This window comes from Salminus brasiliensis, chromosome 13 (genome assembly GCF_030463535.1).
Source record: "Salminus brasiliensis chromosome 13, fSalBra1.hap2, whole genome shotgun sequence".
NCBI lineage: Eukaryota > Metazoa > Chordata > Actinopteri > Characiformes > Bryconidae > Salminus > Salminus brasiliensis.
Genome location: NC_132890.1, coordinates 32,679,760 through 32,785,465, shown reverse-complemented (window position 1 = coordinate 32,785,465; position 105,706 = coordinate 32,679,760). Strand labels below are relative to the sequence as shown.

Below are 105,706 nucleotides of genomic sequence, written 5' to 3'. Positions count from 1 at the left end.
TACATGCACAGCATAGCTTTGTGCATGTGTGTCAAAAAGCTCCATTTTGTTTGCATCTGTCCATGAACCATTTTCCCATAAGCACTATGAAAGATCCAGATGGTCTTGCTCAGGCTTTCAATGAACATGTTTCTTGAATAAAGGTTTTTGCAGTTTGCAGTGTGCTCTGTCTTAAAAAACACTCAGTGTCATGAGGACATAGTTAGAGAAGCACAAGGGCTCCCCACAACATGGTTTTCATACATTTAATGTTGCAGTAGCTTTTTTTCTGGACAGCACTAAAACACTTATGTCTGTTTTCCACCAAGGTTGCAGCCAGGGGTCAGTAAATCTCTTCTCAGATATTTTAGATAAGTTGAAGAAATTAGATGTATGTGTGTTTATAAACAATTGTGATATAGTTATTCTGTGAAAGAATATGTACAACAACATTTATGTGGTTATTTCGTTTAATTTATGTTTTTCATTATTTATAGTGAAAACACATCATACCACTGCTAAATGTAGACCTGGAGAAAATGTGCCTGTTGTTTCTTTTATTATTGCTTTGATTGTTTGGTGTTTCAGTCTATTCTGGCACTGACTGTATTTATTTTAATCTGATAAAAGTAATGATAAACATGTAAAAAAAACTAAATGTAATATAGTGGCACTTTGGGATTAAAAGCTCTATTACTTGTATGATATTGCACACAGCTTCTTTATAAGCCAATTTCTGTTATCAGTAAAGAGATACATGTGATAGGACTTGAGAAATGTATGACTTTATACACACTTATGCATTATACTATAAAATATATACATATTTTAAATGCATTGGTAATATGACGTAAATCTAATCATAAATCAGCAAGTGATAAACCTCAGAGCTACTTTTGCAATTTGTGTGAGGTTGTCACAGAGCTTTAGAGGGTTCTTTACTCATAAGATGTTTCTTGGTATTCTTCTCTGGACGAAAAACAATTATGAAACACTTTGGAGCAAAAATGCAAATAATCAAACCAAAACTTGAGGCCAGGATAGCAAAAATCTCTACAGCTACAGTGAACTTTCCAGGAGAGCTAACGTAAGCTGGGATGAAGGTGATCCAGACAGCACAGAATATGAGCATGCTGAATGTGATGAATTTGGCTTCATTGAAGTTATCAGGAAGCTTCCGGGCCAGAAAAGCTAAAACAAAACACAAAAAAGCTAAAAATCCTATGTAACCAAGCACAACCCAGAAACCCACCGCTGACCCCAAACGACACTCCAGGATTATTCTTTCCTTGTAGAGCTTAAAATTTCTGAAGGGGAATGGAGGGGATATTGTTAACCAGAGAATACAAATGAGGACCTGAACAAGAGTGAAAGCAAGAACACTGAGTCTCTGCTGTGGAGGCCCAAACCATTTCATGACATTACTGCCTGGAAGTGTCGCCCTGAAGGCCATTAACACCACTATTGTTTTCCCCAGAACACAGGAGATGCAGAGGACGAAGGTAATGCCAAAAGCAGTGTGGCGCAGCATACAGGACCACTCAGAGGGCTGACCGATGAAAGTAAGTGAACAGAGGAAACACAGAGTCAGTGAGAAGAGCAGCAGGAAGCTCAGCTCTGAGTTGTTGGCTCGGACGATGGGGGAAGTTCTGTGTTTGTAGAAGACAGCAGCCACAGACACAGCCACAAAGGCCCCAGTGATAGAAAACGTTGTCAGGATGATGCTCAGAGTGTCGTCCCAGGAAAGGTACTCCACAGGTTTGGGGAGGCAGCTGTCTCGCCTTTCGTTGGGCCAGAGCTCAGAAGGGCAATTCACACAATCTAAAGAGTCTGAGATGTAACAAAGAGATTTTAGAATTATAATATAACATAATTAGGATATAAGGCCATCTGTAATGTTAGAAATTAAGAGCAGTTTGTGGCATCTCCAGTGATTCTGCTGCACACACATTTTTATTATGTAGATTTAGAATATTTGGTGGTAAAATCTTAATTCAGAATTTTATACTGTGATACAGAACCTGTCTTGTTACTGATCTCTCCTTCTGCACATGGTATACAGTCATAGCAGCAGATGGGCTTTCCTTTCTGTACAGCCTTTCTGGTGCCCCGAGGACAGCTCTCACTGCACACAGACACTGGCACCTAAAAAAACAAAAATATTAATAAAAAAAAATCTTGTAACAGTAACATGTAACAGTTCATTTAATGACATAAATTTCACTTTGTGAACTGAACTGGGATGGTGGAAACAGGAACACTTGTACATTACCTCAGTCTGTCCCCCCAGCCAGTTGATAGTCCTGCTCATACTAAATTCCTGGCCTTTAGGTTTGGACGAGTCATAGTGGCCCACTGTCACAAAATCCATGGCACCATTTTTCTTAAACTGCCAGTTAATTAGTTCATAAGCAGCCACCGGATCTCCTCTGGAATCGAACGTTACCTGAAACCCATTCTTCAAAGTGAAGTTCACTTTCTTGAACTGGTCAAGTATCTGCAGTAGCATACATAGAGTAAACAAATCAGTGAAGATTCAAAAGGTTAGACCTGATTATACCTGAGGAAAGACTATAAATACTTTCTGATGAAGTTGGGTTTGACATTTAGTTAACTAGCACACTGTTCAAATGCCACCAAAAGGTTTCAGGTGTATTAGAAAGTAAGCACTTAATACCTGCCATGGAGAGAATTTGGTGGTCTGATCGCATTGTGTATCATTGCAAATAATACCGTGGATGGCATGCGCTATAGCATACGTGGCTTTGTACACCATGTTAGTGATGCGCAGCTGCGACGTGTCTGTGTACGGGTTCTGCAGCGCACGGATATCCTCGCTGCCATCACATTCCCGCACGCCCTCAGTGGAGCCAGTCTGCCCTTTTAGGGTACAGCTGAACGAGCGCTCCCAAAACTCCGTTAACCAGGGCGATTTCAGAGCTTGGACTGGAGTTAGGTCTAGAAGAAACTCACGAAGACCTGGAATCTCTGACCGGGGGACCCCAAAACCCACTGCCCCAGCGCACATGTTAAAGCGCAGAAATTCTGGATCGGTGATCCAAGTTTCACTGCCTATCCACTGAAGAGGAGGCGGTGGGTTTCGCACCAGTTCTTCCAGGAGGATTCTCATGTCTCCCGAAGCAAGAAACGCTACTATTACCCGAGCTGTTGATCTGCGGATGACATTAGCCACTCTCTCCAGTTTGCTGCGCGGTTGTGTCCTGTAGTAGGCCTCCGAGTACTCCACGCAGATCCCCTCCTCTTGCGCAGCCTTTAGAAACGACGCCATTCCATTATTCCCATAGTCTGAGTCACTGCGCACTGCCCCAATCCACGTCCAGCCAAAGTATTTCACCATTCTTGCTAGGGCAGCCGCTTGGTGGTGGTCACTAGGTATGGTCCTGAAGAAGGCAGGATACTGACGCTTATCACTTAGACACGCGCAGGTTGCGTAAGGACTCACCTGTCAAAAAGGGGAAAAGGGCCGTTAGAAGCGTGGTATTACGTTTTAACGTTTTACTAGCTGTTATTTCGGGATATTGGATTTAAAATGTTATATACATGTACAAATATATATGCCATGCAGTAGCCTGATATTCACCTGTGGAATTCGAAAAAGACCCAGTATTCTGGCCATGCTAATTGACGGGGTGGATCCAGACTCCCCTATGACAGCAGTTACAGCCGCAGCTCCATATTTTGAACAGGAATCAGATTCAGTGAAAACTGCCTCCACACCATTGGCTAATTGAAATGTAACTTTGATGGCCATCGGCACGGCAGCGCATGAGTCGTGTATCTGGTATCCTAACGTGATTCCCGGCAGGAGATCTGTTCTGTTGTTGATCTCGTGGATGGCGAATTCCATGGCGCGGGCAAAGCGCAGTTCTCTAGAGTCCATACTGTTTAGAGACAATTAGAAACAGAGAAACCCATATAACAAAATCACAATTTCTTATTCTTAAGTTTCCAGGTGTTATTATCACAACATTTGTTTATGACTGCAAACAATTAAACAGACAAACAAACAAAAACATGGTTACATAATTTTCATTAGTTGTACATTTGTCTCCATCTACACACACAGACCGACCTCCCAGAACACTGTAGCTGCAGTGGCTGTGTGGTGTAGGTGTTCGGCTCTAATCTCAAATAGCTATGAATGGAGAAAATCCCTCCAATCACAAAATCCCCATTCATAGAAAGACCAGGTGATTGAGGCTCAGCCAACAGTCTGCAGCTGTCCAAATTAGTTTTACATGCTGCTGGACAGATCCCAGTCATCCACAGTATTGACACCAGTGGCAGCAGACTTGAAGTGAGCTGCATGGCGTGCTCAGGGGCTCCCGGCACTGTGAAGGCCAGGATGGCTGTTTCACTGTGCTTTAAATATCCTCCCTGCTATCATGTCCTGAACGTAGGTGTGGGTGTGTTTTGGGCACAGGAGGTTTGTCTGATTGTGTATTTATGTGAATTATAATGGCCATCCTTTTTTGCAGGATTTTGCAGCAATGTGTTATAATTATAATAATATAATTGTAACATTGATTAAAGCCTTAGTAACTGTAGACCCCATAGTTTCTAGGACACATCAGAGCATGAATCAGTATTTATACTAATTTTGTTTCATATTGATTACAAGCACATCCTAATTTCAGTTCTGATTCACCACATCTGATCGTTTATGTTTTGTAGCAATAAAAGTAAAACCAAAATATTTATAAACAAAGATTCAGTTTAATCAATATGTTGACTTCATAAATTAGTAATATCCACACAATTTGCACATTTTAATCATTGGCCCACTTTGATTTAAAGGTATGAAAAAGCAGGATCTGAGATCAACAGGTCTCAAAGCACATACATGCCCACTGAGCCTGAGTCTCTGCAATTGGGACCTCTCCAAGGTGTATGTTGCAATTTGCATCCTGCTTTCCTAACCATCTCGTTCCTGAACACTCCAGCTGAACAGTATTCTATTTCAGGACCCAATGGATTGCAAGAATAATTTTTGTCTTTTTACTCTCCCCTCTTCTGGCTGGCACCTGCATTTCAACTTTGGCTCCAAAGCTTATAAGGGATTGGGACAGAAAGCAGGCCCATCAAACATAGGTTAATCTCTGGCTGTGCTTCTCAGTCAGTAGAATCAGTGGAGATTAAAAAAGGTTAGACCCAAATATTATTCCTAAGGATAAACTATAAATATTTTCTGATGAAGTTGGGTTTGACATTTAGTTAACTAGATTCACTGTCATTAACCCCTATATGTCAATGTCTATTTCCCCCTAAAGATAGACAGCCTGTGAAGTGTTTTAGTAAAGAATGCCACTCTGACATGCATCCATATATGCTCTTCATGGTGCAAGAGATGTCCTTTACTTTGAATGACTACTTTGAATGATAAGCTACATGCAGCATATATTGTAGAATGGTGAGCTGAGTTATTGAAACAGCTTCTCCAATGTAGAAGCACATGATATGTCCATGCAGTCTGCCTTTACAGTGTGGTACAAGTAGGTTGGTAAAACTTTCCTTTCTCAATTTTACTATAAAATGTGAGTGGTCTTACTGAAAAGCACATAGGAACCACAGCAATGTTCATGTGATGTTGCATATTCATGCCTGTGTATTTAGGACGGGATGTCATAAAATCATTTGTAATGTGTCAGTTTCTGAATTCATTGAACTGAACTCTGGAATATTCTTCCCTGCTAATGTGTTTTAGTTCATCAATATTTCTGGGATCTCCTTTTGTGCAGGGATGCCTTCTGGTCATGTCACAGCATCAAAACAAGGTTAAGAGGACTTGGCCTATCCAATACACAAATATTCCTTTTTAGCTATTCTTTAAGTTATTTACTTGTTAGCTTTGATACTGTTTTGTTGTGTCACCTAATGTTCAGTTTAAGGTCACATGTGGCCTCCATTGTGCTGTAAAATGTTGTAAAACACCTTTTGATACACATCAAAGGAATTAATTGTTTCTTCAGTTATTACAAGGTTTTCCAGGTGCTGAATCAGCAACACAAACAATGAAGCTCCCTCAAAAACATAGCATTGTGTATTTGTGGTAAAAAGCTCCACTTTTGTTGCTTCTGTCCAAAAAAACATTTCCCAATAAGCAGTATGGAACATTCAGATGGTCTTGCTCAGGCTTTCAATGAACATGTTTCTGGGTAAAGGTTTTTGCAGGTTTCAGGGTGCTCTGCTCTACAAAACACCCAGTTTCATGAGGACATAGAGAAGCACAGAGGCTCCCCATAACATGGTTTTCATACATTTAATGTTGCAATAGCTTTTCTTATTTGGACAGCACTAAACACAATAATGCCTGTTTTCCACCAACTCTGCAGCCAGGGGTCAGTAAATCTCTTCTCAGATATTTCAGATAAGTTAAAGAAATTAGATGTATGTGTGTTTATAAACAACTGTAATAGAGTTATCCTGTGAAAGTAGAATAAACAACAACATTTGAATTTCATGGTTATTTTGTTTAATTTATGTTTTTTCATTATTCATGGTGAAATATTATATAATATATAATATATATACAATATATATTATATATATATATTATATCATACAACTGTCAAAAGAACACATGGACAGGAATGTGCCAGTTGTGAATAGGCATATGGCATGTGCTCTGTTTCTATTATTATTGTTTTGATTTAGTATTTCAGTCTATTCTGGCACTAGTTGTATTATTTTAATCTTATTAAAGTAATTCTGGTAATTATGTGATATTGGACATGTAATATAGTGGCACTTTGGGATCAAAAGCTCTATTACTTGTTTGATATTGCATACAGCTTCTTTATTACCAATAAATTATCCTAAAAACTAAATATGACTGGCATTGGGAAAAGCAGATTATTATATAGGGTTTACATTTTTATATTTTTAAATGTAATGTTGATATATTAGGTGTTAATTTCTATTGTGTTATCAGTAGTGGTACATGTGAAAGAATCTTTTAAAAAAATCATTCACGTGTGAAATTTACACTTTGTACCTTAAAACAATGTAAAACAAAGATGCGTTTGGAATATGATGTGAACCTAACCATAAATCAGCAGGTGCTAAACATCTGTGCTAATTTGCCACTTATATGAGCTTGTCACAGAGCCTTAGATGGTTCTTTACCCATAAGTTGTTTCTTGGTATTCTTCTCTGGACGAAAAACAATTATGAAACACTTTGGAGCAAAAATGCAAATAATCAAACCAAAACTGGAGGCCAGAATAGCAAATATCTCTACAGCTACAGTGAACTTTCCAGGAGAGCTGACATAAGCTGGGATAAAGGTGATCCAGACTGCACAGAATATGAGCATGCTGAATGTGATGAATTTAGCTTCATTAAAGTTATCAGGAAGCTTCCGAGCCAGAAAAGCTAAAACAAAACACAAAAAAGCTAAAAATCCTATATAACCCAAAACAGCCCAGAAACCTACAGCTGACCCTAAACGACACTCCAGGATAATTCTTTCCTTGTAGTGTTTAAAATTTCTGAAGGGGAACGGAGGGGATATTGTTAACCAGAGAATACAAATGAGGACCTGAATAAGAGTGAAAGCTAGAACACTGAGTCTCTGCTGTGGAGGCCCAAACCATTTCATGACATTACTGCCTGGAAGTGTCGCCCTGAAGGCCATTAACACCACTATTGTTTTCCCCAGAACACAGGAGATGCAGAGGACGAAGGTAATGCCAAAAGCTGTGTGCCGCAGCATACAGGACCACTGGGAAGGCTGACCGATGAAAGTAAGAGAACAGAGGAAACACAGAGTCAGAGAGAAGAGCAGCAGGAAGCTCAGCTCAGAGTTGTTGGCTCGGACAATGGGGGAAGTTCTGTGTTTGTAGAAGACAGCAGCTACAGACAAAGCTACAGTGGCTCCAGCAACAGAGAACACTGTAAGGATGATACTCAGAGTGTCGTCCCAGGAAAGGAACTCCACAGGTTTAGGGAGGCAGCTGTCTCGTCTTTCATTGGGCCAGAACTCAGGAGGGCAATGCACACAATCCAAAGAGTCTAAGAAATAATGTTAGAGCCATGTAATTAGACTACAAGGCTTCACAAAAACAGCACATATGCAGTAGTTTTATAGTAGTTACTCACACAAGTTACACAGTAAAAGGCTTGGTGAGTAACGATAAGTACTTTTTCATAATTTTCATAGATGGCGTCATTAACATTTGAAATGTTATTTTGGAATTTGAATCAAGAGCCTAAAAATGAATTATAGACTAAAAAACAATGGTGGTAAAATCTTCAATCAGAATTATGTACTGTTATACACAACCTGTTTTGTTACTGATCTCTCCTTCTGCACATGGTATGCAATCATAGCAGCAAATAGGCTTCCCTTTCTGTACAGCCTTCCTGGTGCCCAGGGGACAGCTCTTAGTACACAAAGACACTGGCACCTGTATAATAAACATTGGAAAAATCCTTCATGTTATTTGATATGAAAAAATATTTCAGTAATTTTATCTTATTTAATGAGTGGCTATGTTTTTGGCTGCACCTCTGCCTGTTCTCCCATCCAGCTGATTGCTCTGCCTATACTGAACTCCTGGCCCCTTGGTTTGGATGAGTCGTAGTGGCCCACTGTCATGAAGTCCAAAGTACCATCTTTCTTAAACTGCCAGTTTATGAGCTCATATACAGCCACAGGATCTCCTCTGGAATCGAATGTGACACGATAACCATTCTTTGTTGTGAAGTTTAATTTCTTGAGCTGGTTGAGTATCTGCATAAGCAAACATCATAAACATTATCAGTTCAACTGTAGGCCACAACCGGAATATTCATAATTAGCTAAATGCATTGCTTCAACATTAATGCACAAAAATAAATGTACTTAACTGATAAAAAAACACTATTATTGTTATATTTATTAATTAATATAATATTGCTAAAATACTAAAAAAACAAAAAACAACGTAGACCAGCTTAATGTTTTGAACGCTGATTTGTTAATCATCCACAATCACAATGTCCGCTGACCTGTTCAACAATGTCCAAACCAATTATTTTGAGGTCTACGCTGTTTTTAGCGGTACAATTATTAGCCCATGGTGTATTACTTAAACTGGTTGGAATGAAGCAGTTTTATACCTGCAATGGTGAAAGTGTAATGGTTCGGTCGCATTGTGTTTCATTACAGATGACACCGTGGATGGCATGCGCTATAGCATACGTGGCTTTGTACACCATGTTACTGATGCGCAGCTGCGACGTGTCTGTGTACGGGTTCTGCAGAGCACGGATATCCTCGCTGCCATCACATTCCCGCACGCCCGCAGAGGTGCCCACCTGCCCTTTAAGACTACAGCTGAACGAGCGCTCCCAAAACTCCGTTAACCAGGGCGATTTCAGAGCTTGGGCTGGAGTTAGATCTAGAAGAAACTCACGAAGACCTGGAATCACTGACTGGGGGACCCCAAAACCCACTGCCCCAGCGCACATGTTAAAGCGCAGAAATTCTGGATGGGATATCCACGTTTCACTGCCTATCCACTGAAGGGGAGGTAGCGGTTGTCTTGCGAGTTCCTCCAGCAGAAACCTCATGTCACCTGCAGCAAGAAACGCTACTATTACCCGAGCTGTTGATCTGCGGATGATGTTTGCAACTTTCTCCAGTTTGCTGCGCGGTTGTGTCCTGTAGTAGGCCTCCGAGTACTCCACGCAGATCCCCTCCTCTTGCGCAGCCTTTAGAAACGACGCCATTCCATTATTCCCATAGTCTGAGTCACTGCGCACTGCCCCAATCCACGTCCAGCCAAAGTATTTCACCATTCTTGCTAGGGCAGCCGCTTGGTGGTGGTCACTAGGTATGGTCCTGAAGAAGGCAGGATACTCACGCTTATCACTGAGACACGCGCAGGTTGCGAAGTGACTCACCTGTTATTCAGTAAGTATAAAAAGTAGAAACGACCGTTAGTAGCCTGATATTCAGTATTAACAGTTTTCCTAGATTTCTTATGATATGAGTCTTCAGTCACATATACATATAAAGAATCACATAACGTAAATTGCTGATACAGTGTAGATCTTGTCAGATTGATACCACGTTAAAAGGCTACAATATTCACCTGTGGAATTCCAAAAAGACCCAGTATTCTGGCCATGCTCATTGACGGTGTGGAGCCAGATTCCCCTACAACAGCTGGTACAGCCGCAGTTCCAGATTTTGAACAGGAATCAGAGACATTGAAAACTGGCTCCACACCATTTGCTAACTTAAACGCGACTTTGATGGCCATCAGTACGGCACCGCACGAGTCGTGTATCGCGTAGCCTAACGTGTATCCTGGCAGGAGATCTGTTCTGTTGTTTATCTCATGAATGGCGAACTCCATGGCACGGGCGAAGTGTAGTTCTCTGAAGTCTATGCTGTTTAAAGAAAATAAGAAACAGAAACAAATATTTAGAATTCGTAAGATGTCATCAGTACAACAAATATAAGCAACATGTCCCTGGGAAAAACAGCAAAAATATATTTATACAATTCCTCATTAGTTGTATCTGAATAGCTCCTTCACAAACACAGACCTCCCAGAACATTGTAGCTGCAGTGGCTGTGTGGTGTAGTTGTGCTGTTCTAATCTTATATAGTTATGAATGGAGAAAATCCCTCCGATTATAATATTTCCATTCATAGAAAGACCAGGAGATTGAGGCTCAGCCCACAGCCTACAGCTGACCAGATTAGTTCCACATGTTGCTGGGCTGATTCCAGTCATCCACAGCATCGACACAACTATCATCAGACTTGAAGTGAGCTGCATGGCGTGATCAGTGGCTCCTTGCACTTTGAAGGCCAATATGACTGTCTCACTGTTCTTTAAATATTTACCCTGCTGGGATGTCCTGAAAGTAACTGTGGGTGTGAATTGGACACAGGAGGTTTGATTGTGTATTCAGGTTAATCACCTGAATGACCACATTTTGTTATGTCATTGCTCTAAGGTATTGTGTGCCATTATCGCAAATATGGGTTGAAGCTGTTGTAACTGCAGGCCTTATTTCTCCTGGAATGTTTTTAGAAAGTAAATAAGCATTTACAGTATTTTTGGTGGACATAAATTGTTGATCCCAAGTTTGGTTTTATTTAATTAGATCTGTGGCTGAAAGAGGGCAAAACAGATTACAAAAGAAAAAAACTTTCATGTTTTTTCAGGTGTTTCACAAACACCAAAACTAATTTGCAAACGGCAAACCAGACAGTGTAATGTAAAACCATGCTTTGTCCTTTTTGTGGGAACTGTGACTTTTGTTTGTCATGTTAGAAATCTTAAGCTTTTGTTGGAAAACAAACTGGAGAAAGAGATGCACAGGCGACGTCTAAACCACATGGAATTGTTAACAAGAGAGAGCTTGTGTGCAAGCCCTGTAAAACTACAAATGGAAAAAACTGGGCAAAATGCTTTTCAGACAATTGCATTATATGTCATGTGCTGTTAACTAATGGTTCTTTCTCACCTTTGCCTGTTGTTCTCTTGGAGTGACCTCAACAGAACACCCACTCCTAGAGAAATTACCAATGGACCTGAATTGTGTCCATTTAAAGACAGTTTGTAAAATGGTGAATTGATGTACACCCAGGTCATTCGAAATGCTTTCATAGTCTCTATTAGTTAAATCCCTATAACCCATCTGAGGCCTTCAGTTCTTGTGAATGTTGTTTGTATTAAGGCATTAGTGACATTAACCAATTCCCAGAAGCATCAAAACACATGGAGGTACTTTGCAGTACTCTGAGGTACTTTGCAGTACTATGCAGTACTTTGCCCTATGCAAGACTCCCATTTCATGATTTCTTTGTGATCTTTTGAAGATGGTTATTTCTGAGTTCATTTGTACATGTTCTGGATATTTTGTAGAAGACAGATATGTACCTGTGTGATGGACATAATGATGCTATGTTTTTTCTCTTTAGAATTTGACTGTGGCAGCCAACCTCCTCATTAATCTGGGCCAATGTCATAGGTGGCACATTCAAAAAAGCACAAAGACTCCACACAAAACAAACTTCTGTATTCCAATGTTGTTGCTTTATGGCTGTTTCTGGGTAGAACTGAAAACAGACACTTATCCACAAGCACAGCCAGGGGACAGTAAAACTCTACCCATAATTTATTTTATTATTAATTATTTATACTGCCAAAAGAAGACCTGAAATCATTGAATGAGCTAGCTCGAAAAGAGCATAAGCTCTATTTCTGCCTATTGTTTGGTATTTCACTGTGTTGTGGATCTTATTGTTGTATATAGCGTAACACAATACAAAAAACAAACAAACTAACAGAAAACAAACACATATACAAACAAACAAACACAGATTGCTAATTACCATGTCTAAAGTTGTATGATGATTTATTATAGTTTATTAACATAACAATGAATCAGCAGGGGATACATTTCTATATTACTTTTGCTCATGCCTTAAGGGACTCAAAGAGCCTTAGATGGTACTTTACCCATAATGTGTTTTTTGGTATTCTGTTCTGGCCTAAACATGATTATGAAACACTTTGGAGCAAAAATACAAATAATTAAACCAAAGCTTGAGGCCAGAATAGCAAATATCTCTACAGCTACAGTGAACTTTCCAGGAGAGCTGACATAAGCTGGGATGAAGGTGATCCAGACTGCACAGAATATGAGCATGCTGAATGTGATGAATTTGGCTTCATTGAAGTTATCAGGAAGCTTCCGAGCCAGAAAAGCTAAAACAAAACACAAAAAAGCTAAAAATCCTATATAACCCAGCACAGCCCAGAAACCTATTGCTGATCCTAAACCACATTCCAGGATTATTCTTTCCTTGTAGTGCTTTAAATTTCTGAAGGGGAACGGAGGGGATATTGTTAACCAGAGAATACAAATGAGGACCTGAACAAGAGTGAAAGCAAGAACACTGAGTCTCTGCTGTGGAGGCCCAAACCATTTCATGACATTACTGCCTGGGAGTGTCGCCCTGAAGGCCATTAACACCACTATTGTTTTCCCCAGAACACAGGAGATGCAGAGGACGAAGGTAATGCCAAAAGCAGTGTGGCGCAGCATACAGGACCACTCTGAGGGCTGACCAATGAAAGTAAGTGAACAGAGGAAACACAGAGCCAGTGAGAAGAGCAGCAGAAAGCTCAGCTCAGAGTTGTTGGCTCTGACGATGGGGGAAGTTCTGTGTTTGTAGAAGATAGCAGCAATGCACACAGCCACAAAGGCCCCAGCAACAGAGAATGCTGTCAGGATGATGCTAAGAGTGTCATCCCAGGACAGGAACTCCACAGGTTTGAGTAGGCAACTGTCTCGGTTGGCGTTGGGCCAGAACTCAGGAGGGCAATGCACACAATCTAAAGAATCTAAGAGTTTAGAGAAGCAAAGTCAAAAGAAATAAGGATGAGATATAGACATTGGAAAAGATTGAACACCAAGCCAATTGAAAAACGGATGGTAGGCTCTCCAGTCATCATAATTTGCTGTGAAACACAACCTGTCTTGTTGCTGATCTCTCCTTCTGCACATGATATGCAGTCATAGCAGCAGATGGGTTTTCCTTTCTGCATGGCCTTCCTGGTGCCCAGGGGACAACTCTCACTACACACAGATTTTGGCACCTGTAATAAAAAAAACATTAGACAGGTGCAAATTATCTATTTGCAGAGTAGCAGAGTGCTATTGTTCTAGCCTGCATTGCCTTCAGATAATATAAGGATTTCTGTACTGTACCTCTGTTTGTCCTCCAACCCAGCTGATAGGTCTATTGATACTAAACTCCTGGCCTCTTGGTTTTGATGAGTCATAATGGCCAACTGTGACAAAATCTATTGTGCCATCTCCCCTAACCTGCCAGTTTATGAGCTCATAGACAGCCACAGGATCTCCATTGGAATCAAAGGTGACACGGTAGCCATTCTTTGTTGTGAAGTTCACACGTTTGAGCTGCTCGAGTATCTGCAGTGACACAAATATTTAAAATTTGTCATTTGAGTGCAATACTAAAATATGTTGTAAGCAATTAGCTGTTTTTAAAATATAGGAGTACCTGCCATGGGGCGAATTTGATGGTCTTGTCGCATTGTGTACCATTACAAATGACACCGTGGATGGCATGCGCTATAGCATACGTGGCTTTGTACACCATGTTAGTGATGCGCAGCTGCGACGTGTCTGTGTACGGGTTCTGCAGCGCACGAATATCCTCGCTGCCATCACATTCCCGCACGCCCTCAGTGGAGCCAGTCTGCCCTTTAAGACTGCAGCTGAACGAGCGCTCCCAAAACTCCGTTAACAGAGGCGTTTTAAATGCTTGGGCTGGGGTTATGTCTAGAAGAAACTCACGAAGACCTGGAATCACTGATCGGGGGACCCCAAAACCCACTGCCCCAGCGCACATGTTAAAGCGCAGAAATTCTGGATCTATAATCCACGTTTCACTGCCTATCCATTGAAGAGGAGGCGGTGGAAGTTTTACCAGTTCCTCCAACAGAGCTCTCATTTCTCCTGAAGCAAGAAACGCTACTATGACCCGAGCTGTTGATCTGCGGATGACATTAGCCACTCTCTCCAGTTTGCTGCGCGGTTGTGTCCTGTAGTAGGCCTCCGAGTACTCCACGCAGATCCCCTCCTCTTGCGCAGCCTTTAGAAACGACGCCATTCCATTATTCCCATAGTCTGAGTCACTGCGCACTGCCCCAATCCATGTCCAGCCAAAGTGCTTGACCATTCTGGCCAGCGCGGCCGCTTGGTGGTGGTCACTAGGAACGGTCCTGAAGAAGGCAGGATACTGACGCTTATCACTGAGACATGCGCAGGTTGCGTAGTTGCTAACCTGTTAGTAAAATTAATAACGGTAAATAACAATTTGTTTGAAAGACGATTTGTTTTAAAGAATAGTTTCACCACATTTTTATGGATGGTCTTCAGTTATTATTAAACCGTTTTAGTCTTTTTTAGGTCAATATTAAATACAATAAAACATTTTCACAAACAGGGACATTTTTGATAGTATAGTACGTTTTGTAGACAAAAATATTCACCTGTGGAATTCCAAACAGACCCAGTATTCTGGCCATGCTAATTGACGGGGTGGAAGCAGACTCCCCTACCAGAGCTGGTACAGCCGCAGTTCCAGATTTTGGGCAGGAATCAGTGACATTAAATACTGGCTTCACGCCGTTTGTGAATTGAAATGCAACTTTGATGGCCATGGGCACGGCAGCGCACGAGTCATGTATCTGGTAACCTAAGGTGATTCCTGGAAGGAGATCTGTTCTGTTGTTGATCTCGTGGATGGTGAACTCCATGGCACGGGCGTAACGCAGCTCCCTAAAATCCATACTGTTTAGAAATAGCAAGACAGAAAAAAAACCGTTAGAACAAGTCAGATTTTCTTGTGTTAGTAACACAATAAGTAGCACATGGCAGTCAGAAATCTGGAAAACAATTTAAGTTATAACTACAATTTTTCTGTATTTCTATCAGAATCCCCTATTCCTCACTCTACACTCACAGACAGACCTCCCAGAGCACTGTGGCTGTAGTGGAAGCCTGGTGTAGGTGTTCTGCTCTGATCTGGTGTAGTAATGAATAGAGAAAATCCCTCCAATCACAAAATCACCCTTCATAGAAAGACCAGGCAGCTGAGGTTCAGCCCACAACTTGCAGCTGACCGGGTTAGCTGTGCATGCTGCTGGGCAGAACCCAGTCATCCACAGCATTTGTACAAAAGGCATCAGACTTAAAGTGAGCTGCATGGCATACTCAGTAGTTTCTAGCTATCTTAAGGTCAGAGTGTCTGTCTTTAAATATTCATCTTGCTATGTATGTTTGCCCAGTAAGTTACTGTGGGTGTGTGTTTGGACACAGGAGGTGTGGTTATGTCTTGGATGTTAGCCATGATGTTTGTATTTTTGTGTCTCTGGTGGGTTGAAGTGTTAAAATAAATAAAGAGGCAGTGCTGCAGAGTTTCAGGCCTTGTTATCTCCAGCAAATATTCATTTGGAACATAAAAGTATTAATAATATAATGTAGCTCACAAATTCACATTGACACTGATGATTTTCAAAATTCCAAGATAAATAGATTTAAATATTTACATTACTTTTTGTCCTTGTGTTATGCTGGTCAATCAAACTTTCAGTAAACTAGCATTTGTGCTTGTAGTCTAACTGAATTTCATGGCGATGGAATGCATGTAAGTGCTCTTTAATGCAAATGGGCCTCATGGAATTGGAGGTTCCATCAGGTTCCACAGTCTGTTTATTTAGAGATTTCCCAAAAACTTCAGCAGAACAGACAGATAGATCAAGCAAACATGTAAACATATTTTTTATAGTTCGACTATAGTCCAAAAATCAAATCACTACAATTTTGTAAACAAATTAAATAACATAAAAGAGACCAGAAAGAAGGACACATCATGGATATGTGATGCTATGAAACTACACTTCACAAAATATGACACAAAATTCTACAATATAGGACAATCAGAAATTTTACAAAATACCTTTTACTAGTACTGCAGTGAATATGATATGATTAATCAAGAGTAAATGCAACTTGAGAAGTACAAACATAAAATACAGCTGTGTATTTATAAGGTTAATGTACCATATATTTCAAACCCTCATTATAACTCAGCCTACTTTAGATGAGGTGAATGGCCTTTATGTTGCTATTGCTTTAATGGTTTCAAATAGCCTTAGATGGTACTTTAACCATAAGATGTTTCTTGGTATTCTGTTCTGGCCGAAAAACAATTATAAAACACTTTGGAGCAAAAATGCAAATAATCAAGCCAAAACTTGATGCCAGAATAGCAAATATCTCTACAGCTACAGTGAACTTTCCAGGAGAGCTGACATAAGCTGGGATGAAGGTGATCCAGACAGCACAGAATATGAGCATGCTGAATGTGATGAATTTGGCTTCATTGAAGTTATCAGGAAGCTTCCGAGCCAGAAAAGCTAAAACAAAACACAAAAAGGCTAAAAACCCTATGTAACCAAGAACAGCCCAAAATCCTATTGCAGAACCTAACCCACATTCTAAGATTATCCTTTCTTTGTAGTGCTTTACATTTTTAAAGGGTAATGGAGGAGATATTTTTAACCAAAGCACACAGATGAGGACCTGTATGAGAGTGAAAGCAAGAACACTGAGTCTCTGCTGTGGAGGCCCAAACCATTTCATGACATTACTGCCTGGAAGTGTCGCCCTGAAGGCCATTAACACCACTATTGTTTTCCCCAGAACACAGGAGATGCAGAGGACGAAGGTGATCCCAAACGCTGTGTGGCGCAGCATACAGGACCACTCTGAGGGTCGACCAATGAAAGTAAGTGAACAGAGGAAACACAGAGTCAGTGAGAAGAGCAGCAGAAAGCTCAGCTCAGAGTTGTTAGCTCGGACGATGGGAGAAGTTCTGTGTTTGTAAAAGACTGCAGCCACGCATACAGCCATGAAGGCCCCAGCAACAGAGAACACTGTGAGGATGATGCTCAGAGTGTCATCCCAGGACAGGAACTCCACAGGCTTGGGGAGGCAGCTGTCTCGCTTGGTGTTGGGCCAGAATTCAGGGGGACAGTGCAAACAGTCCAAAGAGTCTAAAAAGTCAGAAAAGCAATGTCCCGTGAAAAAAATGCTGTGAGCCCAGAGCATAAAATGGTTTCCAATATTTAAATTTGTTCTATTGGCATTGATAACTTTAGAATAATAAAAATAATTATTAAATTTTTGAAGGATATGCTGCATTACATTTACATTTATGGCATTTAGCAGACGCTCTTATCCAGAGCGACTTACAAGGTTACTCGTATTACAGAGGTGGGTCAGTGTAGTGTTAGGAGTCTTGCCCAAGGACTCTTATTGGTGTAGCGCAGCACAGTCACCCAGCCCGGGAATCGAACCCCAGTCTCCCACGTAGTGTGGTAGCTCAGTGGCAGGTAGTGGTGTTATCTGTTGCGCCACACCAACCACCGACTTATATGCTTCTACTCTACATCAAATTAAACAACTGACAACTGCAAATTAAACACTGACAAAAATAGAACTATGTGAACAATGAGCGTGGTAAAATCTTCTGAATTATTTATTTTAATACAAAACCTGTCTTGTTACTGATTTCTCCTTCTGCACAAGGTATGCAGTCATAGCAGCAGATGGGCTTTCCTTTCTGCATTGCTTTCCTTGTCCCAGGAGGGCAGCTTTCACTACACACAGACACAGGCACCTATAGGAAAACCATTTGATAATATTTAAATTAATTTAATTGATGATTAAATTGGCAATATGATCAAGGTTTTGATATTGCAGAAAACACTACACCATCCAGTGCTGTGTTCATCTAGGGTTGGAACTTTGCAGAACTCCTGTCTAGTTTTCTAAGATTATTTTACTGTACCTCTGTCTGTCCCCCGACCCAGTTGATTGGTCTGCTCATGCTGAATTCCTGGCCTCTTGATTTGGACGAATCATAGTGGCCCACCGTCACAAAATCCAAACTACCATCGCTCTTAACTTGCCAGTTTAAGAGGTCATAAACAGCCACAGGATCTCCATTGGAGTCAAATGTGACCCGATAACCATTCTTTGTTGTGAAGTTCACTTTCTTGAGTGCGTTAAAAATCTGCAACGGAAAATATAGTTTTATAAACAGTTAGAGAACTGTGTCTTCTTTAGAAAGACAGTGCAACTCACATCCCACAAAACGTTTCATCATAGTAAAATGATGTACATATGATAATTCTCATAACTAACAACTTGCCATTTGTTCTTATTTCAGCGCCTAGAAATGCATAAAATATTTTTTATTCATGAATTAAACTTGTTTCGAATTAAATGTTTAATACCTGCCATGGGGAGAATTTCTTGGTCTTGTCGCATTGTGTATCATTACAAATAATACCGTGGATGGCATGCGCTATAGCATACGTGGCTTTGTACACCATGTTAGTGATGCGCAACTGCGACGTATCTGTATACTGATTTTGTAGCGCGCGGATGTCCTCGCTGCCATTACATTCCCGCGCGCTCTTAGAGAATCCACTCTTCCCTCTTAGGCTACAACTAAACGAGCGCTCCCAAAACTCTGTTAAGAGGGGTGATTCCAGAGCTTGGGCTGGAGTTAGGTCTAGAAGAAACTCACGAAGACCTGGAATCACTGACCGAGGGATTCCAAAACCCACTGCCCCAGCGCACATGTTAAACTTTAAAAAATCTGTATCGGTGATCCAAGTTTCACTGCCTATCCACTGAAGGGGAGGAGGCGGTTTTCTTGCCAGTTCCTCCAGCAGGAATTTCATATCACCTGAGGCAACAAACGCTACCACTACCCGAGCCGTAGCTCTGCGGATGACATTAGCCACTCTCTCCAGTTTGCTGCGCGGTTGTGTCCTGTAGTAGGCCTCCGAGTACTCCACGCAGATCCCCTCCTCTTGCGCAGCCTTTAGAAACGAAGCCATTCCATTATTCCCATAGTCTGAGTCACTGCGCACTGCCCCAATCCACGTCCAGCCAAAGTGCTTGACCATTCTTGCTAGGGCGGCTGCTTGGTGATGGTCACTAGGAACGGTCCTGAAGAAGGCAGGATACTGACGCTTATCACTGAGACATGCGCAGGTTGCGAAGGGGCTCACCTGCAATTCAGTCAGTAAAGACAAGGGTACCTCAAAATGCACATTTTAATAGCCTTAGTATTCGAGTCTTCTCAATCTATTTTCATGACGTGCTGAAGAATACAACATTCACCTGTGGGATTCGAAAGAGACCCAACATTCTGGCCATACTAATTGAGGGGGTGGAAGAAGACTCCCCTACTAGAGCTGGGACAGCTGCAGCTGCGGACTGTAAACATGACTCAGAGTCATTGAAATCTGTCTCTATGCCATTAGCAAACTGAAATGCAACTTTGATGGCCATCGGCACAGCAGTGCAGGAATCGTGTATCTGGTAGCCTAATGTGATTCCTGGCAGGAGATCTGTTCTGTTGTTGATTTCCTGGATGGTGAACTCCATGGCACGGGCGAAGCGCATTTCTCTGAAGTCCATGCTGTTTAGAGAAAGTATCAGAGAGCGAAAGATACATTTTAAAATATGCATGTTATTAAACACACTTAATAAAAAGATCTTAAAGGAAATTGACATAATATTTCACTTGACATTTTCAGATACATTAGCACAATAAGTAATTAATCAAAAAATAAATGCTTAATCTAAATTAATCATAAATATAATTTTATATATAACGCCGTTTCTGGTGCCCTCTCCAGACACACAGACAGACCTCCCAGAACACTGTGGCTGTGGTGGCAGACTGGTGTAAGTGATCTGCTCTGATCTCGTGTAGTAATGAATAGAGAAAATCCCTCCAATCACAAAATCTCCATTCATAGAAAGACCAGGCAACTGAGGCTCAGCCCACAGCTTGCAGCTGACTGTATTATCTTTACATGCTGCTGGATTAAGTCCAGTCAACCACAGCATTGACACAAATGACATCACACTTGAAGAGAGCTGCATTCTAGGTGACTTCCAGACTTCCAGAAACGGTTGTGGCATCACCTTTCTTTAAATAGCCACCGCATAGCACCTTGTATGTAAGTAGGTGTGAACTGGACACAAGAGGCGTGGCTGCATGTGTAACGTAAATGACCAACTTTTTATTGTGTATTTCTTATCTGCAGGGTTTTATTTAGCAGCAATTTAAGCCGTTTATCCTATTTTGCAGTTTAAGAAAACAATTACATGGAAATTATTTTCTAACGTCAACACAAACATTTATTAGTAAGAATACTATTAGTAAGAAAAACTATTCTACTTTTTCACTTAAGCAAACCATAATTTGTTGTTCAAATAGTTGTAACAACTATTTTTACTTAAAAATATAAAACAATTACTTACTAAACATTTTACCTTCCCTTTGTCTAAGTTGCACCATGGTCCTGGAGGAACGTTGTTTCGTTTCACTGTGTACTCTGTATGTAGTTGAAATGACAATAAAACCCACTTGACTTGACTTGACTTGACTTGTCTTTTTCAATTCATGAGACTCATAAACAGTTCCATTGTTCTTCAATTTCTGATTAAGTTGCTATTGCTTGAAATGTACTGAACTATACTTAACATTTTATTAATTTTCAGTAATCGTGTATGGTTTTGCTCCCTCGATAGCAAGCATCTGCTCTCATATGGTCAACACCTCCCAGACATTTGATCACTGCTGGTCCACCGTCAGACCACATAGGTTACTGTCCTGCTAGAATGACTTCAATAGTTTTTAATCTTGGTACCTTAATAAAGTATTGTTAAGTTGATGGCAGATGTTAAGTTTCATAAAGGTTCGTAACCCTAAATACTTCGTAACCTCGGAATTAAACATTCTCAAAAACGTCCTTAAAACATTCTTAAAATTCTGAGCGTTTCTGAAACTGTACGGATTTGATGCAATACTTAAATTCGTTCATAGTTTAAGTGTATTCTAACCAATGTGTAGCTCACTAGATGCTTAGCTTGAAGTTCATGTAGAGTTTGATCCCCAAAACAAAAAAGGCCGCTGCTGATCATTTAAAAACTCACTGGCGAGCTGGTTCTGTGCAGGGCAACAGCACATTTATATTTAAAACAAACAAACATATATATATATATATATATATATATATATATATATATATCTTTGACATAATAAACCAAATAAATCGACATGTGTTTTTTTGTTATATTAGAGAATATTTTAGTCTAATAATACAACGCACAAAAAAGTATACGAATTAATACCGCGAAAGGCCACTGCGGCCATTTTGTTCGTATGCCTTTTTTTGAACGGCTCTCCAAGCCATATATTTTACTGTCATTCCAGCGCATTGGTATTTACCTTGACAAATCTGCTACTGCATACGTTAGAAAACAGCCCAACAGCCCATTTTTTATTGACCAAATACAGCGATAGAAATAAAGACAACAAAATAAGACAACAGCATAATATACAACAAACAGGGTCGTTTGTAACTCTTCCTCTTGTTCCAAGTGGACCAGGTGAACACCTTGCTACAAGGTGCTACCTTGTTTAAAATTAACCACAGTGGGTACCCATTGCCAGTTCTGAGTTACCATGTATGTTATCACATTTGCCATTCCAAGTAGACAAAGCACTAGAAGGTTTTACAATATATCTATATTTCTCAAATTTTCATTTGATCTATTTTCATTTTTGAAGGTTTTGCCTTGTCTTATAAATCCCATAAAGTTGAAATTTTGGAGATATGAGGCTTTTGCATAACAGTGTTTACATAGACACAGAATTAAATAAATTATACAGTGGTGTTCACATAATTGCCCTGGAAAGTGAGGAATCATAGGTGGATCTAATTTATAAAAAGCCAAACAAGGACAAGTAAGGGATGAACTATGGGTAATACCACACTGATCATTAAAAATTGCATGTTTCTACTAAAACTATCTGAAAGCATATTTGAAATAAACTATAGAAATGATGGGTTTATATAAGTAACAGATTAAAATAGGACCTTTCTGAATCCCCTGAAGGGTTCTGTTTAATTATCTGGTAGGTTGGTAAAAAGAAGACAGATCTTATTTTTTGTTATGCTGGTGTTGTTGAAAAAATTAACCTTAAATAAAATAAAATTAATGCTTGTAGACTAGTTGGGTCGATTCTTTAAGGCACATGAAGGGAGTTGGATGTAACTACAGTTTATCTATTTACTGGTTTCCTAGAAACTTCAAAGGAACAAAGAGGTACAGGAAATCACAAACACATGCAGAGATAGTTTTTGTTAGTTCAACAATACCTCATAGTATAGAACCAATGCAATATATGAAACAAATAATATTAAGCAGAACAATAATAATTCAAATGCAAACATAAAAAGATGATTTCAACGATGTATCTATATAGTCTATAGAACTATATATTATTGTATTCATCATGATAAGGCATATTTAACATAAGATGAAAAGCCTTCATGTTTCTTTTGCTACTTCCTTTAGGGTTTCAAAGTGCTTTAGATGGTACTTTGCCCATAAGATGTTTCTTGGTATTCTGTTCTGGCCGAAAAACAATAATGAAACACTTTGGGGCAAAAATGCAAATAATCAAACCAAAACTTGAGGCCAAAATAGCAAATATCTCTACAGCTACAGTGAACTTTCCAGGAGAGCTGACATAAGCTGGGATAAAGGTTATCCAGACAGCACAGAATATGAGCATGCTGAATGTGATGAATTTGGCTTCATTGAAGTTATCAGGAAGCTTCCGAGCCAGAAAAGCTAAAACAAAACACAAAAAGGCTAAAAATCCTATATATCCCAAAACAGCCCAGAAACCTATTGCTGAACCCAACCCACATTCCAAGATGATTCTTTCCTTGTAGTGTTTAAAATTTTTGAAGGGAAAAGGAGGGGATATTTTGAGCCAAAGGATGCAGATAAGTATCTGTATGAGAGTGAATGCAAGAACACTGAGTCTCTGCTGTGGAGGCCCAAACCATTTCATGACATTACTGCCTGGAAGTGTTGCCCTGAAGGCCATTAACACCACTATTGTTTTCCCCAGAACACAGGAGATGCAGAGGACGAAAGTGATCCCAAAAGCTGTGTGGCGCAGCATACAGGACCACTCTGAGGGTCGACCAATGAAAGTAAGTGAACAGAGGAAACACAGAGTCAGTGAGAAGAGCAGCAGAAAGCTCAGCTCAGAGTTGTTAGCTCGAACAATAGGAGAACTTCTGTTTTTGTAGAAGACAGCCGCCACAGACACAGCCATGAAAGCCCCAGCGACAGAGAATGCTGTCAGGATGATGCTCAGAGTGTCATCCCAGGACAAGAACTCCACAGGCTTGGGCAGGCAGCTGTCTTGATTGCTGTTGGGCCAGAACTCAGGAGGACAACGCTCACAATCCAAAGAGTCTAAAAAGTCAGCAAAGCAAAGTCAGCATCTAGGTTGATCTCAAAATTGTGACTATACATTACAGTATCATTAACCAATCAAGAAAATAAACTGTAGATTCTTTATGGTTCAGAACCCTATAGGAACAGACAAAAGTTCTCACAATAAATAACTTATTGCAATGCTGTACTAACAATACCTATTGGGATATACAGAAATTGTCAATATTATTGATGTAAAAAATAAATTAATAAAAATAATCTCTCCATCTGTTGCTGATGTGGCACTTATTCTTAACACTGTACCACCCACATTATTCTGCAAAGTCTATGTAGCTAGCTAACATCTTTGACTTGTATGAAATGAAGTAACATTAATGTCAGCACTGGATTATTGTGGAAAGATATAATACTGTATTTTACTAAAAAGTGTCAGTAACTGTGTGAAGTGAAATTAAACAATTTTGGTGAAAATAGGTCATAATTCTAATAATTATCATAATTATATAATGGTTAACTAGCCACACATCTATGCAGCATCCAACAAAAGTTACAGGCATAATCAACTAGCATTAATGTTTAGTTATTTATATTTATATGAAGTCTCAGTAAAGTGTCAATCATTGTAGTGAAAAACGTAGAGTGTTGCTTTAATTTGGTTCCTTCCCAATGCTCTTGGCTACAGCCTTGCTTCATTGCAACCTAGTAAGGAAATCAATATACTAGACTAAGTTTCACCAGCAGAAGTATTGACTTCCAAATACAACCCCCACCATCCACCATGTATACAATCGTATACATACAAGTTTTTTTTTTGTTTGTTCTATTATTTTTTTTTATCTGCGTGGAAAGGTCTATTGTGGCCACAGAGTGAACACTGACCAGTATAGATTGAGATCCAAATGAAAAATGAGTGTGGTGAAATCTTAATTCAGAATTATGTATTGTGAGACAGAACCTGTCTTGTTACTTATTTCTCCTTCTGCGCAAGGTATGCAGTCATAGCAGCATACTGGTTTTCCTTTCTGCACTGCTTTCCTTGTCCCAGGAGGACAGCTCTCACTGCAAACAGACAATGGCACCTAAAAGAAAAAACATAATTAGATGTTTGCTATCAGAAAACAATACATGGTCTAATGCTGTGGTCATTTTGGTTTGGAGTTTTGTCAACTCCTGCCATGAATTCAAAGATTATTGTACTGTACCGCTGTCTGCCCTCCCACCCAGTTGATAGGTCTGCTAATGCTGAACTCCTGGCCTCTTGGTTTGGACGAGTCATAGTGGCCCACTGTCACAAAATTCAAACTGCCATCTCTCTTGACTTGCCAGTTTAAGAGCTCATATACAGCCACAGGATCTCCATTGGAATCAAACGTGACTCGATAACCATTCTTTGTTGTGAAGTTCACTTTCTTAAGTTGGTTGAGTATCTAAAGCGGCACAAATAGTTTCATAAAGTCGTGGATCTGTGCGCCCTCTCTAGAAAGACTCACAGTCCACAGAAGTGCTTTATATTAAAACAAAATAATATAGATATATTCATATGCACAACTATCAATTGAACATGTAATCTGGGGAAACTGGTAAGCAGTTTTGTACCTGCCATGAGGCGAATTTAGTGGTCTTGTCGCATTGTGTCTCATTACAAATAATACCGTGGATGGCATGCGCTATAGCATACGTGGCTTTGTACACCATGTTAGTGATGCGCAGCTGCGACGTGTCTGTATACGGGTTCTGCAGCGCGCGGACGTCCTCACTGCCATCACATTCCCGCGCGCCCTCAGAGAAACCGATATGCCCTTTTAGGCTACAGCTGAACGAGCGCTGCCAAAACTCCGTTAGGAGGGGTGATTTCAGTGCTTGGTCTAGAGTTAGGTCTAGAAGAAACTCACGAAGACCTGGAATCACTGACTGGGGGATTCCAAAACCCACTGCCCCAGCGCACATGTTGAATTTCAAAAATTCTGGATCCGTGATCCATGTTTCACTGCCTATCCACTGAAGGGGAGGCGGCGGTTCTCTTGCAAGTTCCTCTAGCAGAAACCTCATGTCTCCCGAAGCAAGAAACGCTACTACTACCCGAGCTGTGGATCTGCGGATGACATTAGCCACTCTCTCCAGTTTGCTGCGCGGTTGTGTCCTGTAGTAGGCCTCCGAGTACTCCACGCAGATCCCCTCCTCTTGCGCAGCCTTTAGAAACGACGCCATTCCATTATTCCCATAGTCTGAGTCACTGCGCACTGCCCCAATCCATGTCCAGCCAAAGTATTTCACCATTCTTGCTAGGGCAGCCGCTTGGTGGTGGTCACTAGGTATAGTCCTGAAGAAGGCAGGATACTGACGCTTATCACTTAGACACGCGCAGGTTGCATAAGGACTCACCTGTAATGCAGAGTGGAAAAGGAAAAGAACCGTGAAAGGCCTACTCTGATCAGCAAATACACACAGTTATAGATACGTGATACTACGCTAGAGACTACCGTATTCACCTGTGGGATTCGAAAAAGACCAAGCATTCTGGCCATGCTGATTGAGGGGGTGGAAGGAGAGTCTCCTACTAGAGCTGGTACGGCTGCAGCTGCGGACTGTACACATGACTCAGTGTTATTGAAAACTGGTTCAATGCCATTAGCAAATTGAAATCCAAGTTTAATAGCCATCGGCACGGCAGAGCATGAGTCGTGTATCTGGTAGCCTAATGTGATTCCTGGCAGGAGATCTGTTCTGTTGTTGATCTCGTGGATGGTGAACTCCATGGCACGGGCGAAGCGCAGCTCTCTGAAGTCCATGCTGTTTGGAGACGAAACATACATTTAAAAGAAAATGTACATTTTCAATTTGTGGTACTTTTATTTAACACCACCACTACGAGTAAATAACATATGATAAAATAATTAGAATTCTAATTTATGTGATATCCTAATGCCGTGTATAGTTTATGATACCCCTTCCAGACACACAGACAGACCTCCCAGAACACTGTGGTTGTGGTGGCAGGCTGGTGTACGTGTTCTGCTCCGATTTCGTATAGAAATGAATAGAGAAAATTCCTCCAATCACAAAATCACCATTCATGGACAGACCAGGCAGTTGAGGTTCAGCCCATAGCCTGCAGCTAACCGGTTTCGCTCTACATGCTGCTGGGCAGAGCCCAGTTATCCAAAGCATTAATAAAAGTGGCTTTAGACTTGAATTGAGCTGCATGGCATTCCCGGTGGCTCCCAGTCCTCTCAAATGTTGGGTGCATCACAGCCCTTGAAGCAGCCACTTATAACGACCTGTATGTAAGTATGTAAGTGTGGGTGTGAACTGGACACAGAAGGCGTGACTGCATATTCATAACTTTTTTAATGATGTCTTTTCGGTTTACAGTGGCAAACGCTTGACCGATGTATGGACATTCCCACTAACTTAAACTTTTAAACACCAGCTTTTTCGACAGAAATTATGGTTCAGGGTAATTAACGCCAATTAAAACATGACATTATATATGTAAATTAAATTGTCGAATGTCAAAAACCTAGTACTAAGTAAATAGTCTACTATTTTAGGTAAATAACTCGTCTGTAGTATTTTAACATTGACGTTATTATACGTCAGTTAACTCGTTTTTAGTGAAAATGTAATTAGGACATAACCAATCTTACATGTGTGAGATACATTTTATACGTAGTAATTCCAATTCATATAATGTAACTATCGTAATGATTCCGGTTTTTCTTAATAAAGTTTATAAAAACGATATGTAGTTTAGCATTTAGCAAACCGGATGCAATATAATACCAGCCAATTATAACACAGGCTTTCATTGGTCTAATAGATTGCAAGGTTTAAACAGCGAGTTAGAACACAAGACAGGGCCGCACGTGGAGGGCTGCAAGACTGTATTCATTGGTAGTGTTCACAGTGACATGCTAAAGGTTGACCACCGCTGGTCAGTAAAAACAATAAGTAAAAATATTTGAATATTGTAGTAAACACCTAGTGTCACTCTAAAGGAAAATTAAATTCAGAATAATATGTTTAGAATTATATGTATTTTTGTAGTGTTGCATGTTTGAATACTTTACGTTTGTTGTCCATCTACTGCTCCCTGAAACATTCTTTCCTGCTTTTCTTGATTCTGCCTGATCTGTGTGGTCTCTGTAAATATACTGTCAGTAGTAGTTTATGTATCTACATGGCTACCAGATCAGGCAGGGTGTTAGGAGAGAGCGTATCAGTAAAGTATTTGGATGCATCATTGTGTTTTTCCACGATATTTAAGATGCTAATAGACCCGTTATTATATTATATTGTATATATATAATATATATTTTATATATATTTATAAATTATATAATATATCAACATAAAAATAAGAACAATGATATAATACAGTACTGCATAGTTGTTTGGTATGCGCCCAGCCTATAATGTAAAATGAAATGTATGTTTGTGACAATAGCCCTACACTTAGGGCTCCTGATTATTAAACTTCTGATTATTTATTTCCATTTTAACAGATTCCGAGCTTTCAGTAAGAATTGAGAAACGCTATTCAAAATAGCAGTCGATTTTATGTTAGATGTTAATTAATTTTTGTGTGAGAGATTCGCTTACTAACCAGCAACACTTTGCCAACCATCTCGGTTCATCACTAACTGAGAGGTTTGTTTTTGGCACGTTGAGTTTTCGGGATTTTTTTTTTCTAATTTTTTGGATATATGTTTACATTTATTTATCATGGGGGAGTATTTACCCATGAGGAATATTTTATTAGTTCCTTAACGGATCTCGTTACATACAAAATATATTGTAATTAAAAAAACAAACAAACACATTTTCTAAAACGCTAGTTATATTCGTAATGTGTAATTTTAATCTCCATGTAAATACATAACGTGAGACTATATATTTTGTCTGTACTGAACACGTAGGTTGGAGTAAACTTGAAAGCAAATGTAACGTCATAATTTGTTACACAAAAACATAAAAGAATATTGCGATACTGCATTAAACGCCTTATGTCGCTCTAAAGAAATGTAAGGATGTTTTAGTAAAATATTCGGATGCAGCCGGACTTCAGCATCCTGTTCCTGGATTCTTACCCACTGCATCACTAAGCTCTAAAATACACCGTATTTCTCTAAAAACACTTCAAAAGGTCTTCTCAGATTAGGCGCGCAGATTTTTAATATTGGGGTTTTATGAAGTCAACAACAGGTACAATTTTATACATACAGTGGACAATATACACACAGCACACCAAAAATGTAATGAAAGTTGTACCTTGACAATGTAATTTTGTTAGCTATCAGCAAGTCTATACTTTTATTTAAATATGTAGGGCCAAATTGTAAGCACAGTCCATATAATTTAGATATGGTTAAGGTCAGGAGAATGTCATTCCAAGAGCTTAAAGCTGTCCTGCTTTTTCCATTCTACAATTATCTTTGGTGTGTGTTTGGGGTCACTGTCCCCAGTCACTTTCACCAACTCCTCCTGGAAGATCCCCAGAACATCCCAGTTCAACTGGCAGATATAATCTTTCCATCTTGTCATAGGTCTCCTACCAGTTGGTCATGCCTTAAAAAGCCTTTTTCCCACTTGAAATATGCTGGAATCTCTCTTGGAGATTTTTCTTTAACTAGCATTTTTTTGTATGACGAGGAATCATTCTCATGCAATCCCACAACATTAAAAGGAGAAGCTTCCAATCTCTGTAATTGTAAGCTCCTCTTTAAATTGTCTTATGTAGCAAACATACTAGAATCGCCATTAAATAATTAAATCATTCTCTTAGCACTTTCTATGTTGACCGTGCAGAATTCTGGTTTTATAGAAAATCACAGCACAGCTCGCATTGTTTTTAAATATATTTACTGCACAAAATAAAGTGAAGCATTTTGCAGTAGTTTTTATTGATCTTTTGAAACAATTTGTTACAATTGACCATTCTTTGCTTTGAAAAAGGATTCATGATATTGGTTTTGATCAAAGTGTCCTTTAAAGTAGCTTATCTGGATTTGAGCCAGAATTAACCCAATCCTAAAGGCCTGTTTTTTCATAACCAACAGGAATATGGGAACTTTCCTCTGTAGCCAGTTGTAATGTACATCTACATGTAGTGATAACATTTTGTACTGTTTTGTCAGTGTTGTACATTCTGCTGTTAAATCACTTAAGAACTGCTTTGATGATTTACAAGTTGAGCTTGAACCTATATTAGGTAAAAAACACATTTCTGTTATTCATCATCTAAAATATTCATTATCATAATCTGATCCATGCTTGCATGCACCATCTCTACCATACACGGTTCAAACATTAAAATGTTAGCTTTATAGAAATAAAACATGCTTACTGTGCATTGTAGAAAGATGTCTATTAAGGAAACATTTGTCATGTTTGTCATGAATTATGGAGATGTTTTGTAAAAGCACACTCAAATTTAGTACTGCCAACAATTTAAATGATTCTATGACATTGTGAGCTGTATATGCTGAAATAGGAATGCCATCTTTATCTGTGAGGTGTGATCACACTGCATTTTATTTATGTATAAGGCTAGATGCATGCTTCCACATATTACTGAACTCTGCACTGCACTGCAGGTCTAGTTTTACAATATAGTTTGGTTTACTGTTCAACTCAGAATTTGCTGCAAAACAATCTAAAGCTCACCTCACTTTTGTCGCAGAGGCATTATTTTATTTAATCTCATTTCTAACTTGTGTAGTAGTTTTATTGTAAACAAATGTATTTGTTATACTTACTCTAAAGGTTCAGTTTTTATAAATTTTTGTTGCATTAATTTTCTTCATTTTATTGTTTCACTAGGCTATATTGACAATATTTTAGAACAGTCACTGAAGGACTTAAAGAAGGGGTGAATGAAATAATGAATACATTTCATTTCTATTCAAGTAAATACAAATTCAAACAATAACATACATATGTTTCATAGATTAAAGGGTATAGGTAAACTGGAAGGTGAGAGGAGAGAATTAAAAAAGTTCAAACACAAGATTAAAAGATATTGCTATTTATGTGTCTCAAAGAGCCTTGGCGGGTACCTTGCCCATTAAGTGTTTCTTGGTATTCTTTTCTGGTCGAAAAACAATTACAAAACACTTTGGAGTAAAAATGCAAATAATCAAACCAAAACTAGATGCCAGAATGGCAAATATCTCTACAGCTACAGTGAATTTTCCAGGAGAGCTGACATAAGCTGGGATAAAAGTGATCCAGACAGCACAGAATATGAGCATGCTGAATGTGATGAATTTAGCTTCATTAAAGTTATCAGGAAGCTTCCGAGCCAGAAAAGCTAAAACAAAACACAAAAAAGCTAAAAATCCTATATAACCCAAAACAGCCCAGAAACCTATTGCTGACCCTAACCCACATTCTAAGATAATCTTTTCCTTGTAGTGCTTTAAATTTTTGAAGGGAAATGGAGGAGATATTGTTAACCAGAGAATGCAAATGAGGACCTGAATGAGAGTGAAAACTAAAACACTGAGTCTCTGCTGTGGAGGCCCAAACCATTTCATCACATTACTGCCTGGAAGTGTCGCCCTGAAGGCCATTAAAACCACTATTGTTTTCCCCAGAACACAGGAGATACAGAGGACGAAGGTAATGCCAAAAGCTGTGTGGCGTAGCATACAGGACCACTCTGATGGTCGACCAATGAAAGTAAGTGAACAGAGGAAACACAGAGTCAGTGAGAAGAGCAGCAGGAAGCTCAGCTCTGAGTTGTTGGCTCTGACGATGGGAGACGTTCTGTGTTTGTAGAAGATAGCAGCAATGCACACAGCCACAAAGGCCCCAGCAACAGAGAATGCTGTCAGGATGATGCTCAGAGTGTCATCCCAAGACAGGAACTCCACAGGCTTGGGGAGGCAGATGTCTCGCTTTTCATTTGGCCAGAACTCCAGAGGGCAGCGAACACAATTCAGAGAATCTAAGAGATTAAAAATGCAAAGTAAGTGTCATTTAATAAACAGAATCTTTTAAGCATTCCTCATATTACAGACCTTGTCATATGAGTTAAAAGAATCAAGAAAATAAACTATTAATACTTTCAGCAAAAGCACTGAGAGTTTTATTTGTGCACTGACTACAGTGATAACATGCAAATATGCGAATATGCATATTGCGAATATGACTCTCAGCGGCGAGAAAAGTTGAGCGGGCTTCAACTTTAAGCAAATTACACGTAACAGCCGTGCTGACCAATCAGGAAAAAGCAACCATGGACAACCAGCATGTCTGTTCCAATTCGCTATACGTTGGTGGTATGGTCCGAACTAGACAATATGTTCTTTGTAGACCGAGTTTCGAAAATTTAATTATTCATTAATTAATTTGATACACAACCTGTGTTGTTACTGATCTCTCCTTCTGCACATGGTATACAGTCATAGCAGCAGACTGGTTTTCCTTTTTGTACAGCTTTCCTGGTGCCTGGAGGACAGCTCTCACTGCACACTGACACTGGCACCTATAGAAGAAAACCAGTACAGTTTCATATGCAAGACTTGAGTTTGCGTCATAACTCACGTCTCGAAGGACCAAGTATGTCAGAGTAAACTGTTCTCTAATTAAATATACATTCGATAATTTAACAAGAGCAGAGTGGGTACTGCTTTTTAATAATACTGTACCTCTCTTTGTCCTCCAACCCAGCTGATAGGTCTATTGATACTAAACTCCTGGCCTCTTAGTTTTGATGAGTCGTAATGGCCAACTGTGACAAAATCTATTGTGCCATCTCCCCTAACCTGCCAGTTTATGAGCTCATAGACAGCAGCAGGATCACCATTGGAATCGAAGGTGACTCGATAACCATTCTTTGTTGTGAAGTTCACACGTTTCAGCTGATCGAGTATCTGAAATAGCGCAATAAAAAATGACAGGACTGTGTGGATTTCTGTGCATGTACAGTGTTAGCCTACAGCTCTTGTAGAATATCTTAAATACTTACAAAATACAACCTATTCCTTTATTTATCAATCGTTATTATTTGTATACAATAAACTGAATTACATAGGACTATTGATATATGATAGCTAACACTAAAATATGAGCATTTAAGTGACTTGTGTATAACAATATATAACAATAATCTAAAAAACATTAGATTTTAAATTAAACACTTTAATACCTGCCACGGGGTGAATTTGGTGGTCTTGTCGCATTGTGTATCATTACAAATGACACCATGGATGGCATGCGCTATGGCATACATGGCTTTGTACACCATGTTAGTGACGCGCAGCTGCGACGTGTCTGTGTACGGGTTCTGCAGAGCACGGATATCCTCGCTGCCACCACATTCCCGCGCGCCCTCAGTGGAGCCAGTCTGCCCTTTCAGGCTACAGCTGAACGAGCGCTCCCAAAATTCTGTAAGTAGGGATGATTTCAGAGCTTGGGCTGGAGTTAGGTCAAGAAGAAACTCACGAAAGCCTGGTATCACTGACCGAGGGATGCCAAAACCCACTGCTCCAGCGCACATGTTAAAGCGCAGAAATTCTGTTTCTATGATCCAAGTTTCACTGCCTATCCACTGAAGAGGAGGCAGTGGTTCTCTTGCCAGTTCCTCCAGCAGGAACTTCATGTCGCCTGAGGCAAGAAACGCTACTATTACCCGAGCTGTGGATCTGCGGATGACATTAACCACTCTCTCCAGTTTGCTGCGCGGTTGTGTCCTGTAGTAGGCCTCCGAGTACTCCACGCAGATCCCCTCCTCTTGCGCAGCCTTTAGAAACGTAGCCATTCCATTATTCCCATAGTCTGAATCGCTGCGCACTGCCCCAATCCACGTCCAGCCAAAGTGCTTGACCATTCTTGCTAGGGCGGCCGCTTGGTGATGGTCACTAGGAACGGTCCTGAAGAAGGCAGGATACTGACGCTTATCACTGAGACATGCGCAGGTTGCATAGTTGCTGACCTGTTATTTAGTCAATATAGAAAAGAAAAACGGACATTTACTAAAATATCCTCCCACATTACTTTGCATTAGAATTTTGTCCTGTGGTATTATTATCAAAGAATATTTTGAAGCTATTTATCTCGCTATTGCATACATTGCAAAATACATTTTTTTTTGTAATACAAAAAAAACAAAAACAAACTGTGACATCAACACAATTCTTACCAAAACTAGTGAACAGAAAGAAAGCATTGTGTTCATGTACCAGAATTCATTCATTCACAATCGATTTGCCAAAGAAATCATGTTAATGTTCCATTGTATTATTAATGAAGTACAGCAATTTGTTGGATTTGCTTGATTAGTGTTTGGTCAGATTTAGTCTTCTTCTCATGGCAGCAAAAGAACAAATATCCCAATTAATGATGAACTACTCAAATCACTTTATGTTTGGAAGACAGATAGATAGATAGATAGATAGATAGATAGATAGTCACCTGTGGAATTCCAAACAGACCCAGTATTCTGGCCATGCTAATGGAGGGAGTTGAAGCAGACTCCCCCACCAGAGCTGGTACAGCTGCAGCTGCAGATTTTGGACAAAAATCAGAGTCATTAAAGGCTGGTTCCACCCCATTAGCAAACTGAAATGCAACTTTGATGGCCATGGGTACAGCAGAGCATGAGTCGTGTATCTGGTAGCCTAATGTGATTCCTGGCAGGAGATCTGTTCTGTTGTTGATCTCATGGATGGTGAACTCCATGGCACGGGCAAATCTGAGTTCTCTGAAATCCATGCTGTTCAAAGAGAGAAACAGTAACAGACACATTAAAAAGAAAACATTCTTTTCCAATATTTTAAAAATGGGTTCTTCTGATTTACAGAGCAAGCAAGTCATTTGACAGTGATTATAACTTCCTTGCAATATAAGTGAATGCACTGCTGCATTTGCTATCCACACACACAGAGACAGACCTCCCAGAGCATTGTGGCTGCAGTGGACGCCTGGTGTAGGTGTTCTGCTCTGATCTCATATAGTAATGAATGGAGAAAATCCCTCCAATCACAAAATCTCCATTCATAGAAAGACCAGGCAACTGAGGCTCAGCCCACAGCCTGCAGCTGACCAGGTTAGCTTTACATTCTGCTGGGCAGAGCCTAGTCATCCACAGTACTGATACAAATGGCATCAGACCTAAAGTAAGCCACATAGTCTGCTCAGTGGCTCCTGGCACTCTGAGGGGCCAGGATAGCGACCTCAAAATGTTTTAAATAGATACCTTGTTATGATTCTCTGCAAACATCTGGGGGTGTAAATTGTGCGTAAGGAGGCGTGGTTATGTGCTCAGTGTCAGTTATGATAGTGATGTTTTGCTATGTGTCTCTAAAATATGACTTTATGGCAGCAAACATATAAGCATATAAACATGAAGTTAAAATGCATGAAAAGCAGTAATATTCGGATGGTCTGGAGTTCATACATTACTTGATGATTTTTTTGTTTTTACCACAGAATTTGAAAACAAACTATATCACTGTAAAACATAATTATGTTGACTTAATTTTTTAGTTTGCTTTGCTCTTTTGTTAAAGTGAATGGAGTAATGATGAAGCGAAATCTTCTCAGTATTATTATTATTAATTACATTAAACCATCTCCTACATGGTTATAACTTGGACAGATGTGGGTAATCCAACATTCCGCTCAGGTTTACTGAATGTGATACTGCATAAATAAAGAAAGCATTTCTCTTTATCCTTTTCATATTTTTGTATTTTTATTTTCACTATTAAGTATTTTCTGCTGATGTATACAAAAACATATTTGTGATTCATTAGAAACATTAAGAGCCATGGCAAAGCAAGCACAGGCTAAAGCATAACCAAAATATAACTGCCAAGGAAAATACACTAGTTTGTTTTGCATCTTTAAGTTTATTGTGAAGTACACTTAGTGTCATATGAAGGCCTGTAGAATAACAATGCATTGCATAGTATACTTGAAGTTGTTTAAACAGGAGTATTTAAAATACAATCCCACATTTTATGTATCATTCTTTTTCTTTCCCCATTAGATGCTGTTTGGTATTCCTCTCTGGTTTCAGTAGAATAATGTAACACTTTGGGGCAAATAAGCACAAAAGGAGGCCAAAGCTAGAGGCTAAAATAGCAAATATTTCAACAGCAGAAGTAAATTTACCAGGTGAACTGACATAAGCAGGCACAAATGCCAACCACACTGCACAAAATATCAACATGCTAAAGGTGATATACTTAGCCTCATTAAAATTTCCAGGCAATTTGCGAGCCAGGAAGGCCAAAACAAAACACACACAGGCCAAGAGGCCAATGTAGCCCAGCACAACCCAGAAGGCCAGGTCAGAGCCCACACTGCAGTCCAGAATGATCTTGGAGCGCTGATACTGTGTATTTCTGTAAGGAAATGGAGGGGAGGCAATGAGCCAAGCAGTACAGATGATCATCTGGACTAAAGTACAGCTAAAGATGATGATTCTCTGCTGCACAGGTCTGAGCCATTTCATCACACTGTTTCCCGGTCGGGTGGCTGTGAAAGCAGCCAGAACCACTAAGGTTTTGCCCAGGATGCAGGAGATGCAGAGCGAGAAGGTGATGCTGAAAGCTGTGTGGCGCAGCATGCAGGACCAGGACGTGGGCTCTCCAATAAAGATCAACGCACACAGGAAGCACAGTGTCAAAGAGAGCAGGATAAAGAAGCTCAGCTCTGAGTTATTTATGCGCACTATGGGGGTGTTCCTGTGGTAGAGAAAGACCGCAAAGACAGCCAGTGTAACACAGGCCCCTACCACAGAAATCACTGTCAGTGTCATGCCCATTGCATCATGGGAAAGGTACTCAACAACCTTGGGGATACATGTTGTTCCTTTAATATTGGACCAATAATCTTCAGGACAAGCCATGCAGTCTATTGAATCTTTGGGAAGAAAAATGTAAACATTAAACAGCAAAATCAGTTGAAATGGGAAATCAGTTATTCAGTGTGAATAAGAATTTAACGGTTGCCACCAACCTGTCTGATTACTAATCTTGCCACTGTCACATGGTACACAGTCAAAGCAGCACAGAGGCTCCCCACGAAGGACAGCCTTCCTGAAACCTGGAGCACAGCTATCACTGCAAATGGATACTGGCACCTGATTCCCACAAAAACAGCAGCCAGGGGTCAGTAAAGATCTACTTACACTGCCTTTATACAAGTTAAACACTTGATCATTGTTACTTTTGGTACTTCTTCCCTTACAATACACCTGAAAGAGAAAAATGAATAAAAATGGCATTTAATGTTTTTTGTAAAAAACAAAAAAAAAAAAATAAATAAAAAAAAAAAAAAAAAAAAAAAAAAAATATATATATATATATATATATATATATATATATATATATATATATATATATGAAGTTTATAAATTATTTTATGAAGTTGCAACACAGAGTTGTAAACAACGGCATAATTTAAAGTTTGCAGTTTGCAATGAAAGTGAGGAAAGCAGTGTTCTTGCTTTCATGGACATAAAGCAGCTTGATCCATTCTGATTGCTGATTACTCTTATCCTACTTACCTCCATTTGACCCTACAAAACTTCAACAGGAGGGATCGCATGTACTGAACTACAATCTGAGAGCAGCTTGCCTCAGTGTGATCTCCTGGCCATGTGAGAGCCATGTCATTAATGACCAGCTCCTTCCCAACCTCCTGAGCTCCATCGAACATGCCTACTTTGACCAGCTCAATATTGCCATCTCTGCCCTTTTGCCAGTTGATCAGGTCGTAGGATGGGATCGAGTCACCCTTTGTGTCAAAGCTTACCAACTCTCCTGAGACAGTGAATGACACTTCTTGGAGGTAATGCTGGAGCTATGAAACCAAGAAACAAAACATTTTGTCATATAACATATCACAGTATTTATATATATATATATATATATATATATATATATATATATATATATATATATATATATATATATATATTTATATATATCTTTGTGAAATGACATGGGTAGGACAGTTACCTGCCATGGGAAGACTTTGGTGATGTCTGCGCAAGTGGAGTTACTGAATGGACCACTTTCAGGATGACAGGAAATCAGATTATGTAGGGAGTGAGCTATAGCATACACACCTTTATAGACATTATAAGTAATGCGAGTGCTGGAGGTGTTCAAGTAGGCTGAGTGCTCAATATTGATGGTCTCCAGCCCGGTGCAGAGGGGCAACTCACTACTACTGCTTGATGGGAAGGGAGAGCAGCCATAAAGAGTCTCCCACAGTTCCAGAACCAGGGGGTTGGTGGAATATCTCTCTGGGTTCACTGTTGCCAGATATTCCCTCAGTCGCGGAATGTTGCCTTGCCGTATCCCAAATCCAATGGTGCCACCAAGGAAGGGGTAGTACTTACTTCCGGTAAACACTGCAGCTGTCACCCAGGCCTCACTGGCTATCCATTGGATTCCAGTGACATTCAGTCTCATGTAGTCTCGCAGGAAGAGACTGAGCTCCCCTTCACCAGTAAACGCAACCACCACTCGGGCGCTGGAGCTGTTCATCACTTGGATGATCTCAACTGTCCTCTGGCTGCTATACAGGAAGGGGATCATCTCCTGGTAGGCCACACACACACCTGTACCCTCCAGCTCTTTCAGCAAGTCCTGGAGGGCAGAGCGTCCATATTCATGGTTCCCTCGCACCACCCCAATCCAAGTCCAGTTGAAATGTATCAGCAGCTTGGCAATGGCTTTCACTTGGTATGCATCACTGGGGATCACTCGGAAGAATGTTGGAAACACTCGTCTGTCACTGAGGCAGGCACAGGATGAGAAATAACTGATCTGAAATAAAGATACACATTGTTTACCTGAGAACGATTTAGTCCATGGTAACATCTTAAACTGCGGGTTTATGATTAGGCTTAATAAGTAGATTTCTAGAAATATACAGAAATTGTTAATAAATAAATATGTACACTTTTTTACTTTTGGGATAGAGGAATTCAACCGTAGGTGCGCAAACAGGCTATTTGAGTAAAAAAAGGTATTTTGACTCTCACTGATATTCAGAATATGCACTTACTAGATTTACAGTACCAAACTGTAGTTACAGGAAACTGCAGAAATGACAGTTGATTATTAAAATATATTTGTTGTTTTCTTGACATGCTGTCTGTTTTCATACTATAATAAATACAATGAATCAGGAATAAATTATCAGCCCATGTTCTGTGGAGTAGCATTTAACATTTGCATTTACAATGTATATGCTATTATTGAAAAACAATATTAATAATATAACATGCAATTCCAATTTTTTAACAGTAGAATAGCTGGGTAGCTTGTTTAGTCTTACAGTGCTAAAAATTTAGAAAGTTTATCATTCTTTCCAATTTGTGTACCGTCTGCATGTGCAGTTACAATTATAAAAATACAAGCAGCAAGCTTTGTCTCACACACACAAACACACATACAGACAATTCATTTAGGCTTACTTGGGTTAATAAATCATCAGTCAATGAAGCAGTATTAAAACATACTCGTATATGACCACACAGAATGCTTACCATTGGGATTCTGAAAGGGTTTAATACTCTAGAAACCACTATTGACTCAGCCGACCCAGATTCACCGATGATGGCCAGCATGGGGCTAGCACCAGAACACATGGGCCTATCTGCTTCACCTGGCCCATTCAAAACAGCCAGAGCTGCTCTCTGTGCTGTCAGAGGGTAGGTGCAGGAGTCAAATATTTTATAGCCCAGAGTGTGATTGGGTAACAGCTCACTGCTGTTATTAATCTCCTCTATGGCCAACCTCATGGACAGAGCCCAACGGAAAGCTCTGGGATTAAACCTTGCATTGAAATAGTGAACAGTGACATGAGAACAAATTTATGTAAAATTTATTTAATCTGAACTACATAGTTTAAAGCTAAGCTGAACATAAGAACCACAGAACCAGACTTTACATTCTACTTGTGTTATGCATGGGTTTTACAGTCAGACAGTCTTACCCGTTGCACTGCATTTGTCCTGGTTTATAAGTGTAGTTCAGGTCTGATCTTTCCTGATTGTAGTGCAGAGGAAAAATTCCCCCTATGACGAAGTCTCCAGCAGTCATGAAGCCTGGTTTGAAGACATTCTGCAGGACACACTGAGGTTCCGAAGCTTTATTAAAGGGAAGAATGAGGACCCACAGGAGCAGTAGAGTCATCCTCAGTGCCTGACTCCTTATGGTAAGCAGAGAAAGAGAAGTAAGGAGTATTTTATATGCCACCTGAAATCTCAGTAAGTGTCAGTGTCACGTGACATCAGACAGAATTACAGTCCCATTGGATGTTCGTTTTTTAATTTGTTTAATTTGATGTACAGTATTGAAGAGAATATAGTATAGCATAACATACAAAAAGCCCAATATTACATTCAATATTTACTTTTTATTAAAATATATCATATATTCACCTCATGCACCAAAAACAATAAAGCGTTCAGAGTGTATTCTATGACAGCAAGCTTGCCACACCATTCTGAAGCAAAGCAGCTCCATTGTTGAGCATTTTTGGAGAATCCTTTACGCATCTTGTAGTCTATTGTTTTTTTTTTTATTATTATTTTGCAGGCAGTTGAACATCTGATTTCTAATTGTTCTGAGACAATTAGAGTCTGTTCAAATCCCTTTCTAGAGTCATATGAATCTACAACAGTCTTTCAGAAGGCCTCAGCGAGCTCTTTGAATGTCACCGTTGTGGGAAAACTAAATTCAACAATTAAAGGGCAAATCAAGATAAATGTCTGATGTTTAAATTAAACAGGCTTCACAAAAACCTTTGTAACAATGTTTTGATAATCTGCAGCTCATGTGATACACCTGGTTGTTATCTGAGTCATTGTAGATAGTAATACTGTGGGGGTGTCCTAAGTTTGTCCTCACAAAAATTGCATATATATAAATTACATTTTAGAAAGTATTTTGGAAGCACATGTCTTTACTTTGATGTGTTTAGTTAAATTAAAACCCTCTCTAAAAACAATTCAAATGGAGATCAAATGTCATATATTTAAAAATATATATTTTTAGCTAAACCAGAATCACTATCATTATTAAAATAGAATTATGCAAATTATCACCATGTGCTTTCCCAAGACAAGGGTAGTACAAAAAAAAAGATTTACACCACTGTTAAAAATACATAGGATTTAGAGAATTTTAAAATGGCAAGGACAGTCTATGACACATTGTGGCAGTTAATTATATAAATAATTTTATTAAAGCAGATCACAACATTTTTGCCTTACTAATCATCTTAAATTAATATTTTTAAATTACTTGAATGTCTAAGAATCTATGATAACTTTCTCAAAGGAAAATTAAGAAGGCTGTTACAAATAAGCAAATAAAATGCATTTCTAAAAATGAATTATTATACCAAAATAAGATATAGAACAATTATGTTATTGCTTTCCCCATTAGATGCTGTTTGGTGTTTTTTTCTGGTTTCAGTAGAATAATGTAACACTTCGGAGCAAATAAACACAAAAGGAGGCCAAAGCTAGAGGCTAAAATAGCAAATATTTCAACAGCAGTAGTAAATTTACCAGGTGAACTGACATAAGCAGGTACAAAAGCCAACCACACTGCACAAAATATCAACATACTAAAGGTGATATATTTAGCCTCATTAAAATTTCCAGGCAAATTACGAGCTAAAAAGGCCAAAACAAAACACACACAGGCCAAGAGGCCAATGTAGCCCAGCACAACCCAGAAGGCCAAGTCCGTACTGCAGTCCAGAATGATCTTGGAGCGCTGATACTGTGTGTTTCTGTAAGGAAATGGAGGGGAGGCAATGAGCCAAGCAGTACAGATGACCATCTGGACTAACGTACAGCTAAAGATGATGATCCTCTGCTGCACAGGTCCGAACCATTTCATCACATTGTTTCCAGGCCGGGTGGCTGTGAAAGCAGCTAGAACCACTAAGGTTTTGCCCAGGATGCAGGAGATGCAGAGCGAGAAGGTGATGCTGAAAGCAGTGTGGCGCAGCATGCATGACCAGGACGTGGGCTCTCCAATAAAGATCAATGCACACAGGAAGCACAGTGTCAAAGAGAGCAGGATGAAGAAGCTCAGCTCTGAGTTATTTATGCGTACTATGGGGGTGTTCCTGTGGTAGAGAAAGACTGCAAAGACAGTCAGTGTAACACAGGCCCCTACCACCGAAATCACTGTCAGTGTTATCCCCATTGCATCATGGGAAAGGTACTCAACAACCTTGGGGAGACATGCTGTTCCATCAACATTGGACCAATAATCTTCAGGACAAGCCATGCAGTCTATTGAATCTTTGGGAAAAAATGTAAAAAGCAGCAAAATCAGTTGAAATGGGAAATCAGTTATTCAGTGTGAATAAGAATCTAACGGTTGCCACCAACCTGTCTGATTACTAATCTTGCCACTGTCACATGGTACACAGTCAAAGCAGCACAGAGGCTCCCCACGACGGACAGCCTTCCTGAATCCAGGAGTGCAACTGTCGCTGCAAATGGATACTGGCACCTGATTCCCACAAACACAAAATCAAGAGGTCACGCTAGTCAATATGCCATTTAAGTAAAAAACAGGCTATATATATATGGCCTCATTATTTGTTATTTTAGGAAACATTTAAGTTATAGTTAAAAAAATCATGACATGATTGTAAATAAGGGAAATAACTGCAGCTTCATTTAAAAAATCTTACACAATGCTGCTTTAACAAACCATGTACTATGTACATATATGTATTAAACACATACGTTGAAATCAAATGTTGTCAATGTACATAATATCAAATATATATACACATGTCCTTAAATATATTACACATGATATAATAAATTAAAAGTATGTATATTACATACCAACACTGTGTTTTTACCTTTTTTGATGTATTTTGAAAAGAAATGACTAAGAAAAAAAAAAACTTTTTAAATTGACTTCCATTGAAAGTTCTTTTTAATTCTGTACAATTGTCATTTTGGAATTAGGAATTTCTTGCATAACAGAAACAAAAAAAAAATCAATTATAATTATTGTTTAATATATAGGCATATAGGGTATGTCATATACATATGAACATGTATGTGAGAAATACATGTTGAATTTCTGAGAATTCTGTCTCTTTAAATAAATGTTTTCTTCTTGAAGAAAGATATATATATATATATATATATATATATATATATGCACACATATATAAGTCCATACATCTTCTTTCTGTATGCATACCATTTTTTATTATATACAATCGGGTGAACTGCTTGTGCATTTCAAGTTTGGAGTGTTTTGTATCTGTTGTTGCTCTCACTCACACAAACTAGCTTGATCCAGTCTGATGGCTGATCACTCTCATCCAACTTACCTCCATTTGACCCTACAGAACTTCAACAGGAGGGATCGCATGTAATGAACTACAATCTGAGAGGAGCTTGCCTCTGTCTGATCTCCGGGCCATGTGAGAGCCATGTCATAAATGACCAGCTCCTTCCCAACCTCCTGAGCTCCATCGAACATGCCTACTTTGACCAGCTCAATATTGCCATCTCTGCCCTTTTGCCAGTTGATCAGGTCATAGGATGGGATCGAGTCACCATTTGTATCAAAGCTCACCAACTCTCCTGAGACAGTGAATGACACTTCTTGGAGGTAATGCTGGAGCTATGTAACCAAGAAACAAAAAAGGGGGTACAAAGACTTATGTCATAGCACATTTTGCAGTATTGTCTGGCCTTTGGAGACCAATAGCAAATTATTTTATCATTTTAATTGTGAAATTAGATGGGTAGGATAGGTACCTGCCATGGGAAGACTTTGGTTATGTCTGCACAAGTGGAGTTACTGAATGGGCCACTTCCAGGTTTGCAGGAGATGAGATTATGTAGGGAGTGAGCAATTGCATACACACCTTTATAGACATTATAAGCAACGCGAGTGCTGGAAGTGTTGTAGTAGGCTGAGTGCTGTTTGTCTATGGTCTCCTGCCCGGTGCAGAGGGGCAACTTGCTATTATTACTTGAGGAAATGGGAGAGCAGCCATAAAGAGCCCCCCACAGTTCTACAACCAGAGGGTTGGTGGGATATTTCTCTGGGTTCACCATGGTCAGATATTCCCTCAGTCGTGGAATATTGCCTTGCCGTATCCCAAATCCAATGGTGCCACCAAGGAAGGGGTAGTACTTGCTTCCTGTTAACACTGCAGATGTCACCCAGCCCTCACTGGCTATAAATTGAATTCCAGTGACATTCAGTTTCATGTAGTCTTGAAGGAAGAGACTGAACTCCCCTTCGGTCAGGAACACCACCACCACTCGGGCGCTGGAGCTGTTCATCACTTGGATGATCCCGACTGCCCTCTGGCTGTTGTATAGCAAGGGTATAATCTCCTGGTAGGCCACACATACACCTGTACCCTCCAGCTCCTTCAGCAGACCCTGAATGGCAAAACGCCCATATTCGTGGTCCCCTCGCACCACCCCAATCCAAGACCAGTTGAAATGTATCAGCAGCTTGGCAATGGCTTTCACTTGGTATGCATCACTGGGGATCACTCTGAAGAATGTGGGGAACTGTCGTCTGTCACTGAGGCAGGAACAGGATGATAAGTAGCTGATCTGCAAAGGAGATGAAAATCATCTCACAGAACTTTTAATGTAAATTGTACAGGTCATTTTAATTCCTTAAACTGAAGGTTTGTAATCATTTAGGTTTGTAATTAGACATATTATTAGGTAGATTTCAATGAAGGATACAGCATCAGGAATTACACAAATGTTTTCATGTTTAGTTAGTGAAGTAAACAATTGAATTCCAGGTCCACAAACAGGGTTTTGTGTATTATGTATTATGTATTAGCTATTGCACAATGAAGCATATTCAGGATATGCACATACAAAGATAGGTATATACTACCAAAGCATTTGTGATCACAATTTCAACATGTGAATGTAATGAATATAATGCTAAATTTCAATAGATTTCAAACTATTTCTAGGAAGTTTTCAGTCCATATTATGCTAGAAATACTATATAATGTGAATTAACATCAGATTGCATTTTGCTGTCTAGTGTATAACAATTTAACATACAATTATTTTCAGCATACAAGCTATTAATAAATACCAATTGTATTTAAATAAAGCGATTCCAACCTTTTAGACATTTAATTTACATTCATTCACACTCTCTGCATTTGCAGTTACAGATGTGTTAATACAAGCAGCAAGCATACTCTTATACTCAAACAGAAACACACACACACACACACACACACACACACAAATAAAGCTAATTAATTTAGACTCACTTCGGTATGTGAAACATCTAAAAATGAAGCAGTAGTTAAATTCACTATTATAGGACTCCACACAGAATGCTTACCATTGGGATTCTGAAAGGTTGTAATATTCTAGATATTACTATTGACTGAGCTGACCCAGATTCACCAATGATGGCCAGCATTGGGCTAGCACCAGAACACATTGGCCTATCAGCCTCACTTGGCCCATTCATAACAGCCAGAGCAGCTCTCTGTGCTGTCAGAGGGTAGGCGCAAGAATCGAATATTTTATAGCCCAGAGTGTGATTGGGTAACAGGTCACTGCTGTTATTAATCTCCTCTATGGCCAACCTCATGGACAGAGCCCAACGGAAAGTTCTGGGAATAAACCTTGAAATGAAATAGTGAACAACAACGTTAATACAAATGTTAAGCATCAAATTAATTTATCTAGACTATTTCATTTAAGGCTAAGACATACTTCATGTAACCACCTATAATACTATGTGTTATTCATGTGTTTCCATTCAGACAGTCTTACCCGTTGCACTGCACTTGTCCTGGTTTATAAGTGTAGTTCAAGTCTGACCTTTCTTGTCTGTAATGCAGAGGGAAAATGCCCCCTATGATGAAGTCTCCACCAGTCGTGAAGCCTGGTTTGAAGTCATTCTGCAGGACGCACTGAGCATTTAAGGCTTCACCAAAGCGGAGAACAAGAACCCACAGGAGAAGTAAAGTCATACTTAGTGCCTGACTCCATGTGGTGAGGAGAGAAAGGGCAGTAAGGCATGTTTTATACGTCACCCGCAATCTCAGCCTGTGTCAGTGGCACATGATATGATCCACAATTGCAATCCCTTTAGACGTTTCTTTTTTATTTCATTAAGTATGTACAGTATCAAAGAAAATATATATTTGTTTACATTCATAAATCCCCATTAAGTACATAGTTATTTATTATGAATCATGGGTATATTAATTTGATCTTTTTCAAACAATATATCTACATAAAGGTGATGTAATTGCTAAAACAATGGTTAGGACATTCTACAACGAACAGGTAGTACACCCTCTTTTGGCCAAAATACACACATGGACAAAATTGTTGTTTCCCCTCAGTTAATGAAAGAAAAACCCACAATGGTCACAGAAATAACTTGAATCTGACAAAATAATTTTAATAATAAATTTAAAAAATGCTATCAAAATTAACCAATGAAAGTCAGACATTGCTTTTCAACCATGCTTCATCAAATTATTAAAAAAAATAAACTAAAGGTCTGGAGAGAAATGATGCTAACCTTAACTTAATACTTTGTTCCACACCTTTTGAGGCAATCACTGCAATCAAACGATTCCTCTAACTGTCAAAGAGACTTCTACCTTTCAGCAGGTATTGTTGCCCACTCCTCATGAGGAAACTGCTCCAGTTGTCTTTTGCTTTTTATTGCTTTTTGACTTTTCGAGACGGTATGTTTTAGCTGTTTCCAAAGATGCTCAATAGGATTTAGGTCAGGGCTCATAGAAGGCCACTTCAGAATAGTCCAATGTTTTCTTCTTAGCCATTCTTGGGTGTTTTTAACTGTGTGTTTGGGGTCATTATCCGGTTGCAAGACCCATGACCTGCAACTGAGACCAAGCTTTCTGACACTGGGTAGCACATTTCTCTCTAGAATCCCTTGATAGTCTTGAGATTTCATTGTACCCTGCACAGATTCAAGGCACCTTGTGCCAGATGCAGCAAAGCAGCCCCAGAACATAACAGAGCCTCCTCCATGTTTCACAGTAGGGACAGTGTTCTTTTCTTAATATGCTTAATTTTTCCATCTGTGAACATAGAGCTGATGTGCCTTGACAAAAAAGTTAAATTTTTATGTCATCTGTCCATAGGACTTTCTCCCAGAATCTTTGGGGTTTGTCAACATGAAGTTTGGCTTTTTTATGATTTGTTTTCAACAATGGTGTCCTCCTTGGTCATCTCCCATGAAGTCCACTTTGGCTCAAACAATGACGGATGGTGCGATCTGACACTGATGTTCACCTTTAATCTTTTTAGAAGTTTTTCTGGGCTCTTTTGTTATCATTCATATTATCCGTCACTTTGATTTGTCATTAATTTTCCTCCTGCGACGTCCAGGGAGGTTGGCTACAGTCCCATGGATCTTAAATTTCTGAATAATATGTTCAAGTGTAGTGACAGGAACATCAAGCTGCTTGGAGATAGTCTTATAACCTTTCCCTTTAACATGCTTGTATATAATTTTATTTCAAATCTCTTGAGACAACTCTTTCCTTTGCTTCCTCTGGTTCTTGTTGAGTGTGGTACACACCATGTCACCAAACAGCATAGTGACTACCTGTAGCCCTATATATAGGCCCACTGACTGATTACAAGATTGTAGACACCGGTGATGCTAATTAGTGGACACGCCTTGATTTAACATTTCCTTTTGGCCACATTATTTTTAGGGGTACCATCATTTTTGTCCAGGCCTGTTTAATGAGTTTATTTTTATAATTCTGTTGAAGCATGATTCAAAATCAGTGTCAGATTTTTAATTGTTCATTTTCATAGATTTTTTTAATTATCACTTTTTTCAGATTCAAGTTATTTCTGTGACTATTGTGTTTTTCTTTCATTAACCGAGGGGTACCAACAATTTTGTCCATGTTTGTAACAGTTAGACTTTAACTATAACTGGCAGCCAGTCTCCAGCATCTCTTGCACCTCCATGAAAAATTATTTTAGCTGTCATGCCTGATGAGTATATTGCATGCAAATATATGTTTCAAATCATCCCATAGCATCTCAATAGGACTAAGATCTGGACTTTGACTCTGCCATTCAAGGACGATCCAAGCTATATTTTGTGCTTTTGTTTTGTGGATTTACTTGAATGTTTTGCCTTATTGTTGTTTTGCAAGGTTGCATCAATGCCACCCATTTGTAGCTCCCCCTAGCGCTAGCAATGCTTTCAGCTATAGGGGTGTAAAGACTTCACATGTTTTCACTGATACATAAAAAGCCAGACAATGCCTGTGGCATCACTGGGCAACTGATCCTTAATGAATTCTTTGTGCTTTCGGGAGTTTTAAAAAGACATTTCTTCAGTGTTTTGTGTATAGTTATAGTATATTTCAATAATGTTAAAATAGACATCAAATTAAAAAAATATAAAGAATAATAAAAAGAATTTGTTTTTATTGATCCAGGGCTCACCCTAAAGTTGGGCAGTAAAAAAATGTTTTACACCACTGTCATAAATACATATTGTGTTTTAAATTGTATATATTTTTTGTGCAGATGCTTTATTTCAGGGTGCAGTGAACTTTAAGGACAGTCTATCACACATTGTGGCAGTGGAATACATAAATAAGTTTCATAAAGTAGATCACAACATTTCTATCTTAATAATCATCCTAAATGAATATTTGCATTTCTAAAAATGATTTATAAAACCAATATACAATATAGAGCAATTATTTTATTGCTCTTCCCATTAGATGTTGTTTAGTGTTCTTTTCTGGTTTCAGTAGAATAATGTAACACTTTGGAGCAAATAAGCACAAAAGGAGGCCAAAGCTAGAGGCTAAAATAGCAAATATTTCAACAGCAGTAGTGAATTTACCAGGTGAACTGACATAGGCAGGCACAAAAGCCAACCACACTGCACAAAATATCAACATGCTAAAGGAAATATATTTAGCCTCATTAAAATTTCCAGGCAACTTACGAGCTAAAAAGGCCAAAACAAAACACACACAGGCCAAAAAGCCAATGTAACCCAGCACAACCCAGAAGGCCAAGTCCGTACTGCAGTCCAGAATGATCTTAGAGCGCTGATACTGTGTGTTTCTGTAAGGAAATGGAGGGGAGGCAATGAGCCAAGCAGTACAGATGATCATCTGGACTAACGTACAGCTAAAGATGATGATCCTCTGCTGCACAGGTCCGAGCCATTTCATCACATTGTTTCCAGGCCGGGTGGCTGTGAAAGCAGCTAGAACCACTAAGGTTTTGCCCAGGATGCAGGAGATGCAGAGCGAGAAGGTGATGCTGAAAGCAGTGTGGCGCAGCATGCATGACCAGGACGTGGGCTCTCCAATAAAGATCAATGCACACAGGAAGCACAGTGTCAAAGAGAGCAGGATAAAGAAGCTCAGCTCTGAGTTATTTATGCGTACTATGGGGGTGTTCCTGTGGTAGAGAAAGACTGCAAAGACAGCCAGTGTAACACAGGCCCCTACCACAGAAATCACTGTCAGTGTTATCCCCATTGCATCATGGGAAAGGTACTCAACAACCTTGGGGATACATGCTGTTCCATCAACATTGGACCAATAATCTTCAGGACAAGCCATGCAGTCTATTGAATCTTTGGGGGGAAAATTGTAAAAAGCAGCAAAATCAGTTGAAATGGGAAATCAGTTATTCAGTGTGAATAAGAATTTGACGGTTGCCACCAACCTGTCTGATTACTAATCTTGCCACTGTCACACGGTACACAGTCAAAGCAGCACAGAGGCTCCCCACGACGGACAGCCTTCCTGAATCCAGGAGTGCAACTGTCGCTGCAAATGGATACTGGCACCTGATTCCCACAAACACAAAATCAAGAGGTCACGCTAGTCAATATGCCATTTATGTAAAATACAGACAATATATATGCCACATTACCTGAGGTGGCAAAAGTACACACACTAGAAGTACAAATATGCCAATCAAAAAATATTTGTTTAGAAGTTAAAGAATGATATACATGTACATGGTGTTTAATTTAATTACTTGAAGTAAAATGGTATAAAAAGTAATAAAAGTATTATCTTGAGAAGGGCATCAATTTCCCAAATCAGTTATTTCAGAAAATATTTAAGTTATAGTTGTCCACAATCATGACATGAGTGTAAGTATGTAAATGTTGTAACTGTAGCTTCATTTAAAAAAAAAACTGCTGATTCATAGTGTATATATTGCAAATAATATCTCTCTCTCTCTCTCTCTCTATATATATATATATATATATATATATATATATATATAAATATCTCTCTCTCGCTCTCTCTCTCTCTCTCTCTCTCTCTCTCTATATATATATATATATACATAGAAAGAAAAGGACTTAAAAAAAGAAAGAGGAATAAAATCGTTTTACATTGACTTCCATTGATAGTTTTTTTCTTTTTCTTTAAAACTGTCATTTTGGAAATAAGACATTGTGGCATAACAGGAACAAAGCATAATTTTGATTATGTATTGTTTAGTGTAAGTAAAACATATGCTGTATGTGTTCATATATGGATAAAATATATATTTCCCACATTTAAAAATGCTTAATTTCAACATGCAACAAAAAAAATGTTTTTCAGAGAATTGTATTTCTTTTAATAAATGTTTTATATATATATATATATATATATATATATATATATATATATATATATATATATATATATATATATATATATAATGTACTTGAAATCTATATATTTTCATACATTCATGCAGTATCTAATTTGAATAATTCATAGTTAGAATAGTTCATTATTATATACAGTCCGGTGTACTGCTGGTGTTGCTCTCACTCACATAAAGCAGCTTGATCCTGTCTGATGGCTGATCACTCTCATCCAACTTACCTCTGTTTGACCCTAAAGAACTTCAACAGGAGGGATCGCATGTACTGAACTACAATCTGAGAGCAGCTTGCCTCTGTCTGATCTCCAGGCCATGTGAGAGCCATGTTATAAATGACCAGCTGCTTCCCAACCTCCTGAGCTCCATCGAACATGCCTACTTTGACCAACTCAATTTTGCCATCTCTGCCCTTTTGCCAGTTGATCAGGTCAAAGGATGGGATCGAGTCACCGTTTGTATCAAAGCTCACCAACTCTCCTGAGACAGTGAATGACACTTCTTGGAGGTAGTGCTGGAGCTATGAAACCAAGGGGGAAAAAAGGGGTACAAAAAACAATGGTACTACACATTTGGCAGTATTCTGGCCTGTGGAGGCAGATAGCAAAATATTTGATGATATTCATGGTAAAATGATATGAGACGACAGGTACCTGCCATGGGAAGACTTTCGTGATGTCTGCACAAGTGGAGTTACTGAATGGGCCGATTCCAGGTTTGCAGGAAATGAGATTATGTAGGGAGTGAGCAATAGCATACACACCTTTATAGACATTATAAGTAATGCGAGTGGCGGAGGTGTTGTAGTAGGCTGAGTGTTCAACGTTGATGGTCTCTTGCCCAGTGCAGAGGGGCAACTTGCTACTATTGCTTAAGGAGAAGGGAGAGCAACCATAAAGAGCCTCCCACAGTTCCAGAACAAGGGGGTTGGTGGGATATTTCTCTGGGTTCACCATGGTCAGATATTCCTTCAGCCGAGGAATGTTGCCTTGCCGTACCCCAAATCCAATGGTGCCACCAAGGAAGGGGTAGTACTTGCTTCCAGTAAACAATGCAGCTGTCACCCAGCCCTCACTGGCAATAAATTGGATTCCAGTTATATTCAGTTTCATGTAATCTTGCATGAAGAGATTGAGTTCCCCTTCAATCAAGAACACCACCACCACTCTGGCGCTGGAGCTGTTCATCACTCGGATGATCTCAACTCCCCTCTGGCTAGTATACAGCAAGGGTATAATCTTCTGGTAGGCCACACACACACCTGTACCCTCCAGCTCCTTCAGCAGACCCTGAATGGCAAAGCGCCCATATTCGTGGTCCCCTCGCACCACCCCAATCCAAGACCAGTTGAAATGTATCAGCAGCTTGGCAATGGCTTTCACTTGGTATGCATCACTGGGGATCACTCTGAAAAATGTGGGGAACTGTCGTTTGTCACTGAGGCAGGCACAGGATGAGGAGTAGCTAATCTGCAATAGAGGTGCACATCATATCATATTTTTCCTTTAAACTGTATTTGTCATTTTAACGCCTTAAGGTTTCTAAGTATTAAGATTTATAATTAGGCATACTATTAAGTATATTTCAAGTATCCAGCATCAGTTATTACATAAATGTGCACCTGTTTAGTTAGGGGAGTAAAGAAATTGCAGGTCGACAAACAGGCTTGAAAAGATGTTGAAATATTGCACAGTTAAGCATATTCAAGAAATACATATATAACACTAAGTATATACTACTAAGGCATCTGTAATCACAATTTCAACATGTGAATGATGTGAATGACATTAATGTAATGTTAAATTTCAGTAGGTAACCAACAATTTGTAGGAAGTTGAAAACATGACAGATTTTATGTATAATTGCCATTTTCATTACATGCCATGCAATTCCATTGTTCCATATAATACTAGAAAATGTAAATAAAAATTAGCTTGCATTTTCCTGTGTAGTTTATAGCAATTTATATCACAATTTACATTTACAATGTTTAAGCTATTGCTGAATAACAATATTTTAATATTAAATTAATATCAACCTTTTAGACATTTTATCCACATATCCACACTCTCTGCTTGTGCAGTTACAGATGTGTTAGTACAAGCAGCAAACACTGTCTCATACTCACAAAGAAACACACACAAATACAGGTAATTAATTTAAGCTAATTCCGGTATGTGACCCATCTAAAAATGAAGCAGTAGTTAAATTCACTATTACAGGACTCCACACAGAATGCTTACCATTGGGATTCTGAAAGGCTGTAATATTCTAGAAACAACTATTGACTCAGCCGACCCAGATTCACCGATGATGGCCAGCATAGGGCTAGTACCAGAACACATTGGCCTATCAGCCTCATCTGGCCCATTCATAACAGCCAGAGCTGCTCTCTGTGCTGTCAGAGGGTAGGCACAGGAGTCGAATATTTTAAAGCCCAGAGTGTGATTGGGTAACAGCTTACTGCTGTTATTAATCTCCTCTATGGCCAACCTCATGGACAGAATCCAGCGGAAGGTTCTGGGATTAAACCTTTGAAATAGTGAACAGCAACATTAATTCAAATGTTTAGCATCAAATCTATTGAATCTAGACTATTTCATTTAAGGCTAAGACACACTTTATGTAACCACCTATAGTACTCTATGTGCTATTCATGTGTTTTCATTCAGACAGTCTCACCCGTTGCACTGCACTTGTCCTGGTTTATAAGTGTAGTTCAGGTCTGACCTTTCTTGTCTGTAATGCAGAGGGAAAATGCCCCCTATGATGAAGTCTCCACCAGTCGTGAAGCCTGGTTTGAAGTCATTCTGCAGGACACACTGAGCATTCAAGGCTTCACCAAAGGGGAGAACCAGAACCCACAGGAGAAGTAAAGTCATCCTTAGTGCCTGACTCCTTGTGGTGAGGAAAGAAAGGGCAGTAAGGCATGTTTTATATGTTACCCACAATCTCAGGCTGTGTCAGAGTCACATGACATCATCCACAAAATACAATCCCACTAGACTTTATTTTGATTTAATAGAGTATGTACAGTAATTAAAATATATAGCTTTATATACATACAATAAGTATTACATACACCATTATGTATTTAGTGATTTATTAAGAAATATGGACATATTAATGTATATACTTATATATAATATTAATATATATTCTTCAAACAATAAATATAGATGAAGGGGATGTAATTGCTAAAACAATTAAAATCTGATTTTGTCATTATTAAGAAAAAGATTAATAAATGCATGTATTGCCATGTTGCATGGTCCGGCTCTACTTCAGCTTGACTTCTTGGATCTTACATTTTCCTTAAGCACCCTCTGATAACAATAACAACAAAAACTTTACACACATGGACAAAATTGTTGGTACCCCATGGTTAATGAAAGAAAAACTCACAATGGTCACAGAAACTTGAATCTGACAAAAGTAAGAATAAATAAAAATTCTATGAAAATGAACAAATGAAAGTCAGACATTGCTTTTCAACCATGCTTAAACAGAATTATTTATTAAAAATAAACTCATGAAACAGGCCTGGAAATGATGGTACCCTTAACTTAGTATTTTGTTGCACAACCTTTTGAGGCAATCACTGCAATCAAATGATTCCTGTAACTGTCAATGAGACTTCTGCACCTCTTAGCAGGTATTCTGGCCCACTCCTCACGAGCAAATTGCTCCAGTTGTGTCAGGTTTGAAGGGTGCCTTTTCCAGATGGGCATGTTTCAGCTCCTTCCAAAGATGCTTAATAGAATTTAGGTCAGGGCTCATAGAAGGCCACTTCAGAATACTCCAATGTTTTCCTCCTAGCCATTCTTGGGTGTTTTTAGTTGTGTGTTTCGGGTCATTATCCTTTTGCAAGACCAATGACTTGTGGCTGAGACCAAGCTTTCTGACACTGCCAACACATTTCTCTCTAGAATCCCTTGATTGTCAACCTTGAGATTTCATTGCACCCTGCACAGAATGAAAACATCCTGTGCCAGATGCAGCAAAGCAGCCCCAGAACATAACAGAGCCTCCTCCATGTTTCACAGTAGGGACAGAGTTTTTTTTCTTGATATGCTTCATTGTTCCATCTGTGAACATAGAGCTGATGTGCCTTGGTAAAAAGTTAAACTTTTGTCTCATATGTCCATAGGACATTCTGACATGTAGTTTGGCAAATTCCAATCTGGCTTTTTAATGAATTGTTTTCAACAGTGGTATCCAACTCTTTGGTCGTCTCCCATGAAGTTCACTTTGGCTCAAACAACGACGGATGGTACAATCTGACACTGATGTTTGTTGAGCTTGAATCTCCTTTAATCTCTTTAGAAGTTTTTTCTGGGCCCTTTTGTTACTTTTTTTATTCATATTATCAGTCTCTTTGATTGTTGTCTGTTTCTTTGCCCAATGAAATCAGCTTTGCATTGATCTGTCCAAAGCACATTGCTCCAGAACTCCTGTTCTTTGTCTATGTGTCCTCCTCTGTTAAGCTTTAGTCTTGACTTAACATTTTATTTTTGGTTGTTTGTTTTTTAAAACCAAGGACTTCCTCCTTGCTCACATGAAATTCACACTTGTGCACACTTCAGAACATGAACTTGCTAGAACTACCATGGCCATGTTTAAATTTGTTTCAAATGTTCTCCACTTGAAAGTATGTTGCAGACTTTTGTTGCAGAGATTTGTAATTGTTCAGAGACATTTTAGATTCTTTCCCTGACTCATTTGCATCTACAGCCTTCTTTGTTAAGACATTTCTTCAGTGTTATGGGTATATGTATAGTATCTTTTAATACTGCTAAAATGTAAATCAAATGTCTGTGATTAAAAATGACAGAAAAGTCAATGGTTTTAATGGGGTGATTTTTGCATTTTTTCTTAATCAGCATCACTCTTATAATTATTAAAAATTTCAAAACAGTTTAATGCGAGAAGTAGTGCTTTTAGCTCCTGGGCTCACTATAAAGTTTGGTAGTATAATTCACTTTTACACCACTGTCAAAAATAGAAATTGTATGTTAAGTTTTTCTGTTTGTTTTTTGCTGTAGGTGCTTTATTTAAGGGTGTAATATTAAATTGTACTTATTTTACTGAAAAGGACAGTATGTGACACATTGTGAAAGTGGATTAAAAAAACAACTTAAATTAAAAAGATTTTTTGGAGATTTTATTTTTGTTATGATAGTCATTGTTACATTGTTTAAGTATCTGTGTACATATTATAATTATCTCAAATCACAATTATGAAGGCTGTCAAAACTAAGCAAATGAAATGTATTTCTTAAAACTATACAACCAATATACATTATAAAACAATTATTTTATTGTTTTCCCCATTAGATGCTGTTTGGTGTTCTCCTCTGGTTTTAGTAGAATAAAGTAACACTTTGGAGCAAATAAGCACAAAAGGAGGCTAAAGCTAGATGCTAAAATAGCAAATATTTCAACAGCAGTAGTGAATTTACCAGGTGAACTGACATAAGCAGGCACAAGGGCCAACCACACTGCACAAAATATCAACATGCTAAAGGTGATATATTTAGCCTCATTAAAATTTCCAGGCAAATTATGAGCTAAAAAGGCCAAAACAAGTAGGCTTGTAGGTAGTTCAGTAGGTAGTTCAAGTAGGCTGCATGCTGCCAGTTGATGGTCTTCTGCCCAGTGCAGAGGTGCAACTTGATACTATTGCTTGAGGAGAAGGGAGAGCAGCCATAATGAGCCTCCCACAGTTCCAGAACCAGAGGGTTGGTGGGATATTTCTCTGGGTTCACCATGGTCAGATATTCCCTCAGTTGTGGAATGTTGCCTTGCCGTACCGCAAATCCAATGGTGCCACCAAGGAAAGGGTAGTACTTGCTTCCAGTAAACAATGCAGCTGTCACCCAGCCCTCACTGGCTATCCATTGGATCCCAGTAACATGTAGTATGAATGGAGTGAGCTCCCCCTCACCCGAGAACACCACTACCACTTGTGCGTTGGAGCTGTTCATCACTTGGATGATCTCAACTGCCTTCTGACTGTTATAAAGCAAAGGTATAATCTCCTGGTAGGCCACACACACACCTGTACCCTCCAGCTCCTTCAGCAGGTCTTGGAGTGCAGAGTGTCCATATTCGTAGTCCCCTCGCACCACCCCAATCCAAGACCAGTTGAAATGTATCAGCAGCTTGGCAATGGCTTTTACTTGATATGCATCACTGGGGATCACTCGGAAGAATGTGGGGAACTGTCGTCTGTCACTGAGGCAGGCACAGGATGAGAAGTAACTGATCTGCAAAAGAGATGCACATCATCTCACATTTTACTGTAAATTGTACATGTCATTTTAATGGCTTAAACTGAAGGTTTGTAAGTATTTAGATTTGATATTAGGCATAATATTAAGTAGATTTCAAGTATACAGCATCAATGATTACATAAATGTGCACATGTTTAGTTAGGGGAGTAAAGAAATTGCAGGTCCATAAGTAGGATTGTATTAGTTATTACACAATTAAGCATATTTAGGATATAAACATTACCAAAGCATTTATGATCATCATTATAACGTAAAACAATCTTTACAATTATACTAATCAATTATTATAAAGATACATGTATAACTTTAAATACATGCATATGGTGATAGTTCTCAATGGGTATTAAACAATGACACTTTTGACACTCATTATTATGACACGATTTCAACCTTTTAAACATTTTATTTCACACTTTCTTCATGTGCAGTTACAGATACATTAATAAAAGCAGCAATCTTTGTGTCACATATACACACACACAAATACAGATAATTAATTTAAGCTAATTCCGATATGTGACACCATCTAAAAATGAAGCAGTAGTGAAATGTACGATTATAGGACTCCACACAGAATGCTTACCATTGGGATTCTGAAAGGCTGTAATATTCTAGAAACAACTATTGACTCAGCCGACCCAGATTCACCGATGATGGCCAGCATGGGGCTAGTACCAGAACACAATGGCCTTATCTGGCCCATTCATAACTAAAAGAGTTGCTCTCTGCCCTGTCAGAGGGTAGGAACAGGAATCGAATATTTTATAGCCCAGAGTGTGATTGGGTAACAGCTCACTGCTGTTATTAATCTCCTCTATGGCCAACCTCATGGACAGAGCCCAATGGAAAGATCTGGATTAAACCCAGGATTAAACCTTGCAATGAAATAGTGAACAGCAACATGTTATACAAATGCTTAGCATCAAATCTATTTAATCATACACTCTATTTGTGATACACATGTCAATAAAGTCAGACAGTCTCACCCGTTGCACTGCACTTGTCCTGGTTTATAAGTGTAGTTCAGGTCTGACCTTTCTTGTCTGTAATGCAGAGGGAAAATGCCCCCTATGAATATATATATACATATATATTCACACACACACACACACATTATATATATATATATATATATATATATATATATATATATATATATATATATATATATGCCCTTTGGCAAAAATAACATTTAACTGTCTACCAGTCTTTGACTTCAACTAGGAGAAAGCCTTTCTTACTCCTCCATGCATACTTCTTTTAGCTGTAATGCCTGAGGAGTATAGTGCATGCGTTAAAAAGGCATTAGTTACCACCCAAACTGAACTAGAGTAATGCACTGCACAGAGATAAATCATGGTGCTCAAAGAGAGATTGTTAGCACAGAAAGCTAAAGGCCTCCTGCTGATATGCATGCTTCATATTAACTCATTATGTCTGTCATATCCAGCCTGCCATATCTACCTCTCATATCAACCTACCATATCAACCTCTCATTCATTCTGTCATATCAGCCTATTATAAACCTGTCAATTTCATATATTCAGCATGCCATAGCAGTCTACCTACTGGTACCTACTGTAATCAAGCCACACTATGATGTATACTCTGCTGTTAATATTATATCCAGTTCAAGAGGGTATGAAGAAAATCATGGAATAGTTTATGGATGGTTTGCCATTATTCCGAAACACAAGTATTGACTACCGCATTTTCCTGGGTTCTAACAAGCCCCCCCAATCTGATGTCTATCAGTGATTAAGTAGAGTGAGAATAAGAGAGTGCCAGGTAAACCTTCCCCACATGTGCTGGTCCTCCGATGTGGATAGGCATTCACTGGTATTGTTACTGCCAGTCAGTGTAAAGCACCATGGAGTTCGTCTGCCCTTAACATCGTCTGGCTATTTTACAAGATTATGAACTTGATGTGGTGGGAGGCCAGGAAGTTGATTGACAGGCTAAAAAGCAGAAATCCAGAGTGGAACCTAAAAGAACACTGTCCATACCCTGGCTAGAGCTCTGTGCTGCTGTGAATAGGGACCAGCTAGCTTAGTTGCTGCAGGTAGAGCTGACCTTGAAGATGCATTACATGGCATGTTTTTTGGTCAGACTCAACTACTATACCATCATGGAGTCATGCCTGTTTAAAGTGTTTGTTGATACCAGGATAGTGGAAATGCATGAACTCAGAGATGGTTCAGAATGGCAATATTTGAACTCTAAACTGAACCCAGCCAAAGATCTCTCTTCTCTCTTCTGTAGAAGAAAGACCTTGATGGAACTGAGTCCAGTAGGTGGACATTCCTCCTCCAAGGTGCTGAGAGCTAGCTAGGACCATGACATATGCTACATGAACCAGATTCTTCAGAGCTTCACTATTTAATTTTTTGTGGAGCAGTAACCTTCTTTAGATTAAAGTTAACATGCAGTATTGGGAGGAACTCATAGATTCAGTGGCACAGCAGCAACATGGAGCGATCAGTTCTGGAGACGCTCCCACCACAGAAGATTATACGAGAGTACAGATGCTTTTTCTGTATTGAACACAACAAGAATGTTTTGGAGAGGAGCTGACCAGACTAAAGGTAACGGTGCTTGCTTACCTTAGCACCAGGCCTAGCTAAATCCAGCATCTTGATTAGAGTAGGTGGTTGGCTGAGAAGGGCCAAAGAACTAGATGCAACCCTATCGCACTAGACTCAAATAACTGTGTTGTACTCATTGTACTTTCTGCATTCTCCCAATGTTGTAAACTGCAATTTAGTGGCAGCTGTTACAAAGGCTGAGGATTCGTTGTAGTTTTCACACAAACTGAACCTGCATGTAAATATATCCATTTACACCATTACAGAATAAAATCCTGCAGGATGCAGGTCCCCCTGCTCACACCAGCACATGTCCAGGCCCATTTGAAGTTCGCCAATGACCATCTGGATAATCCAGAGGATGCATGGGAGAAGCCATAATAGAGCTTTTTGGTATCAAATCCACTCGCCGTGTTTGGAGGAAGAAGATGAGTACAACCCCAAGAACACCATCCCATGAAGCATGGGAGTGCTTTTCTGCAAAGGTGACAGGACAACAGCACCATAATAAAAGGAGGATGGATGGGGTCATGAAAGGAGATTTTGGCCAACAACCTTTTTCCTAATTATTTAAAAATCACACAATGTGATTTTCTGGATTGTTTATAGATGCTACCTCTCACTGTTCAAGTGTAACTACGATAAAAATTACAGACCTCTCCATTCTTTGTAGGTGGAAAAACTTTAGCAGTGTATCTTTATTTAAGTCAGTTTATAATTGTAAAGGACACTGAAAACTGAAAAGGACAGTCTATGACACATTGTGGCAGCAGATTTTATAAATAATCTTATCTTATCTTAAATGAAATGCATTTGTAAAAATAAACTATAAAATCAATTTACAATACAGAACAATTATTTTACTCCTTTCCCCATTAGATGTTGTTTAGTGTTCTTCTCTGGTTTCAGTAGAATAATGTAACACTTTGGAGCAAATAAGCATAAAAGGAGGCCAAAGCTAGAGGCTAAAATAGCAAATATTTCAACAGCAGTAGTGAATTTACCAGGTGAACTTACATAGGCAGGTACAAAAGCCAACCACACTGCACAAAATATCAACATGCTAAAAGTGATATATTTAGCCTCATTAAAATTTCCAGGCAATTTGCGAGCCAAGAAGGCCAAAACAAAACACACACAGGCCAAAAGGCCAATGTAGCCCAGCACACACCAGAAGGCCAGGTCAGAGCCCACGCTGCAGTCCAGAATGATCTTGGAGTGCTGATACTGTGTGTTTCTGTAAGGAAATGGAGGGGAGGCAATGAGCCAAGCAGTACAGATGATCATCTGGACTAACGTACAGCTAAAGATGATGATCCTCTGCTGCACAGGTCCGAGCCATTTCATCACATTGGTTCCAGGCCGGGTGGCTGTGAAAGCAGCCAGAACCACCAAGGTTTTGCCCAGGATGCAGGAGATGCAGAGGGAGAAGGTGATGCTGAAAGCAGTGTGGCGCAGCATGCATGACCAGGATGTGGGCTCTCCAATAAAGATCAATGCACACAGGAAGCACAGTGTCAAAGAGAGCAGGATGAAGAAGCTCAGCTCTGAGTTATTTATGCGTACTATGGGGGTGTTCCTGTGGTAGAGAAAGACTGCAAAGACAGCCAGTGTAACACAGGCCCCTACCACAGAAATCACTGTCAGTGTCATGCCCATTGCATCATGGGAAAGGTACTCAACAACCTTGGGGATACATGCTGTTCCATCAACATTGGACCAATAATCTTCAGGACAAGCCATGCAGTCTATTGAATCTTTGGGAAAAATTGTAAAAAGCAGCAAAATCAGTTGAAATGGGAAATCAGTTATTCAGTGTGAATAAGAATTTAACGGTTGCCACCAACCTGTCTGATTACTAATCTTGCCACTGTCACATGGTACACAGTCAAAGCAGCACAGAGGCTCCCCACGACGGACAGCCTTCCTGAATCCCGGAGCACAGCTGTCACTGCAAATGGATACTGGCACCTGATTCCCACAAACACAAAAGCCAGAGTTCAGTAAAGATCTGTTCATGGTGCCTTTACTTAGGTTTTTAAAAATTAAAGATGGCATAAATATATTATATATATTTTCCAAATTTAAAAATGGACAATTTTCAAGTAAAAAGAAAAGTACTTATAATAAGTGTTATGTACTTAAAATCTATATAGGGCCCTACATCAGATTTCTATATGGGTACCTTTATATTTGACTTATAAGTTCTTTATTACATACAGTCCGGTGTACTGCTGGTGGATTTAAAGTGTGCAGTGTTTGTTATCTGGTGTTGCTCTCACTCACATAATGCAGCTTGATCCAGTCTGATGACTGATCACTCTTAAGCAACTTACCTCCATTTGACCCTACAGAACTTCAACAGGAGGCATCTCAAGTACTGAACTACATTCTGAGAGCAGCTTGCCTCTGTCTGATCTCCGGGCCATGTGAGAGCCATGTCATAAATGACCAGCTCCTTCCCAACCTCCTGAGCTCCATCGAACATGCCTACTTTGACCAGCTCAATATTGCCATCTCTGCCCTTTTGCCAGTTGATCAGGTCATAGGATGGGATCGAGTCACCCTTTGCGTCAAAGTTTACCAACTCTCCTGAGACAGTGAATGATACTTCTTGGAGGTAATGCTGGAGCTATGAAACCAAGAAATGAAAAACAAGGAACAAAAACAACGTTATAGCAAATATTACAGTATTTCTGGCCTGTGAGGGCCTATGTCAAATTCATTTATAATTTTCATTGTGAAATTACATGGGATGACAGATACCTGCCATGGAAAGACTTTGGTGATGTCTGCGCAAGTGGAGTTACTGAATGGGCCATTTCCAGGTTTGCAGGAAATGAGATTATGTAGGGAGTGAGCGATTGCATACACACCTTTATAGACATTATAAGTAATGCGAGTGCTGGAGGTGTTCAAGTAGGCTGAGTGCTGCTTGTTAATGGTCTCCTTCCCAGTGCAGAGGGGCAACTTGCTAGTATTGTCTGAGGAGAAGGGAAAACAGCCATAAAGAGCCTCCCACAGTTCTGCAACCAGGGTATTGGTGGAATATATTTCTGGATTCACTGTTGCCAGATATTCACGCAGCCGTGGAATGTTGCCTTGCCGTATCCCAAATCCAATGGTGCCACCAAGGAAGGGGTAGTACTTGCTTCCTGTAAACACTGCAGCTGTCACCCAAGCCTCACTGGCTATCCATTGGATCCCAGTGACATTCAGTTCCATGTAGTCCCGTATGAAGGGAGTGAGCTCCCCTTCGGCTGAGAACACCACCACCACTCGTGCACTGGAGCTGTTCATCACTCGGATGATCTCGACTGCCCTCTGACTGTTATACAGCAAAGGTATCATCTCTTGGTAGGCCACACACACACCTGTCCCCTCCAGCTCCTTCAGCAGGTCCTGGAGGGCAGAGCGTCCATATTCGTGGTCCCCTCGCACCACCCCAATCCAGGTCCAGTTGAAATGTATCAGCATCTTGGCAATGGCTTTTACTTGGTATGCATCACTGGGGATCACTCTGAAGAATGTGGGGAACTGTCGTCTGTCACTGAGGCAGGCACAGGATGAGAAGTAACTGATCTGCAATAGAGATGCACAACATCTTACAGAATAATTCATGTAAATTGTACAGTTTGATGCCTTAAACTGAAAGCTTTTGATTATTCAGGTTCATAATTAGGCTTATTATTAAGTAGATTTCAATGAAGAATGCAGCAGTAGTAATTAAATAAATGTGCACTTGTTTAGTTAGGGCAGTAAGGAACTGAATTACATGTCCAAAAACAGGCTCTTGGAACTCATGAGGTATTGCACAATCAAGCATATTAAAGATATACACATAAAACTAAATATATACTTCCAAAGCATTTGTAATCATTAAAATGAAAATCAATTACTTTGAAGAAATGTATGAAATTACTATGAAAAAAATAAGTGTGTTAACATTCTATACATACATATACATACAATCTATGTCACATACTCACACACAAACACACATATGCACACACACACAAATACAGGTAATTCATTTAGGCTCACTTTGGTATGAGGAACCATCTGAAAATAAAGCAGTATTAACGTGTACTTTTACAAGACTCCACACAGAATGCTTACCATTGGGATTCTGAAAGGTTGTAATATTCTAGAAACCACTATTGACTGAGCCGACCCAGATTCACCAATGATGGCCAGCATGGGGCTAGCACCAGAACACATTGGCCTCTCAACCTCACCTGGTCCATTCATAACAGCCAGAGCAGCTCTCTGCCCTGTCAGAGGGTAGGCACAAGAGTCGAATATTTTATAGCCCAGAGTGTGATTGGGTAACAGCTCACTGCTGTTATTAATTTCTTCTACAGCCAACCTCATGGACAGAGCCCAGCGGAAAGCTCTGGGATCAAACCTTGCATTGAAAGAATAAACAGCAACATTAGTACAAAGGTTTAACATTGAATATCTGTGAGACAGGACTTGCAGCATACAGTATATTTTCAACTATGACCTACATTTACACACATAAACAAGACGTTTGAAGCACACATCAGAGTAGTTCTACACAGAAAACATTCAATGATCAATGCTCCATAGATCCCAGTCGAATCCCATATTAAGATAAGATAAGATAAGATAGTCCTTTATTAGTCCCGCAGTGGGGAAATTCACATTTCCCCACTTCCCTCACATTTCCCCACTACTTTTATTTTAGTGAGTGTTTTTAAGCAGGACAGCCTCACCCGTTGCACTGCACCTGTCCTGGCTTATAAGTGCAGTTCAGATCTGGCATTTCCTGATTGTAGTGCAGAGGGAAAATGCCCCCTATGACAAAGTCTCCCCCAGCCATGAAGCCTGGTTCGAAGTCATTCTGCAAGATGCACTGAGGATCCGAGGCTTTACTAAAGGAGAGAACCATGACCCACAGGAGCAGTAGAGTCATCCTCAGTGCCTGGCTCCTTGCGGTTAGGAGAGAAAGAACAGGCAGGCATATTTTATATGCCTCCCACAACCTCACTATGTCTCATTGTCACATGACATCACTCACAATTACAATCCTATTGGACATTTATGGATCAAAAGCTTGCTTTCAGCATAATCACCATTATTATTATCACCATGTTTAGAATGAATAATGAAATAATGATAATAGTCAATTAATTCATATACTTGTGATTTATTTTTTTGCCATCATATAAGCTTAAAAACAATAACAAAAATAACAAAAGTTAAGTTATTATAGCACTGAGTGTGGTACCACCCCCTACAAGGTGTCTTAAATAGTTTGCAGCTTGAGTGTACTGGACAAAAACCCTTGAATCTTTACACTGTTTGGAGGTCTTTGATTAATATTAATATGATTAACATTAATTGGTATGTAATGTCCATGTACAGAATTCATTTAAAAACTTTTATCGCTCCAAAAATGTTGTATTTAAGGATATAGACAAAAAAGATTTAAGGTAAAAAGCTTCTCTGACACAGGCATATTTGGTATATGGTAAGTAGCTTTAATAAAGTAGCAATCAGCACAACAAACCTCAACATTCTTGCTTTGATAATCGTCTTAAAATAAATTATATAGAAATATATTGATAATTATCTCAACTGACAATTAGGAAAGCTGTAACGAATTAGTAAACAAAATGTATCTATAAGAATTTACTATTAAAACTATGTTGCTGCTGTCCAATGAAAAACATGTATTATCATTTACTGCTATTTTTAGTTTTCTTCATTGTTTGAACCCTGTAGCTACTCTGTACACTGTATAAATAATTCAGAATGAGCAGATGAAACATCCTTGAAATGACTTAGAATAAACTCATATTTTACATTCACTTCCATATAAAGTCAAGAATATTTTTGGCTTCTTCTATAAAGTCACCATTTTGAAGATGCATGGTTTTCATGAGATAGAAACGATATACAGTATAGATCAATTATTTGATTGCTTTTCCCATTAGATGCTGTTTGGTGTTCTTTTCTGGTTTTAGTAGAATAATGTAACACTTTGGGGCAAATAAGCACAAAAGGAGGCCAAAGCTAGAGGCTAAAATAGCAAATATTTCAACAGCAGTAGTAAATTTACCAGGTGAACTGACATAAGCAGGCACAAATGCCAACCACACTGCACAAAATATCAACATGCTAAAGGTGATATACTTAGCCTCATTAAAATTTCCAGGCAATTTGCGAGCCAGGAAGGCCAAAACAAAACACACACAGGCCAAAAGGCCAATGTAGCCCAGCACACACCAGAAGGCCAGGTCAGAGCCCACACTGCAGTCCAGAATAATCTTGGAGCGCTGATAGTGTGTGTTTCTGTAAGGAAATGGAGGGGAGGCAATGAGCCAAGCAGTACAGATGATCATCTGGACTAACGTACAGCTAAAGATGATGATCCTCTGTTGCACAGGTCCAAGCCATTTCATCACATTGGTTCCAGGCCGGGTGGCTGTGAAAGCAGCCAAAACCACTAAGGTTTTGCCCAGGATGCAGGAGATGCAGAGGGAGAAGGTGATGCTGAAAGCAGTGTGGCGCAGCATGCATGACCAGGACGTGGGCTCTCCAATAAAGATCAATGCACACAGAAAGCACAGTGTCAAAGAGAGCAGGATGAAGAAGCTCAGCTCTGAGTTATTTATGCGCACTATGGGAGTTCCTCGATGGCGTAAGAATATTGCCAAAACAGCAATTGTTAGACATGACCCTACAACGGCTGTCACCATAAGGACAATTCCCATTGTATCCCTATGGGAGAGAAACTCAATGATCTTGGGGATACATGCTGTTCCATTGGTATTGGACCAGTATTCCTCAGGACAAGCCATGCAGTCTATTGAATCTTTAAAAACAAATACAGTACATTATCAACTTAGTATTGCATTTGTACATAGCGAATATGTTATAAATACACAATATATGTCAATGCTATATACACACTATATTCTATTTCTATACTTATATATAGTTTAACATTTTTTATTGTTCTGTACTGTATTGTGTGTTTTGTCTGTAATAACTGTCATATATCATCATTTGTTATCTGTTATCTCCATTTTTCACTTTTTTCATCATTTGACATAATCTGGCTATGGTGGTCATTTACATTGGGTCAGCACAATTAATGGACTAAGAGAAATTCTCCAAAATGACTTCGTACTCCAAATTATTTTTTTTTCTTACATTAACTTCCATTCCAGGTTAAGAAGATTGTTTTGAATTGTTGTGAATATATATATATATATATATATATATATATATATATATATATATATATAGTATTGTCATCCATATTTTGTAATGGCTAGGCATTTTAACTAAATAGCAAAATTATGTTTCTTTACCTGTCTGATTACTAATCTTGCCACTGTCACATGGTACACAGTCAAAGCAGCACAGAGGCTCCCCATGACGTGTAGCCTTCCTAAATCCTGGAGTGCAGCTGTCACTGCATAAAGATAAAGGGGCCTATTAAAAAAGAAAAGAAAAAAGAAATGCACACATTCGTCAATAACATTACATTTGACATATGCAAATGAGATAGATTTGATATATGAGTCTGTTCTATTCTGTATTTAACTGCAACCATGGGTCATTTACAACATAGTTTTTACAATGTTACATTGTATTGTATTGTATTGTATTGAACCCAGCAGTTTTAACAGGACATTCTCCTGGTCTTTTTACCCAGTCATCATTTCATTACTTTTCTATCCTTGCTGCACATTGCAAATGTGTTTGAAGTTAGGAGATGTTACAACTGAAATCTGTTTTATGTTTGTGTATCAACAGATGGCACTCTAATACAAAACACTAAGCACCTTGCCTTGCTCTGATTGCCAGGCCACACAACTGATTGATCCTCGATCACCAGCTCTTTCCCTGCATCTCGTGCTCCGTCATAAAGACCCACTTTGACAAATTCGATATCTCGATTCGCATGTTTCTGCCAGTTTATTAGATCATAGGAAGGAATTGAATCCCCTCTGGCATCGAAGTTCACATGTTCACCAGAGACTGAGAAAGACACCTCCTGAAGGTAATGTTGAAGCTTTAATATTGAAGGAGGGGGTTACAAATAAAAGTTAAATTGATTTAATTTATTTATATTAATATAGATTATATACATACTGTAAGTATGACCACATTTACCATCAATCATTACCATTAGGAAATATACATTATTTGTGGAATTATGATGCCATAGTACTTTACCTGCCATGGATGGATATCATTAATGTCTGCACATGAAGAATTCTCAAATGGTCCATTTTCAGGCCCACACTGAAAGAGATTATGTAGGGAGTAGGCAATGGCATGCACTGCTTTGTACACATTATAAGTAACACGAGGGCTGGAGGTGTTCATGTAGGCTGAGTGCTGCTTGCTCAGGGTCTCCTGCCCTGTACAGAGGGGCAGCTGATTGCTAGTGCTTGAGGGGAAGGGAGAGCAGCCATAAAGAGCCCCCCACAGCTCCTGCACTAGGATGTTTGAGGGATACCTCTGTGGGTTAAATGTTGTCAGATATTCTCTCAACCCTGGCACAAATCCTTGACGCACAGCGAATCCAATTGTTCCAGCTAAGAAAGGGTACGTTTCTGCTAATATTGAGGCTGTGACCCAGGCCTCGCTGGCTACCCACTGGATCCCTGTGATGTTTTGATTCATGAATTCTCTTAGAAAAGGGTAAAATTCCCCTTCACCTGAAAATACAACCACCACCCTAGCTGTGGACCTTCTCATCACGTTCAGGATCTCGAGGACTCTCTCTCGTCTAAAATCTTTGGGGATCATTTCATGATAGGCCAGACAAATGTCAGTGTTTTCTATCTCTCGCTTCAGACCTTGTAAAGCAAACCTGCCATAATCATGGTCTTCAGTGACCACACCGATCCATGTCCAGCCAAATCTCCTTAATAGTTGTGCAATAGCTTTTACTTGATAGTCATCGCTTGGGACTACTCTGAAAAATGTTGGGAACTGTTTTCGATCACTGAGACAGGAGCAGGTTGAGAAGTAGCTTATCTGTGTAAAAACAAACCCATCATTTGAGTTAAGCTGTAAATATAAACAAAAAGCCTAATTAATGTCAAAATAAATTGATTAATTAATTTTTGAATGTTAACATGATCCTATTTGTAGGTAAGCATGCATTACATCACTTCTGAACACAAAACATTATCTCTGCTAAAACAAAACAAGCTATGAGCACTCTTTACCATAGGTATTCTGAAAGGCTCCATTGTTCTAGAAACAACAATGGATTGAGAAGAACCAGATTCTCCAATAATGGCAAGCAAAGGGCCCCCACTAGAACATGCTGAGCTCTGAGCAACCTTTTGGTCATTTAGTACAGCCAGGACAGCCCTCTGAGCTGTGACCGGAGTGGCACAGGAGTCAAAGATCCTGTAGCCAAGTGTATGATTGGGCAAAAGGTCTGTATTGTTATTGATCTCTTCTACAGCAAGACTCATGGCCAGAGCCCAACGCATTGCCCTGGAATCAAACCTGTTGTAAATGTAGAAACATATTAAAATTGGTACTAATGGCAAAAAATCATTCAGCTTTCCTGTTGCAGAAATCTTTTTTTCAAAGTATAATAATAATAATAATAATAATAACAATAAGAATAATGATAAAAGTTATAATAGTTGAGAGACTGAAAGAATGAAAGAAATATTAAATACACAAAATTACACCCTAAAGATATTAAATGATCTCACCCTTGACATTGTGCTGCCAAAGGTTTGTTTGTATAATCAGTTGTTGGTAGTTCCACTCTGTAATGCAAAGGAAAGATTCCTCCTATTGTGATATCTCCATCTGCCATGAATGCAGGCTGGTCAAAGTCTCCCTGTGCTGAGCATTTAAGTGAAGCAGACGCAGCTGTGCAGGTGAAGATATTCACAAGAAACAAATAAATCTTCATACTGCCTACTTCCACACAAACAAAGACAGCTCTGCCTCGCTTTTATATTGGAGGCTTGACTTCCATCCTGTTGTGACTGATATCTCCCTGGGTTACACTGTTGGTCAGGTGATAAAACGCTACCCGTGATTTTACGCACCTGTTTACTCACACTAGCATATACCAGAATCACAACATTGGGTAAATAGTTTTATTATAGTTGCCAGGATCTGTGCTTGCTGATCTGGCAATTCCTTTAATGTATATTATGATGAATTAACCAGAAATGTTACCCACACAATTTCTCCTTACATCAAATTTAGTCGATCAGCCAAGACATATTTGGTGGCGCTTAGTTTACTTCTTTAAATTAGCACAGGAGCTACAAGCCCATAAGCCCATAAAGTGCTAGAATCGTCTACTGAAACATCTACATTATCACTATGTAAACTGCCTGCCTAAATCATCATATCTCAAACTCTGTTAGGTTGATCAGTAATTAAAAATAGATTTTGTGGTTATGTGGTTTCTGACACTCTACGGCATATTGTTATTTCTACAAATGGACAAAAGAGCATCCGCAAAGCAACCAGCATTGTGGATGACTCCACCCACCCTTCACACAGACTGTTCTCCCTCCTGCCATCAGGAAGAAGGCACCGCAGCATCCGGTCCAACGCGACCAGACTCTGCAATAGCTTCTTTCCCCAAGCCATCAGACTTCTCAACTCAACTCAACTTCTGAACTGATGTCTTTTCTGTTACATGCAAATGAAAGATAAAAATAAAATAATCAAACAAACTAAAGATAGTTTGAATGATCAACTACATTTCAAATTAGGGAAGATTATATCAATTAGTTTTTTTGGTCAAATCTTGTTTTTCAATTGTTTATAGTTTATAGAGTTTATTATAGTTACTTATAGAATATGAAAACAATCAGACACCATGTCAGAATTTGATAAAATACAGTGTCTGTAAGCTGAAAATATATTTAAAAAGTACAAAAATATACAAACACACACACACACACACACACCCACACACACACACACATATATATATATATATATATACAGTCATGCCCGAAAGTATTCATACCCCTGGCAAAGTTTGACTTAAATTTACTTTTATTTAACCAGAAGTTATATTTTTGCCTTGAAATGACACAGGCATCTCCCAGGAGATAACATGATGATGTACAAGAGGCATCATTGTGGGAAAAAGTATTTCTCAGCTTTTATACACATTTGAACAAAAAGTGGCATGTCCAAAATTATTCATACCCTTTGAAAACTGTCACAGTATACGGGAAAATCCAAAGTTCTATACCATTCCAAATAGTCCAAGCTGTTTTAAAGCATCCTAATTACCCTGATTCATTGGGAACAGCTGTTTTAATCAACTCAACAGGAGAAAAACAGCAGCTCTCTGCAGTTGGTTTGTGGACAGTCATGGCTAAGACAAAGGAGCTCACTAAGGACCTGCGGCTGTGCATTGTGGCCGCTCACAAGTCAGGAAAGGGCTATAAAGCCATATCAAAATGTTTTCAAGTTCCAGTGGCTACAGTGCAAAGTATTATTAAAAAATAGTTAAAAAATAAAGTTCCGCACTGTGGAAAATCTCAGAAGATGTGGTCGGAAGCCAAAAGTGACACCTGTGCTGGCCAGGAGAATAGTGAGAGAGGTGAAGAAAATTCCAAGGATCACCACCAAGGCCATCCTGGTGAATCTGGACTCTGCTGGTGGCGACATCTCAAGGCAGACAGTTCAACGGACACTGCACACTGCTGGGTTCCACGGACGCAGGCCAAGGAGGACACCACTTCTCCAGAAAAGGCACACAAAAGCCCGCTCGACCTTTGCAAATGCTCATCTGGACAAAGAAGAAGACTTCTGGTGTTCTGTTTTATGGTCAGATGAAACAAAAATTGAATTGTTTGGCCACAATGATGTGTGCACCATTTGGCGTAAAAAAGGAGAAGCCTTCAACCCTAAGAACACCATCCCCACTGTCAAACATGGTGGTGGGAACCTAATGTTTTGGGGGTGTTTTTCAGTCAATGGACCAGGGAACTTGATCGCAGTAAATGGCACCATGAAAAAAGAGCAATACATCAAGATTCTCAACAACAACATCAGGCAGTCTGCAGAGAAACTTGGCCTTGAGAACCGGTGGACATTTCAGCACGACAACGACCCAAAACACACAGCCAAAGTGGTGAAGAAATGGTTAGCAGACAAAAACATTAATGTTTTGCAGTGGCCCAGCCAGAGTCCTGACTTGAATCCAATTGAGAATCTGTGGAGGGAGCTAAAGATCAGGGTGATGGCAAGGAGACCCTCGAACCTCAAAGAGTTGGAGCTCATCACTAAAGATGAATGGGCAAAAATACCAGTGGAGACATGCAAAAAGCTGGTCAGCAATTACAGGAAGCATTTGATTGCTGTAATAGCCAATAAAGGCTTTTCTATTCATTATTGAGAAGGGTATGAATAATTTTGGACATGCCACTTTTTGTTCAAATGTGTATAAAAGCTGAGAAATATTTTTTCCCACAATGATGCCTCTTGTACATCATCGTGTTATCTCCTGGGAGATGCCTGTGTCATTTCCAGGCAAAAATATAATTTCTGGTTAAATAAAAGTAAATTTAAGTCAAACTTTGACAGGGGTATGAATACTTTCAGGCATGACTGTATATATATATATATATATATATATATATATATATATATATATATATATATATATATATATATATATATATAATTATATTTGAGCTGCCATTAAAGGGAATAACACTTATACAGTAAGCTTATTAACAGCTAGATGGCCTTGTTGTGCAATAATGCAGGGGGGGGGGGGGAGAACTGATGTCATTGGTTCACAAGCTTTTATGGGAAAAGTGAAGATCATCCCCTGCTCATTGCGGATCTATATATGTCCATATCTGCCTTCTTACCAAATTGTCTCAGGTATGGCACACCATGCTTGTCTGCTCACATTCTGGTTTCTTCTGAACATGCCTATGTGGTGTCAGTCCACAAACAATGAAAAGTGCATCTATCAAGGAGAAGAGGGAACCCAAAGTTTCTACCAGGATGGAGATGTGGTTCTGGGGGGCTTGTTCCCCCTGCACTACAGCCCGGTGACAACAGTGTGGTCTTTCCAAAGCAAACCTCCACCTACTGAGTACAAGTAGTATGTGACTGTTGTTGAGATGTCAATGGAATACATTCACTGGTTTAAAAGCAATAACTAATGTCACTGTGACTATTTAAGATGATGCAATAATCATGAAATGTTCACTGAATGTAATATGGTGGCATTTTTAAATGGTTAAAAAAACATGGTAGCTATTTTTTTCTTCAGGACCAAGATAAAAATAATGTTTACATGTGTATACCTTCTATTTTACTGCAGTGAATCTTTGTGTACATTTACTAACTAACAAGTTTATAAAGAGTGTATATTTTAAATATTTGTGAATGTCTCTGTAGCTTTGGTGCTCGAGCCCTCAGATGGATGAGGACAATGACCTTTGCTGTGAATGAGATAAACCAGAGGCAGGACCTGTTACCAAACCTGTCTCTGGGCTACCACATTCGGGACAGCTGTGATGAGATACCCTTGTCGGTGAAGGGGTCGCTGGTCTTGGTGAATGGGCAGCCAGAGACAGGACAAGGAACCAGCTGTGCAGATGTACGCAGACAGCCCTCTCCAGTTATTGTGGGAGATGCTGCATCAGGGGTTTCTATGGCTGTGCTGAGAACATTGGGCTCATTCAGTGTTCCTTTGGTAAGGAGAAAGCATAAAACTTTGGTTTTAATGAAAGACATGATATAGAATGTAATGACTTTTATATTAACAAACGTTTGTGTTTCAGTTTACTTACTGTTAGCAGTAATTGTTTTATATGTTTCATTAATGTGGAAGTTCTGTACATATTTGAAGTTAAGAAGATTCAATGCATCACTTTTTTAGTGCAGGTTTAAGAGAAAGTGTTTGATCAGTATTATTGCTTTGCCCACTCTCACTCTCTTTCATTACATCCACTCAGGTGAGTTACTTTTCCTCTTGCTCTTGTCTGAGTAACAAGAAGGAGTTCCCCTCTTTTATGCGGACGATGCCAAGTGATGAGTTTCAGATTAAAGCTCTAGCAAGGCTGGTCCATTATTTCCAGTGGACCTGGGTGGGGCTCATAGGTGTGGAGTCAGACTATGCTCGCTTTGCCATTCAGCTCTTCATAAAGGAATCAGCCAGGTATAATGTGTGCCCTGCATATGTGCACATCTTCCCTGTCTTTCTGTCCAAAGAGGCACTAAAAGAGCTGATGAATACCATCCATTCTTCCACGGCAACAGTCATAGTCAACTTTGCTGTGGAGACAGACATGCGGACCATCTTGAAAGAGTGCAAGCGACAAAACATGACCCATCTGCAGTGGATTGCCAGTGAAGCCTGGGCCACATCGAAGGCCCTGTGGGGTGATTTCAGTAAAATCTTGCAGGGAACACTGGGGTTCGCCATACGGAAAGCAGAAATCCCAAACCTAAGCAGCTACCTCAGAGAGTTGAACACCTCCAGCCTTCAAGTTTCTCATTTCTTAACTGAGTTTTGGGAGGAAACTTTTAACTGTCGGGTCAATGGATCCTCAAACACTCATATACACAAAGAGGAGGTGAAGAACAGGGAACTTTGCAGTGGTAGAGAGAGGCTGGATGATGTATACACATCCTATGCAGATGTGACCCAGCTTAGAGTGAGCTACAATGTATACAAGGCCGTATACCTAATAGCTCATGCCTTGCATGATATGAGCACATGTGTTCCAGGGAAAGGCCCTTTTCAGAATGGGACTTGTGGTAGCCTGAATCCCCTTCTGCCATGGCAGGTGTGGTATTTGATTGTATTTGTATTTTGAATGCTTTATATTGATATTAAAACATTTATGAGCATTAAAATAATAAAAAAAAATAGTTAGTGAATAGACATTCAGACTTCATAGACTAGTGCTTTATATGACTTTCCATCATTGTGTCCTATCAATCTTCCTCAAAGCTTCTCAGCTACATGAAAAGAACAAACTTTACAACACTGGGAGAAAATGTCCGCTTTGATGAGAATGGGGACCCCATCGCCTCTTATGATTTGATGAACTGGCAAGTGGCAAAAGATGGCTCTCTTATGCTGGTCAAGGTGGGATTCTTTGATGCCTCACTGAGAGAGGACAAAGACTTGGCCATTAATGAATCTGTGATTACATGGCACAGAGGAAACAAGGTTTGTCCTATTTCATCCATAGCCAGATTTTCTTTTATACGGCTGCTCCTGATTCAGATATTCTACACATTTGTGATGCATTTAGAAAATATTCAATTTTACAGCTTTAAATGGCATTACACTGTTTGTTCAGTTGATTTTACATTAGGGCTGTGAGTGAAGGTATTCTGGCCCTGTGCTTCATCTGCTGTGGTTTACAGGCACCAGAATCTGTGTGCAGCAAAAGTTGCCTGCCAGGCACCAGGAAAGCCAGGCGAAAGGGTGAACCAATTTGCTGTTTTGACTGCATACCCTGTGGCGAGGGAGAGATTAGCAATGAAACAGGTGTGACTTGACTGACTTTAGTATTTATTGTTGTTCTGAAACACTGTGAAGTACAACTGAACTGCATCAACATTTTCCATCAATTTCATCACAGACTCAATTGACTGTTTGAGATGTTCAAAGGAGATGTGGCCAAACCAAGCCAAAGACCAATGTATGCCAAAGACCCTGGAGTACCTGTCCTTTCAGGAACCCTTGGGGATAGTTCTCTGGGCTGTTTCAACCTTTGGAGCCTGTTTGAGTGCAGCGGTGCTTTGCGTATTTGTGATCTACAGACAGACCCCCGTCATCCGAGGGAACAACATGGAACTCAGTTTCTTGCTTCTCTTGTTCCTCTGTGCATGCTTTCTGAGTGGTCTAACATTCATTGGCAGGCCCACTAACTGGCTCTGCCAAATCAGATACACAGCCTTTGGAATCAGTTTTGCACTTTGCATCGCCTGCATCTTGGCTAAGACTGTGGTGGTTTTGATGGCTTTCAGGGCCACCCTTCCTGGCAGTAATGTCATGAAATGGTTTGGCCCAGCCCAACAGCGGCTTAGCCTCATACTGTGCTCTTGTGTTCAAGCACTGATCTGCATAATATGGCTTACAAGCAAACCTCCTTCTGCTGCCTATAACACTGAGTTTATGAGTGCTACTATAATTGTTGAGTGTAATGTGGGGTCTGAGATAGGTTTCTGGTGTGTGTTGGGATACATTGGCCTTTTGGCTTGCATGTGCTTTTTAATAGCTTTTTTTGCCAGGAAGCTTCCTGATAATTACAATGAGGCAAAATTTATCACATTTAGCTTACTCATCTTTTTTGCTGTGTGGATAACCTTCATCCCAGTTTATGTGAGCACTCGTGGAAAGTATATGGTTGCTGTTCATGTGTTTGCCATCTTAGCATCTGCTTTTGGTCTCCTTTTGTGTATATTTGCTCCAAAATGCTATGTTGTGCTGCTGAGACCTGACAAAAACAGTAGAAAACATATGATGAAGAAATAACAATTCTGATGGATCCTTTATTCATTTATATTTAGATTCTGTTTAGATAGTGTCTCATACTAAAACAATACTATATCATTCCAATATATCACCCAAACCAAACAAGTAAAAACACATGCTTCATACACAGCAACATCGCTTTGTAACCCATATGTGGCAGGCAGAAGTGCATGGTCCTGCATGACCTGCTGGAGTGGGAACAAGGCAGGGCACAGCGGCAGGTGATTAGGCTATGTGGTTCACCTGTGTGTGTTTTATTACAGGCGATATTTGTAGCTCTTTTTTTGCAGTTTAAGGAGAAAAAAAGAAAGCCAAAAACCAAGGAAGAAGAATGCAAGGCCAGACGTCTTAATGTTCATTGACTGTAACATCATCAAAAACATAATTAAATGTACTGCTCTGCTGCTACCTTCTGCTCCTGTGTCTTTCCTTACCCCTACCACCTCCCAAGAGCATTACAAAGGTGTTGATATCTGGGTATTCATACATCATCACCGTACACTTCATCATAGGATGAAGTTTTCAAAGTCTTTACCAGTATGTAACCGACGCAAGATTAAGGCCTCACTAGGTCCCATTAGTATCAATTACTATTGACTTTAAGGTAAGAAAAGCATAGAGTAAGGCAGATGGATAGTCCTTGCCTTAACCATCCTCTAGTTATGGGAATCAATTGGCCACAATTGGGAGGATTAGTTAGCAAACTGGCTCCAATAATCAGAGGCGGTGTGCGACCCTTCAGTAAGACTCGTAATCTGCCCTGGGATGTTCCAGATTAAGAGCCTAGAATCCATCCAACAACTTAAAGTTGGGATTTACTTTGACACAGGCCAGAGACATAAAAGCACAAAAACAAAACAAAACTTACACTTCCAATTACATTTCCTTTATGAAAGCATTTTTTACCAATTAGTTCTTGGAGAAATCGATATGGAGATTCACTTACTTTTTCTAGCCTGCACTGTGGATGTTTGCTCAATGTGCTCAATAAGAAATAACCAGTACAGCTGATTGTGTTACTAGATTAGTTAGATTGTGTTTGTCCATAATTGTGGCTTAGACTATTATCGTGGAGATAATGATTGCCCAGATCTATGCTGATTAAAATCTATCTAATAACAATTTGTCACTTTAAGGGTATTTAAGCTCCATTATGCATTACTGTTTATATTTGCACTAACCATATCCATATTTCTAATCTGCTGCATGTATCACTTTACTTATTAAGTCATTTCAGGGACCTCTACACATATACTTTATTCATACACATTCAAGTACATTGCTGCACTGATTCTGATGTCAGTGTCAGGTAAAACTATCTATTTATTTATACAAACACTTATACTCTTACATTCCTGAAACTTGTATAATACCCTTTCTTGCTTAGTGTTATTTAATGTTTGAATGAAATATTTGAATGTTACTGAGAGTAATGCAATTCAATCCTGTGTATGTCTTGTCCATATTGCAGTTTTGACAATAAAGCTGACTTTGATTTTTAACTTTGACTCAACGCTTTATAATTGGTAATTTGGTTAAAAATCAAATGTACAAAGTTTTTTCCTTACTGCGAATGAAGGTAATCAGTCAAGACATGTTTGTTGTCTGAAGATCTAAAATGCAAAAGTGCTTGTCTGTCTGTTACCAAAATTATATAATACAGCAGGTGTATTGAATTAAAATTCAGTAAAGTATGGTTAGATAACATTTCCTTAAGCCATTCTGCAACATCATAATGTCTAACTTGCATTATGATTCAGTGTCACATCCTGTATATTGAACTAGCATAGTAGTTATTGATATATAACAACAGTCAACTACTGAATATCAAATTACATTACAGTTCAGTTACAATTCAGTATATTGCAACATTTTTTGTTTTCACACTAAACTGGAGGAATTATAAATAATAAATACTCTAAATGAAAGTTATTTTCTCATTTAAGTTAAATTTAAAAAGAAAACAGAATGCTTTTGAAAAAATATGCTTAATTATAAATTATAATAGCTCAAGTCTGAGTCGCAGTGTTCATCACAATGCACAGCTCTAATTCTAGCACAGCTCTAATTCTAGTAGCTTCAGAAGCAATCGTACACACATGTGATTGGTCTGTGAGTTTCCTGGGCCTCTAAACCTGTACTGTAACAGCTAGAAAAGTTATGGCGTTTAAAATAAACATCAAAATGTATATTTCTCAATGATTTCTCATTATACACACATGGACAAAATTGTTGGTACCCCTCGGTTAATGAAACCCACAATGGTCACAGAAATAACTTGAATCTGACAAAAGTAAGAATAAATAAAAATGCTTTGAAAATTAACCAGTGAAAGACTGCCACTGCTTTTCAACCATGTTTCAACAGAATTATTTAAAAAACTAAATGGGCCTGAAAATTATGGTACCCTTAACTTAATATTTTATTGCACAATCTTTTGAGGCAACCACTGCAATCAAAAGATTCCTGTAACTGTCAATGAGACTTCTGCACCTCTCAGCAGGTATTTTGGCCCACTCTTCATGAGCAAACTGCTCCATTATCCTGTTGCAAGATCCATGACCTGCGACTGAGACCAAGCTTTCCGACACTGGGCAGCACGTTTCTCTCTAGAGTCCCTTGATAGTCTTGGGATTTCATTGTACCCTGCACAGATTCAAGACATCCTGTGCCAGATGCAGCAAAGCAGCCCCAGAACATAACAGAGCCTCCTCCATGTTTCACAGTAGGGACAGTGTTCTTTTCTTGATATGCTTCATTTTTCCATCTGTGAACATAGAGCTGATGTGACTTGGCAAAAGGTTTTTGTGTCATCTGTCCATAGGACATTCTCCTAGAAGCTTTGTGGCTTGTCAACATGTAGTTTGGCAAATTCCATTCTGGCTTTTTTATGATTTGTTTTTTTTTAACAATGGTGTCCTCCTTGGTCATCTCCCATGTCCACTTTGGCTCAAACAATGATGAATGGTGCGATCTGACACTGATGTTCATCTTTAATCTGTTTAGAAGTTTTTCTTTTGTTACCATTCGTATTATCCTTCTCTTTGATTTGTCATCAATTTTCCTTCTGCGGCAACATCTAGGGAGGTTGGTTTCCATGGATCTTAAATTTCTGAATAATATGTGCAACTGTAGTCACAGGAACATCAAGCTGCTTGGAGATGGTCTTATAACCTTTACTTTTAACATGCTTGTCTATAATTTTCTTTCTAATCTCTTGAGACAACTCTTTCCTTCGATTCCTTTGGTCCATGTTGAGTGTGGTACACACCATGTCATCAAACAGCACAATGACTACCTGTAGTCCTATATATAGGCCCACTGACTGATTACAAGATAGTAGACACTGGTGATGCTAATTAGTGGACACGTCTTGATTTAACATGTCCCTTTGGTCACATTATTTTCAGGGGTACCATAATTTCTGTCCAGGCCTGTTTCATGAGTTTACTTTTTAACATAATTCTGTTGAGGCATGGTTAAAAACTTAGTGTGGGATTTTCATTTGTTCATTTTCATAGAATTTTATTTATTATTCTTTTGTAAGATTCAAGTTATTTCTGTGACCATTGTGGGTTTTTCTTTCATTAACCAAGGTGTACCAAGAATTTTGTCCACGTGTGTAGGTTCAGGGGCTTCATGCACCAATATCTCACAAAAAATTTGTTCTTGAAAAAAGACCTAACAAAAAGGTTATGTCTGATCCATGATGTGTTTTCAAACTGTATATTTGTTCACAGCTCTGCTGTAATAACAGTGAAACAAATTTAAAAAATCAAAAACTAAACAAATCCCAAATAAGAAAACATTGGCAAATGTCAGATTTTTTGTAAAAACAGCCCAGTGGGTTGCAATAAGAAATGTTATTATAATTTGTTTTCTTAAAAACAATTTGTAAATAAGGCTATTAGTGACCTCTGTCATACAGTGTCTAAAACCACATAAGCAAATATCATTGTGTAATAATGTTGGAAGGAGCAAGAACCAATGTCATTGGTTCACATGTTTCTTTGGGAAAAGGCAAGGCCACCCCCCCACTCACTGTAGAACTATATATGTCCATCTCTGCCTACGTACTGATTTGTGTCAGGTATGGCACACCATGCTTTTGCACTCAACCTCTGGCTTCTGATAAACATGCCTATTTGGTGTCAGTCCACAAACAAAGATGAGTGCATCTATCAGGGAGAAGAAAGCACCCAGAATTTTTACAAGGATGGGGATGTGATTCTAGGGGGCTTGTTCCCCATGCATTACAGCCCTGTGTCAACCGAGTGGTCTTTTCAAAAGAAACCTGCACCCATAGAATATAAGTAGTATGTGACTGTTTTAAATGTTGAAATATCAAAGATTATTAGTTATGAAATGTTTGGTCAATGTAAAAAGCCGCTGCCAGGTGTCATTATATTGCAAACAATATAATACAAAAAATAAGGTCATACATATATGCTTCTGAATATATTTCAAGGTTTTGATGTCAGAAAATTTCATTGAAGTGAATCTTTGTGAAAATCTGATTGCTTGTAGTCCATGTATGAAATATTTATCAATGTTTCTGCAGTTTTAATGCTCGAGCCCTCAGATGGATGAGGACAATGACCTTTGCTGTGAATGAGATAAACCAGAGGCAGGACCTGTTACCACACCTGTCTCTGGGCTACCACATTCGGGACAGTTCTGTTGACATTCCCATGTCTTTGAAAGGGTCACTGCTCCTAGTTAATGGGCAGCCAGAGACAGGACGAGGAGCCAGCTGTGCAGATGTACAAAGACAGCCCTCTCCAGTCATTGTGGGAGATGGTTCATCAGGGGTTTCCATGGCTGTGATGAGAACACTTGGCTCATTCAGTGTTCCTTTGGTAAGAAAAAAGCAATGCAAGTAAAGATGAAAAGATATTTAGGAGATCTTGTCTAGTAGGTTTGACTCTGAAAAAGGGATGCATGGAATCTGTAATTCCTCAGATTACTGGCAGAACTTAAATTACTGGCAAATGTGGTTAAGGAAAGTAATTTTTTCATTTGGAAATAATCTTTCCATATGAATGAAGTACCTGATCATTCAAGTATACTGTAAATTGGCCTATTGTACCAATAATTAATGTTGTATTCACTAGCATTGCTTCTTCTTCTTCTTCTTAGGTGAGTTACTTTGCGTCCTGCTCTTGTCTGAGTAACAAGAAGGAGTTCCCTGCATTTATGCGGACAATGCCAAGTGATGAATTTCAGATTAAAGCTTTAGCAAAGCTGGTCCATCATTACCAGTGGACCTGGGTGGGAGTTGTAGGTTTGGAGTCGGACTATGCTCGCTTTGCCATTCAGCTCTTTTTAAAAGAGTTGGTCAGATATGATGTGTGCACTGCATATGTGCACTTCTACCCTGTTACTTTGTCCAGAGAGGCACTAAGGGAGCTCATGAACACCATTCAGGCCTCCACAGCCACAGTCATACTCAGTTTCTCCGGGGAATTGGACCTGCAAACCATCCTGCAAGAGTGCAAGCGACAAAACATGACCCATCTGCAGTGGATTGCCAGTGAAGCCTGGGCCACATCAAAGGCCCTGTGGGTCGATTTCAGTGATATCTTGCAGGGAACGCTGGGTTTTGCCATACGGAAAGCAGAAATCCCAAACCTAAGCAGCTACCTCAGAGAGCTGAACATCTCAAGTCTTCAAGCTTCTCAATTCTTAACTGAGTTTTGGGAGGAAACCTTCAACTGTCGGATCAACGGGTCCTCAAACACCCATATACACAAAGAGGAGGTGAAGAACAGGGAACTGTGCAGTGGCAGAGAAAGTCTGGATGATGTGTATACTCCCTACACTGATGTGACACAGCTTAGAGTGAGCTACAATGTGTACAAGGCTGTATATGTAATAGCTCATGCCTTGCATGATATGAGCACTTGTGTTCCAGGAGAGGGCCCTTTTCAGAATGGAATGTGTGGTAGCCTGAATCCCCTTCTGCCATGGCAGGTGTGGTATTTCTGTTGTGCATCTTTAAATATGTTATTATTTAAATTTTTTAAATACGTTTTTTAACCTAATCTCCAACCACCAAATCTGCAAACGCTGATAACCACCAATAATGATTAAGCAGAAACCTATTCTGCTTAATCATTTAAAACAGACATATGGGCACTAATGGAAGACAGTATGCAGATGCTGTATCTCCATAAACTGCTCTTTGCTTTCTGCATAATTCTAGTCAACTTATTTTCTACTATTTTATATATATATATAATATATATATATATATTTATATGTCTGTTCTTGTTTCTATTCTATTAAAAGTTGTCTTGTTCACAATACTAGGGAACCATTAAAAGTTCATAAGAACTTTGTTGGAAAAGAATTAGTGTATAAATCTATTTGTCATCCTGTCCTATCAATTTTCCCCTAAAGCTCCTCAGCTACATGAAACGAACAAACTTTCCAATACTGGGAGAAGATGTCCGCTTTGATGAGAATGGAGACCCCATCGCCTCTTATGACTTGATGAACTGGCATATGGCGAAAGATGGTTCTCTTATGCTGGTTAAGGTGGGGTTTTTTGATGCCTCACTGGGGGAGGACAGAGACCTGGTCATTGATGAATCTGTGATTACATGGCACAAAGGGAACAAGGTTTGTCCTATTTCATCCATAGCCAGATTGTCTTTTATACGGCTGCTCCTGATTCAGATATTCTACACATTTGTGATGCATTTAGAAAATATTCAGTTTTACAGCTTTAAATGGCATTACACTGTTTGTTCAGTTGATTTTACATTAGGGCTGTGAGTGAAGGTATTCTGGCCCTGTGCTTCATCTGCTGTGGTTCACAGGCACCAGTATCTGTGTGCAGCAAAAGTTGCCTGCAAGGGTCCAGGAAAGCCAGGCGAAAGGGTGAACCTATATGCTGTTTTGACTGCATACCCTGTGGCGAGGGAGAGATTAGCAATGAAACAGGTGTGACTTGACTGACTTTAGTATTTATTGTTGTTCTGAAACACTGTGAAGTACAACTGAACTGCATCAACATTTTTCATCAATTTCATCACAGACTCAATTGACTGTTTGAGATGTTCAAAGGAGATGTGGCCAAACCAAGCCAAAGTCCAATGTATGCCAAAGACCCTGGAGTACCTGTCCTTTCAGGAGCCCTTGGGGATAGTTCTCTGGGCTGTTTCAACCTTTGGAGCCTGTTTGAGTGCAGCGGTGCTTTGCGTGTTTGTGATCTACAGGAAGACCCCCGTCATCCGAGGGAACAACATGGAACTCAGTTTCTTGCTTCTCTTGTTCCTCTGTGCATGCTTTCTGAGTGGTCTAACATTCATTGGCAAACCCACTAACTGGCTCTGCCAAATCAGATACACAGCCTTTGGAATCAGTTTTGCACTTTGCATCGCCTGCATCTTGGCTAAGACTGTAGTGGTTCTGATGGCTTTCAGGGCCACCCTTCCTGGCAGTAATGTCATGAAATGGTTTGGCCCAGCCCAACAGCGGCTTAGCCTCATACTGTGCTCTTGTGTTCAAGCACTGATCTGCATAATATGGCTTACAAGCAAACCTCCTTCTGCTGCCTATAACACTGAGTTTATGAGTGCTACTATAATTGTTGAGTGTAATGTGGGGTCTGAGATAGGATTCTGGTGTGTGTTGGGATACATTGGCCTTTTGGCTTGCATGTGCTTTGTAATAGCTTTTTTCGCCAGGAAGCTTCCTGATAATTACAATGAGGCAAAATTCATAACATTCAGTTTGTTAATTTTTTTTGCCGTGTGGATAACCTTCATCCCGGTTTATGTGAGCACTCGTGGGAAGTACATGGTTGCTGTGCATGTGTTTGCCATCTTAGCATCTGCTTTTGGTCTCCTTTTGTGTATATTTGCTCCAAAATGCTATGTTGTGCTGCTGAGACCTGACAAAAACAGCAGGAAACATATGATGAAGAAATAACAATTCTTTAATGATCCTTAAGAAATGTATATATTGAGTCTTTATAGAAAAATAGAAATATAAAATCTTCATACTAAAACAAATCAGAATGTATTCAGCTTGCAGACTTTAAATGTTGCAATAAACAATCACTCTTTTCCTCTATTGTTTCTGCACAGTTATATTGCAAACTGTGTCAAACTAGTACCATACATTTTCAATTTATCACCCCAAAACAAATAAACACATGCTTCAAACACAGCAACATCGCCATGTAACCCATATGTGGCAGGCCGAAATGTATGATCCTGCATCACCTGTCAGGTTAAAAAAAGGGCAGGGCACAGCAGCGGGTGATTAGGCTATATGGTTCACCTGTGTGCGTTTTACTACAGGCCACTTAGCAGCACCAAGAACGAATAAAGCAAGGCCGTACATCTTCATTTTAACTGACTTTTAACTGCCAAGAATCCTTAAAGAAAAAACTTCATTAAATTTACTGCTCTGCTGCTACCTACTGCTCCTGTGTCTTTCCTCACCCCTACCACTCCAAGGGCAATACAAAGTGCCAAAAGCTTGACATTGTACACCGATATATGCTGCTCAAAAAAATAAAGGAAACACTTAAACAACACAATATAACTCCAAGTAAATCAAACTTCTTTGAAATCAAACTGTCCACTTAGGAAGCAACACTGATTGACAATCAATTCCACATGCTGTTGTGCAAATGGAATAGACGACAGGTGGAAATTATTGGCAATTAGCAAGACACACTCAAGGTGGGGACCACAGACCACTTCTCAGTACCTATGCTTTCTGGCTGATGTTTTGATCACTTTTGAATGTTGGTGGTGCTTTCACACTCGTGATAGCATGAGACCGACTCTACAACCCACACAAGTGGCTCAGGTAGTGCAGCTCATCCAGGATGGCACATCAATGCGAGCTGTGGCAAGAAGGTTTGCTGTGTCTGTCAGCGTAGTGTCCAGAGGCTGGAGGCGCTACCAGGAGACAGGCCAGCACACCAGGAGATGTGGAATCTGCTGCCTGCAACATCCTTCAGCATGACTGGTTTGGCAGTGTGTCAGTAATGGTGTGGGGTGGCATTTCTTTAGAGGGCCGCACAGGAGCATGCCCAGGCATTGTAGAGAGGTCATACAGGCACATGGAGGCCACACACAATACTGAGCCTCATTTTGACTTGTTTTAAGGACATTACATCAAAGTTGGATCAGCCTGTAGTGTGTTTTTCCACTTTAATTTTGTGTGTGACTCCAAATCCAGGCCTCCATTGATTAATAAATTTGATTTCCATTGATGAGTTTTGTGTGATTTTGTTGTCAGCACATTCAACTTTGTACAGAACAAAGTATTCAATGAGAATATTTCATTCATTCAGATTTAGGATGTGTTATTTGAGTGTTCCCTTTATTTTCTTGAGCAGTGTAATACTAGGATGAAGTTTTCGAAGTCTTTGCCAGAATGCAACACATACAAAATGAGGCCCTCCCTAGTTCCCACTAGTGCTGATTATGAATGATTGTCTTTATGGAAAAAAAGCATAGAGTAAGGGTGATGGATAGTCCTTTCCTTACGTATCCACACAATTGGGCGGATCAGATGGCAAACTGGCTCCATTAATTAAAGGTGGTGTGGGACATTTGCTGCCCTTGAGTAAGGCGTGTGATTCGCCCTGGGATGTGCCAGATTGAGGGTCTAGAATCCAATTTGTACATACAATGTTAGCTATAAGTCTGATATTAGTCATGTGTAAAGTAGGCTATAAAAGTTACTATTGATTCAATGTCTGTCACAGAAAACATTGTAAAGTTCCATCTTATAATCTTACAGAAATTAAGAGGAAAAGTAGCATTCATAGTTTTTTCTCACCATAGAGAAAGGTGAGGGAAATTAATCTGGTAAACGGTAAAGATGAGGTGGAAGGAGAGCTAGAGGAGTAGGAAAGAGAGGGAAAAGAGAAGGACAAGATTATTGTTGTTTTTTAATGTCTCTTCTTTTCTAAAAACAGTACAAATCTGTTCAAGCTACTGAGGGACAAATGGGGAGAATGTGTGTTCTGAGTAAACAGTAAAAGCGATGTCCAGTACCTTGTTTGAGTGTCATGATCCATTCATTTCCACAGTGTATTTATGCTCACTTTAGTACAGCTCAATCCATAGATATTTCATGGGTAAGTTTTTCTTTGGACAGTTTCTTCTTGTACAAATTCTGCCGGCAGCGCTGCCACTCCAACAAAGTCAAAAACTGCTTACTTTCCCTCTGACACATGTACCTCTCATCACCTTAATGCCTTTCCTTTGACAATTCCCACCTACAGTAGTTTTACCATACTTCTATCTCCTATTAAGTGAGATCCCATTGTATGGTCACTTATTCCTAATAGGAACTGTTTCACATAAAATCTTAAATGCATGGGACGTATGTCTGTATTACTTTGTAAATGACAGCCTGTGCCCCTTTGCAGTGTGCACATACTATTTCAAATCAAACTGTGATTAAATTCAGTATATATATATGTGTCTGCCATATGTTGCCACCCCTAAAAAAATCCTGCCCCCCTCTTACCACCCCATAAATATTTTTTGGGGTGCTCTTTAAGGAGACTTTAAGGGGAGCTCTCGCTTTGTGGTAAACACCAGTGCTTCCAGATGAACTAAACTGCTTTTATCCTTGTTTTGAGGCAAAACACACTGCACTCCTGAAAAAAAGCACAATCCATGAAGTCTCAAGCTGAGCTGTCTCCGAAGCTGATGTGAACAGATACTTTAGGCGTGTCAACACATGTAAATCTGCTGGCCCAGATAGCATGCCTGGCTGAGCACTTAAAGCATGTGCCAGTCAGCTAGTTGAAGTCTTTGCACACATCTTTAACATGTATCTCACTCTCTAAGTCATGCCAGTATGCTTTAAACTGGCCACTATTTTCCCTAAAATAGCCAGCATTACCTGCTGAAATGACTGCTGTCTGGTTGCTTTAACCCCTATCATAAACAAGTGCTTTGAGAGGCCTCATTACCTAGATCCACTGATGATGCTATTGTCCTGACTCTGCTTACTGCCCTGGACAAAAATAACATGTATGTGAGAATGCTGTTTGTGAACTACAGTAAAGCATTCAACTCCATCATTCCCTCAAGGCTTGACATCAAACTGCGGGATCTGAACAGCTCTCTGTGCAGCTGGATCCTGGACTTCTTGAAGGGACAACAGCAGGTGAAAAGGAAGGGCAGCATTACATCTTCCTCACTGATCCTCAACACCCGAGCCCCCTAGGGATGTGTGCTTAGCCCACTCCTGTACTCCCTGTACACCTATGACTGCACAGCCAGACACAGCTCCAATGTCATCATTAAATTTGTTGATGATATGACAATCATGGGCCTGTTCTCCAACAATGATGAGGCAGACTACAGTGATGAGGTTAGCTTCCTGTCACACTGGTACCAGGAAAATGTGAGCAGGCAGCATGTCCTGTCAGCCACCAGCAGGGGGCCCGGCCAGCAAAGTATGAAAGCTGGTGGGGTTGGAGCAAAGAAATCCAAGCCCCAGAATCCCCAACGGTAATCAATGCTGACCAGACTCACCTGTGTGGCACGGTATAAATACACCCAGCAAAACACAATTCCCTGTCGCACCTTTGTAGAGGGGCGAACGGTAACAGTGAGTTTATGTTGCGAACAGAAAAGAGAAAAGAGAAAAGTTGTGAACAGAAACGAGAAAAGTTTAAGTTGTGAACACTTGAATCCAAACCCCACACCACACCGTAACAGAAAACATCATTTTCCTTAATGTCAGCAAGAACAAAGAGCTGGTAGTGGACTTTAGGAAACAGGAGTGAGTGCACACCCCTATCTCCATCATTGGGACCGCTGGAGATAGGGTCAGCAGTTTCAAGTTTCTTGGTGTTCACATTACAGATGAACTTACATGGACAGAACACACCACACAGGTGGCAAAAAAAAGTCACAATAGCACCTTTAAAATAAACACTGCATCAAATTAAATATTTCTCAAAAATGTATTGTTATAGGTTCAGGGGCCTCATTCATCAATATCTTGCTTAGAATTTGTTCTTTAAAATTCTATCTGATGTGTTTTCCAACTGTATATTTGTTTATAGCTCTGTTCTTATAATGGTGGAACCCACTGTCCTCAAGAACTGAACAAATCCTGAAAAAAAACATTTTTGTGAAAATGGCACAGTGGGTTTTAAGAAGAAAGTTACATCACATTTTCTAGTAAATTAGTAAATGAGTCCACATATTGGGATAAGACAGTGAATTAGTGACCTCTGTCATTCAGTGTCTGAAACCACATAAGCAAGTCTATTTAAGATTTCTCATTGCAGCTTTAGGGGTAAATCATTGTGAATGTTACATTATGCTAATTGGTAGAATATAAGCTTTATTATTTGTCAGCTATGTTTGCCTTAACAGATAAAAAGGGAAACTGTAAAAAAGGATTTATATATTTGTCTAAATTCTCAATTTAAACACATTAAAAATCTTAAAACAATAGATGATGATGATCATTACACAATATGCTCATTAGCAGCTGGATGGCCTTACTGTATAATAATGTTGAAAGGAGCAAGAACCAATGTCATTGGTTCACATGTTTCTTTGGGAAAAGGCAAGGCCACCCCCCCCCCACTCACTGTAGAACTATATATGTCCATCTCTGCCTACTTACTGATTTGTGTCAGGTATGGCACACCATGCTATTGCACTCAAACTCTGGTTTCTGATAAACATACCTATTTGGTGTCAGTCCACAAACAAAGATGAGTGCATCTATCAGGGAGAAGAAAGCACCCAGAATTTTTACAAGGATGGGGATGTGATTCTAGGGGGCTTGTTCCCTCTGCATTACACCCCTGTGACAACAGAGTGGTCTTTTCAAAAGAAACCTGCACCCATAGAATATAAGTAGTATGTGACTGTTTTATATGTTGAAATGTCAAAGGAATATATGGTTGCTAGTTCTAAAATGTTTAGTCAATGTAAAAAGCAGCTGCCAGGTGACATTATATTGTAAACAATGTAATACAAAAATAGGGTTATACATATACGCTTCTAAATATATTATAAGGTTTTGATGTGTCAGAAGACTTTACATTTCTTTGTAGTGAATCTTTGTGTAAACCTGAATGTTTGTGGTGCATATATGAAATATTTATCAATGTTTCTGCAGCTTTAATGCTCGAGCCCTCAGATGGATGAGGACAATGACCTTTGCTGTGAATGAGATAAACCAGAGGCAGGACCTGTTAACACGCCTGTCTCTGGGCTACCACATTCGGGACAGTTCTGATGACATTCCTGTGTCTTTGAAAGGGTCATTGCTCCTGGTTAATGGGCAGCCAGAGACAGGACAAGGAGCTAGCTGTGCAGAAGTACACAGACAGCCCTCTCCAGTCATTGTGGGAGATGCTGCATCAGGGGTTTCCATGGCTGTGCTGAGAACACTTGGCTCGTTCAGTGTTCCTTTGGTAAGGAGAAAGCAATACAAGCAAAGATGTAAAAATGTTTAGGAGATCTTGTCTAGTATGTGCTTTTCACATGAATACAGTAAATTACACACAACAATTACTGGCAGAGATTTGGTTATGTAAAGTAATTTATTTATATGGAAGTCAGTTCATTATTTACTAGCATTGCTAAGCCCACTCACATGCTCTTTTATTATATCCTCTTAGGTGAGTTACTTTGCGTCCTGCTCTTGTCTGAGTAACAAGAAGGAGTTCCCTGCATTTATGCGGACAATGCCAAGTGATGAGTTTCAGATTAAAGCTTTAGCAAAGCTGGTCCATTATTACCAGTGGACCTGGGTGGGTGTCATAGGTGTGGAGTCAGACTATGCTCGCTTTGCCATTCAGCTCTTTTTAAAAGAGTCGGCCAGATATGATGTCTGCACTGCATATGTGCACTTCTACCCTGTTACTTTGCCCGGAGAGGCACTAAGGGAGCTGATGAACACCATTCAGGCCTCCACAGCCACAGTCATACTCAGTTTCTCTGGGGAATTGGACCTGCAAACCATCCTGCAAGAGTGCAAGCGACAAAACATGACCCATCTGCAGTGGCTCGCCAGTGAAGCCTGGGCCACATCGAAGACCCTGTGGGGTGATTTCAGTGAGCTCTTGCAGGGAACGCTGGGTTTTGCCATACGGAAAGCAGAAATCCCAAACCTAAGCAGCTACCTCAGAGAGTTGAACACCTCCAGTCTTCAAACTTCTCAATTCTTAACTGAGTTTTGGGAGGAAACCTTCAACTGTCGGGTCAATGGATCCTCAAACACTCATATACACAAAGAGGAGGCAAAGAACAGGGAAATGTGCAGTGGCAGAGAAAGTCTGGATGATGTGTATACTCCCTACACTGATGTGACACAGCTTAGAGTGAGCTACAATGTATACAAGGCTGTATATGTAATAGCTCATGCCTTGCATGATATGAGCACTTGTGTTCCAGGGAAAGGCCCTTTTCAGAATGGGACGTGTGGTAGCCTGAATCCCCTTCTGCCATGGCAGGTGTGGTATTTTTGTGAGTGTATCTGTAAATAGGTTGTTCTTTTTTAAATGTTCTGTTTTAACTGTAAAAGATTTTAAGAGTTCTTCAATCTAATCTCTAACCACCAAATCTGTTAATGGCTGATTACCACCAACAATGATTAAGCAGAAACCTGTTGATTCAAAACTAATGGAAGACAGGTGACAATAGAAGGTAGTGGGCCATAGCTTCAGAACCTGCTAATTTGCCTTATACTGTTGCTTTATACAATTTCCCCCTAAAGCTCCTCAGCTATATGAAACAAACAAATTTTACAACGCTGGGAGAAGATGTTCGCTTTGATGAGAATGGGGACCCCATCGCCTCTTATGATTTGATGAACTGGCAAGTGGCAAAAGATGGCTCTCTTATGCTGGCCAAGGCGGGATTCTTTGATGCCTCACTGGGGCAGGACAGAGACTTGGTCATTAATGAATCACTGATTATGTGGCACAGAGGAAACAAGGTTTGTCCTATTTCATACATAGCAAGATTGTATTTTATGCGGCTCCTCTTGATTCAGATATTCTACACATTTGTGATGCACTTAGAAAGTATTATTTTGTATAGCTTTAAATGGCATTACACTGTTTGTTCAGTAAATTTTACATTAGGGCTGTAAGTGAAGGTATTCTGGCCCTGTGCTTCATCTGCTGTGGTTCACAGGCACCAGTATCTGTGTGCAGCAGAAGTTGCCTGCCAGGGTCCAGGAAAGCCAGGCGAAAGGGTGAACCTATATGCTGTTTTGACTGCATTCCATGTGGCGAGGGAGAGATTAGCAATGAAACAGGTGTGACTTGACTGACTAGTATTTATTGTTGTTCTGAAACACTGTGAAGTACAACTGAACTGCATCAACATTTTTCATCAATTTCATCACAGACTCAATTGACTGTTTGAGATGTTCAAAGGAGATGTGGCCAAACCAAGCCAAAGACCAATGTATGCCAAAGACCCTGGAGTACCTGTCCTTTCAGGAGCCCTTGGGAATAGTTCTCTGGGCTGTTTCAACCTTTGGAGCCTGTTTGAGTGCAGCGGTGCTTTGCGTGTTTGTGATCTACAGACAGACCCCCGTCATCCGAGGGAACAACATGGAACTCAGTTTCTTGCTTCTCTTGTTCCTCTGTGCATGCTTTCTGATTGGTCTGACATTCATTGGCAAACCCACTAACTGGCTCTGCCAAATCAGATACACAGCCTTTGGAATCAGTTTTGCACTTTGCATCGCCTGCATCTTGGCTAAGACTGTGGTGGTTCTGATGGCTTTCAGGGCCACCCTTCCTGGCAGTAATGTCATGAAATGGTTTGGCCCAGCCCAACAGCGGCTTAGCCTCATACTGTGCTCTTGTGTTCAAGCACTGATCTGCATAATATGGCTTACAAGCAAACCTCCTTCTGCTGCCTATAACACTGAGTTTATGAGTGCTACTATAATTGTTGAGTGTAATGTGGGGTCTGAGATAGGATTCTGGTGTGTGTTGGGATACATTGGCCTTTTGGCTTGCATGTGCTTTTTAATAGCTTTTTTTGCCAGGAAGCTTCCTGATAATTATAATGAGGCAAAATTTATCACATTTAGCTTACTCATCTTTTTTGCTGTGTGGATAACCTTCATCCCAGTTTATGTGAGCACTCGTGGGAAGTACATGGTTGCTGTTCATGTGTTTGCCATCTTAGCATCTGCTTTTGGTCTCCTTTTGTGTATATTTGCTCCAAAATGCTACGTTGTGCTGCTGAGACCTGACAAAAACAGCAGGAAACATATGATGAAAAAATAAATATTGCACAGATCCCTTACTCATTTATATAGAAATATAGATTAATAGTACTAAAAGAGATCAAATTGGATTATGACTGTATGACACATGTAGAAATAAACAAATGCTCTATAAGGGTTTGGCCTGTTATTTCTGCACAGGTACATGAGACACATTAATAAACTTGTTGTTATAATCAACATGAAAACACAAGCTTTATATGAGGGCTTTCTTACATATACAAAAGACAGTAGCAGCAGCTCACTTGGCCTAAGTTGTCTACCTTCATGAATAAAGGACACTGATTTAATTTAGGTCTATTGTGGAAATAATTAGTGCCAATATATGCTTACATAGCTGAAGCCATGTCAGTAGTGTAACTGGAACATATGCAGTTGGAATTGATTAGAATTCTGCATTGATTTTAAATACTATTTGTTTAATATGAAATAAATAATAATATGTGAATCACAATTACATACAAACACAAAATGTTTTTAATACACCTTTGATCTAATTGTTCCCTTAATAACTGCAAGGTGTTCAACAAAAGCCTGAACCCAAAGCCCCACCCAACTTCCTGGACACCACCCAGGACAAGTAACTATCCCTGCCCTGCTGGGATGTAGGGTGGTCTATTATCAAACCCATTTTTGAGTCAGCCCCCATGCTGGGAAAATACTGCTCCTGATTTATGACTTCTTCTGGGTTTTCCTTGCCTTCAGCAGCACAACCCATTAGTGGACTTATGGGACTTATGGGACTTATGTGGACTGTCCTAACATGGGGGCCTCCTGCCTACAGGCCCCAAGGCCTACTGAGAGACTGACACCTGTGTTTTGATCACGTGTTAGTACCAAGGGTGTACTGAGTCCTTCGGGAGGTGTTCAGCAATCAGATGGCCCAACTGTTAACCTCCCACACAGACCCTAAAACATTGCTATCAGCAACTTCCCTGTCAGAGTGTTATGTGATAGAGGAATACATCTAAGAGGCCCTGAGGTTTATCCAGCCTTTCACCTCCCTAGGCAGGCTTGGCCTCAGATTGTGAGGCACTGCAGGGTACTTTACCAATATCTTCCGGCCCACTCTCTCCCATCATCTGTGGAGGTGGTTCTCCAAGGCTGATTCATTGCTCTCCCAAAGCTGCCATCTGTGAGAGAAATAACCAAACTAGTGCTTAAGTGGGTGGCCTGCATTCACAACCTGCCTCCTGGCATTGTGTCCAACCGTGGGCCTTAGTTTACCAGCTGGTTGTGGGGAGCCTTCTGCTGACTGTTGGGGGCAGAAGCCAGTCTATCTTGTGGCTTCCATGCCCAGTCTAATGGCCAGACAGAGAGGGTCAATCAAGACCTGGAGCACACCCTCCACTGTCTTACCTCTTCCTTGCTGTGGTACCCTTTGGTACTTGTCCTTGGGGATGGGATTCTTCGATTGTCAGTTTGGGTATGCTCTACCCTTGTTTCCCAGACAGGAGGCAGGGACTGGTGTCCATTTGGCAAAACAAGTGGTCAGGTGCTGTTGTAAGGCCTGTCGGAAAGTCTGTAGATTCCTACTGTGTACAGTGACCACTCAGAAGTGCTATGCGGCCAGCAGTGACCTGTCGTCCTGGGCAGCAGGTCTGGCTCTCTGCAAAGGATCTCACTCCACAAGTTGGCCCTCACCATGTCAGGTCATTCAAGATCCTTTACCCATTCAATTCTGTCACCTACAGCCTCACTATTCCCCTTTCATTGCACAAACACCACATGTCCATGGGTAATGCTTCAAACACATCTTGTGTTTGGTGGTCCTGCCAATCTGCCAGGTCCACATTCAGTTTGTGGAACTCTGGCTTACACTATTAGAATCCTTCTGGATGTCCAACAGGTCTGCGGTGGGCTGAAGTATGTAGTGGTCTTAAGGAACAGCCCTGGATGCCCTCTTCTGTCTGGGTTGGAGATGCCAGGTGCTGTCCCTTAGGGTAACGTTCTGTATTGTTCTGTGTTCTACATGCAGTGTGTATTACAAATGTGTGTTGTCTGAGTAGACAACTTTATTATCGGAATATAGAACAATACAAATTTTAATTGTATTATTTTATGATTTATATAATTTAATATTTTTATAATGTGAATTATATTATATTAAAATGTGAATTATTTTATTGTAAATTTGTTAACATAACATTACTCGAAGCACACCACAGAGCATTGACCACCCGGAAGTAGGTTTGTTATGTCGTGGTCTGGGAACATAAGAGGACATTTTATGGTGTATACTGCCGCCTGATGTTTGTGTCGGGTAGAGCTGGAAGTCCATAAAAAAAAATCGATTCTCTAATTGCAGGCATTTGGGACTGGACTCCAAACCATTGGAAATGATTCTACATAAAATTGGGTGGAAATTGTCCCCATATAAAAAGTATTTTTGGGATAACAAAAGAACTAGATTTTAGGGGTGTGCCACAATCAGTTAACTTCTGAGTATTAGCTTTCAATGTGTGTAAGCTACATTGTAGAAACAAAATAAGAAACAAATTTCAGACGCTAGACATTATGGGTGAACAGGGAAATTTGTGGGTCCATTTTTTTTGTTAATTATTGTCAGTTTAAAAGTGTAAGTAATCTTTAAGGAGTGATTATAATCATTACACAGTATGCTTCTTAGCAGCTGGATGGCCTTATTGTGTAATAATTCTGACAGGAGGAAGAACTAATATGATTGGTTCACATGTTTCTTTAGGAAAAACCAAGACCATCCCCTGCTCATTGTGGACCTATATATGTCCATTTGTGCCTTCCTACCAATGCATGTCAGATATGGCAGACCATACTTGTCTGCTCACATTCTGGTTTCTACTGAACATGCCTATGTGGTGTCAGTCCACAAACAAGGGTGAGTGCATCTATCAGGGAGAAGAAAGGACCCAAAGTTTCTACCAGGATGGAGATGTGATTCTGGGGGGCTTGTTCCCCCTGCACTACAGCCCTGTGTCAGCAGTGTGGTCTTTCCAAAGCAAACCTCCACCTACTGAGTACAAGTAGTATGTGACTGTTTTTATATGTTGAGAAGTCATAAATATACACAATGCTTATGTGTTAATTGGTTTGGTTGAAATGTAAAAACTTAAAAACCATGTGCAATATGTAATTTGATTTATTTCTGATGGTGCATTAGCCATTAGGCATGTACGCACAATTATTAAACAATGTGGTTCAAATACTTTAGGCAGTTTTCCAAGGTTTTGAAGTGGCAGTATACTTTATATTTCATTGTGTTTAATCTTTGACAAAATGTTCTAACCACTAAAAGTTTGCACATGAAAAATGTTTACATGTCTCTGCAGCTTTAGTGCTCGAGCCTTAAGATGGATGAGGACCATGACTTTTGCTGTGAATGAAATAAACCAGAGGCAGGACCTGTTGCCAAACCTGTCTTTAGGCTACCACATTCGGGACAGCTGTGATGACATACCCGTGTCGGTGGAGGAGTCGCTGCACCTAGTTAATGGGCAGCCAGAGACAGGACGAGGAACCAGCTGTGCAGATGTACGCAGACAGCCCTCTCCAGTTATTGTGGGAGATGCTGCATCAGGGGTTTCTATGGCTGTGCTGAGAACACTTGGCTCATTCAATGTTCCTTTGGTAAGGAGAAAGCATAAAACAAAGATTAAAAGTAAAGATGTTCAGGAGATACAGTTAGTTTACACACACTCACACTCTCACACACACACACACACACACACACACACACACACACACACAAAAAAAAATGGAAATTTCATGGAAATAATGTGCATGCTTAGACTCAAGTAAGTTCATAAAAATGTAACCTTTTGTTTGTTATTTTAATGAACAGCTGTCGATGAAAAGTATAAAAACCTCACTGTAATATGCTGGCATATATAAGATGACAAATGCTCTTTTATTACACTCTCTTAGGTGAGTTACTTTGCGTCCTGCTCTTGTCTGAGTAACAAGAAGGAGTTCCCTGCATTCATGCGGACAATGCCAAGTGATGAGTTTCAGATTAAAGCTTTAGCAAAGCTGGTCCATCATTACCAGTGGACCTGGGTGGGAGTCATAGGTGTGGAGTCAGACTATGCTCGCTTTGCCATTCAGCTCTTTTTAAAAGAGTCAGCCAGATATGATGTCTGCACTGCATATGTGCACTTCTACCCTGTTACTTTGCCCAGAGAGGCACTAAGGGAGCTGATGAACACCATTCAGACCTCCACAGCCACAGTCATACTCAATTTCTCAGGAGAGTCAGAACTGCAAACCATCCTGCAAGAATGCAAGCGACAAAACATGACCCATCTGCAGTGGCTCGGCAGTGAAGCCTGGGCCACATCGAAGGCCCTGTGGGTCGATTTCAGTGATATCTTGCAGGGAACGCTGGGTTTTGCCATACGGAAAGCAGAAATCCCAAACCTAAGCAGCTATCTCAGAGAGTTGAACACCTCCAGTCTTCAAACTTCTCAATTCTTAACTGAGTTTTGGGAGGAAACCTTCAACTGTCGGGTCAATGGATCCTCAAACACTCATATACACAAAGAGGAGGTGAAGAACAGGGAAATGTGCAGTGGTAGAGAGAGGCTGGATGATGTGTATACTCCCTACACTGATGTGACACAGCTTAGAGTGAGCTACAATGTATACAAGGCTGTATATGTAATAGCTCATGCCTTGCATGATATGAGCACTTGTGTTCCAGGGAAAGGCCCTTTTCAGAATGGGACATGTGGTAGCCTGAATCCTCTTCTGCCATGGCAGGTGAGGTATGTGTGTGAGTGAATTTGTAAATCTATTTAAATAATGATCATATCCTGCAGATAAGGCTGTTAGATACAAATAGCCTTAATCTCACAGTTATCCCATAGTTCATGATAATATTAATGTTGGAAAGTTAATTATTTAATGCATTATTAATTGTTGCTAATCAAATGAACTTTGTAATTTCAATGAACTTTGAAATTTGTGGGTTCACTTTTTTTTGTTAATTATTGTCAGTTTAAAAGTGTAAATAATCTAGATTATGATCATTACACAGTATGCTTCTTAGCAGCTGGATTGCCTTATTGTGTAATAATACTGACAGGAGGAAGAACTAATGTGATTGGTTCACATGTTTCTTTAGGAAAAATCAAGATGCATTATTATTAATGCATTATTAATTGGTGCTAATCAAATGAACTAGTTTTCAAATATAACTTCGGCCTGTCCTTTCGATCTTCCCCAAAGCTCCTCAGATACATGAAACAAACAAACTTCACAACACTGGGTGAAGATGTCCGCTTTGATGAAAGCGGGGATCCCATCGCCTCTTATGATTTGATGAACTGGCAAGAGGCGAAAGATGGCTCTCTAATGCTGGTCAAGGTGGGATTCTTTGATGCCTCACTGAGAGAGGACAGAGACCTGGTCATAAATGAATCAGTGATCATGTGGCACAGAGGGAACAAGGTTTGTACTATTTCCTCTGTAGCCAGGTTGTCTTTTATACGGCTGCTTCTCATTCAGTTATTTTGCATGTTTGTGACTCACCTAGAAAGTATCATGTTTTGTAATTTAAACTGGCATGACACTGTTGGTTCAGTTAATTTTACATTAGGGCTGTAATTTTTCCCACATTGTGTAAATTCCCTTTAAGAAATGTATTTTGCAAAAATGTGAACACTGTAAAATATGAAAACTGTCAAGTGGTGAAAACTGGGGAATGCTGTATGTATTTATATGTGTACAAATGTGAAGGTCTTGCAGACCTATGCTCCGTTTGCTATGGTTCACAGGCACCAGAATCTGTGTGCAGCAAAAGTTGCCTGCCAGGCACCAGGAAAGCCAGGCGAAAGGGTGAACCCATATGCTGTTTTGACTGCATACCCTGTGGCGAGGGAGAGATTAGCAATGAAACAGGTGTGACTTGACTGACTTTAGTATTTATTGTTGTTCTGAACCACTTTGAAGTACAACTGAACTGCATCAACATTTTTCATCACAGACTCAATTGACTGTTTGAGATGTTCAAAGGAGATGTGGCCAAACCAGGCCAGAGACCAATGTATGCCAAAGACCCTGGAGTACCTGTCCTTTCAGGAGCCCTTGGGAATAGTTCTCTGGGCTGTTTCAACCTTTGGAGCCTGTTTGAGTGCAGCGGTGCTTTGCGTGTTTGTGATCTACAGACAGACCCCCGTCATCCGAGGGAACAACATGGAACTCAGTTTCTTGCTTCTCTTGTTCCTCTGTGCATGCTTTCTGAGTGGTCTAACATTCATTGGCAAGCCCACTAACTGGCTCTGTCAAATCAGATACACAGCCTTTGGAATCAGTTTTGCACTTTGCATCGCCTGCATCTTGGCTAAGACTGTGGTGGTTCTGATGGCTTTCAGGGCCACCCTTCCTGGCAGTAATGTCATGAAATGGTTTGGCCCAGCCCAACAGCGGCTTAGCCTCATACTGTGCTCTTGTGTTCAAGCACTGATCTGCACAATATGGCTTACAAGCAAACCTCCTTCTGCTGCCTATAACACTGAGTTTATGAGTGCTACTATAATTGTTGAGTGTAATGTGGGGTCTGAGATAGGATTCTGGTGTGTGTTGGGATACATTGGCCTTTTGGCTTGCATGTGCTTTTTAATAGCTTTTTTAGCCAGGAAGCTTCCTGATAATTATAATGAGGCAAAATTCATAACATTCAGCATGCTGATTTTTTTCGCAGTGTGGATAACCTTCATCCCAGTTTATGTGAGCACTCGTGGGAAGTACATGGTTGCTGTGCATGTGTTTGCCATCTTAGCATCTGCTTTTGGTCTCCTTTTGTGTATATTTGCTCCAAAATGCTATGTTGTGCTGCTGAGACCTGACAAAAACAGCAAGAAACATATGATGAAAAAATAACAATTCTGATTTTGTTGGAACACCTTTTCAGGCACCTACACAATTATGAAAACAATAAATAATGACCAATTTATAAATTATAAATAAACAATGAAAAATATATGTTTGGTTTGGTTATGTCTGCACAGAGAGATCGCACAGTATCAAACATACATAAACACGCATTAGGTTGAAATTAGGACTGCTTCATGATGAATGCCCACATATCACACATATGAAAACATCGTTATACAGCATGTGACCCCAGTGAGTTCGGTTTAGAAAGATATTTGTACATCCACAAACTCTTACATTATGACCTTTATTTAAATAAAGGCTTGATATTAGGAATATTAGGCAATCATTGAAGTATGCTGGGGCAAGTCAGCTTTGACCCTTAGGGGTCACCAGTAATATTCTGTATTACCTGACAGTGTTAACAATGTTTACAGTACAGTAAAAAACTTAATGATTTCTTAAATTAATAAGTAATAATGTACTACATATGGTGTGTGCCCCTTCCTAATTTCTGTTTCAGATCATCTTACTAATCTTATTATAAGTATAAGGCGAAACAAGTAATCACACAATGCAATTTTTAATGCTTATTTAACTTATTGAAGATGTATTAAAAACTAGTGTCACATGCGAAGAAGTAATTGTGTCCTAATCCTATTAACTGGTTGTGCCGCCTTTGGCAGTAACAATAATATAGATAACTTGCGATGAGTCATCTAATCTAATGTCTTAGTGACTCACCCAGTGACCATCAGGACACAGCCCCCCCACACACACACATTATGGTGTTCAGGTGGTTGATAACACTTATATACTTATAAAGCCCAAATAAATCCAACAACACATTTCTCTTCACCCACGCTGGGTTAGCTTTCTAGATTTAATCCCGGCTCCTATGGCCGTTTTAGCTTATAATTTTTGCCTGGCACGCTTACACAATGATGGCCGGGTTGTTTGGCATTCTGGTGTGGATGAAGAGATTTTCAGAAATGCTGCTTGCACAATTAAGGAAACAATAAACAATGACCCTATGAACATTTCATTTTGTCTGTGAATGTTTGGTTATGTCTTCACAGAGAGATCACACAGTATCAAACATTCATAAACACATGTTTAATTGAAGTTAGAGCTGCTTGATGATGAATGCAAAGCCCACATACCAACAGCATCTCACTGTGCCTCAGTTGTGTACATACACAAACCCTTACATCTCAACCTTTATTGAAATAAAGGCTTGATATTATTACTTGAGATGGAGAGAAATGTTAAACTAAATCAATAACGAGAAGCATTTTATCAAATGCAGATTATCGTCAGACCTTTTTTGTAGTTTTGCTGTGTGATCTTGTTAACATTATTAAATACCAGCATGTGCTACCATTAGACAGTTTTGCTGTGTTGTCTTGAATTTTCCTTTTTTCCTACCTAAATATGCTGTTTTTGCTTTAAGATAAGATAAGATAAGATAATCCTTTATTAGTCCCACAGTGGAGAAATTCTCTGTGTCACAGCAGAAAGGGATAGCAAGACACTGTAGATACTGTAGCAATGTAGATAAATAAATAAGATATTATAAGATATAAGATAAAAGATATAATAAGATACACTATAAATTATCTTGCTTTATTGGCTTAGTGCTATTTTTTTAAGTTCAGACCCCACTTATGAAAGTTCATTCTCACCACTTAAAATACTAGTACTGCTACTACTAAAACAACTACTACTACTACTAATAATAATAATAATTATTATTATTAATAAAATAAATAAATAAAGTACTTTATTTAAATTAGTTTCTGATTATTATGTGGATACTATTTGAATATTTAGCAGTTATCCTTTAATACTCTCTAATAATTTCTTTCTATTAGGGTATTATGTCCTTAGAAATACTTTACTAAAAGTCAATACTTTCAGATACTGTTTCATTCTTTTAAGATGTTACATTGTGATTTTGAAATTCCCTCCCATTATTTGTAGATATTTCCTTGTATGTGCAGATTTGTTTTTAATCTAAGATTATGATTAGAAACTTTTAAGGTATTGTAAGATGTGGCCTCAATTGTGCTAAGTGTTTTTATTGTTGTGGATAATTTTTTAGCACTTTACTTATGAATTGAATTTATATTTTCTTTTAAATTCAAAAGGTGAGAATGAAAAGCACTGTTCTCTTGCTTTATGTTTAGAAAATATAGTACTCCTGAAAATGGCAAAACAATAGTAACGTTATCATAACGCACAATATCGTCTGTGTAAGAACAATTATAAGAGATCGTTATTACATTTACATTTACATTTATGGCATTTAGCAGACGCTCTTATCCAGAGCGACTTACAAGGTAACTCGTATTACAGAGGTGGGCCAATGTAGTGTTAGGAGTCTTGCCCAGGGACTCTTATTGGTGTAGCGCAGCATAGTCACCCAGACCGGGAATCGAACCCTGGTCTCCCACATGGTGTTGTTGTAACGCAATGGTAGGTGGTGGTGTTATCTGTTGCGCCACACCAACCACTACATTAGAGACAATAATACATAAAAAATGTTGCTGTTGTGACGTGTCATTGAAATGTAATCTGAGATTGATCAGTTTTACAGGATGGTTTGGCCTAAAATTGGTTCTAGATTTAGATTTGATCAGGGTGGAAAATGTATTGTTGAAAGTAATATTTACATTTAGTAAAACAGCATTAGGTTTATTCTGTTAAATTATGTTATGTTTTATTATGAATTTGAATTTGTTTTCCATCACATGCTAAGTTTTGGATTTTTTCCCATCATATGTTTCTTTGTGTTTCTCTCTGGTTTTATTAGAATAATATAACATTTTGGCATAAAAATACATAACAGTAAACCAAAGGCAGATGATAAAATTGCAAAGATCTCTACAGCTACTGTGTACTTGCCAGGGGAGCTGATATAAGCTGGAATAAAGGTGATCCAAACAGCACAGAATATGAGCATGCTGAATGTGATCATTTTAGCTTCATTAAAATTATCAGGCAGCTTTCTAGCTAAAAAGGCCAAAACCAAACAAATCACAGCAAGAAGACCGACGTATCCTAGAACAGAATAAAATGCAGCATCTGAACCTGTGTTACATTCTAAAATAATTTTTTTATTACGCTGCTCAAACAATTTATCTGGAAATGGTGGTGAGATCTTTAACCAGAGAATACAGATGACAATTTGGATTGCTGTACATGAACACACTATGCCCCTTTGTTGTGCTGGCCCAAACTTTCCTGCCACATTGCTACCAGGTAATGTTGCTCTGAAAGCAGTTACAACAACTATGGTTTTCCCCAGCACACAGGAAATGCAGAGGGCGAATGTTACGCCGAATGCTGTATGGCGCAACATGCAAGACCAGACTGTGGGCTCCCCGATGAATGTGAGAGGACAGAGGAAGCAGTAGAATAGAGAGACAAGTAGCAGTAAGCTCAGTTCTGAATTATTAGCTTTTACTATTGGTGTTTCTCTGTAATGTATGAACACCACCATTGTAGAAAATGCTAAACCTGCTCCGAATAGTGACAGAGCCACCAGGACAATCCCCATTGTTTCAGTATATGATAGGAACTCTGTGACTTTCATAACACAGCTGTCCTTTCTCTCATTAGACCAGTACTCTATAGGGCAAGTGATGCAATCTGCTGCTCCTATAGGGAAACAGAAATGTATGTTCAGAAACATTATATAATTACTCATTAAAACAAACATTTGTAGGCTATTTTAACTGTTACAAATAAGGTAAATGGCTCCCTAAGCAATGGCATTGAAGAACCACTTTTGGTTCAAACTTTTATAACATAATATTTGTTCACACTTACATATTTTACAAATATACTTAATTTTGGAACTATTTATGGGTCTGCTGTGGCAGCAACTTGACTTGTAAAATTGAAGTTAAATGCCTACTGCACCTGTTGTATTGGATATAGAACCATCAGCACATGGGATGCAGTCAAAGCAGCAGATAGGCAGTCCTTTGATTTGCGCTTTCCTTGTTCCATGTGGACAGATTTCGGCACAAACAGCTGTAGGAGTCTGATGGATTTAAAGTATATTTTAGATAATGTATAGTACAGAACAAAAAAATCAACAACAATATAAAAATGTATTGTAGGAATGATATATTTTTAGTACCAAATTTCCTGTATTCCAAACAATCTTGTTCTCATGAATCACAAGGTCAATTCTGCCATTTGCAGAGGTGCTGAAATAGCCTACTGGAATATGCTGGACTTTCCCTTCCCTCAGCTGCCAGTTTACGAGTTCATATGAAGCAGGTGGGTCTCCGTTCTGATCAAAGTATACCTCCTCCCCAAATGCATCCACAAAATGTACATCTTTTAATTGATCACTTACCTAGTGAGAAAAATAAAGCATCACAGATTATGTAACATTTAGCCCAAGCAACATTGAAATAAAATGCAGTAAATACATCTTGCAAAAAACAACTCACCAGTTTTGGGGTTATATCTGATACATTAAGACACTGCCTCGACACATTGCCTCCAGGCATTTCACAAAAGACCACTCGATGAAGTGCATGTGCAATCGCATAAACTGCTTGATACACATTATATGCAACTCTTAGTTGTGTGACATCAAAAAACTTGTTTGTGTAATCCACCTTCTCATCTCCTTTGCATATTTTTGTGCTGTTTTGTAAAACATTTACTGAAGACAGAGGCCTACAACCCACTACTGTTTCCCAGAAGTCACTGACAAAACTGGATTCTGGGTATTGGTAAGGGTTGATATCTTTGAGAACAGGTCCCAGTTTGAGCATTTCCATCTTTCGGACCACAAATCCAATTGTCCCTCCAAATGATTTGAACATCTCTGGAGTGGATGGTCTGTCTGCAGTTATCCAGGCTTCACTCGCAATCCACTGTATTCCAGTGATGTTCTGTCTTACCACTTCTTGCATTAAAGGATAGAGATCTCCCTCTGGCACAAATGCTAGGATCACTTTCACACTTGATTGTTTTATCATTTCAACGACTTCAAGTATTTTACTTATGGGATATGTCCGCAAGACTGTGCCAACAAATGCAATACAAACTCCAAGCTCCTCCACTTCTTTTGTAAAGGCTGCAATGCCATTTCGTCCATAGTCATTATCAGATTGCAAAGCTCCAATCCACGTCCACCCATATCGTTTGACCAGAAAAGCCAGAGCCTTTGCTTGGTGGTAGTCACTTGGTATTGTGCGGAAAAATGTGGGAAATTTCCTTTTGTCACTTAAACATGCACAAGTTGAAAAGTAACTAACCTATTGAGATATAAAGAAACTTCATGAACAAGTTATCTTTACTTTTAAAATATCTTTGCCATAATGTTCAGGATGTTACCATCGGCACTCTGAAGGGTCCAAGTGCCCCAGCGACAACTAAGGACTGGGTAGATCCTGATTCAGCTACAAGAGCTGTTATGGGGGGTGGATGACATTGAGATTCCATTTCCTTTGACCCGCTCACCAAACTAAGGGCGGCTCGCAAAACATTAGTAGGAGAGGCACAAGAGTCCAACATTCTGTATCCCAGAGAGATGTTAGGAAGCAAACGATCATCTCTATTTATTTCATCTATTGCAAACATCATGGTCCTTGTCCATCGAAATGCTCGTAGGTCAAGTCTGTTGTAAATGTTTAGATAGGACAAAAAAACATAGTTAATATTATACATTACTCTTCAGTTACATTATCAGTACATATTTGTAAAACTCACCCTTTGCATTGAGGTTTAGGTGGTTTTATCTCAAATGAAACAAGGACATTCTCTTGCTTGTTTAAAATAGGAAAAATGCCCCCTATCATGATGTCTCCTTCTTTAAACATTTCTTGCATTTCAAACTTACCCAAGAGTTCACATGCAGAGCATATTTGAGTGCAGAGCAAAAAACATAGATGCAGTATATTGAGCATACCCATGTCTTCCCAGAAGCTTAGAGAGGACGGGAATGAGTGCCCCCTGATATATATATACATCTTTGCTTGCTGAGTGTAACTGGTTCTTGCCAGTAGGATAGGCTTTGCTAGAGGGCTGCCACCTGGAGAACATTTTCCTTAGAGACAGGTAGTGCTGGGTGGTATGACCAGAAATGATCATGACTGTATATATATATATATATATATATATATATATATATATATATATATATGTGTGTGTGTGTGTGTGTGTACATATATATGTACATATATGCAGCTACATGCGAGTAGGGGCACAAACTCAGCTGAACTTCAGCTGAAGGTAACTATGCAATAGGTAATAGAGAGCTGCCCACAGTTGGTAAGACAATATGATGGCTGATATCCATAGATTTGTTGCATCCAGCTCAGTATGCTCTCAACGTAAAACCCTCAGAACAAATCCTGCCAGAAAATGAATGCCCTTACCAGTCCTTTCTTATCCTTGGTTTCATCTTGTTGTTGATTTTGTTATGGATCTCCCTGAATTTTAAGTAAACAATACCATTCTTACGGTAGTGAACCATTTTCAAGGGGAGTGTGCTTCATTTAATTCCTTAGCTTGCCTACTGCATTTTAAAATGCTGAATTCCTCTTTGCCCCTATTTTTCACTTGTTTGGTATTCTCGAAGATATAC

The 105,706-nt window shown here is 39.5% G+C and overlaps 15 protein-coding genes and 1 pseudogene across 18 annotated transcripts; 4 read left to right on the top strand and 12 right to left on the bottom strand.

Moving 5' to 3' along the window:
* Positions 1-895: 895 nt before the first annotated feature.
* On the bottom strand, positions 896-4,308 carry LOC140575119 (extracellular calcium-sensing receptor-like). Its single transcript, XM_072695287.1, has 6 exons — positions 4,073-4,308; positions 3,581-3,881; positions 2,657-3,442; positions 2,252-2,476; positions 2,001-2,124; positions 896-1,809 (listed from the first exon to the last, which is right to left on the bottom strand). Exons 1-6 carry the CDS (start codon positions 4,306-4,308, stop codon positions 896-898), a joined length of 2,586 nt encoding a protein of 861 aa, XP_072551388.1.
* Positions 4,309-7,099: 2,791 nt separating this feature from the next.
* Positions 7,100-10,775, bottom strand: LOC140574739 (extracellular calcium-sensing receptor-like). Its single transcript, XM_072694674.1, has 6 exons — positions 10,540-10,775; positions 10,080-10,380; positions 9,103-9,888; positions 8,510-8,734; positions 8,285-8,408; positions 7,100-8,013 (listed from the first exon to the last, which is right to left on the bottom strand). Exons 1-6 carry the CDS (start codon positions 10,773-10,775, stop codon positions 7,100-7,102), a joined length of 2,586 nt encoding a protein of 861 aa, XP_072550775.1.
* A 1,666-nt stretch (positions 10,776-12,441) lies between these two features.
* LOC140574776 (extracellular calcium-sensing receptor-like) lies at positions 12,442-15,749 on the bottom strand. Its single transcript, XM_072694741.1, has 6 exons — positions 15,514-15,749; positions 15,033-15,333; positions 14,039-14,824; positions 13,723-13,947; positions 13,487-13,610; positions 12,442-13,355 (listed from the first exon to the last, which is right to left on the bottom strand). The coding sequence occupies exons 1-6, from the start codon at positions 15,747-15,749 to the stop codon at positions 12,442-12,444; spliced, it is 2,586 nt and encodes an 861-aa protein (XP_072550842.1).
* A 937-nt stretch (positions 15,750-16,686) lies between these two features.
* LOC140574716 (extracellular calcium-sensing receptor-like) lies at positions 16,687-20,514 on the bottom strand. 2 transcript variants are annotated; one of them, XM_072694639.1, is made up of 6 exons: positions 20,279-20,514; positions 19,744-20,044; positions 18,846-19,631; positions 18,398-18,622; positions 18,103-18,226; positions 16,687-17,600 (listed from the first exon to the last, which is right to left on the bottom strand). In XM_072694639.1, exons 1-6 carry the CDS (start codon positions 20,512-20,514, stop codon positions 16,687-16,689), a joined length of 2,586 nt encoding a protein of 861 aa, XP_072550740.1. The 2 variants fall into 2 exon arrangements, with proteins under 2 accessions (XP_072550740.1, XP_072550741.1); XM_072694640.1 differs by having other exon boundaries at positions 20,267-20,403.
* A 2,488-nt stretch (positions 20,515-23,002) lies between these two features.
* LOC140575069 (extracellular calcium-sensing receptor-like) lies at positions 23,003-27,102 on the bottom strand. Of its 2 annotated transcripts, none has more exons than XM_072695204.1 (6): positions 26,867-27,102; positions 26,388-26,688; positions 25,495-26,280; positions 25,101-25,325; positions 24,854-24,977; positions 23,003-23,916 (listed from the first exon to the last, which is right to left on the bottom strand). In XM_072695204.1, the coding sequence occupies exons 1-6, from the start codon at positions 27,100-27,102 to the stop codon at positions 23,003-23,005; spliced, it is 2,586 nt and encodes an 861-aa protein (XP_072551305.1). The 2 variants fall into 2 exon arrangements, with proteins under 2 accessions (XP_072551305.1, XP_072551306.1); XM_072695205.1 differs by having other exon boundaries at positions 26,855-26,985.
* Positions 27,103-30,935: 3,833 nt separating this feature from the next.
* On the bottom strand, positions 30,936-35,032 carry LOC140574774 (extracellular calcium-sensing receptor-like). 2 transcript variants are annotated; one of them, XM_072694737.1, is made up of 6 exons: positions 34,797-35,032; positions 34,318-34,618; positions 33,053-33,838; positions 32,553-32,777; positions 32,266-32,389; positions 30,936-31,849 (listed from the first exon to the last, which is right to left on the bottom strand). In XM_072694737.1, the coding sequence occupies exons 1-6, from the start codon at positions 35,030-35,032 to the stop codon at positions 30,936-30,938; spliced, it is 2,586 nt and encodes an 861-aa protein (XP_072550838.1). The 2 variants fall into 2 exon arrangements, with proteins under 2 accessions (XP_072550838.1, XP_072550839.1); XM_072694738.1 differs by having other exon boundaries at positions 34,785-34,921.
* An 840-nt stretch (positions 35,033-35,872) lies between these two features.
* Positions 35,873-40,064, bottom strand: LOC140575512 (extracellular calcium-sensing receptor-like). The gene is made up of 6 exons (XM_072695862.1): positions 39,865-40,064; positions 39,416-39,704; positions 37,875-38,690; positions 37,492-37,716; positions 36,871-36,994; positions 35,873-36,774 (listed from the first exon to the last, which is right to left on the bottom strand). The coding sequence occupies exons 1-6, from the start codon at positions 40,062-40,064 to the stop codon at positions 35,873-35,875; spliced, it is 2,556 nt and encodes an 851-aa protein (XP_072551963.1).
* Positions 40,065-41,297: 1,233 nt separating this feature from the next.
* Positions 41,298-45,906, bottom strand: LOC140575511 (extracellular calcium-sensing receptor-like). Its single transcript, XM_072695860.1, has 6 exons — positions 45,707-45,906; positions 45,267-45,555; positions 43,685-44,500; positions 43,323-43,547; positions 42,284-42,407; positions 41,298-42,193 (listed from the first exon to the last, which is right to left on the bottom strand). The coding sequence occupies exons 1-6, from the start codon at positions 45,904-45,906 to the stop codon at positions 41,298-41,300; spliced, it is 2,550 nt and encodes an 849-aa protein (XP_072551961.1).
* Positions 45,907-48,645: 2,739 nt separating this feature from the next.
* On the bottom strand, positions 48,646-53,460 carry LOC140575510 (extracellular calcium-sensing receptor-like). Its single transcript, XM_072695859.1, has 6 exons — positions 53,261-53,460; positions 52,822-53,110; positions 51,232-52,047; positions 50,874-51,098; positions 49,634-49,757; positions 48,646-49,541 (listed from the first exon to the last, which is right to left on the bottom strand). The coding sequence occupies exons 1-6, from the start codon at positions 53,458-53,460 to the stop codon at positions 48,646-48,648; spliced, it is 2,550 nt and encodes an 849-aa protein (XP_072551960.1).
* Positions 53,461-60,314: 6,854 nt separating this feature from the next.
* Positions 60,315-64,398, bottom strand: LOC140575509 (extracellular calcium-sensing receptor-like). The gene is made up of 6 exons (XM_072695858.1): positions 64,199-64,398; positions 63,579-63,867; positions 62,226-63,041; positions 61,867-62,091; positions 61,307-61,430; positions 60,315-61,216 (listed from the first exon to the last, which is right to left on the bottom strand). The coding sequence occupies exons 1-6, from the start codon at positions 64,396-64,398 to the stop codon at positions 60,315-60,317; spliced, it is 2,556 nt and encodes an 851-aa protein (XP_072551959.1).
* Positions 64,399-65,398: 1,000 nt separating this feature from the next.
* LOC140575009 (extracellular calcium-sensing receptor-like) lies at positions 65,399-68,935 on the bottom strand. Its single transcript, XM_072695126.1, has 5 exons — positions 68,681-68,935; positions 67,677-68,486; positions 67,288-67,512; positions 66,806-66,929; positions 65,399-66,303 (listed from the first exon to the last, which is right to left on the bottom strand). The coding sequence occupies exons 1-5, from the start codon at positions 68,933-68,935 to the stop codon at positions 65,399-65,401; spliced, it is 2,319 nt and encodes a 772-aa protein (XP_072551227.1).
* A 3,402-nt stretch (positions 68,936-72,337) lies between these two features.
* Positions 72,338-75,969, top strand: LOC140575236 (extracellular calcium-sensing receptor-like). Its single transcript, XM_072695469.1, has 6 exons — positions 72,338-72,573; positions 72,873-73,170; positions 73,433-74,266; positions 74,434-74,655; positions 74,856-74,979; positions 75,074-75,969. The coding sequence occupies exons 1-6, from the start codon at positions 72,350-72,352 to the stop codon at positions 75,967-75,969; spliced, it is 2,598 nt and encodes an 865-aa protein (XP_072551570.1). The 5' UTR covers positions 72,338-72,349.
* Positions 75,970-79,934: 3,965 nt separating this feature from the next.
* On the top strand, positions 79,935-83,907 carry LOC140575340 (extracellular calcium-sensing receptor-like; annotated as a pseudogene).
* A 3,378-nt stretch (positions 83,908-87,285) lies between these two features.
* Positions 87,286-92,239, top strand: LOC140575508 (extracellular calcium-sensing receptor-like). The gene is made up of 7 exons (XM_072695857.1): positions 87,286-87,363; positions 88,681-88,838; positions 89,104-89,401; positions 89,609-90,442; positions 90,706-90,927; positions 91,128-91,251; positions 91,344-92,239. The coding sequence occupies exons 1-7, from the start codon at positions 87,286-87,288 to the stop codon at positions 92,237-92,239; spliced, it is 2,610 nt and encodes an 869-aa protein (XP_072551958.1).
* Positions 92,240-95,019: 2,780 nt separating this feature from the next.
* LOC140575234 (extracellular calcium-sensing receptor-like) lies at positions 95,020-99,096 on the top strand. The gene is made up of 6 exons (XM_072695467.1): positions 95,020-95,243; positions 95,547-95,844; positions 96,142-96,975; positions 97,444-97,665; positions 97,992-98,115; positions 98,201-99,096. The coding sequence occupies exons 1-6, from the start codon at positions 95,020-95,022 to the stop codon at positions 99,094-99,096; spliced, it is 2,598 nt and encodes an 865-aa protein (XP_072551568.1).
* A 2,743-nt stretch (positions 99,097-101,839) lies between these two features.
* LOC140575128 (extracellular calcium-sensing receptor-like) lies at positions 101,840-105,032 on the bottom strand. Its single transcript, XM_072695299.1, has 6 exons — positions 104,830-105,032; positions 104,455-104,737; positions 103,560-104,375; positions 103,241-103,462; positions 103,018-103,141; positions 101,840-102,753 (listed from the first exon to the last, which is right to left on the bottom strand). The coding sequence occupies exons 1-6, from the start codon at positions 105,030-105,032 to the stop codon at positions 101,840-101,842; spliced, it is 2,562 nt and encodes an 853-aa protein (XP_072551400.1).
* Positions 105,033-105,706: the final 674 nt, after the last annotated feature.

What these genes read in the sequence shown, in the direction of transcription:
- LOC140575509 (XM_072695858.1), bottom strand. Translation starts at nt 64,398, where the DNA reads ATGACTCTACTGCTCCTGTGGGTCATGGTTCTCTCCTTTAGTAAAGCC. An exon ending in CCAAAGTCTTTCCATGGCAG is followed by an intron (nt 62,092 to 62,225) that starts GTATCTGTCATC and finishes TTGGTTTCATAG; the next exon opens with CTCCAGCATTACCTCCAAGA. An exon ending in CAAGATTAGTAATCAGACAG is followed by an intron (nt 61,217 to 61,306) that starts GTTGGTGGCAAC and finishes TTTTTCCCAAAG; the next exon opens with ATTCAATAGACTGCATGGCT.
- LOC140574774 (XM_072694737.1), bottom strand. Translation starts at nt 35,032, where the DNA reads ATGTGGCTTACTTTAGGTCTGATGCCATTTGTATCAGTACTGTGGATG. An exon ending in CAGCCACAATGCTCTGGGAG is followed by an intron (nt 34,619 to 34,796) that starts GTCTGTCTCTGT and finishes CTCTTTGAACAG; the next exon opens with CATGGATTTCAGAGAACTCA. An exon ending in GGGTTGGAGGACAAAGAGAG is followed by an intron (nt 32,390 to 32,552) that starts GTACAGTATTAT and finishes TTTCTTCTATAG; the next exon opens with GTGCCAGTGTCAGTGTGCAG.
- LOC140574739 (XM_072694674.1), bottom strand. Translation starts at nt 10,775, where the DNA reads ATGCAGCTCACTTCAAGTCTGATGATAGTTGTGTCGATGCTGTGGATG. An exon ending in CAGCTACAATGTTCTGGGAG is followed by an intron (nt 10,381 to 10,539) that starts GTCTGTGTTTGT and finishes TTCTTTAAACAG; the next exon opens with CATAGACTTCAGAGAACTAC. An exon ending in AGAGATCAGTAACAAAACAG is followed by an intron (nt 8,014 to 8,284) that starts GTTGTGTATAAC and finishes ATTATTTCTTAG; the next exon opens with ACTCTTTGGATTGTGTGCAT.
- LOC140575128 (XM_072695299.1), bottom strand. Translation starts at nt 105,032, where the DNA reads ATGGGTATGCTCAATATACTGCATCTATGTTTTTTGCTCTGCACTCAA. An exon ending in CCTAAACCTCAATGCAAAGG is followed by an intron (nt 104,738 to 104,829) that starts GTGAGTTTTACA and finishes CATTTACAACAG; the next exon opens with ACTTGACCTACGAGCATTTC. An exon ending in TTCTATATCCAATACAACAG is followed by an intron (nt 102,754 to 103,017) that starts GTGCAGTAGGCA and finishes GTTTCCCTATAG; the next exon opens with GAGCAGCAGATTGCATCACT.
- LOC140574776 (XM_072694741.1), bottom strand. Translation starts at nt 15,749, where the DNA reads ATGCAGCTCACTTTAAGTCTGATGCCTTTTGTACAAATGCTGTGGATG. An exon ending in GTCTGTTTGGAATTCCACAG is followed by an intron (nt 14,825 to 15,032) that starts GTGAATATTTTT and finishes TTTTACTAACAG; the next exon opens with GTTAGCAACTACGCAACCTG. An exon ending in AGAGATCAGCAACAAGACAG is followed by an intron (nt 13,356 to 13,486) that starts GTTGTGTTTCAC and finishes CTAAACTCTTAG; the next exon opens with ATTCTTTAGATTGTGTGCAT.
- LOC140575512 (XM_072695862.1), bottom strand. Translation starts at nt 40,064, where the DNA reads ATGACTCTACTGCTCCTGTGGGTCCTCATTCTTCCCTTTAATAAAGCT. An exon ending in ACCCTTTCAGAATCCCAATG is followed by an intron (nt 38,691 to 39,415) that starts GTAAGCATTCTG and finishes TCTTTATTTCAG; the next exon opens with ATCAGTTATTTCTCATCCTG. An exon ending in CAAGATTAGTAATCAGACAG is followed by an intron (nt 36,775 to 36,870) that starts GTTGGTGGCAAC and finishes TTCTTCCCAAAG; the next exon opens with ATTCAATAGACTGCATGGCT.
- LOC140575069 (XM_072695204.1), bottom strand. Translation starts at nt 27,102, where the DNA reads ATGCAGCTCAATTCAAGTCTAAAGCCACTTTTATTAATGCTTTGGATA. An exon ending in CAACCACAGTGTTCTGGGAG is followed by an intron (nt 26,689 to 26,866) that starts GTCTGTCTGTGT and finishes GTCTCCAAACAG; the next exon opens with CATGGACTTCAGAGAGCTGC. An exon ending in GTCTTTTTCGAATCCCACAG is followed by an intron (nt 26,281 to 26,387) that starts GTGAATACGGTA and finishes TCTGCATTACAG; the next exon opens with GTGAGTCCTTATGCAACCTG.
- LOC140575236 (XM_072695469.1), top strand. Translation starts at nt 72,350, where the DNA reads ATGGCACACCATGCTTGTCTGCTCACATTCTGGTTTCTTCTGAACATG. An exon ending in CCACCTACTGAGTACAAGTA is followed by an intron (nt 72,574 to 72,872) that starts GTATGTGACTGT and finishes ATGTCTCTGTAG; the next exon opens with CTTTGGTGCTCGAGCCCTCA. An exon ending in CATGGCACAGAGGAAACAAG is followed by an intron (nt 74,656 to 74,855) that starts GTTTGTCCTATT and finishes TGTGGTTTACAG; the next exon opens with GCACCAGAATCTGTGTGCAG.
- LOC140575510 (XM_072695859.1), bottom strand. Translation starts at nt 53,460, where the DNA reads ATGACTTTACTTCTCCTGTGGGTTCTGGTTCTCCCCTTTGGTGAAGCC. An exon ending in GGACAAGTGCAGTGCAACGG is followed by an intron (nt 53,111 to 53,260) that starts GTGAGACTGTCT and finishes ACTATTTCAAAG; the next exon opens with GTTTAATCCCAGAACCTTCC. An exon ending in GGCCTGGAGATCAGACAGAG is followed by an intron (nt 49,758 to 50,873) that starts GCAAGCTGCTCT and finishes TGTGGGAATCAG; the next exon opens with GTGCCAGTATCCATTTGCAG.
- LOC140575009 (XM_072695126.1), bottom strand. Translation starts at nt 68,935, where the DNA reads ATGAGTCTTGCTGTAGAAGAGATCAATAACAATACAGACCTTTTGCCC. An exon ending in AGCCTTTCAGAATACCTATG is followed by an intron (nt 68,487 to 68,680) that starts GTAAAGAGTGCT and finishes GTTTTTACACAG; the next exon opens with ATAAGCTACTTCTCAACCTG. An exon ending in ATGATATCCATCCATGGCAG is followed by an intron (nt 67,513 to 67,676) that starts GTAAAGTACTAT and finishes TCAATATTAAAG; the next exon opens with CTTCAACATTACCTTCAGGA.
- LOC140575234 (XM_072695467.1), top strand. Translation starts at nt 95,020, where the DNA reads ATGGCAGACCATACTTGTCTGCTCACATTCTGGTTTCTACTGAACATG. An exon ending in CCACCTACTGAGTACAAGTA is followed by an intron (nt 95,244 to 95,546) that starts GTATGTGACTGT and finishes ATGTCTCTGCAG; the next exon opens with CTTTAGTGCTCGAGCCTTAA. An exon ending in AGAGATTAGCAATGAAACAG is followed by an intron (nt 98,116 to 98,200) that starts GTGTGACTTGAC and finishes TTTTCATCACAG; the next exon opens with ACTCAATTGACTGTTTGAGA.
- LOC140575119 (XM_072695287.1), bottom strand. Translation starts at nt 4,308, where the DNA reads ATGCAGCTCACTTCAAGTCTGCTGCCACTGGTGTCAATACTGTGGATG. An exon ending in CAGCTACAGTGTTCTGGGAG is followed by an intron (nt 3,882 to 4,072) that starts GTCGGTCTGTGT and finishes GTCTCTAAACAG; the next exon opens with TATGGACTCTAGAGAACTGC. An exon ending in GTCTTTTTCGAATTCCACAG is followed by an intron (nt 3,443 to 3,580) that starts GTGAATATCAGG and finishes CCTTTTTGACAG; the next exon opens with GTGAGTCCTTACGCAACCTG.
- LOC140575508 (XM_072695857.1), top strand. Translation starts at nt 87,286, where the DNA reads ATGGGCCTGTTCTCCAACAATGATGAGGCAGACTACAGTGATGAGGTT. An exon ending in ATCCCCTTCTGCCATGGCAG is followed by an intron (nt 90,443 to 90,705) that starts GTGTGGTATTTT and finishes TTCCCCCTAAAG; the next exon opens with CTCCTCAGCTATATGAAACA. An exon ending in AGAGATTAGCAATGAAACAG is followed by an intron (nt 91,252 to 91,343) that starts GTGTGACTTGAC and finishes ATTTCATCACAG; the next exon opens with ACTCAATTGACTGTTTGAGA.
- LOC140575511 (XM_072695860.1), bottom strand. Translation starts at nt 45,906, where the DNA reads ATGACTTTACTTCTCCTGTGGGTTCTTGTTCTCCGCTTTGGTGAAGCC. An exon ending in GGACAAGTGCAGTGCAACGG is followed by an intron (nt 45,556 to 45,706) that starts GTAAGACTGTCT and finishes TTTCATTTCAAG; the next exon opens with GTTTATTCCCAGAACTTTCC. An exon ending in CAAGATTAGTAATCAGACAG is followed by an intron (nt 42,194 to 42,283) that starts GTTGGTGGCAAC and finishes TTTTTCCCAAAG; the next exon opens with ATTCAATAGACTGCATGGCT.
- LOC140574716 (XM_072694639.1), bottom strand. Translation starts at nt 20,514, where the DNA reads ATGCAGCTCTCTTCAAGTGTGATGTCATTTGTGTCAATGCTGTGGTTG. An exon ending in CAGCCACAGTGTTCTGGGAG is followed by an intron (nt 20,045 to 20,278) that starts GTCTGTCTGTGT and finishes TTCTCTAAACAG; the next exon opens with CATGGACTTCAGAGAAATGC. An exon ending in GTCTCTTTCGAATCCCACAG is followed by an intron (nt 19,632 to 19,743) that starts GTGAATGTTGTA and finishes ACTGAATTGCAG; the next exon opens with GTGAGCCCCTTCGCAACCTG.